Source organism: Thermobia domestica, chromosome 13 (assembly GCF_964235325.1).
Source record: "Thermobia domestica chromosome 13, izTheDome1.hap1.1, whole genome shotgun sequence".
NCBI lineage: Eukaryota > Metazoa > Arthropoda > Insecta > Zygentoma > Lepismatidae > Thermobia > Thermobia domestica.
The window spans coordinates 208,465,734-208,587,102 of record NC_137466.1 but is presented as its reverse complement, the minus strand read 5'-3'; the positions used below and the strand labels follow the sequence as shown (position 1 = coordinate 208,587,102).

At 35.1% G+C, this 121,369-nt stretch overlaps 1 protein-coding gene across 1 annotated transcript; it reads right to left on the bottom strand.

Moving 5' to 3' along the window:
- Window positions 1-36,468: 36,468 nt before the first annotated feature.
- On the bottom strand, window positions 36,469-108,533 carry LOC145667478 (sodium channel protein Nach-like). Its single transcript, XM_081734955.1, has 10 exons — window positions 108,352-108,533; window positions 103,861-104,067; window positions 100,413-100,575; window positions 92,868-93,013; window positions 88,418-88,553; window positions 83,349-83,628; window positions 82,490-82,543; window positions 77,492-77,633; window positions 39,132-39,238; window positions 36,469-37,996 (listed from the first exon to the last, which is right to left on the bottom strand). Exons 1-10 carry the CDS (start codon window positions 108,450-108,452, stop codon window positions 37,686-37,688), a joined length of 1,647 nt encoding a protein of 548 aa, XP_081591081.1. The 5' UTR covers window positions 108,453-108,533; the 3' UTR covers window positions 36,469-37,685.
- Between the last annotated feature and the right edge of the window lie 12,836 nt (window positions 108,534-121,369).

Here is a 121,369-nt window from a genome sequence, read left to right as displayed (position 1 = left end):
AACACTATATGGTAGTGTAAATTATGCAGTGATCTAGCTATAAACTGTAAAATAATATGGTTTGAAGTAAAACTTGCAAAAGATTTTAAAAAATCTTAATTAGTTGTTACTACTCGTATAGACCGCACGGAAACTCACCTATTTCAGCGCTCGAGATTCTGTGCTTGGAGCCCTCAATGAATGCGATATTGTTCTCTTCTATAATTTTTAATTTATCAATAGATTGGATTGACACTAGAACGAGTGTAGGTAAATGTCCTAGTGATGACTGGGTTTTAGATATGTTTATCCAAGGATTAGGAGTCGTCAATTCAACTTATTTCCTACTCGTCGTGAGAACATTCTTGATTATGTGGTCTCCTCCTAAATGATCTTGCTATTACTCCACATAGAAATTTATTTTTAATCGGACCATGAATTTTTGGACGTCGATATTCCTTTGTCTAGGCTGTCATCGAATAACAACAGCTTTGAGCCTAAACAGTTTATTTGGCTATGGGAGAAGATACCGTGGGACACTACAAATCATTCCCTTGATTTAATTCCCTGGTGTATATTGAACAATGGTACTATTAACGATGCCGTCTCACTTTTTACGGATATTATTTCTGCGGTTGTTAAGGACATTGTCCTGCGAAAACTGAAACGGTCGCGTCAGTTCCCTCCATGGTTTGATGCTGAAGCTCGTTTTGTTGTTAGAAATAAACACTGCGCTTGGATGCTGTGGAATCAGTTTCCGAGTGAACAAACATATAGGTCTTTTTCGAACATTAGGCGATATTCGAAATATCTTCTTCGCATGAAATATAAGAAATATGTGAAAAATCTATTATGTCAATTCACTTCTGAACCAAATAGCTTTTGGACTTCCCGGAGGCAACAACCATGTATCCCGCAAGAAATTGACTACAACTCAAATAGTTTCGACGGAAAGCACAGATCTGCTGCTTTCAATTAGTACTTTTGCAATAGCTTTTCTCAGCTTGGGACACTCCCCTCTTTACCTAAGATCCAATCTGTATGTTCGCACTCGCTAACTACAATTACTACCTCCCCTGATTAAGTGAAATTAATAATTTCCTCACTGTCTTCTCGCTGTTCTTCTGGTCCTGATAATATCAGCACAATTTTCCTTTGTAACACAGCACACTCACTTGACCATCCTTTTTCATTGTTATCTAATAGACGTTTCTCGGAGGGTATCTTTCAGAAACTGTGGAAGATGGCCAATATCATACCCATCTTCAAAACTGGAGATAGAAAAAAGTTTCATCCTACAGACCTATCTCTCTTCTGTGTCGATTCTTTGTGAGAAAATTGTTAAAGATAGAGTATACAGCTTTCTCAAACCTTTTTTCAGTGGCTCTCTGCATGATTTCCTACCTGGACGCTCGTGTCTTACAAATTTATCAGTGTTAGTCACTCATGCGGCCCAAGCATTCATGGCTAACTCCCAGCTAGATGTCATTTATTTTGATATATCAAAGGCATTTGACACCATAAACACCAAGTTGCTTCTTTACAAGCTCTCAAGTAGATATAACATTCATGGCAAGATCTCTCAACGAAAGAATAACGCGTGACTCTGCTTGGATCTATGCCTCCGTTTAGTCCCGTCTTATCCGGAGTGCCTCAAAGGAGCGTGCTGGGTCCACTTTTATTTTTATTGTACGGACAACTTGCCTAGCATCTTCTCGACCTCTTTATCAAATATATTGATTTTCGCTGATGACTGTAAACTCTTGAGAGTCGTTAACACTATAGACGATGCTTCTTCACTGCAAGCTGACATAGATATGTTTTGTAATTATTGCTTTACCTGGAAGCTGTCTCTAAACCCCAATAAATATACCACAGTTTCTATATCCTAAAGAAAGACTGTTCTTCGGCAGATATATAATGTTAACAATGCACCTGTCAAACACATCTCATCTCAAAAATATTTAGGTGTTGTCTTTGATGAAAAACTCTCTTTTGCGGATCATAACAGTTCGAACTCATCCTGAGCTATGAAACTACTTGGTCTAATCTTTAGATTTCCACAAATACAAAGTCTTCCTTCCCTTACGATATTCTATAAGGGTTTTATTTCTTCGATGATTGAATATTGCTCACTTGTATTGAATATGGCAGTATGTACTAATCTATCTCGCATTGATTCTATATTAAACTTCTTTCTTGCTATAGTTCGATTCAGAATTCCCGAGCTACGTAATTACTCGAACTAATGTCTTTAATGAACTTATGTTCTCCTGACAAACGACGCCGCGGAGATCATTTACTATACCTGTATAAGATCATCAATGGCAAAATTGATTCTGAATTTTTACTATCGCAGATTAACATTCGTGTTCCTCAGAAGCGAACTCGCTCTTTCAATTTGGTAACTTATGAGACACTTAAGTTACCATTTGTAAAGCGCTCCTTGTTTTACAGGCTAGCGCACGATCATAACACATTGCCATGAAACTTATTCTGTATTTTATCAGTGTTTTGTTGTTGTTTGTTTGTTTGTTTTCGTTTTCTTTTTGTCTTTATGTTGTACAGTTTCAGCTAATTGCTGTATGAAACTTTGTGAATAAATGAACAAAATAAATAAATAAATATGTTGATAGATAGATATGCACTTATACATCTTATACAAAGTTTCTGGTTGATTAAATTTGGTAATTCTGGTCACCCTAATATGATGTACGTCACACAATTCTTTCATTTGATTGGCCGTGAAGAGTTTGCATGGTAATTCAAGGCCTTGGCTCGGGAGTTGGGACGAAGTGAGGCATGCAAGAACATGTCTGTTTCTTTATGCAAAATTAATTTTGTAAATATTTTAATATGTAGTGAACGCGTGAAATACAATAGTGTAAGATATTCACTGCTGTTATACTTCCCATAGTTTAATATAATTACTTCTTGAAGTAAGACATTGCCAATTTATTCGCGTTTATGCCAAACTTGAAGTCTGAAATTTGTACCATCGGCTATACTAACATTAAACTCGAGAAGTTCAGGTCGCAATAATTGCACGCAGGAATTATTAGTAAAGGTAATTGTTAATTCAGGTTTGTGTTTATTTACCGATTTTTGTTATTTGCAGCTTTGTCACGAAGGTGCATAGCATGTGTACTACGTTCAACAGGTTTAAATCCTTTAGAAGTTGAAGAAGTTCTTTAAAATTTTGGATGGTATCTTCAGATGATGAGTTATCATCAAGAGTCGTCTTGGTGTTGAAGTTGCGATAAGTGCATGATTTTGTAGGTTCAGGTCTTGAAGCGGGTGTAGCAGTGGTGTTTTGAAAAGCTTCGGAATGTGAGATTGTACTTGCTAGTGTTGTTTTCCTTTTTGCTTGTAGAATTTGTTGCATTCAGACACGAAATACGTAATTAGCAGGATGAACGCTTTTAGAGTTAACGCATTTCGTTGATGTGTCTCTGATCTTCTTATCGCATTTGTACGTCCAACGAGAACTGGTGCACTTAACGTACTGAGGCAGAGCTTGGCAAGTCCCAAATCTTTGGCATTTGAAGCATTGCAACTAATGTTTCTTTTGTAGTGGTTCTATCGGACTTCCATGTATAGTAATAAGTCTTCTTTATAGATTCTGGTAGCTTATAGAATCTTCTTCAACGTAATCAAGAATAGTGGGAAGGGAACTATCCCTTTCCCGCATTCACGATTTAGGTTTCACATTCGTAAAACAGAGAATATTGGGTAATCCTTCTCCTTGAGTGCTGTTGTGATGTCTTCAATGCTGGTATCAATTGTAAGGTGGCGAATAACTTCTTTGATGGTCTCAGTTTTCTTCTTGATTTCCCTGACATATTGTATTTGGTGGTGAGAATAAATGTTATGTACTCATACAATTTCGTAATCTTCCTGAAGATCGCACTTTTTTGTGTATGCTTTCATGAATAATAAAGCAACTTCTTTGCTTCAATATCTAGTTAATTGTTGTAATTTATAGCCCTGGATATGAAGGCAATCATATATATACCTAGGTACATCCAAGTTTTGGTCACGTTAGAGATAGTATTTATATCATCTATTTTCTTATCCTTCACAAGTGCAATGTCTGGAGTGGAAGCATTTTCTGTGTCATACGTGGCTTTTGAATGCACCTTATAGGTATTTGATTGTGGTATAGGCGCAGGCATCTGTGATGGTCTCCCGTTTCTTCTTTACTTCGGTGGCATGTTATAGTTAGTTGTAAGAACAAATATTTGCACTATTTTCTAATCTTACTCAATGTCTCTTCTTGTACTGGAATTAAAAAAAAAGTCTTGGATTTTAAATTTTTAGTAGATTTTTTTTTAGGTGAGAGAGTAAAGGTATAAAATAGATATTTTTATTCATCATTTTTTAAAGCGTCAATTTTGGGGAAGAAATGTTTCACTCCCAGCCATTAGAGGGTTACGCCCTCTCTTTGGCACAGATGTTAAGACAAGTTAATTGAATTTAAAGGATTGTAGTTGGTCTAAGTGCGATTGTGAGTATATTAATATTTAACACAAAACATGAGAGCAGGAATACATTCAAGGTACTTAGGTGCTGGACATGAAAAATAACACATATTCTAGTAGAATTTAAAAATCCAAAAAATATATTTATTTTGTTCTATTAAATACAACGTGAGAAACAAGATTTGAAAAAATAAAAGAAGGTGCGTCAGATAGCTTTGTATTTAAATCGACTGAAGATCTATTTTAAAACGAATTTCGTTGACACGTTTGTCTTCAATTTGGGTGCTTTGCTGGAGATTTTATTTCTTTCTTTCAAGTTTTAGATTATCTGAACGTTCCGTCATCTTGTGATTAATAACGAAAATTCTCGGTCGTACTAGTATGGTCAAATCTCATCAGAAGTATAAAGATATAGAGGTTTAATTAAACCTGATAACAGTGGCAGATCCCGGACGGAGTTCCGGGGGGGAACGGTGGGTTGTAATACTGCTACTTAGAGTTACTTTTAAGAGCTCCAGACTCTGGGATGCATTTTATTTATATATAAAATAAGGAAGTCTCCACTTCTGGGGGGGCGATCACACGATCGCCCCCCCTGGATCCGCCCCTACGTGATAGTGTGTTCAGAGCTATTTAACATGGTGACTGTTTTTCGGTATCTCATAACACCTCGTGAAGTTCATGTATAAACAAGATCGAAGACCATCTAAAATTATTGCAAAGACACTAATGTCAGATCGTTTTATGCACATATCACAAATATTTGTTGATAGCTTATGCAATACAATGTATAGCTCTAACACTATATAACATTTTATTTCGCATTTTATATTGTATGAAGTTTTTATAACTGTTTCTATATACGTCATCAATGGTGGTTAGTCAATGCTGATTTGCCAGTTCATCAACGCAATGAATACCAATGACGATTATTTTCAGCGTAAAGTGTCAACATTTGCTGCTTTGTTTTTTGTCCAGATTAAAGCAGGCACGTGTAATGGAATTACAATTTGCATTGTTGCATGTGAAAGTAGATTTGTCAGGAAGACGAATAGTAATCTAGAAAAATCTATAATATGAAGATTTGGTTTTGAAAATATGACTGTCTTACTGCGATTTCAGGTACAAACTAAGTTCAAAGATCCTTTTTTGTAGCTATTTATCAATTCCCGGAAAATCTTGATTATACAAGTAATACACATGCAGACGGCTTCCATTAAGATCTTCAAACTATGGGAGAGTGTGTCAAGAGTGATGAAACAAGAATATGATAACAAACTACTGCTGGAGAACCAAATGAGATTGTCCTGAAAATTACACAAACGCAAGAGATACAATTGCCAATTTTTGTCTCATTATAATTTATACCCGTATATTAAAACATTACAAGAGGCCTTATGCAGAGTCGTTCTAACGCGTGATTAGTGCCACACTAAAGAGTTTGAGCAACATGAGTTTCCTGCAGTAGTCAGGCTTTTAGTATGACGATAATTATACGCCAAAACGACTCCGCATAAGGCCCATAGTGTTTAGTATTCCAAACAATATGCTTTGAAGCCAATTGTATTTTGTTTGTGTGTGTGTGTGTGTGTCTATGACTTATTTACATATATTTGTGCATCATTTACGATATGAAACCCAAAATAGTATCTAAATATAAAATTTTGACTTAACTTCGTTTACTAACCCTCAACAAGGTACAAAAATATAATAAAATTAGAAAATTACAATGTGGAATAGTAAAAAAAAAAAAAAAAAAAAAAAAAGTTTACAGAGAATACCTAATGTTAAATCTGAAATCAGAGCATTCAATTTAGATTAAAACAAATGCCAATATTAATGCAACTAAACTTTTGTTGGTCAATGAATCAATACCGACATTTGCTTCCTTTTTAAGCATATATACAATTGACTAGTCTTTGACAAGCTGGGGGCTCCGCGCCAGACCTCAGCCTACGGCCTCGCATCTTTTGTGTATCAGACTTTGCATTAACAGTGAGTTTCATGCATTTGCCCTTCATATTTCGTGAATTTCCCTATCTAGGGGCTTCGCCTCCACACCTCCGTCATTGCTCGACCTACGACCTCGCACCTCTTAAACCTATAATTCTATTGAATTTCGAGTTTTTTTTATTTCAACTATATAAAAGATAAGATTTTGTACCCCAAGAAAATGTCCATTTAAATAACATAGGTATTTCTTCCTCCCCCTTTAGACCCTTTAAAATTTTTTTTTAAAAAATATTCACGTTCTTCAATTTTCCTGTGGGTTAGTCTCGGAACACTACAATCATGCCAAATTTCATCATTCTAATCCTGCCGGAAGTGCCTAAACATTTTGGAATGTAGAAGACGTCCCATATAAATAAATAACAGGAGAAAGGTTTTTTCAGTTCCCCATAAAATCACTCTAAAGTTAGAAACTTTTGTTTTTAGTGATTTACAATGGTAACGCTAACGAAAACGTAGAAGCACACCGAATTTTAAGTTTGTATTCCAATTTCTAGTACCTAAAATATGATATTATAGGTCTAAGAAAGGCCCTTTCAAATAACATGCAGAATTTCTTCATTTCTCTTTAGACCCCCTAAAAGTTAAAAATATTCACCTTTGGTAATTTTCCTGTCGGTTAGTTCCGAAAAGCTATAATCATGTCAAATTTAATCATTGTAGCCCTACATGAAGTGTCCAATAATTTTGGGGTGTGAAAGGTGTCTCATATAAATAAAATGGGAAAGATTTTTCAATTCTCCGTAAAACCACTCTAAATCTGCAAATGTTTATTTTTGGTGATATATTTAGTTAACGCTAACGTAAACATACAAGCATACCGAATTTCAAGTTTTAATTCTAATTCCAAGCACTTAAAAATGAGATAATAGGTCCAAAAACAGGCCCACTTAAATAACAAGGGGAAATTCTTCGTCTCCCATTAGACTCCCTAAAAATTAAAAATATCATTTTTGGCAATTTTCATGTCGGCGAGTTCCAGAAGGCTCCAATCATATCAAATTTCGTCATTCTAATCATGCCGGTAGGGCCTAAACATTTTGGGATGTAGAAAATATATCATACAAATAACATGGGTAAGATTTTTCAGTTCTCCATAAAATCACTTTAAAGTTGAAAATTTTTATTTTTGGTGATTTACAAAGGTAGCGCTAACTAAAATGTAGAAGCATACCGAATTTCAAGTTTGTATTCCAATACCAAGCACCTAAAATATAGGATTATAGGTCAAAAACACGTCCATTTAAATAACATGGAGAATTTCTTTATCTCCCCTTTAGACACCTTAAAACTTAAAAATATTCATATTTGGAAATTTACCTGTCGGTCAGTTCCAAAAAGCTACAATCATGTCAAATTTAATCATTGTAGCCCTACATGAATTGTCGAATAATTTTGAGGTGTAAAAGGTATCTCATATAAATAACATGGGATTGATTTTTCAGTTCTCCATAAAACCACTCTAAAGCTGCAAATTTTTATTTTTGGTGATTTACTTAGTTAACGCTTACGAAATCGTACAAACATACTGAATTTCAAGTTTTTCTTCTACTTCCTAGTACCTAAAACATGAGATAATAGGTCCAAAAACAGGCCCATATAAATAACATTGGGAAGTTCTTCATCCCGCTTTAGACCTCTTAAAAATTAAAAATATTCACTTTTGGCATTTTTCCTGTTGGTTAATCATGGAAAGCCACAATCATGCCAAAATTCAACTTTCCACGTCAATCGGAAGTATCCCTTTAATTTATGTCAGTTCATGTAGTTTTACATACGTATATTTAGGATATCGATACAGAGCGGCCTCGTGGTTATATGGTTACCATACGACCTGTTTTCGATCCTCGGTGTTAGCTCATGTAGTTTTGATTCCAGGTTAATCTTCAACCCAAAACCTCATGTAGTATCGATACTAATAAGAACATCCAAAACAATAAATAATCGATCTCTATACGAGAATATCCCGTGTAAAGAAAATATCGGGCTATTATTGGGCTTTTTTTTTTTTTACAACTATGACATTTTAGTCCGGCCACAAATGAAAGATGACATGAGTCGGAGATCACACGATGCAGATGAGGGAATTGGAAAGAAAGAAAGGAATATGGGAGTAAGGAAGCAGTCTGGGACAATTATGTTAAGTAACATCCCCACATTTCCCAGACTGAATGAGGGAGACACCTCCCTCAGGATGACTGGCCTGAGAAAGCTGTTACACTTTTACGACTGAGTGTTCCCATCAGGAATCGAACCCGGGGCCACCAGCACAAAAGAAGAGAGTATTGGCGACTATGTTATCCGAGGTTATGCTAATAAATGTAGTAATTATGAAAAATCAGTTTTAGGGTTTGATAGAAAAAAGTTTGCCAATAATAATACGAATTTTGAAAATTATGGATGTGGACTTATACTCACCCACATAACTTTCTTCAACTTAATTCGATCTTCCAACACCTATGAGGTGATACCCAGAATATCCGAGAATTTCTTTGTACCGGGCAAACCAGTAGCAGTACGACATTCCACTGCTAGATGTCTCGACGTGCATGTATTAGCTACTGTACCATAAAGTTGCGTCATGTTTGACCCATTCAGTTGTGCGTGTCAGGACGTGTTTCAGTGCTTCTGCGAATTATATATATAGAATGACACCATTGGATAATTTTTATTTCATTAAACATTCATAGTATGTAGATTTTTTTTTAAAAAAATCTGAAAGTACTTTCTATTTCCTTTATTTTAAGAATTGCATTACAATTATTTAGAAAATGTATTACCCTAAATAGTAGCAGACACGATTAACTTATCCTTTAAAGACCTTCTAAATAAATATGTTACAATAATCGAACATTATCGTAAAAACATTCTCATTTAAGTACAGAATCACAATTTCATTTAGTTTCATTTTCAACCGAAGAACATTTCTTATTAATTTGATAATACTTTAATCTCCACACAAACTTTTCTAAGGTGAATGCTAGAAATCCAAATGCTAAACCAATACATAAAAGAATGAAGCATCCATACACATGGTTTATGGTTAACACAACGAGTGGGAGAGAACTAAACAATGTCCCTGAGTTTTCTGCTGTCGTCAAATTATTTTTGGAGTCCAAAAGCCATTTATTCATTAAACCAGACTCCAGTGATCGGAAGATGATAGAATTCATTCTTTCCAGGTAAGGGAAATTTCTTGCAACACAAAAGCTTGACATAGTCATCCCAATAGTTTCATCCAGAACATTAATTTCTACGTATGTCTCTTTTGAGCTTAGAAACCTGCTAATGAGGGAGATGTAAACACTGTCTGTGAGAAATGCATGCTTTTTATTCGTCATGAAACTATTCTGTATTGATAAATTGTCCAGAGTGCTGCGAGCTTTTAAATAAAGTTGTTTTAGGTAAGGATTAGCACTTAGTTTCAAACGTTGTAGACTAACGTCTTTAGCAACAATTTCAACTCCTTCAGTAACTGCTTCCTTGAAAGTACGAATTTCTGGATAGTATTTAGGAACTGTTAAATATGACAGTAGACATCCTTGATAAGCAGAAGAAATGATTAGTGAAAAGTATATCCAAAGATATAAAAAATATCTATTATAAAATATTTTTGGTTGTTTGACAGAAACTTGCAACAAAAGTGAAAAGTGAAGAAAGGTATTTCTCATGATATTGGAAGAATGTTTATTTAGTCGCTCAAACATAGTCAAAGTGATTGTGACAGTAATAAACACAGCCATAATCATCAACCATGTTTTGTTTTCAAAAGGAAGATAAATGTTCATCCATTTGGGGTAAGGTCTTGCTTTATGAACAACAATTACAAGGGTACCTATACGCAGAGGATATGGAAACTGGAAATCATGATATCTCTCATAATTAATTGTAATCGTGTGTAAGACAAGCTCTGCTTTGCCTTCAGTGATGTCCGCTAAAAAGGATGTCCAACTGCCATTCGCAAGTCGTCTCACAAAAGGATTATGTGTTCGAATAACATTGTATACCGGCGTAAAGTTCATATATTGGATTAATACTTCAAACAGCTTTCCGTACTGACCTTCGTATACAAATCTGCCATTTCCTAGTGGTGTTAGTTTTATAGTTGGTGAGTAATTGAAAGTTGTTGATATAGTAATAGGGTATCCGTTCAAATTCTGAATCTCAAGTGGAAGAAACTTGTTTTGTCCTGGAAAGGTAGTTTCGTTTTCACTATTTATGTTTACCTGTTGTATTTCGTTTCGGAAAGGATCAAATGTTATAATATTATTACAAGCTATTTGACCTAGTCTGGATAAGCAATGGCTATTTATAAATAGGATAATATTTATTAGTTTTGCTGACCAAGTAATATTAAAAATATCTTTTGATGCGCGTTTAATGTTTCTGTTATGTCGACTTAAAATAATGACAGTAAAAATCAAAGGATTTTTTGTGTGAAACTTAATTCCATCCACTATGTGATTCAGCGTTGATATACGATTCAATATCAAGACTACTATAGTACCTTCATAGAAGGTATAAGATCCAGAAACCAGGTTATATTCACAAGTTGAATTACATACATATATTCTAGAAATACTCATTGCTGATTTTTCATGTACACGCTTCAAGACATTTACGTTCAACGGCGCATCCTTGTCTATTACAATACTAATTGTATGGCTAATAGGCAGATATTGAACACTCAAAAGTAACGCACTGTCTGTGAAAGTCATGGGTATATCTTTTGGTAATATCTTCTTGAAGAAATCATTACCGTTCGTGGCACTCCAACATGATAGAAAGCCCAAAAGAACGAAAACATAAAACAACTGTTCTTTCCTGCGTTCGATAAATTTCTTCTGCATGATGCTTTATCTGAAATGGAAAACACTCAATAATCACAAGGTATATTATTTGGGTGTAATTCTAGGAAATGTAATAAAAATTTCACATTAATAATCCTCAGATTTGTTTAGAAAAAAAGTTGCATGTAAATGCTTTCAGGGTTATAAACGCTCACTTTCAAACGAGCTTAGCTCAGCTCAAACTCGGAGTAAAATATTAGTTAACTCACAATCAAACTCATGTTTCTCTTTTTTTTTTTTTTAGAAAAAAAAAAGAAGTGCGCTCTGCTCATGTTCAACCGTTACACAAAGTGGCTCAATGGTATAGTACTTACCTCCTCGCATTGGGTCCTTGGTTCGATCCCCGGCTAGTTTGTGGTGGACAGCATCTTGTTTGTGAGTTTTCTTGGAGTATTCCCGTTTCCTCCTAGTTTCTCATTCCACCAATTCTTCCATCATCATTCATTTGCCATCGTCTCCGTTAGTCTAAAGGGCATAATCGTGTGACGTTAAACTGAAAGATTTCCTTTTATTTGCTATATTATATTTTTGTTTCTCCGTTAAAATTATCTTTACGCTATTTTGTTAATAAATAAAAGAAATGATAATCCTGAACACTTTGGAAACGTTTTGGTAGTGAAGTGCAAAACATTATCACCTTATTATTGTTGATATCATTGTCTTATGTAATATCAATAGAGAAGAAAAGATGAGCCACAGTGGGTCGATAGGACGCGGTAAAGAAGGCAAGGGTATAGAGAAGAGATGGGCATTTTTGCTAACCCTCACTCACCCTCACCCTCAATTGAGTCCCTCGCCCTCAGTTGGCTCCCTCACAGTCACCCTCAGCCATCCTCACCCTCAATCGACTCCTTCATCCTCAGCCTCACTCACTCTCACCCTCAATCGACACCTTCACCCTCACCCTCACCCTCAATCGACTTCCTCACCCTCACCCTCAATCGACACCTTTACCCTCACTGTCAATCGACTCCCTCACCCTCACCCTCAGCCACACACACCCTCAATCAACACCTTCACCCTCACCCTCAGACACCCTCACTCTCACCCTCAATAGACTCTTTCACACTCACCCTGGGACACCCTCACCCTCATCTACCGAAATGAGGGTGAGTGAGGGTGAGGGCGGCCCTCTTGAGGGCAAAAATGAGTGAGGGTGCCCATCTCCTCTAGAGAAAGGAGCTGCCAAGCGCCATCGTTAAGTTCTTCGTTAAAAAGTGATAGAACGATGATCTCTGATGCATGGTGTCCCTGGTTGGATTCAAGCTGGTGTCGAGTGAGTTTTGTGGTGTACAAACACTGTATGCGTTTCCTGAATTCTCCGGTTTCTTCCCATTTTCTTCGTATTTTTTTATTCCACCATTTTATTCAAATTCGTCATCACACTCCCCTTTAACGTACGTGAGATAACCATGGGATGTTAAACTGAAATATGTCATTACCAACGGTGAGTATTTGAGAGAGGGACTGAGAGAGTGAAGAAAGGCTTCGGATAACAGAAGATTAAAAATACATACGAACAAAGCACAATATATGAACTTCGAAGAATCTTCAAAAGAAATCATAGTGATAGAAGAACAGGATCTAAACAAAGTAAATATATTTAAATATCTAGGTTCCTCTGTGAATAAGGATGAGACTTAAATATGGAAATAAACCACAGAATTAAGGTTGAATGGCTGAAAAGGAAGATCTAAGATATTCTCTATAGTAAAACAATAAGAGCCAAGGTGGAAGTAAGAGTTAACAAGACAATAGCAAGACTGCAATGCTGAATCAAGAAGGCACAAGAAAAGAAACTAGAAGTGTGCAAAATGAAGATTCTCAGATGGTTGTCTAGTGTTACCAGGTTGGATAAGGTCAGAGATGATAGAATAAGATGCAGCGTTAACATGACTGAGAAAACGAAGAAGTTATAAGAAATAAGACTACAGTGGACAGTCATGTTATGAGAACAAATGATGATTATGTACATAAAAGAATGGGAAGGCAAAAGAAGAAAAGCAGAAAAAAGAAAAATGTATAGATTATGTGACAATCGACTTACAAGAAAAGGTCTTAATAGAAGATGATGTTTGAAATCCAGCAATATAGAATATGTGGCTAATTCGGAGGCGGAGCTATGCAAGGCTACGTGGACACCCATTTGTTCATTGGTCCTATCTGATTTTCGTAGGGAACACTGCGGATGGAGACTCGCGGTGACTCCTCCGTGAGCGTATGCCTCCGCGACTGTAAGCTCCCATAAGAGTTAATAATCTTACCATTCGTAGCGTGGAGCTCCGGATGATTATTTAGCGGGTCTTAAAGATCAAATAAGTTCAAAGTGAGCAAAATACTTCACGTGGTCCTCTTACGCACTGAACGAGCCATTTAAGTACGCTCCCAGTTGCTCCGAGCTATTTCCAGCGCTAATAACCATCGTAACTGCGCTTCACTTATACAATGGTGTAATTAGTATTTCAGGTCTCTTCTCAGAGATCGGTTGAGTTGAGTTGAGTTTGAGTTTAACGTCCCGTTCAGCACGAGGCTATATGAGACGTGGACCTACTGATTAAAGTGGAATCCGAACCACATGAGCTCCAGCCGCGAATCGAACCCGGGTCTCCCACGCCAAAGGCGCGTACGCTAAACGCTTAGCCATGGAGGAGCTCTTCTCAGAGATCGGATAATATCCATCGTACAAATAGCAGAATACAATATATTCTGAAAATAACAATAGCCCTAATTGAGCACAAAGTTGAGCCTGGTTTTACGCTCAAAGTCACCTAAATTTTGAGTAAACTCAACTCGTGCAGAAATTTTTCAACAGGAGGTAGCTCATAATAAAAACTCACGAAAAAACGAGTGCGCAAAGTGTGATACCCACTGTAAAAATAATTATATAACTAGTAGAATTCTAAAGTCTATGACGAAAACCCTAATATTATCCTACCATCATAATCAAATATTGTGTGACTCAATGAATAGAAATCTTTCTTTCAAGTTTAGTTAATATTTCTAATTACAAAACCCCTGTGAATACAATCTTTGATAAACGTGTTTTTTTTTTTTGTATAATCTAAATGACGTTAAGTATAGTCTGTTTTAAATACAAATATTGTATTTTTAATAATCTTCTCTCGCCCTTCTATAAGTATAAACCACACAATATGCTTCACAACTCCCTTTATGGAATCCTAGAGACTCAGTTAATTATCGGTTAGCAAAATGTAATTCAACATTTGTATCTTAGTTTCCGTTAATTTGTTCAATTTTGTGAATTTATGGCATTACACGAGTAACACAAATGTTTCCATTTTGCGATCATAACTATTCTATCAGGCCTTGTTTCCACTTTGTACTAATACACAATAACACACTGAGCAAGGCTATGTGATAATATGTAAAAAAAAAAAAAAAAAAAAAAACGCTATCACGTAACAGTTTCAACACAATAACTGTGTCTTCATCAGACTTCCACTCCTTCTCTACAACAACGTTATTAGTGTTTTTTTTCTTTTTACATATTATCAAATAGGCTTGCTCAGTGTGTTATTGTGTATTTGCGATCATCTATTTTTCACAAATTCAACACTGCAATTCTTAGAAATATTTTGTGTTTTATTTTAGTCGCAAGTTTGAATAGCCACATGTTTAACGAAGTCAAAGTTTTAATGAACAATTATAATATTATAAAGTATTGTGCTCAGAGATGGATCTACTCCGGGACCGGGGGGGCCTAGTTCCCCAGCTTTTTGAGTGACAAATATAATTGAAACTATTATTTGTGTATTTTTAACAGTTTATAGTAAGTCTTGTCTCTTAATCTTTATTGGAATTTTTTAAAACATTAGATATAGTTTAGTTGAATTTTTTCTGTTATGCCATATGTAAAGCAATAGCTGAGGTTCAAAATGTCAACTTCCAACCTAGCTATAATATTCATCGGGAGAGAGTTAAGTTGAAAACTTCTGCAAGGCCCATGAAAATTTTTTAACTCATGATATACCTACCACTGTCTGGGTTCTGGCTACCCCCCCCCCCCCCAGTGTTTTACCTTCTAGATCCGCATCTGACTGTGCTGGCATTCTTATTTTAAAATATGAACACCTATTACACTTATTACTTATTACTTAATACACACTTATTACTATTATTTTGTTTGATAAGTGACTTAAATTTTGGGACTACAAAAGCAAGTATTTACTATTATAAAACAAGTCTGCAAATTGTCTGACGCTAGCGACACCTATTTATACCAGATAGGACCGAGCGCAACTAGCGACAACTATTAACATGACTGTGAACTATTGGGAATTAGCATGAATGACGGACTGTAGCGTCTTGTTTTTATAATAAAGATTAAGAATATATACATATTTCTGCCTAGATGTTTATGCAACCTGTAACTCTTAAATGTTCTAAAGTTCGCATATTAGTCTTACTCACACATCTACAGTATAGATATATTTTTGCTTTATAATAAATATAATACCTTAACTTCTTGAACCATATATGATCTTCACTTCGCTTAGGTCAACCCAATAGTTCCTAATAACGTGTTAAATACAACAGTCTAGTACAGACATTTTACTAACATTGATTTACCGTTGACATGTCCACCACACCCACGTCGTAAAAATAAGCAATTCTACCCTGTTTAGACGTTTTCCTAACTCTGTACGATTTATAGTAAAGTTTAAAATAAATTATAATGTTAACAATTTCAATTTGAAAGAAAATTAATATTATTCTGAACTTGCTATACAGGTTAATAAAAATGACAAATTGCCATCATGGATTGTGCCTCCCACGAAAATAAAGGTTACTTGTCAGAATCTACATTTATTACATACCAGCCACTTACGGTATACGATCTTTACGTAAACGATTTGCATGCTGTAAAATATGAAAACCATTTTTCATTTAGATTACGTGTTATACATTAAGTTTTACTCTCTTCCATGTTTTTTGTAACAAACAGTAAAGAATCATTTGTATTTTCAACAACTATTGTACCCACTACAATTAAGGTCATATTTCGTTATTATTACTATACAGCAACAGGGGTTGTTGTTGTGTAGCAAACGAGCGGATGTTCGATTGTTTCGTTTTGAAAACAAAAACCTAAAATCGGTTTAAAAGCCGAAGATCGAAACAACTAATAACTAAAACAATGATATGTATCTAATAGACGCTTTTTCTTCTATTTTATTGAAGTCAAATCTGTTTTCCTGCTGAAAAGGGAGAGGGACCAGGCGCGCATCCACGGGGGGAGGCAAGGGTGGGCCGGGCCCTTCTAAATTTTTTATTGCCCCACCCCTAAAATTTTCATGGAAGGCTTGCAAAAAATCTCGATTAACTCTATACACTAAGAATAAAATCCAATATAAAAGAGATTACGGTATTCCAATAATTTTTCCATTTTAACTATTTGATTTAACACTTCTAAACACATTTTAAAGCAATTAAAGTAAAGTTTATCAGTCTTCTCGAATCTCAATATGAAATGATACAATACACACTGAAGCAAGTTTTTACGAAAAGAAGGAATATGTTTTTAATACTTCACGCCACAGTTGTAATAGCGATCTGGGAGGTAGAAGACGAAGTGTGAAGTGCTTGCTGCAAGCCAAATCATGAAAACGGGAACAGGAACAAAGCGTTTATCTTTTGTCGACTGCAGTAACGGCGGTAGGTTATTGTTATTCTATTGTGTAGTTGTAGTACATACATGCATTGCAAAATCCTCGTCAACAGCAAACCTTCGATTAACTGTGGAACAATTAGTTGTGAATTGAATTAAGAGCTCCGAGTTCCGTTAAAGGCGATTGATTCTAGTACGGTCCAAATTATTGTGGTGTAATATGTAAAACAAGAACTGTGGTAGAACATTCACCGAAAAAGTAATGGTTGCAAAGACTTTCATACATTTGTTCTCGTAGAAGAATAAAGTTAATCTAAATTATCTTAGTTAGATGAGTAACTGAGCAAGTGAACATATTTAACGTTAAGCATTAAATTCCTGGTTGTGGAGCCAGGACTAGTAAAAATTTGCAAGATTTAGAGGAGAAATTAAGTAGCAGAATGTTTTGTATTGTACTTGGGGTGGGGGATCCCGTGGAAGTAGCTAGTTTTCATATAAAAACGTTGTAAATTGGAACTATTTCTTAGTCGCGTACACGTAATAATGTACCACAATGTAATTCAATTCAACATGTAATGTAATTCAACATGAAAGAAGCAGTGATACTTTTACTCGATACTAGATGGGTGTAGCTTTTGATTTACATTGAGAAAAATCCATTCTACGGACAGTGCTATATTGTATATACAAATATACAGAATCCTCTTGCTTATTACAAAAATCAGAACGGAGCATAACAATTGCACTACATGTTGATTCCATATATGTATGTAATACCATATATGTAACACCATATATGTATGTAAGGAATACTGTTAGACATCAGACAACCAGCGTTATCCGTATGCTACATAGGCACTGCCTTTAGGTGTTACATCATGTCGTTGCAGGATGTCTGATGTCTAACAGTCTTCCTTACATACATATATGATGTTACCTTCGTCAGCTATATATATAATACGTGATATATAATACGTCCATTTGTATGTGAGATCCTGACTGCCTAAATTGTTTCATACGGAAAGTATGTATAGATGGAACACTTATACAGAAAGTATTATAAAACGTGCGTTTTCAGTTATACGCTTGCTATACGTTAAGTCCAAAAACTACAGGATTTGCAAATGTAACATACGATATTACATATGCCGCATACATTTTTTTCTCAGTGTAGCTTTGAATAACATTATAGTATTTTTTTTAGCTGTTTTGGTATGTGTCTTCTTGGTATAGTGTGCAGGTGGTTCATTAATATAAAACGAGTTTAATTTAAGATTTTAAACAAGAATTTAGTATAAATATTAAAATAAGAAATACAACTGTAATTGTAAAGAAGGGAATTACTTCAAAGTTACCCGTCCACCTAATTTTGAACAAAAACCATAATAAAACCTACAATCATCAATTTGTACTTAAACTTTACTCATTTTATGTTCTGTTACGTTATCTTGAGGGTGTGAGTACGGGGGAGGAACCACAATTACATATGGAAATCCATTATTAACCTAAAGTGTAGACGGGCGGGCAGCGCGGAGCACGGTTGTGGGTAGTTAATGGAGAGTGCGGAGTTGAGAGGGAAGAACGAGCGAAGCGAGAAGCCGAAGTAAGGTGGGATAACACACTACTAGGTTACTTAGGTTAGGTTATGTTTACTTCTCACTTACCTTAGTACTTAGGTTTGTAGAGCTCTTCTATCTCAAGCAGAAAATCGTGAACGATTGTTGCTGGTCTTCGTTCTTTCATTCATTAACCCATGAATATTCAGAAGATTAACCTCATTATCAACATCATGTTTTACAAATGTTAGTACTGTCAATTCACATCCAGTGCAAAGACCCTGTACACTTGCAGGCATGTTTACTCGAAACTTATACACAATCCAACCGTCCTGAACCTAGAGACAAGTAGTTCCCTCTACTTGCGAATTAGTCTCGTCTTTATAACTGCTTATCAAAAGATATTACACATAAATTACGCTTCACGTACATGTTATCAAGCACACAAGCAATCAAATTATCAATTTCTTCTAGGTAAATTTTCAAAATGTTGATAAAATGGAAGTGCAACTTCGCAAGTTAACCCTAAATAACAGCCTAAGTAAAGTTGAATTTCCTTATTTCACAGTAGATCATCTCTCGTTCTTGATCTTCATGTTGGTATTATATGTGGGACTAGTAAAACATTTATATTTACATTCTAATTTGTGTAGTTAGTAATACCCATTTAATAAAATTCACGTTTTTTTCATGTAGATTACATAATGCTAATATAATGTGTGTGTAGTGGGGATAATATAATTAAGTAGAAGGAAAATACTTAAACATTCAAGAGCAGATATGATGAATTGCTGATGTTACTATTTGATGAACTATAATATGGTTGGCTCGCCCCCCCCCTAACTTTTACCGGACTCCCTCTACATTTTTGGGCTGGCTACGAGTCTGAGAGGGACGTCTACGGTTTCAAGGTACTTCCAACTCAGCAATTTACTGTATTAAATACTGTCAGAAACGGTATGGATATTGAAACCTTGAGGCACACTTACAAGGCACATTCGGAAAGTGTCCCCTCGGAATTCATGTAAAATTGATTCAAATGCAGTTTTCCATGGCCAATGTGTATTGTATTAATTTGTGGTGGCCTATACTTGTAATTTACATATTTATGGGGCTTCATATATCCAGAATTCAATCATACTCTACTATAACGCTAGGACACAAAATTTCTTTTAGTTTCTTTGGATGTAACTGAACGTGAATGTGGGTATATGCAAAACAAATTGTATCAAATCAATACGGTACTGCTTCTCTGACACATGTTATCCAGCCCGGCTGCCATCTTATATCTGCCGTATTGGATTCAACTTTCTGTCTTTCAAATGGGAATAGATGTAAGTGATACATCAAATTCACTAACAATTTTCTCGGAAATTCATTGGTTGTAGTGAGTTTTACCGTAGCTTGTACCGTTTGCAAAGTATTGCATGTTAAATGTCAAGCTCTTCACGAATATTGAAAAAAAAAATTAAAAAATGTGCAGGACCCCGTGTGTATATGTAATCTTTTACGTTACTTATCGTTGACGAAATATTCTCTGAACGTACATATACAGACACACAGACGTCAATACGGAAATGGTAGGTCTTCGCCCAAATCTAGTCGTATCTGTATTTACATTAGGCATTTCGAGCGTAGTACAATATTTCCTTGTTAGAGTATAACATGGAAGTAATAACAATCACTTACAGAAAAGTAATAATATTATGACACAAATATTGTAAAGAATTTGTTTATATCTACAGTATTTTTCCAGTTAGGAACTGTTTTCATTTGTCATCAAAAAGGTAAGCGTAACTGATATTACTCTACAATGTCTATTCGCTTAGTGTGTGGAAGAATTTAATATGCAATACCTTCCAAACGGTACAAGCTATGGTAAAATTCATTACACCAGTGAATTTCGGAGAAACTTGTACATGAATTTGATGTATCACTTACACCTTTTTCCATTTGAAAAACAGAACGTTAAATCCAATATGGCTGACCCAAGATGACGACCGGGGTGGATAACATGTGTTAGAGAGCCAGTACGTAAACCAATTTGTTTTGCATATGTCCACATTCATGTCCAGTTACATCTAAAGAAACTGAAAGCAATTATGTATCCGAGCTTTATAGTAGTGTATGATTTAATCTCATCTCATATAAATAAAAAATAAAGAGTTTGTTTGTGTGTTTGTCTATCTGTGAGCGCAGTAGGGACCAGACGAGTGGACCGAGAGTTAACAAATTTTGGTCAGCGGTACCTTGGTCCAAGCCTCAGATCAAGACAAAGCGTTTTTTTAAATTTCAAACCAGGGGGATCTCAGGGGGGCGTTTACAGGGACAGGCCTGGGGTCTGGGCTGAGAGTTGCCAAATTTTGGTCACGGGTACCTTGTTCCAGGCACCAAATCAAGACGAAGGTTTTTTTTTCAAAATTCGAATCAGGGGGGTTTCAGGAAAGAGTTTAACGCGACATGTAAAAGTAATAGAAAATGACCGATATTAGTGTCAAATCCACAGTTTTCGCGGTCGCCGAAACGCATCATGATACTCCCACAGGCACTAACTGCCTAAAACAGCCCCTATGCGAAGAATGGGTATATTCAGCTAGTTCTGGATATATAAAGTCCCATAAATATGCAAATTACCGATATGGGCCGCTAGAATTAGTGCAATACACATCGGACCTTGGAGAACTTTGCATTTGAATCACTTTCACACGAATTCCGTTGGGACACTTCGCGAATATACCTTGTCAGATCTTGAGTTTTCGGAATTAGGAGGCTGAAAATTGTAAACCCAATTGTTAAAATAAGTTATGACTTGAAAAACAAATTTATTGTAAAAGTCACGTCGTTATTCTCTAGGATTATTTAAAGCTCTGAATATTCTATTGCCTTTCAATTTTATGTTTTCTGCCTGATAATCTTACTAAAAAACCTTTGATTCCCGGGTACAGTGTTGATTTTATATCTCGATCTGTAGAACGTATCATGTGCAAATGTTACATCTGCCATAGTTGGGTGATACAAAAAGCAGTGGTGGGCACGAAAACAGGTTTTTCGCTTTCTTAATGTTTCAAACCGGATAAATTGATTTTCATCAAAGAGGTTTCAGTTGTTTCTCTTTTTAAGTCACAAAATGATTTCTCTTTTTGTTTTTTTCTTCTTCGTTCATTTCTTTTGAAATGACAATTGCGAGAGTAAGAATAGATACCGACTTCAGATAAAAATCACACTGGTTTTAGTATAAGCTCAAAAATCTCGGATAGAATGGAATACAGTTCTGTAGGGGAGAAAAAAGTAAGATGGTTTTTAAAGAAAAAAGAAACCGGTTTTCGGGAAAACAGTAATGCCAGTTTTTCGGTTTTCGGTTTTTTAGAAACTAGTTTTGACTATATCTAGAAAAGAGTCGAATTCTGCAGGAAGGATTAATATGAATGAAGTTAATATTCCTGAAACAAGACAATCTTGCTTTACAATCACGTCGAATGTCTTGTTGCATGAAAAAGTATTATACAGGTGTGTCAAATAGAACTTTGCAACTTTGAAAACTCATATAGATTTATTTATTTATCTTACAGACATGATTTTGGTGCCATTTTGTAGCAAAATTCATCACATATTGACTCACATAGTACACTAGTTCAGAAACAAGTCACCGCAAGCGCTAGCGTCAATTGGAGCAAATATGGCTGCCTTTACTGGTTCAGGTAAATGGATCCCACGTTTGCTGGACCTGACATCTCTTGATTTCTTCTATTCGGGGTTCATCAAGGGTACTGTGTTTGTTCCACTCTTACCAACTCCTCTATCAGAGCTCAGACCTAGGATCTATCTCGCAACTGAACACCTGATATGTTACAGTGAGTTTGACAAAAAAAAAATGACTTCAAATGGAATATGTCCCACATCACCAAAGGAAACCACATTGAACCTCCTTAGGGATAAGGTAAAAAGAAAGAAACTTGATGCATTATGCAGCAAAATGACACCAAAACCATGTCTGTTAGCTATATAAATAAATAAATAAATAAATAAATAAATATTAGTTTTCAACGTTGTAAAGTTCCTTTTGATACACTCTGTATAAATATGTTTAATATCTATTTCTTCAATTTTTCTCCTGTTTCTTGTATCTATTTCGTCTTCTTTTAAGGATATTTAGTCTACAATTTGAACGTCCAAATGTGGTTCCTAACCAATGTTTCAATTTTTTTTTAATTTTCAATAAAACTGTTTTTTTTTCTGTATGCATTTCGATTTGTACAATTTTAGTGTGCACATTATATCATATTAAAGTTAAGTATTTCATGAGTTGTAAAAGGTCATATAATACTAATTGTTTTTATATAATTTATAAAGTTTCAGAAAAATTATTGATACTGACAGTTCATTTACCATGTGATAAAAAGGAATGATAAAAATTCAACTTTGCTTCATGTATATGTTTTAATAATACTTTATACTTTATAATTTTACTACATCTCAAGCGAAGGAAGATATATTTGCTCCGTGGTGCTGTCAAAGTATTCTTTTTGCACAGTAAAAATATTATATCATGAATGTTCCATCACCCATAAATAAAACATATTGTGTATCAACTGCACCTTCATATGTACAGTATATCGTACGTATATCAACTACACCTTCAATGCGCTTGCTTCCGTTGCTAGCCACAGCGTGCGTTAAGAGCCTGACATATTAAACATAATAAAAAATTTACCATTTTCTTTCGTTTGTTTCTCATAAGTGAAAGGATATAATAAAATCTAACTTATCACAATCATAGATAATGCTATACTACAACAGAAAATATGAACCTTAAGAATTTTCCGTGTTGCCATCCATAGAAACTACAGTGTTACCAGAATAATGTTTTCCCAAACTCTAAATTAAGGCAGAGACTAGAGGAACGAACTTAACTATATTTAACTTCTTATCGTGTTGTTTTGTAATCCTGTGAACTACTTTTTAAATAACATTATTATTTAATTTTAATAACTATGTATTAAAACTATTTGTTTATTACGAACTAAATACAACTATTATTTAAAAAGTAGTTCACAGGATTCCAAGGCAATATGATACATAATACATTCGTTGCTCCAGTCGCTGCATTAACTTAGATTTTTTGCCAGTTACTCTATTTGCCAGTTACTGTAATTTCTATGGACGGCAAACACTGAAAATTCTTCATATTTTTTGTTGTAGAATAACTTCTATGACTGTGGTAAGTTGCATTTCATTATCTCCTTTCATTATCTCCCATGAAAAACAAGCATAAGAAATATGATCAATGTTGTATTACTTTTAGTACGTCAGGCTCTTAAGAAAATAACTAACTTGAAGTATGAAGTGCACTGAGGTAGTTTCCTTAGATGCATTTTATAAGGTCCAACAATAAACAAATAGAGAGATTTTGAAGACATTTGATCTACAAAAGTAAGAACTAAATAGTGATTGTTTTGAGAATATTTAAATTGAGGTTTCTATGAGGACAAAGCACTGAACAAGTGCTCGCATAAAAGTGCACATACGGTGAAAAGATATAGTTAAAAACTCCTTAAGAAAAAGAGCTTTAGGTACCTCAAAAAGAAGGCGTGGAAAGTAGTTTAAAGATGGATCATAGGAAGTTTTATTTATATATAAAAAAACTGAAATCTTTAAGTTTTACTTCCCACGGTTATGCCGGTTAGGCCAAAGAAGACAGTGAAGATGAGAGGTGAGTGAAATGGTGGAACGAAGAAAGTGGGAGGAAACGGAAGAACCCCGAGAAAACCCATGAGCACGTTGTCTGTTTACCACAAAGTCCACACGGTGCGAGCTGGGATCGAACCAGGGACCTCAACCAGGGACCGGAGGTGAACGCTCTACCACTGAGCCACCGCACCCCCTTTTTATTTACCTAGAACAGAGTAGGTTACACTAATAAGATTTTGTTTCTGCAGTGATGTGCTTATACCTTCTGTAGTCCTAGAGCTATTAACATTATTCTAGGTGCTCATTTCCTTGTCTTACCAAGGCGCTTTCAGAGACATGTTACGTTATTTAACTATCACTTTAACGTATCTTCCATATTTGTAGTTATTTATGTTTACAATGCCTCATATTTCTTTTTTTTTAAAAAAAAAAACATTATGCTTTAGCGATATCGCGATATTTCTCTTTTCACTTGTTTAATTTCGATGTACATTGTAATAATCTTGGAATACTTGCCACGATTCATTCTGTCAATATACGTTACGTGTTTATAAAACAAATCGATCTAGAAATACAGTTACCAAGGAGTAAGCAAATGAAATACAACAGTTAACACAAAGAAATCCAATATTGTGACATCTAAATGGAAATCGTACGTTGGTTCGTTTATAATACAAAGGCTTCACTCTTTATCCACGTTAATGGCAATGTGCACTTTAATCTCAGCATGTAAGACTTACACGATTTGCTTTTCTTTGAATACTGGTAATTTCGTTAATTACCAATATGTATTGAACGAACAGTATATTGTACTCAGATTGTAACTAATAGAATACCTAAATATAGTATATAATCACATACAAGAAAGAAAAATGTAACTCTTTTGGAAATAAATGTAACGATATTGGTATAATGTTATTTCTTCACTTACGTGTACTGCGTGAAATGTTAACACACAGGTTATTAAGTGTGAAAGTAATGCTTAGCAAACACTTACTGCTTAAGGTAAGTTAATTTAATTTTTGAAATTAAGGTAAGAATAGCATTGACTATAAAAGTATCATTGATTGAAATGTATACTTATGTCCAAAATGATTATCGTATATCTATACTGTCTTCTTGTAAGAATAATTTGGTAATGATTTTGCAGGGGACTTTTAATACTGATACTATGCGTATAATCGGGAAGTGTATATTTGTGGTAAATTTCATAGGAAAAAAATTATAAATACGAAAATCAGAATGAAAAAAATAAAATGTTGCTAAATGGACAAGAAAGTTTTATTTTCGTTTTATTTTCGTTTTATTGTTCTTATTTACTTCTCTTTTATATGAAATTTGCCACATACATGTCTTTGTCAACTATACACATACTAACATTATAAGAAATACCGGACGAATTTGTTATCAAATTATATTCCTACAACAATGTGTTTATAGACATGCGACAATAATTTTGGACATGAGTGTACGTTATATTCACTTAATTCCAGAGTCTGTACAATAAAGTCTATTTGTATTAAGGTGTACTAGAATAATTGTTAACTCATAGTAATAGCGAAGTCTAAATATGAGTTCTTCAAAAGAGAATCTTCAAAAAGTATAAATACAACTCATAGATACACTTAATAAACTAAAATTGCAGATGGCGAACCTGAGAACACTTGGTCAACTTGAATTTATTATCCACATTGAGTACCAAGAGGACAAGATATGTCATTTGGTGTTGAATCAAATTTATTAAGTTTGAAATCTCTTTAACCTGACCAGTTGCTTAACAGAGACATTATTAAAGAGTTACAGTCAAATAACTATGTGTACGATACTCTCCAAGTTGACCATTTTCAAGCCCAGGTTGTGGGTCATTTTCTATGCAATCAAGAATGAACAATTTAAGCTTGACAATTATGAAAAAGGGTACAAACTTTTTCATATTTTCTTCATATTTTATATCAAGAGGTCACATATTGTACAACTTAACATCACCATAACATACACTTTTTGATATATTGCTGATCGGTGATTATACAAATAAAAATCATTCTTATTTCACATATTATGATTATGTACATCATTATTTGTTATGAAAGTGGATGATGTTTTCATTAATACAAAAAGAAACGATAAAAATATAAACTATTCCGCGTTAGTATATTACCTTTCTTAAATAAATGTCTACAAAAAAGTCGGTTTCTTGCCACAAAGTATTCTTAAGACTTTCTTCTGAATTTTAAATGCATTGAGTCTCTGACCTGAATTTACCCAGAACATGATACCATATTGTAATATTGAGCTAAAGAAGAATGGTACGAAGTTTTGGCTAATTCTAAATTTACCTTCTTCCTAATAATTCTTAGTGCGTAACACATTTTATTTAGTTTATTAATAACATATTTTATATGGAACTCTCGTGTTAAGTTATGATATTTAATAATATGTAGAAATGAACAGTCTGTTGCATAATTAACTTTATTTTGATTCAGATAGCTGATTTTATTACTTTTTTTTGCTTCAAAGGTTTAAAATCACAACGACATAAGTATATAAGGTTTGTAATGAGATAAACTAACTTGGTGATAAAATGCTTAGAGTTGGCTTATGCCATCTTCAGTAAAGTGTCATTGAAATAATTATGTCAGGGACAAATAACATTCATTTGTGTTTGAATCTCTTTTCGCCATATGAGCTTTCTGGTATATTGTTGTTATTTGTGAACCTCATCTAAATTTTGAGTAACTTTTACTTATATCGTTGTGGATTTTCACAAATGTAATTATTACTATTATTTATTATTATATGCAGAATATAAAAGTTAAACTCTTTCACAAAGTATATGTAATATTTCTTGTTTTTGTTGCAGGGGATTTTCCGTTTTATTACTGCTCAGAAATGTTTATTAAAATATCAAGCTTGGAAGTTTCCTTTCTGACTACTTTATTATTTTCCAATATTGTAAAAAGTAGTAATTGTAATCTGGAAAAGACGTTACCAACAGAAGAACGACTGAATTTTATGGATTATATTCTACTGCCTTGTCTATGTTATCTTCCCATTGTACATTCAGTTACTATCATTCTTCATGATTTTGATAATGTTGATCTTGGCCCGAAGGCTTTACAACATATCCAAATCCACGCTTCAGTTAAAATATTTACGATACTTGTCAAACAAAATTCATCAGCAGATATTGATGTTCTATCGCCCCACGATGGCAACAGATTAGTAATTATTTTACTGAGGAAAGTGGAAATGATGAAAAATGTTATACGAGATGGTAGACAATTCCACTCTGCTGATTCCATGGCGATCTTTGTAATCATACTTATCCAAAACATTAGAAATACAGCAGAGGTATCAAAAGTTGTCTTTGGTGTAACTTCGTCAGTTAGAATGATCAACACAATTCTCTTTATACATTCTGTATGTGAAAAAGAAGAATCAAACTCAAAATCTACGGCGGTAAACGATTGCATTAACGCAGTAACATATAACCCATTTTTGAACAAATTTTATCACGTAGAGGTTGACGTTCAAACAGGTGCTTGTTTTCCATCACTGAATAAATTTGTACCGATAGATGTGTCGAAACTGCATGGTTATCCATTGAAATTATCAACTTACTATGATTACCTTCCTAGTATAAAACTTATCCCTCTTCAAAAGGGTAGCTTCATTTACAAAGGACAATTAGGGAAACTATTTGAAGTTTTAGTGAAACATATGAATTTTACACCCGTTTACATAACTATTACAAAAAATAATTTGCCAATAAGACTTAAAAATGGTAGTTCTATGTCTTTCCTAGAGGAACTTGCTCTTGGCAAAACAGAGTTTTTGTTAATAGGAACCGTCATTAATTATAAAAGATATCAAGATTTTAAATTTGCAGTTCCTCTACGTATATCGTCTCTAGTAATTGTGGTTCCTAAAGCCGAATCTTTGCCCAAATGGATGAACATATTTTTACCATTTCAAACAAAGACTTGGATATTAATACTGGTAACACTGGTTACTATTAACACAGTTTTGACTATCTTCAAATATGTGAACAACACCTTGTCTAATATTGGAAGAGATATTTTTCGTTATGTTTCTGTCCTGCTTGAAATCTCTGTACATCAACCAAGAAATGCTAACGTGAGGTACTTCTTCTTGGTATGGGTATACTTTTCGCTAATTATATCTTCTGCATATCGTGGATGCCTTCTTTCTTACCTCACTGTTCCTAGATATTACGCAAATATCAGAACATTTAAAGTAGCTGCTGAAGCTGGGACCATCATTGTCTCCAGAGATATCTATCGAGAACGTTTGAGGACTAGTGCAAACCCTTATCTTAGAGAACTGTATTTAAATTCTCGCAAACCTCTGAAAAATCATCCATACCTTGATGAATTCTTTTACAATCCAAAGAACGCATTTCTTGCAAGTAGCTATCATATCCCATACATTAAGAAACTTGCAAGGTCTTCAGAGGTAAACGTTGAAGTCAGTGTAATTGAGGAAGACATTGGACTGATGATGAGTACGTTTTGTGTGGCTAAAAATTTTCTATTCCTGAAAAGACTAAACCATATTCTCTCCAGAGTATTAGAAACTGGTATATTTAGAAAATGGTATTTGGAAACAATCAGTGAGATGACGAAAGAGCAAATAGACACATCTACCATTTCAAAACATGTAACATTAACAATAACCCATATGTACGGGTCCTTTTTTATTCTAATTATTGGTCTAGTAACAGGTGTCTTAGTTTTCATTCTTGAAGTAATCATTTGGAATTTTTACCGGAAGATTCTACTTCCACGTTAATTGATTTAATAATACAGAAAGTATTATTTATTTTGTATCCTGATGAAAGGCGGTGTTGATTGTTCATCCAGCATTTGAATATCAATTATTAATTTACCTGAATATGCAACTTCTCGGATACTCTGAAACTCGCTGGTTACTTTTTCTTTCATTTTATGACACACATACATTGTTATTAAGTTGATTGCTAGTGTATCGTGTTTCTACAAACATATAGTATGTTCTTGTGTCTGAGAAGTTCCCGTAACCATAGCTTTCAGTATCACAGAAAGCAATGTTAGTATAATTCTATTTAACATATTCTATTTAGTATTATATAGTACAGACTATAACTATGTACTTACATATATGATCTGGTATTTGCTGGATCTTCATATGCTTCAACGTGCTATACAGACAGGTTCTTCAGTCTCCTATTCTCCTTCAAATGTTGCGGAACATCTGATACGTTATCATTCAAAAAGTTTCACCCAACCAAGCAGAATTGCTTTGCGAGGTGGGTTCTGGGCCAAAGCTATTTCTAAGCTAACAGCCACTTCTTGTTTCATTGTTTACCCTGTGTGTGGTCGTTTGTAGATCCATAACTGTGTACCTGAGATCAGTCTTATCAGGCGTGTCTTCACAGTTGAAAGCTGAACGTGACCTTGAACGAAGACATAGCAGACAGTGTTTGAAAGCAGAGATACTAGACAGGGTTGTTTGTCACGGTGAAAGCAGTGTTACCAGTACCACAACTAAAATTACACTGATATTGATTTTATGGTATTTAACCCTAGGATTACAGGCCACTCTGTACAATCAAATTAGTATATTTAAATAAATTGATTATTCATTTATTTTTTTCTTGAGTTGATTTTGAGTTTAACGTCCCTTTTAGCAGCGAGGATATATAAGACGGGACCTACTGATTAACGTGGAATTCGAACCACAGGAGCTACCGGCGAGAATCGAATCCGGATCGCCCACGCCAAAAGCGCGGGTTTCTTTCTCTGAGGTTGTTAATAATTATCTTATTCTTTTTTACAATCTGACATCAAGATTCTCCTATATTTGTAATCTTGGCTACTTGAACGATACTTATTCTTACCAAAAAATTAAAGGTGAACTATCTTTATCTAAATCTAGTTTCAATATTTATCAGAAGCTATGAAGTAACCTGAATTGCTAATGTAATTAATTTCTATACGACACTGACTCAGTTGTTTCCAATGAAAGTAATAATAACTTCGGACATCTTATTTTAACCAAGATTAGTAAATTTTTATGCAATGTAAGATTATTATTCCAACAGTTGTGTAAAGGAAGTTCTGAGATGTGTTTCCTGGTGACATAATCTTAATACTCAGGTTTTTGCGCGCAATTTGTCGAATTTGTGAGAGACATTCCTCTCGAGTTCAAATCCAAGTAATAATTGAATCGTTTATTTCAGAAACTCGTCTACCAACATTTTTTCACAAAATAACTTTGTTTACGGAATAAGTTACTTATACCCTAAACACACATTTTAGTGCAGAAACCAGTTACTTGCCATGCCGTCAAACGGGTTATTATTAAAACCGAATATGGCGTTTAGTGCAGAAACAAGTCAAGTGATATCGTATAACGTGTTTCTGCAGCAAATCTAATATTTACCTCTCTTGCCAACACTGCGCATTCGTTGAGTTTTTGTTTCTGCGCACTTCCTATGTTAACATTTTAACACTCATCATTGAGGAATGTTATAGTGATTAGAATATTGCTGTTATAATATCCGTTCCACAGAATTTCCCACCGCTCTTTGGTTGCAATATCGAGTAATAGTTCAGACGATGAACCTCCAGCACAAAGAAAATGTGATGTCACCAATGAAAACAAATATTAGCGAAATATAAAAAGCAAGAGCCAAGAAAAGATTACAAGAACTATAAAGGTAATATCGTGCCAAGCATATCTATTCCAGATGAAATTTTGTCCAGGTAAAGGCAGTTTATCCATTACATGTATGCAACAAAACATAAGATTTGGAGTTATTTCTATGGATTAGATACAGAAAACATGCAAGATACATATTTGCAAATATTGATAGAAGTAAAAGACGTAAAATGTAGGGTGAAAACAAATGTGATGCTGGTACCAGTGAAACGTCACGCTCATTTAAAAGAAACAAAATACAAGGTAAGAATCAACGGAGTTTCTATTCCAGTCTGCAAAAATGTGTTTCTACAAATCCATGGAGTTTCTCAGGATCGAGTTGCAAGTCGGCTGACTAACTTAGTTCAGAATAAGCTTAATCTTCTGGAAAGGTACATATTAATACGAAAAAATAACGACCTGGTTAAGCTCAGTGACTCTACTACAATTTATGAAGATTTCCACGACATCCTTCAGTGGTCAACGTAGACAGGAAATATGAGGATGAGTAGTGCAAGACAGACAGACATATACAGTAGTTTAGAAGGGAATCCTGTTGTCTTTTGTAGGACACTGATAACGTGACTACCGTTGCTACTATGGGTACATTCCTATTCTAATCATGTTTCGACTTCTCATTTAATATCCAAATACATAGCTATAGTTAATAACTTTGTGTTTTTCTTTTTAAAACAGAATACAATAGTAAATGTTATTTTGCTTGCAAATTTTACGTTTCCTACCGACACAACTAGTTTTATTGCAGAAACCCATAACTGAAATTTTTATATATTTTTTTTTATTAATTATGGAATTACTATTTTTAATCTAGTTACAGGCAACATCCAATTCGAGAACAAATTAACTAATACTCCAAATTTTGCGGAACCCTCAAATTTGTTATTATCAGAGATATAATGTTTTTTATTTTCCCTTAAGTTTCAAAAGGTGCATTTAGCGGGTTTTTGAAATAAATGATTCAATTAGGTCCCACTTTGAACAGAATGTTCTGTTTACTATAGCCCCGCTGCTGAAGAGACATTAAACTGAAAACAATCTAATCTAATTAATATGTCAATCTTTAGGCCTATATATTATTTCAAAACTCTTAACAAATCAACAATCTTACATAGCATTTCTACGGAAGCAGATATTGCATTCGAATCAAACAAATGTTAGCTATTATAAGCTAGGTAGTTCAATAAGTCTTTGCTCTCAAATAATCTATAAACAAAATCACTAATTGCTAAACATAGCGATTGTTCATTTGCAGCCCAATATGACTTGTAAGAGCATACCGGATAGCTTTTTTGAAGGAGTGAACTTTGGCACATATACTTCCAACTTTAATAAAATGTTACTCTTTCAACAATCAGAGCAGTCTTATATGAAACATGTAAGTGACTGAAGATGAGGACAAGAAAGAATCATAATTAAATTTACCACATAGTCATAATCTGCAATGCTCTTTTTAAATCTAAAATCACTAACTTTTAAAAATTACCATTTAAATATGCATATATATACCAACAAACAGAAAACATATATAAAAATATATATATCCGTGTTAAGTTTTCAGTCAGCTGAATCGTTTTACATTTTACTTTTATTTTATAGTTACATTTTATGTTTTATTCCTCCAAATCTTTCATCATTCACTGTTAATATTCATAAGTCTTCTTTAGCCTAAAAGATCATACTACTGGAGCATCAAACTAGAAACGCCATTTCATTTTATTTCATTATTAAAACTATGCAGTAGATTCTAGTAGAACCCCGACGCAATTGAAACAAAACTGTATTCATCTATTAAATGCAAAAAAAAAAAAAAAAATACAAGGCAATTATATTTTATTAAATAATTACTTTCTTTCTCCTAATATAGACAGGATTCCTTATAGACAGGAATTCCTTATTGAATTAATACTAATTAAATAAATACATTCATAGCCTTGTAAAACTAAGATTATTTCGATACATTATGGAAGTTGTCTAAATCTAATATGTCTATCATTACAATAATTAAGTAATAAGGAAAAAGTGAAAGAAGGTAAATGTTGAAAATTTAATGTAACAACTTTCTTCTGTTAAACAGTCATGTACTGTACATATATATAATTTAAAATAAAGATTCTACTTATAGCACGTATACATAACGTGTGCAATGTTGCTTCTCCGAACGATAGAATGATCAATTTTATTATGTTAACTTGCATTAATTACTAATCACCTAAGGAATATGTGCTGTTAACTAGCAGATCGTTGTCGGCTTTTCTTCACAGTGACACATTGAGAAAAATCCGTTCTCCGGAGAGCGGTATATTGTACAAATATACGGAATTCTCTTGCTTACTACAGTACGGATCATACGTTATCCGTATGCTACACAGGCACTGCCCTTAGATGTTACATCATGCCTTTGCAGGATGTCTGATATCCAACAATTTTCCTTATATTACGTACATACATGTATGTTACCTTCGTCAGCTATATGTTATATACGTACATTTGTATGTGAAATTCTGACCGCCTATATTGTTTCGTATGGAAAGTACGTACAGATGGAACACTTATATAGAAAGTGTTATAAAACATTCGTTTTCAGTTATACATTTGCTGTACGTTAAGTCTAAAAATTACAGGTCTTATAAACGTAACATATGATTTTACGTACGCCACATACATTTTTTCTCAGTGCACACGTACTCTGTATGCACACACGACTTCTAAGTTACTATTCTGACAACCCTTGTTTCCATATTCTCAAACTAAACGCAATAACACCTTGAGCAAGGTTACGCGATAAAAATGTATAAAAACACATACGCGTAACAGTTTCAACACACTAATTGTGTCTTCATCAGACTACCGCTTCTTCTCTAAGTGGGGAAGCGGAAGTCTTGTGAAGACACAGTTAGTGTGTTGAAACTGTTACATGTATGTGTTTTTATACATTTTATCACATAGACTTGCTTAGTGCGTTGTTGCATTTACTTGTAAATGTTTATTGGTGGTTAACATTTTAGAAAATGGGAATACAGTGAGAAACTTGTTGGAATCAAAAGCATGAAAGCTCACAAAAATTACTAAACAAATTAAGAAAAAGAAGGAAAAAGGAGAAAGGAAAAGAAATGTAACGATAGAATTTATAACAAATAGATAGTCAGCCATTCATGCTCGTTTTAGTGTCTGTCGCGCTTGGCTTTCATAAATCTACTTTTAGAGTTACGGAAGGAGAGTAATAAAAATATTGTAATGGTTCTGATTCAACCTTAAACCTAGGGGGCGCGGTGGCTCAGTGGTAGAGCGTTCACCTCCGGTGCTTGGGGTCCCTGGTTCGATCCCAGCTCGCGCCGTGTGGACTTTGTGGTGGACAAACACCGTGCTCGTGGGTTTTCTCGGGGTTCTCCCGTTTCCTCCCACTTTCTTCATTCCACCATTTCACTCATCTCTCATCATCACCGTCTCCTTTAGCCTACCGGCATAATCGTGGGACGTAAAACTTTGAGCTTTCATTTCATTTCATTTCAACCTTAAAACTGTAGACCCACGTTTCATTTAGTCTAGGTGCTCAGAAAGAACGCTAAATTTTAAGAAATAAACAAAAAATAGCCAATTCAGTCGGGAAAACTAGAAACGAAACAAAAGATTGAATCAAAATCTATTATAAAGCAAATTTTACAAGTTAATTGAAATGTAGTAAATGTTTAACCATTCAGTTGAAATAAGATAACATCTGAACACCTCTATTTTCCAACTAAATAAAAACTTTTGTGGAAACTTGTTTAATTTCATTTACAAATGAAAAATTAAATGAAATCTTTCAGTTTAATTCCCACGCTTATGGCTTGTAGGCTAAAGGTGACGGTGATTATGAAAAATGAGTGAAATAGTGAAATGAAGAAAATGGAAGAATTCCGAAAAAACCACGCACACGGGCTTTTTCCGCTTCCATTTATTGGGTGAAGGCACATGCAATGTCTGATTTTACGCCTGATCAAAAGTTACAGTCTGTAACGTAACCAATACATGAACGGACGGAAACTACTCAAGCTTTTTGTACTGTCACAATTAAAGGATTGCAAAGTATGGTTCAGAACAGGGGTGGGGGGGGGGGTGGAATCTGAGACCTTACTGAGTCATAAAGTGCGACCTTATGCGCGTGTTGTAGAAAGCGTTAAACTATATAAGAAATATACTTCTGACAAAGTATATGAATGGTAAATTTTCTTACTTAATCTTTCTAAGTAGGAAAATAGAGTTAGTTATAGATTTTCATGTAAATTATTAATGTAGCTCTAATAAGTGTAAAATGACTACAAAACTATCATGTGGCCTTCTTGAAATATTGCCATTGTCAATGTGATCTATAAAACAAGAAAAGGTCCCCCATCTCAGATTTATAATGTGTGATCTAAATAGGTGTTGTGTTGGTGTTATTGGCCCTGCTATTGTTAATCATAATTGATATATTTTTATCGCCATGAAGTTCCTTTACCTCGGTCTTCTCGAAATTTCCGCATGAGAAGTTACCCTTACAAATGTTATTTTGTTTACTTCAATGATATATTGATATATGCCTTCTTTACACACACGTTCTCCATTCATTGTACAGGGTGCTCAGAAAGTCACTTTACAACCAAACTAAATGCGTGTAACAATGTGAGATGTTAAAATATTTAAGATTTGACTTCCCATCCTGATCATTGATATAGCAGCAGTACTTCTCACATAAATTGCCATTTTATTGCCATGTAAGTGCCAGCGGCGGGAGGAGATTAAACTCTGTTTATTGTCTACTTCATTGTCTCTCCTTTCCGTATATAGTAAACAACAATGGCAGACAACAGTGACTTCACTTTGGAGGATTGCTTAGTGGTAAGTGTGTGGATGCATGCACGGAAGCACAACGAAGATATGTCTCAGATTATGGATGGGGTTCATGAATATTTCAGTATGGACACGCCAAGTCGTCAGGCTTTCATCACGTGGGAGAATAAAGCTTTCCGCCTGGGAAATGTTTCAGGATCCCTCTCGTTCTGGTCGTCCATCAACCTGAAAAAAACGTGTACAGAAGTTAGTGCGTCAGTGATGCGTTTACCCTATAAGTCTACTAGATAGCGTTCTGTAGGACATGGAATTGCAATGCAGATGGATGGATCTGCATGAAGCATAATGCAGATGTAAAGGAACTTTCTGGCCAGCCTGTATTATAGATTTGCCTTTATTACGAATGATTATTGCGGTGATGAGTAAACAAAGAATATAACGGACTCCAAGCACTATTTTACCAGAACACCAACATACAACCAAAAGTATCATATTGCATTGTTTACGTCAAAGTTTTCATTTCTGGTTTATTTTGTACCTAGATATTATGTTCTAACAGCATATACTTTTATAATTTTGAAAATTATAGTTTTGGCATAAAAGTAGCAAGTAGATAACTTAATTTTAAGTTAATTCCTTACAATGTAAAACAAGTTTCAAATTTTAGGCATGAAGGTAACAGAAATTCAAGGCTACAATCCTTCCTTAGCAACGAAGGTATCAGACAATCGTGATGGCAAGTTCTTGCAAGAATTTTCCGACGTGTGCTTCATAAATGGTCTTCTGAATGGCACAAACTATTCCCAAGTTATCTTTCCAATTTTCATGGTTAGGGCTTTTAGTGTAAAATGGCATCATGCCTCTACCTGGAACTCCATTCGATAGATAAATAGATATAATTAAAATGTCGATAATATATCACTTGGTATCTTACTATTATTATAACCTTCTTTTAGCTTCACTTATCAGTATTACACTTTTTATCTTCACTTATCAATTGCACACTTTTTAGTGTAATATCCAAGTATCCTAACAGAATTCTAAAACCAATGAAATTTCCTTGTCATTTCATATACATAACACTCCTTTGTTTTGCTCATTTAATTATAGAAAAAGGCTTTATTTACTGAGTAAACTAGGGAATGAAGGTATGTCCGTAAGTACTCGTACCTCGGACAGACTTTATCTACATAAAGTATAACAGGAAACAGTAATTTTATTATTTTTATTACAGAAAACGTTATAAATTTATGTGACTGATAATATGAAGAAGTGTCTAATATCATTCATACCTCGAAAAGACAGAGTTTCGAGAATCACGTGTTCACTTGTTTGTAACTAGTTTTCATTTTTGTTTCTACATCACAACTTCTACTACTAATCAGTATTGTGTCAAACATTAGGTGTAACATATACATCTTTAGCACTTTATATTGTTTTACCTTGCTTTGTCTAACGTTTGTTGGCAGATGTCTCATAGCATGGTTGAGCGGTCTTGCACATAATCACCCGAACTGTCTCTCGGCGGTTTGAACTTTGATCAGGGCATGGATGTTATTTATAATTCTTCCAAAACTCGTTTCATTATTATTCTGTATTTCTCTTCGTCTCTGTTATTCGAAAGACCAGAACACGAGATATGAATCTCAGAAACATAAGACATTTTTGGTAAACATTTGACTGTGAAAATTATAATTAAATTTTCGTGAAATCTAGCTGTGGATCACATACCTTAAAAATCCAAATTCAGTAGAACATCCTCTAATATTCAACGTTTATCTTGCTACAAGTTTATAACTTTTATCTAGAAAACATGTAATTCCATTATGGTTTAGTAATTTCAGTAACAAACACTTGTAAATTGCTCATTTGTCAGAAATATTACTGATGCCATTTACTTTTGAAACTGGTTGTTTATTACACTGACTATTAATTTTCATTCCTCGCAAATAGGAATATTTCATTGTATTTCACCATTGACCATCAAAGTCTGTTTTGCTCTGTTATCGGTATTGTTTAGTTTTTCCAATTTCACAGATTCAAGAAGCTTCAAACTGTTAATATTTCTTTCCACATCATTAATCACAGATCCACAACAGCACACTTTGCCATGATCTTCAACCTCAGATACTGGTTTCACTTGAATAATTGATGATTTTCTTCCTTTTCCACTGAAATAGTTGATTATTCTTATTATGATAAAGTAGGCGACTTCGAATAGGCTCAGCATACTTCCGCCTAAACAAAGACCAAAAATTCCTCCAAACGATGCTGTAAGAACAATAATGTGAAATCAATGAAAATGTTTATAACTCATTTATGTAATGTAAATTTAAATATAACAGTCTAATTTGACTAACCAAAACTTTGATTTTTTACTTCCAAGCAATGATAAAAGAACATAAGGTATATTGATCCTGAAAAAATAGCAAATTCAAAATTTAAACGGATTTACACATTTCATGTTTCTTACATGACGCAGAAATAATTTTTAATGTCTGTCCGTGTGTTTTCCCCGGTTTATGTACACATTTTTGTCGAACTTCACTTGAAAGAAACCAACAGTCAGGTGTAAACTATAGTTTGTCGATTTTTCATAATTCCATATTTTAGGAACACTAATAAAACATTTGAGCTCCGTGGCAAAGCGGTTAGCGTACGCGCCTTTGGCGTGAGAGAGCCGGGTTCGTTTCCCGGCGGGAGCTCATGTGATCTGGATTGCACGTTAATCAGTAGGTCCATGTCTCATATAGCCACTCTGCTGAACTGGACGTTAAACTTTAAATCAACTCAACTAATGAAACATTGTATTTATTTGTGAAATATGGACAAAATCATTTGCCATGTTTCAAAAACTAGTGCAAAAATTACCACAAATGTAAACTACGTTTTTTTTTTTTTTTTAAATGATAACTTAGTAATCCTACATTGCAGAATTGTTACTGAAATATTTATGTATGAAAAATATTAACACAATCTCCCCAGAAGTCTCTGAGAAAATGATTTTAAAAATTTAACTCATGAGTAAACTACAACTTGCATATTTTTGTCATAACAAATTGTTAATCTTATATTGTAGGGTTATTAAAAACACATATTTACAAAATATGAACAAAATGACCTGAGTCTTATCTGAGAAAACTCGCCACCACGATCAGCTTAAGCTACCCTTTCAGATAAGAAATGATTTACACCATAATACATGGTTGTTAATGAAATGTTGATTAAATGAAATTGTAAAGTGTTTTTGAGAAAATCCCACATTTTGATTTCAGAGTAAGAATATTTCATTTAAAAAATATTGTATAAAAACCTTACGTTTAAGCAGTTCTTGATAAACAATTTCACAAACAAACGTTTTGTGATTGACTCTAAATGTTATATACTTTTTTTAGATCTTACTCACCCATCAAGTAATCCCAAGAAGTTATAACCTCTTTTCTATATCGTATTACTGAAATGTCTCTATAAAACACATGCAGCATGGAATGATTTGTTATCTCCAGCCCTTCTCTGTGAATACAAAAATAAGTGAAAAAGCACTATGTCTAAAGTACAATTGGTTTAATGTTCTTACAGTATAATGAGACATTATAGAAAAAGTTTCTTCAGCACATAAGAGAACCTATTTTACTTTTCTTTTTTTTAAAAAAAAAAGAAAAAAAAAGTTCATTTCCAGTCACACAAATTTCACAGAAAAGATTAAATATTCACTTATTAAAAACAGAAAGAGCACAAATTCTACCAAATATCTGTTGTTATCAATACCAAATTTACTAATTTTAATGTTTCTACGAGTAAATTCAATTGCTTGTTTCAGAGTTTCAATTGTCACGTCTTTCGTGAAATGTAAATTAAATAGGAATTTTGGAAAGTAGTCTTCTAATTATTAGAATGTATTCTATTTTCTGCCAATTCGTATGAGTTTACTGTAAGTTATCATAGTTTAATTAGTTGTAATTAAGGTAGTTAATAACGGAAAATAACTCCTTACTAAATAGCAGAAGTAGAAACTGCTTGTGTGGTAAGGGCTTTGATTTAACTTGGGCAATAAGTACTTTTCATATCTCGGGAACTATGAAGTTTACAGGGATCAGGAGTCGATACAGCTAGAATCGATTAAAAGCTTCGACTTAACGTTGGCCATAAATACTTTTCGTTATACAGTGCGATTTCAATAGCTCGAAGCCGAAGGGAGTGGAGAAAAATTCAAGTCATCGAGTTTTGCGAGTAACCTAGATGGTCACAAAAAATTCGAGATACCAAGGTTCAGGGTTCCTAATTAAAAGTGACTATATAACCTCTATAGCTCGAAGTTTTATTCATTTAACCTTTAAAACTCAAATTATGGAGGTTCCTTAAATTCAATAAGCTAATTATTAAAAATAAAATACTGCATATTTATTGTTTTCGAGAAGGGCTGTCATGTCTAGATATTTGTAAAACACAATTACAGTAGTACACATTAGCAGCAATGACAGAATTAGCAAAATAACAATGAAGTAAAAGCATAGAGCTATAGTTATCAAGGTCACATTAAAAGAAATTTGAATTAAAGAGGTTAGTAGACGTCGACTTGTAGAGGTTCAAAGATACGAAAGTTTGAGTTACAGAGATTTTTAAATATGATTATGAAACACTTAAAATTTCGATTATCAAGGTTGTAATTTTTGAACATTCGACTTTCAAAGGTTATTTTAATATTGAATGTTGTGGAGAGTTAAGGGAATATGAAAAAAAAATATTCGAGTTACCAAGGAGCAACTATATATCTCGGGTATATGAAGCTGTTTCGACAGTAAAAAATGGCATAACACTACAATATAAACTGCAGATACGTTAATACACGAGTACATATAGTAACGTTATGGGACGTAATAATGTTGCAATTTTATAATACTTATTATTAAAAGAAAATGTTTCACTCCGTGAGTAACAGTAATGTCTAATAGCTAACACTCGTCGCTCCTCTACGTTCGCCACCTGCCTGACATCAATAAACGAAGCCAGCGAGCAAGCAATTAGAAGATTTTAAAACTATTATTTCGGTTCGGTTATTCTAAAATAAGACAAGGATATGACTATATTTCAATTCGATCATTCATATATATATATATATATATTAGGGATGGCCAAAATTTTCCGGAATCCGGATTCCGGAAATTTTGTTTTCCGGAATCGGAAAATTTACTTTCCGGAATTCGGAAAAATTCCGGATTTCGGAAAAAATCCGGATTTCGGAAAAAATCCGGAATTCGGAAAAATTCCGGATTTCGGAAAAATTCCGGAATTCAGTAAAATTCCGGATTTCGGAAAAATTCCGAAATTCAGTAAAATTCCGGAATTCAGAAAAAATCCGGAATTCGGAAAAATTCCGGATTTCGGAAAAATTCCGACGTTCGGAAAAAATCCGGAATTTAGAAAAAATCGGAATTTTTCCGATTTTACTTTCCGGATTCCGGAAAGTAAAAATTCTGGAATTATCCATCCTTAGCTAATAGCTGTTAAAAGAGAAACACAATAATGAATAGGCTATATATACTGTATTAATTTCTTGTAGTTGGATATGTCTTTATCATTTACGTAGACAATTGCTACTGCAGTTATTTACTACTTTATGAGAAAGGTCTTATTTTCACACACAAAAAAGTCGCCGGTATGTCTCAAACATTATCGCGTTCCCACCTGCAGCTGCTCCAAAGCACTGCAAACTACTTTCTAACCAGGCGAAAGGCAGTGAAGGAAAATAAATCTCAACAAATATTCTAATAACATTCGCTTTTTGTCAACATACCTACAGTGAGCGCAGAAAGTGTTCGTACACCGTGCATACTTTATATTGAAAACAGCTAGCATGAGAACGGGAGGTCGAAAATATATATATAAGCAGAATTAAGACTACACATTCATACATTTTATTTCTATATACAAGAGAAAGGCCAAACAAACACAATCACTGTTTTGTTCAGAAGAAAAGAGAGAATTCCTTTTTTGTAAACGCAAAAAGTCACCGTACAACTGGAAGACCAAGAGTGTTGAGTGAACAAGTTAAACGTTACATTATTAGGGAAAGAGAAAAGGTTCCAAAAAGTAGTGCTGTGCAATTGGCAACGGATCTGGAAATACGCAGTGTTAAAGTATCAGCCAGTACAGTGCGGAATATTTGCAGGGTATCATGGTCGGATAGCCAGGAAAATGTTCTGGGTGAACAAGACAAATCGTATAAAGAGATTAAAGTTTGAAAAAGAGTATAAAGATAAGGGATCAGGCTTCTTTCTGGAATAGGTTCATATTTTCGGACGAAAGTAAATTTAATTTTATCGAGTCCAATGGGAGGCGTATGGTATGGCGCAAGGTGAATACAGAGATGAATCCTCAAAATCTCGTTCCTAAAGTAAGACACGGAGGAGGGTCCGTGCTCGTCTGGGGTTGTATGAGTGCCTCAGGAGTGGGTCGTCTCCACCTTATCGATGGAGTGATGATCCACAAAGTGTATATTAACATATTAAAGGAATATCTCCATACTAGTGCGCAGAAGATGGTTCTTGAAAACAATTTATTGTTCAGCAAGACAACGACTCCAAACATACAGCGGAAAATACTCGATTGTGGCTACTCTATACAGGGGCGGATCCAGGACGGACTTCTGGGGAAGGGGCGGTCGGCAGTAATACTGCTACTTTTAAGAGCTCCAAACTTGTTATGGATGGGTTTATTTATATATAAAATAAGAAAGTTTCCTCTTGTGGGGGAAGCGATGGCCCCGATCGCCCCCCTCTGGATCTTCCCCTGAGGTTTGCTATCTTTCTCAAAGACTTACCCTTCTTATGCACTTTAATAATTACTTTTCTTGTCTCCTCATTTGTTTCTGTTCGGTTGCTTCCCATTTCGACAGCCCACCGTGCAGTTTTTTCACTCCTATTCACAACTAAACTCATTCTGTTACTCGTCATGCTATACAGAGGTGTATACTCAGGTGAACACTAGTGAACCCCAGTTGTGGTATCTTTGTTTCGTATTCGTACGTCAGGTGTACGATCACTTTTTGCGTCTACTCTATATATTTTCTACGGAATTTATTTACTTTCTGACCATTAAACTTGTCTTTGAGGTTCTTTATTGATATATTCATAAAGCTTAGTTTTCATTATTCATATTGTGTGTGTTATTACACTTCTTAAATTTTCTGTTTCTTTTTCGCAGGCATTCTCGTTTCAATAGCATAGGTGTACGAACACTTTCTGCGCTCATTGTATGTACAGTAAATACAAATTTATAATTTTTGACTTTACGAAGTATACAATGTAATTGTTCAATAATTAACATAAGCAGGCATTCATTAATTTATATTAATATAATAGTTAACAAAACTAATAAGCGGGTGATTGATGACTCAGTGGTAGAGTTTTCATCTATGGTATTCTAACCCAGGACATGTGGGTTTTCTATGGCTAATTTTGTGTTCGAAAATTTTCCCGGTGGTACTCTTGGTTCCCTTTCTTATATTTGTTCCATCATCACTCATTAACGAATTTAGTTTATCAAAACTCTATAGCCATATATTCATTCTGTCCGTCAGTGAAACAAACAGTCTCAAGAACTATCTGATGGATTACCAATCAATTTTGGCCATGATGTACAGAGACAATAGTTAAGAATCGAGTTCCCTGATGAATGTAATATTCAAACCGGAAGCGGTACAAATCAACCATTTCCGGTTTTAACGTTAATCATTATATAGTAAATATGGTAATAGATAGCGAGAAGCGGTTTCCAGTAATCGACATATAGGCCTATAACATTCATGTAGATAGAATGTTACCCAGTTTGTGCATCTGCTGAAAATAATGAGCTTAGGTATTTAGAGAGCATTTTCCGCTTTAGAAAATGTGTGCTTGGTAAAGAATGTAGAGAATTAGCTGAGTCAGGCACGTAGCTAGAATATGGTAATAGGAAGGGGGGGGGGTCTGTCACGAAATACTGTGGTTATTTACCAGGGGCTCAATCATTCTAAACTATTTTATTGGCAATATATATTGGTTCGTTTAGCCAAGATTTCTAATGGGGGCATGATATGAAATACTGTGGTTACACACCAGAGGCTCGATCAATCTAAATATTTTACTGACAACATACCCATATTGATTGGTTAGGACAATAAAATGAGGATATATTAGTAAGTATTTTAATAAGAAGCTATGAAGAAATCTCGAGTAAAAGAATATAAAAAAAGTATTGAAAAAGATATCGTCTTCCGAGGTCATTCGAACGGTGTCGAGAATTTTGCGTCTGGGAAATTTGCGCCCTACCTCAAGAACAGGGAAAATTGCGCCTGCGATGTACCTCCACCGGGAAGTTTGAGCCCTGCGAAATAAAAGAACCTACTGGAGCTTACGCATTTCCTCGGAGGGGCTGACATTACAGCATAAACAATCCTCCCCCCACATCCATGCCATTTGTGATTTATTTTCATTGTGGCTATATAAGGGGAGAATAAACTTCAATATAAGCCAAAAGAACACAACGGATCAACGCAATCACTGCTTCTTCCAGAGATGATTTTGGGGGAACACTGGCCTCCCCAGAGCTCTCAGAGTGCCCCCTCGGAGGAGACCAAAATAATACGTCTATAATATAATAATAAATAGAATAGTACCAGCAGTGACCCCCCTCTGGAATACTAAATGTGCCCCCCGGAACATTTTTCCTGAAAGAACGACTGAACGCAATTGTGTGTTTGAAGTGTAATTCCAGCAAGTAAACACACTGTACATAGTTTTCTTGATAATATTACTGAACTGATTTTACATTCACTTTACATTTTCTTTTCTATATTTTGTGTCCTGAAAAGCCAAACAACTCGCAAGGATTGTGAACAGAGATATCTGGGTAGAGCCAAACAGCCTTTTGTAGATTAAATTATACTCTTTGATTATATTAATAAATAATTATATATCAGTCATTTATACGTTTATTGTAAATTTTGTAGTATAATGAAAAATTGTATTTGTATGGATTGCCCTTTAGTGAACTAAAATTGTATTTTTTTTTTCATTTGTTCGGAATATTATAACGGATGGAGTAACTCACTGAGACGATGAGAGGCAAGCCTAGTTCAAGTGCGAGTGGAAGTTACTTTACACAATACAATAATAAGTTGAATTGTAGGGCGCTAACATCCCAGTGCAAATATATAGCCGACGCATTTTCCCCTCTTTTTGGGGTAGGGCGCAAACATCCCAGTGCAAATATATTGCGAGCGCATTTTTTCCTATTTTTGTGGTAGGGCGCAAATTTCCCGGGCGCAAAATTCTCGCATTCAAGGAAAATATAATGTCTGTGAAGTTGACAAGCCACTTATGTCAGACTCCAATTTCGACTTTAAACGTCGCTAGTGCTACGTTAATGTTCGATAGTGACGCAAATCGTTAGTACTCCAACTGCATGCCAACACGCCCACTTCTAAGAATCATCTCAAAAATGAGTTTAACCGTTAGAGCAAGTAAGTGCTCATTGGTGCCATTAACATTAACGTTAAAGCCTCCATCGTACGGCCCTTTGAGTAATAACAACACCACGTTTTTTGCTAGTCTCAATGCGTCCCTATATTCTCGCGAACATTCTGACGTGCCCAAGTTAGTTACTTTTTGGGGGGGGGGGCTATTGTTTATCTGTTATTGTTTATTGTTTATTACTAGTCTGCAGAGTAGTCCTTACATTAATATGCCATTGTTCTTGATAATCATTGCGTATTTACAAGCAATTTGTTATTACTGTTAGAAGATATCAAAAAACAACAGATAAAATCTACTACTTAACGGTTCATATTTTTCTTTTACAGTACATAAACGATTAATAATAATAATAATAATAATAATAATAATAATAATAATAATAATAATAATAATAATAATAATAATAATAAGACTATTCCAGCATAAAAGTTATCAATTGCATCACACTGGTAACAAGCGACGCATATTTTAACTTCATAAAAAATCGTTTCTCATGTTTTTCTGGAAAACTACGTATGATAACATCTTCATTATGTCAAGTTGTTTATCTCAGTGTGATATATGTCTTACCTCTGGACAATATCACAGTAAAACAAAAATTAAATATTAGGAGTACATCGTACTTTTGGACTACATCTCATTAACCATGGGAAGATTGAGTAGTGTATACTTTAGGATGTAAGTTTCAGCTTAACTTGCATCATACATTCTTAGGATTACAAAAAGGAAATTTGTTCGTTTGCATTTGAACAAAATTCTTAGGATTACAAAAAGAAAAAATAATTTTTCCGAAATCCGAATTTTTTTCGAATTCCGGATTTTTTCCGAAATCCGGAATTTTCCCGAATTCCGGATTTTTTCTGAATTCCGGATTTTTTCCGAATTCCGGAATTTTTCCGAATTCCGGATTTTTTCCGAAATCCGGAATTTTTCCGAAATCCGGAATTTTCCCTAATTCCGGAATTTTTCCGAATTCCGGAATTTTTCCGAAATCCGGAAATTTTCCCGAATTCCGGAATTTTTCCGAATTCCGGATTTTTTCTGAATTCCGGATTTTTTCCGAAATCCGGAATTTTTCTGAATTCCGGATTTTTTTCGAAATCCGGAATTTTTCCGAAATCCGGAATTTTTCCGAATTCCGGAATTTTCCGATTTTCTTTCCGGATTCCGGAAAGTAAAAATTCCGGAATTGGCCATCCCTAATATATATATATATATATATATATATATATATATATATATATATATTGTATTTCTACAGTACAGTAATGTTTATGATGATTTATTTGCAACTTAAACTAGAGGGTGTTTCAAAATGACTATCGGGGAGGCTTTGTAGTATGTATTGCATTTAACGTGCAATTAACGTATAAGTAATACATCAAATGAAAGAGGAACTCAAACAGTTTTGTACGCACGCATGCGCATGCACTGTTTCCTCTGTTTGCCGTTAGAAAGCGCTAGTAGAAAGATAACGACTGCTGAGCATAAAGCTTTTTGTGTTTTACATTTTGCAAAGACTGAATGTGCAGTTACAGTGCAACGTGGTTTCCATATTCGGTTCAATTGCAATTCACTAAGTGATAATAACATCCGCAGATGATAATATCAGTTTTCAGTCACTGGCTATCTGTGCAAAAGGAAGAGTGTGGGACGATCAAGAGTAATCGAAGAACGTGTTGAACGAATGAGAGAGTCTTTCACGCGTAGCCCCAAGAAATCAATTAGGAAGGCTAGTCGTGAATTATGAATTCCAGTGACGTCTGTGTGGAGAATTTTAAGGAGGAGCTTCTCCGTGGCTAAACGGTTAGCGTACGCGCCTTTGACGTGGGAGTCCTGGGTTCGATTCCCGGCAGGAGCTCATGTGGTTCGGATTCCACGTTAATCAGTAGGTCCACGTCTCATATAGCCTCGCTGCTGAACGGGACATTAAACTCAAAATCAACTCAACTCAACTCAATTTTAAGGAGATCGAGGAATTTAAGGAAGAGGATTCAAGCAGTTGTTGCAACAATTACTCCAAACACCGGTTGTCTGTGCAAAGGGAAGAGTACGGGACGACCAAGAGTGACTGAACAACGTGTTGAATGAGCGAGAGAGTATTTCACGCTTAGCCCCAAGAAATCAATTCGGAAGGCTAGTAGTGAATTATCAATTCCAGTGATGTCTGTGTGGAGTATTTTAAGGAGATTGAGGAATTTAGAAAGAGAATTGAAGCAGTTGTTGCACGTCTATCGAATCGATGTGTGCCGTGTGACGAATGGTGCTTACATTGAACACTAGTAGGTAAAACTGTTTGAGTTGTTTTTCCATTTCATGTATTATTTATAATTGTACGTTAAATGTAATAAATACTATAAAGCCTTAAATCACCGATATTCATTTTGAAACACCCTGTATATTATTTCGATTGAATAATATGGAAAAGGATATTAACAAACATGAACATGCTTAATCGTGTATTATTAAAACATAGACCATAATCATGTTTAGATGTACCGGTAAGCATTAATGTTTGTGTAACCGCAAGTTAGTTGGTGGGCAAAGTAAAAGAAAGTGTTACATATAAAGAATTATAACTACTAATTAAAGACAATTTCAATTTATTAAAAAAAATGATTATTAAGATAACAAATTATAACGGTATTATGGCATGAAACTTCTATCATTATAGCTGCATCGAAGAATCGGGTGGTATTTAGTATCTCCCCCAAATCCATTGACGGCTCCGGAGCGGGTACAGTGACTTATAGTGAGCCTCAGTGGCGTATTTAGGGGGGTGGCTTCCGGGCTTTAGCCCCCCGCGAAATCTTACTTAGTATAGTAAAGTAAATGAAATATCTTGCAGAATTTTCACATTTCTAGACAAAGCCCCCCCCCCCCCGAAAGTTAGCAAAGCCCCTCCCGAAACAAAATCGTAAATACGCCACTGGTGAGCCTTATGAATAATTACTAAGAAACAAAGTTAACAGTTCCGACAATCATTCAATGAAAACCTCGGAACATCGAGTCAAAGTAATGAATTCAATCTTCACCAATTCATCATTCAGTGTATTCACGACTATGAGTGTTAACTATCAGTAATCGATTATCAGTATGAGCGTTGACTATCAGTAAACAAAAATTATAGCAAATTGTTTGTATAAAAACTCAGGTTATCAATTATGTGCAAATTCTCTTTTCTTATCATTAACTGGCCTCAAACACAACTGTTTTGGCAGGGGCCGCGTTTCTGTCAAAAAAAAAACACCCATTTTACGGACTTGCATTAAATAACCTTTTTACATGGCAACACTGCATCAACTTTGTCACATTTTCACATCAATGGATAAATGTTGATGCATACTGCACACATACACAGAGATTCACCCACAAGAAATCAGTTCTCTGCAACTGATACTGATTTTCTTCCTTTTGTACATTTCTTTTTATTAGTTTACATTTTCAGTACTTTCTTTCGTTACTACAGAAACGTTACAAATTCCAACATTGGTCATGACCTCGAAAACATCTACATAGAACACGTTTACATTTGTTTCAAGTCTCAGACCTTTATCGTTCTTGTTTCAAATGATATACGCAATCAAACTTTGGGTTGCGTAACTTTACAGACATATTGTATGAAGAACAATTATCATAATGATTCGGTGCACTTTGCGGTAAAGACCGCTGCACTCCCCAAATTCATTTCAAATAGCAAAAGTTATTCCAAGACAGAAAATTCACAAATTCGAAGTGGGTAAAATCCCACGATTCTTGAAAATTCTCTCAAAATCACTCAACATCTCGCTTTGTAGCAAGCACAAATTCACAACAAACATTCTTCATATCACAAGAAAGAAAAAAAAATCAAATGAATTCTAAACACTTTCTATGCTTAAACTACAATAACACAAACATATATGTCAAACGACTCGAAAACTCAAACAACACAGGGCGTTAATCAACCACATAGCGTAAGTTATCCAATACTGTAACTAACTAACTAACTCTATGGCCTATGGAACCCGGAGGTTCAATGCCGCGTTCACAAAAGCTCTCCACTGATTTCTATCCTTAGATAACTGCATCCAGTTTCTACTTTGTATTCCAATCTCTGCGAGATCCATCTTAATATTGTCCTCCCATCTGCGCCTAGGTCTTCCTAATGGTCGTTTTCCGATGGGTCTTCCAGTCAAGACTTTGAAAGCGTTTCTACTTTCTTCCATTCTAGCTACATGACCCGCCCACCTAAGCCTCCTAGACTTGACGACCCTAACAATCTTGGATAAATAATATCCAATACTATAACAAATTATAAATGCAATTGCGTATATTAGAGCTACAAATACCAAGCCATAATGTAATATACCATTACAGTTGAAAGTAATGGCAATTTTTTTTTACGCACCCTGTACCTAGTAATTTTTTTTTTAATTCAATTTCGGTTTAGTTACACAATTTATTTACTCTCTCTACTTCGAATTAAATATAATGAACCCAAAGGTTTCGTTAGTAACCATATTCCCACTGTATAATATATTTATTTATATTTTGATTAAGTGTAAAACCCATTTTCGGATATATAACTTGAATAGTTACAAGGTTTACCATTCTGACGTCATACCGAAACATAGTTCCGTTATTGGATATAAATTTTCTTAATTTCAGACCAATGTAGAATTTAGTCAGGTACCTAATCTTTCCCTCACCCCCTCTCACTAGTCCATAGTCACTTTCAGATCCGGTTATATCTGGATTTGCCAAATTTCTATTTGCTTTGTAATTTCCGCGGCTAAAGTTTTCGTTCTGATTGGAGGAATTATCTTACCTCTGGCTTTTTCGGCGCAATGTTATCAGAATAATTGAAGACACACTAGTAGGAGCAGCTTGTGATTTTCTTGCCACATATTTTTCGGGAAGGTCTCAAATTTCCAAGGACAACTAAGGTAACATATAATGTAATTCAATAGTTAAAGATTTACAACGGAATAGGAGCCCGGAAAATCCACAAATTTTGGTAAAGAAGCTGCACTTCAGTGAAATAACAAATTCCAGTTCTGTTTTCTAGGAAGCCATGTTTGCTGCCCAGCTATAATAGCAGAAGTGAAAGAGTGACTTTATTTTTTTTGTTATTCCAAATTCAATTAGGGATTAGGGACATTACGACCTGATTAGTGCATGTTGGTCGTGTATACAGTAAATGTGATTTATCATTATTTATTTCGTAATTGCATGTATGTAGTAGGTTTGATAGTACTGTAAATAATCATAATGGCAGCTTAAGTTAGCTTAAAAGGGCTCCTATCCCCTTTTCTAAATTGAACCAGTTCTAGCAGGGGAATGGGTTAGTTATTGTTCGTTTTAGGGCCTTTTCCCCTTTCAGGGGAAGGGTCCCTCCATAAACCTCGTTAAGGTGCCCCCAGGGCATCAATTTTTGGCAATCATTATGTAAACAATTGGTCAGGTCAATTAGACCTAGTGTTACTTTTCTCATTTTTGACCCCCTTTAAATTAAATAGAGCCGACTGTATATATCGACGAGGGAGTAATGTATTTTAAATCTAATGTGTTAGGTTATTTTCGTCAACATGCATGTAACTAAATGGTGCATGTTTAGTTTAGTTAGTTGTCTTTATGTATAGTACTAACAGTGGTGTATGTAGTTAGTAGGTTTGTGTGAGTGTGTGAATTTTCGATTTGGACAGTGTATATATATGCTTTAATTTAGTACCATTTTGCTAACATAAATAAACCAGAGTAAATATTAAATTTCTGATTAATGAGTACAAGTATACATTTCAGTACACGGTAAATTATGCCTCCACTACAGCGCTATAGCGTCAGTTTTCGGTAGTCAATTGTTTGTTGACAGTACGACATCGCATGACTTAGTGATTTAGATTGTTTGATTTTGGACAGTTATTCTCAAATTACTTCCCGTGGACATGGTTTTCGGTTCAGATGAGTATACCTTCGTATAAAATAGCATGAGATCTTACTGTACTGAAAATTTCAGCTTGCTAGGTCCAGTAGTTAATGAATAATCCGCTGAAATAAAGAACACCTATTTTCTTAATAGAAGTAAAGCCCATATGCTATTACTGTTTGTTTAAAAATGTAGTATTAAATTCTTTTTTTTCCCGTGGCTGTAGAAAATTCCATTGTTGCTTCAGTTTTATCAACAAATCAGAAATAGATTAATCGTTGACAATTTAACTTTCCGTAAATACATGTATGATTTTTTTTTTAAACCTGCAAGGTAAATACAATTTGGGTGCTTCGAAATAAAGAGTACGTGGTTCGATGAATGTGATCGTGTGGTGGTTTGAGCGTGATAGATTGTGATAGTTATATATATATATTTATTACTGCGTAACGTAAATATGTGTATGGCCTGCGTGTAAAATGTACGAAATAGGGTGTTTATAAAATATTACTTCGTGCGAAAATTAGTAGATAATGAATGAATATAATGATATGTTAATAATATGATATATAATATGAATGAAATGATGACCCCTATATTTAAATGGATAGGCCTAGTGAATTTTATATAGTGAAAATATGAATATGTTTACGAAGAAAGAAAAAAAAAATCTCTCGCGTTTTGACTTCCACACCAGTGCATTCATCCAACCGAGTTTGCTACTTGGATAGTAAATTATAGTTGGGAATTGTGTGTTACTTTGCATTTATGTACCTCCTAACAACAGCCCCAGATCTTAAGCCTTTCAATAGATAGAGTAGCATCATGTGGGAATTACTTCTAAAGGTTGACAGAAATGATAATTAAGAAAACCAACTGCTATATCCTGTGATCATCGAAAAGTACAGGTTTCGGTCATTTGTACCTTTAGCATTCATTGCCTCTCCGAGATTTTTTTTTTTGTTGCTTACCTTATTTATTTATTGTGCAGTGTTCATATAACTCAGTTCGGACTATCCGATTAAATTAACTGCTACTAAATTAATATTCATGTTATAGCGTACCCGGATGTCGACCCCTAGTCCCCTTAAGTATTTTTCATGTCCTTTCTTAGTTTAATTAGATGAGGGAAATTAACGACGTCCCAGACTGTGGCATGTCTGCGCTGGGTAGCCATCGGTGAAATTTGGCAATAGAAGTCACCGATCCAAAATTCAGTTTATTTATTTAATTTTTTTTATTTTTGGCGAATTACTAATTAGGGATACCTTAGCTATTACTCTAATTTCATCCCTATTCTGGAATCTTCTAGTTTCCAAGAGGTCGGATGATTTTTTTTTCTTTTCTTGAAATTCTAAATTAGCGCCTTCTCTAACCTTCCGGACGATTTCCGGGAACCTGCTGGTTTGGGCCGGATACGGGGATCGGATTTCAATCTTACAACCAAATTCTTGTGGGATTGGGATCTGATGGACACAGAACTTGCATCCTTGGCAGCAGGGCGTTCCTTGAGTCTACGTATTTGAGTAGACCACCCTTTTGGCATGTTAAGAATATTTTGGCTATGGATTTGTTGAGATAGAAATTCGACTTTTGTCTTTGTAGCGTTAGTTATTTCCCACTTAAGTCTTTGGCGCCACTATTTCTTCTTCTTCCTTCTTCTCTATCTCTCTCTGTCTTCATTACTTCGAGATTTTTTTTTTTTAAATTTCAACCTCCCCCCCCCCCCGGTTTCTGAAACTCATAAAACATACAATATTCATTTCACTTATTTCGATCGTATGTACTAACTGAGACATCGAGGGATGCAATTCGTGGAGGTATTGCAGCACAACTCAGGACCATTTTCGCGATATTTAATCCACCACGGGAGAAATTGACGAGAAGGTACACTATGCCTTCGGATTCCTAGAAACATTTGTTATTCATGGATCATACAAATTATATCCATTGACAACTGATTACTGGTTTTTATTTCTATTGATTGGTCATATAGTGTGTATGTATTAGTAGTCTGGGCCCACTAGTTTCCAATAACATTGATTTTTTTTTATATACATCTATATATGTGCTTACATAGTTTTAAAAGTTACGTGCCTGCTCATTTTGTTGCATTTCCACCTCTTATGTCAACTATTTTTTTTGTATATATACGCGGATCTTTAGTAAATTGAAAATGATTATTGATTATCGGGTTTATTCATATGAAATACAATGTTGCAACCTTATGAAGGAAAAAGGTGAATGTTGATAGTCAGGGTTTTTGTTTTGTCTTTGAGCCAAATAAATATAAATATAAATATGAATACTTGTCGAATATGAACGGTGATGTAGAATTTAAACGTCGATGAAATATTAAGATAGATATTAAAGTGAAATTTATTGTATTGATTAATATGAATGCATATATATATATATATATACGAGTATGTATGTAATGGGCTCGATATTTACCCTGGTCTTGTTAGGTTGCCATAGATTTTAGACACCCGGTATTAACTAACTATTTGTGATATATAGTATTCCCGCGTAAATTGTCATAAATTACTTTTTGTTGAGTTGTTATTAATTTTTGTAACTATTAAAGTGGAATATAATGTTAACTACTGCATGTGAATAAAACAAGTAGCGGGTCGTAAGATAAATAAGAATAACCCTAATCCTTACCCAAATTTACTTTGCGAGTGAAATTAGCAACCTACGAAACAGTGCGCCCCTCCAACGACTTTTTCCATCAGTAAACCATGAAACAAATCCTTCCCCTACGATCGGAAACCAAACTATTCAATATTTAGAATCTTTTAACTATAAGATCTATACTAGGAAAAAAATTAGTGATCTTAAATTCAACGAACTGAAATCTGTTTAATAATTTAATGTGAATACCGGAATATGTAAATATGTTCCCAATATCTGTGACTGGATTTGATAAGTTTTCCTTAATATTAACAAACTTTGAAATTTTAGATCAAGTGCGTCGAGTGACAAAGTGAAAAATATAAACATATATGTGATATGAAGCAATTAGTTGTCTATAGTTAAAACAAAACCAATTGAATACTCTCATGGACACAAACCACAGTGCGTAAAGAGAGTTAAGAAAAAAAAAAAGGGAGCTATTATCGACGTAAAAACAGACTCATAAAACTGTCGATATGTCTCCTATTGAGACAGAGACTCAATAAAATATTACTAAAGTATTTTTTTTTTTAAATGATTAACCAATTATTTTTTCTTCTTTTCCTGCAATGATATGTATTCATTGCACTGAGTTTTAAATATATATTGATCCTTGAATTTTTTTCTTGTCTCGTCTTTGGTTTAATTCTTTTCCATGTAATCCAACTTTTAATATATATATAAAAAGGGAAATGTGTTATTTGATCTTGTTGCAAGTAGCGAATTTCTGTGCATGTTTATGAAACATTCTTTTCATGTATTAAATTTTTTGTTATGTCAAACTAAATCTTCTTCTATTGAAATGTAATAAATGTCTATAGCAATGTAGTTAGGTTAGTTTAATTCAACCAAATACAACCCGAGGTATACATTGTCCTGTATGAATGTGTGTGTGAGTGAAATGTAGGTTTAGTATTAAGTGCACCAATTATCTTGTCATACATGTGTAATTTATTATAATTATTGGTAGTTATCAATTGAACTCATTGAATGTTAATACTAACTTAAGTTGGCTCTATGAAGGAAGTAAAAAGGACTGAAGTAGCCTGAACGAATGATCATCATGAGAGAACTGTGAAAGTCAAAATCTTCGACACATATGTGATACTCTGATTTTTTTTTTCTTTCTGTGGTCGTTTCTAACATGCCATCAACTGCGTCGTTCATTTTTCAAATATTGAATATTAGTCTAAAACTTCTGGAAATATTAAATAAACGGTAAAACTAAACTTTCTCATCTATCTCCGAGCTAGATTGGGATAATTCGGTAGTTGGGGTCAAATGGATCTAGATCGGGGATGTATGGGTTAACATGTGTCTACCTTTGATCACCCTGATACCAGATATTTACCCAATAGCTATTGGAAATGATCACCATTAGATAATTATTCACTTTCCTTTACCATATTCCTCAAAATATCCAGTAACAGTTTCCTCTTTATCACCTTCTTACTTTACCTCTTTCCTCTTCTATCTTCCTCTTCCTTTCTTCATCTTCTTCTTCTATTTTTAATAAAACTGAAAGGGGGGTCGTGACTGGGAATTCTATATGTAATAAACACGGTCATGTATTTATTTGATTTTATTTTCTTTAGAAGTCCGATAAAAAGTTTTCTCGTTTCGATCGAATCTAGTATGTTCAAAATTAAGAAACGGCTAATATATTCCAACGTAATTAGACATAAGCTGATAGCTTCATGAACATCCCCACCAGGGGTGAAGGGTTCCCACTTACGACTTATTCTTTTCTTCAAACAGTTTTAGATTGACAAGCAGTGACAGGATTCGTTGTTATGGCAACAGTGGTTGCTGTGGCAACGGCCCCCCCTTTTCCCAGTTTTAGAATGGCGACCGTGACAGGACTGTTGCCATGGTAACGCATGTTTACTGTGGTAACGGATCTGAAAATGCTTATTGAATAATACCAGTTATCATGCCAATTAGTTTGAATTGGTGAACCGCGACAAGAAGGTTGTCATGGCAACGCTTGTTCCCATGGCAACGGATCTCCGTTTAAATGGCGACCGATAGATTTGAAATTTTTTAAGAATGTTAAAGAGTGAGGTTGAAGGCATGTTGAATTGATTGCAACATTGAAATTAATACGAGAAATTTTATAGTCGAGTGAAACAAGTAGAGTCGTTGGCTACTTTGTCATTTTTGTTTCCTTTTCTAAGGGGGAAAAAGAGAAGGAGTGTCAAAATTTTTCTAAAATAGAACTAAACGCTAGAAGGGTTTCAAGGAAGGAAAGAGAATGGGAGTCCTTTAATTTATGAATAATACTTGTCTGGATAGCGAATAAATATTTTATAGTATATGTGTATTTCTGATATATATCTTGTCTTTTGTAAAGTGTAAAGTGTCTCAAAACTATGGCAACAAAAAAGGTTGTTGTGTCACAGGACGAGTGTGATGTCACGTGCACTCAATGCACATTAAACGAAAAAGAGAAAAGATCTCGCGCCCCGCGGAGACTTATAAGATGTACCGGTTGTGGACTAAAATGGATCCACTTTGCTTGTTCCAATTTAGATGATACTGCGGAAAATGCAGAAAAGGTGCAAACCGGCGAAATAATGAAATATTGTGAGGAGTGTGAAAGGGACCGAGGCCAAATATCTCCAGCGGAGATATCTGACCTCGACGATGAGGAAAAGAGTGGAAATCAAAGTGATTCTCGGGATCAGACGGCAAACCCGAAGGAAGGAATGTCATCTGGAGGGTCTGACACGTCTGCATTAATTCGCCAGATGATGGAGATGATGAACGAAAGATTCACTAACATGGAACAAAATAGTACAGAAATGAGGCGTGAGAATGCAGAAATGAGGCGTGAGAATGCAGAAATGAGACGTGAAATAAATGAGAAGTTTGATACCTCGAAACGAGAGACCGACGCTCGATTCGAGGTATTAAACAATAAAATTGACCAGATCTGTTTAGACTTTGCTTCTTCGATGAGCAAATTGAAAGAGCAAACATCTACTGAACTGGAGCAGGTTAGATACCGGGCCCAACAGTCCACCGAGCAGCTCAGAGACGAAACAAATGAGAAATTCAACGAAATAGATATAAGGTTTGAGAGTACAAACAAAAGATTTGGTGACATCGAACAAAAAGTTGAACAGCAGCAGGCTGAAATAAGTAGATTGAATGTTGTAATATCCGACCTATCAATAGAAACTAAACTAGAGTCGGTTGACCAAAGAATTAGTCGAATTCAAACCGAAGTAGACAGTATTAAGGGGAATATTACTAAATTGCAAATCGCCAAGTCCGATATCTCCTATCCTTTTCCTGATGGCGATTCTCCAGGGAAAATTCTCCCAGAAACAAGTAACGTCCTCCCGGGTAAGAGTCAAGTGTTGCCTGATGCACGGGACACAGCAATGTATTGCCCCCCGCATCAGCCAACCTCGAAATCATGGTTGAGTAATTTTGATGTACCGATGCAGTCGAGTGTTGTGACTACAACAGTCACTAGCGTAAATGCTCACTCTACCTTTGGAATGGTACAATCGTACAGCGTGCTGCCAGGAGGGGAAAGGAGATGTGCCGGACCGTCGGTTACTACCGTGGTGGGTCCTAAGTTTGAACCTTACATGGTCAACACAAATTACAAAACCTCTCTTGGTCATATGGGAGCGTTCAGTTCAGTGACCACTCCGTCGGTGGCAAATCCGGTGACAACCCCAACTGCTCAGGATAACGCGTTGATTCCACTGGATTCTTTTCCTGCCCCGTATAGTATGAGCTCTAAAGTTTCCCTCCGGGATATTGAACGTTTTCCCACTTTCGATGGGAACATTACTAACGGGTTACCTAGAGTTTTTCTGCGAAGATTGCAGCAATATCTAGACATGTACAAACTTACAGATGGGGAACGCATACAGATAGTTGAAAAATGTTTGATCGCCGCTTCGGGCGCATGGTTTGCTTCGGTTAAATACCAAATCCGGACGTTTAGTGATTTTTTGATTCTTTTCAAAGAAGAATATTGTAATGAGCACATCGAACGGCTCCAAAAGAGAAACTTACAATCACTCCGGTATGATCGCTCCAAGTATGGGTCCCTCTTGGACTATGCTTGGAAAATTATCGAACTATATTATCAGATAGCTGAACATCCCTCTCAGGCTGAACTTGTAGATATTATAGTTAACGCTCTTCCACCCGATGAGTCCCGGGCCATAGCGTCCCACTTGTGCCAAACGGTGCGAGAAGTCACCTCACGGTTAGCTGCCTTGTGCGGTAAGGAAGTTGGTGGTCCACCAAAACGATACTTCGCCCGACAGGCAAAAATTCTAAAACCGACGAAGACGAAGGTAACGGCAAGTTGCCAGACAGATTTCCTGAGTTATACCCAAGCTGGATCTCGTTATCCTAGTGGGTATGGCTCAGAAAACAACAATAATGGCCGGCGACTATTTAGGAATCGGCCCATGTTCAACAATCGCCGGAGTTATCGTCCCTATGACCGTACCAACATGGCATCGAACCCGGATAGGGGCGATAACACCAGGAGGAATTTTAACAGGACGTACGGAAGAAGGGAGAACGGTAATAGTCAGGGCAACAATAATAGTAACAATAATGTAAATCGACCCCAGAATTCAATCCATTCGCAAGTGCGTGGTAACGGTGAGCCTAGAACAATATTAAATGGGAGTGATAGTCGCGAAACTGCGGTAAAGTCGACAAACTAACGCCGCAGTTACCTGATGAAATGGGGGAGGATAACTGCGGGTACATACACCCCATTAACTACAAAACGCAATATTCTAATGATAGTAAATCCGAGTTTCAGATACAAGAATACCCCTCACCAAATTCCTTAGAATTTATAATAAAATTCGTAATCGATGAAGAGCCATTTGCGGTGGGGGAAGAACGTTATTTCTCGGCATCTCCCAGCCTAAAAGGAAGTATCGGTGGCGTTGAACTTGTTGCTACCATTGATAGTGGTTCGGAGCTCTGCCTAATGGACTGGGAGGTGTGGAGAAGATTGAAACAGCGCTTCCCTTCTGCAAAATTAAGGCCGTACACTGGTCTTACACTGGGTGCATTTGCTGGGAAGGAAAGTTTTTCAGTTCAAGGGGTTCAGAATTTCAATCTTAATATTCAAGACCATATTTTTGAAATAGCTATTTTTGTTATTAAGTACTTGCGAACGGATTTAATCTTGGGTTGCCCATTCTTAGATAAGTTCCATTGTATCATCGACCGTGAAAAGAAAGAAATTCGTATGAAAGATAGTCTCGGGAATGCAGTTACAGTTTCAACTAATAAACCAAATGTAATGTTAGTGGGAATACCGGAAAGAGAGATTGCAATCGGTGAGTCAGGGCGGCCAGTGATGGATCAGCCCATGCTTGACCCCAGGTTTATCTGTCAAGCTGCCTGTGCAGTGACGCCTCTCAATGGGGGAGAGGTTAACAGGGACGATCAGCTGGATCCATTCCTGAACGCCGAATGCAATGTCTCTCCACAAGACATCGACACTTACATTACTACTCGGGATGACTTACCACCACCAATTAGATCAGGTCTCCGTAAACTATTATTACAGTACAGATCTCTCTTCTCCGAGTACCCACGTCGTGTTAATGCGCCTCCATACAAAATTCAACTAAAAGATAACGAACCAGTTGTAGGACCTTGCTATTCTGTCCCACAAGCAATGCAACCCGAGTTTGAGGCCGAATTAAATAAATGGTTACGGTTAGGAATTGCTATAGAACAGATGTCCCCATACAGAAATCCTATTCATGTTGTCAGAAAGGCCTCTGGGGGCGTACGTCCCGTTTTGGACCTCAGGGCTACCAACTCAAAAATTATTTCTCCACAAGCACAGGTTGAACCAATAGACGATTTATTACATCGTGTTTCACAAGCCACTTGGTTCTCATCTTTTGATGCGTCTAGTGCCTATTATGGGATCAGTTTACACAAAGAATCATATCAATGTACTAGCTTTGTGTATAAAGGAAGGCAATATTGCCTTACCGTTTTGCCACAGGGATTGAAGAGCAGTTTGCTGTTTTTCAATCCGTTATGACTAATTTTTTCAACGACTCAACTCGTTCTTTTGTAGTTTTATACCTTGATGATGTTATGGTAAAATCGGTCACGGAAGAAGAACACTTATCTCATTTAGAAAGAACCTTTGAAATTTTCAAGAAGGCAAATTTTTCCTTAAATTTTCAAAAATGTAAGTTCTTCGCACGGGAGATAAAATTTTTAGGTCATATCATTAGTGGCAAAAAGATAAGAGTCGACCCTAAATTAAACGAACCCATTCGTTGTTTTCCGGTTCCGAAATCAAAGAAGGCATTACAAAAGTTCCTAGGTCTCATAGGGTGGAGGAGAAAGTTCGTACCAAATTTTTCTGGACTTACCGCTAAATTATATCAACTACTAAAAAAGGATCAAAAATTCACATGGAACGATGAAACATTGGAAACTTTCCATAAGTTAAAAGAGCTTATTAGCAATCCGCCTGCTCTAAGTCAGCCAGATTTCTCCCTGCCATTTCACATACACAGTGATGCGTGTATGGAAAATCTGGCTGGCTATCTTGCACAATATCCAGCAGGTCAAGAAGATCCTAATGTCATCGGATATGCTAGTCGACGGGTAAAGCCTTACGAGTTGTCTCTGTCGATCTCTCAGTTAGAACTACTGTCCGTTCTGTTCCTATGTGAGCACTTTGAACAATATATTATGGGTCGTATCACGTATGTTCATACCGACAATGCAGCAGTTACTCATGCTTTCACTCAGAAGAACCTTGAACCAAGAACCACCAGGATCTTACTTAAATTACAAAAATTTGACTTAACATTTCAGCACTGTCCAGGCCGCGAGAACTTTATCGCCGATACACTTAGTAGGTATCCGCCCGAGGTATTGCTTGAACCCGAAACCCATTATGTGCATTTCCTAACGAAAACACAATATGCTGACATTGATTTACATCATATCAAGAAAAATCAGGAAACTGATGAATTATGTCAAACGTTCTTAAAGCGATATGAAAATAGTGGTAATCAGAGTAGAATCGCAATGCATTGTGGGTTAATGTACATAAAACCGTTGCGAGTTCAAAAATGGCTTTTAGTAATACCTCAGGCTTGTATTCACCAAATTATCAGTATTGTTCACTCCACAGGTCATTTTGGAGTTCAAAAATGTTATCGCTTTTGTCGCGCAATCTTTTATTGGAAAAATCAAAAAGCTACCATAAAAAATTTCATCCGAAACTGTATCCAATGTGCGGAAACAAAGTTCGCAAACCGAACCATAGCTCAGCAAGAATATCACATAAGAGCAAATGTACCCCATGAGACTCTGGGGGTGGACCTTATTGGGAAATTACCACCTAGCCAGGGATACTATTATATTTTATCATTAATAGATATTTACTCTCGTTTTGTTACTTTTCTTCCGCTCAGAAAAGCTCATACCAAAGAAATAATAACGGTACTAGAGAGAAGATATTTTCACCTTTTACCATATCCTCAAGAATTCTTAAGCGACAGGGGCCCACAGTTCCAGTCCAAACTGTGGCAGGATTTCTGTGCTAAGTATAAAATTAAACACAAGAAAACAGCTAGCTATTCTCCTCAGGGTAACAGCATAACAGAGCGCAGCCATAAAGAGCTCAATAGGTTAGTTCGGTTATGGTGTAATGAAGATCAAACCACCTGGTATAGATATCTTGTAAAAATACAGGACCTTCTTAATAATTCTTATTGCTCAAGTATTGGTTGCACGCCGGCGGAACGCTTTCTGAGTTACTCTGCTGTTGACAACTACCGGAAGGTGTTCCCATGGCCAAAACAATTAGATTCCGTTGAAAATAGGTTTAAATTTACGGAGATAGATATAAATTCACGAAATTCTAGTAAACGGTCAACACATTCTGTTACTCTGGAGGAAGGTCAACTAGTAATGCTGAAATTACACAACTTATCGTCAATAATAAAGCAGGAATCCGCCAAATGGATGAAAATTTTCACTGGCCCGTTTATCGTGAAAAAATTATTAAAAAACTGCGCTGTTTTGTATAATCTCAAAGGTGAAAGTATCGGAACTCACAATTTTCGAAATTTAAAGATTTTCAATTGTACAGAAGATAAACGTAGTGAATTACTTGCGCAATACCCCAAGTAGATATAATACACTGTCCTAGAGTGACTGGTAACGTTTGAATGGGATGAATGAGTGTGTTAACTTAACAAGCATCATTAGTTAGTATTCCCAATTAGCAAAATTTTGTTATTCTAACAAAATTTTGTTAATGGGCCGGGGAAAACTGTAATATACCATTACAGTTGAAAGTAATGGCAATTTTTTTTTTACGCACCCTGTACCTAGTAATTTTTTTTTTAATTCAATTTCGGTTTAGTTACACAATTTATTTACTCTCTCTACTTCGAATTAAATATAATGAACCCAAAGGTTTCGTTAGTAACCATATTCCCACTGTATAATATATTTATTTATATTTTGATTAAGTGTAAAACCCATTTTCGGATATATAACTTGAATAGTTACAAGGTTTACCATTCTGACGTCATACCGAAACATAGTTCCGTTATTGGATATAAATTTTCTTAATTTCAGACCAATGTAGAATTTAGTCAGGTACCTAATCTTTCCCTCACCCCCTCTCACTAGTCCATAGTCACTTTCAGATCCGGTTATATCTGGATTTGCCAAATTTCTATTTGCTTTGTAATTTCCGCGGCTAAAGTTTTCGTTCTGATTGGAGGAATTATCTTACCTCTGGCTTTTTCGGCGCAATGTTATCAGAATAATTGAAGACACACTAGTAGGAGCAGCTTGTGATTTTCTTGCCACATATTTTTCGGGAAGGTCTCAAATTTCCAAGGACAACTAAGGTAACATATAATGTAATTCAATAGTTAAAGATTTACAACGGAATAGGAGCCCGGAAAATCCACAAATTTTGGTAAAGAAGCTGCACTTCAGTGAAATAACAAATTCCAGTTCTGTTTTCTAGGAAGCCATGTTTGCTGCCCAGCTATAATAGCAGAAGTGAAAGAGTGACTTTATTTTTTTTGTTATTCCAAATTCAATTAGGGATTAGGGACATTACGACCTGATTAGTGCATGTTGGTCGTGTATACAGTAAATGTGATTTATCATTATTTATTTCGTAATTGCATGTATGTAGTAGGTTTGATAGTACTGTAAATAATCATAATGGCAGCTTAAGTTAGCTTAAAAGGGCTCCTATCCCCTTTTCTAAATTGAACCAGTTCTAGCAGGGGAATGGGTTAGTTATTGTTCGTTTTAGGGCCTTTTCCCCTTTCAGGGGAAGGGTCCCTCCATAAACCTCGTTAAGGTGCCCCCAGGGCATCAATTTTTGGCAATCATTATGTAAACAATTGGTCAGGTCAATTAGACCTAGTGTTACTTTTCTCATTTTTGACCCCCTTTAAATTAAATAGAGCCGACTGTATATATCGACGAGGGAGTAATGTATTTTAAATCTAATGTGTTAGGTTATTTTCGTCAACATGCATGTAACTAAATGGTGCATGTTTAGTTTAGTTAGTTGTCTTTATGTATAGTACTAACAGTGGTGTATGTAGTTAGTAGGTTTGTGTGAGTGTGTGAATTTTCGATTTGGACAGTGTATATATATGCTTTAATTTAGTACCATTTTGCTAACATAAATAAACCAGAGTAAATATTAAATTTCTGATTAATGAGTACAAGTATACATTTCAGTACACGGTAAATTATGCCTCCACTACAGCGCTATAGCGTCAGTTTTCGGTAGTCAATTGTTTGTTGACAGTACGACATCGCATGACTTAGTGATTTAGATTGTTTGATTTTGGACAGTTATTCTCAAATTACTTCCCGTGGACATGGTTTTCGGTTCAGATGAGTATACCTTCGTATAAAATAGCATGAGATCTTACTGTACTGAAAATTTCAGCTTGCTAGGTCCAGTAGTTAATGAATAATCCGCTGAAATAAAGAACACCTATTTTCTTAATAGAAGTAAAGCCCATATGCTATTACTGTTTGTTTAAAAATGTAGTATTAAATTCTTTTTTTTCCCGTGGCTGTAGAAAATTCCATTGTTGCTTCAGTTTTATCAACAAATCAGAAATAGATTAATCGTTGACAATTTAACTTTCCGTAAATACATGTATGATTTTTTTTTTAAACCTGCAAGGTAAATACAATTTGGGTGCTTCGAAATAAAGAGTACGTGGTTCGATGAATGTGATCGTGTGGTGGTTTGAGCGTGATAGATTGTGATAGTTATATATATATATTTATTACTGCGTAACGTAAATATGTGTATGGCCTGCGTGTAAAATGTACGAAATAGGGTGTTTATAAAATATTACTTCGTGCGAAAATTAGTAGATAATGAATGAATATAATGATATGTTAATAATATGATATATAATATGAATGAAATGATGACCCCTATATTTAAATGGATAGGCCTAGTGAATTTTATATAGTGAAAATATGAATATGTTTACGAAGAAAGAAAAAAAAATCTCTCGCGTTTTGACTTCCACACCAGTGCATTCATCCAACCGAGTTTGCTACTTGGATAGTAAATTATAGTTGGGAATTGTGTGTTACTTTGCATTTATGTACCTCCTAACAACAGCCCCAGATCTTAAGCCTTTCAATAGATAGAGTAGCATCATGTGGGAATTACTTCTAAAGGTTGACAGAAATGATAATTAAGAAAACCAACTGCTATATCCTGTGATCATCGAAAAGTACAGGTTTCGGTCATTTGTACCTTTAGCATTCATTGCCTCTCCGAGATTTTTTTTTGTTGCTTACCTTATTTATTTATTGTGCAGTGTTCATATAACTCAGTTCGGACTATCCGATTAAATTAACTGCTACTAAATTAATATTCATGTTATAGCGTACCCGGATGTCGACCCCTAGTCCCCTTAAGTATTTTTCATGTCCTTTCTTAGTTTAATTAGATGAGGGAAATTAACGACGTCCCAGACTGTGGCATGTCTGCGCTGGGTAGCCATCGGTGAAATTTGGCAATAGAAGTCACCGATCCAAAATTCAGTTTATTTATTTAATTTTTTTTATTTTTGGCGAATTACTAATTAGGGATACCTTAGCTATTACTCTAATTTCATCCCTATTCTGGAATCTTCTAGTTTCCAAGAGGTCGGATGATTTTTTTTCTTTTCTTGAAATTCTAAATTAGCGCCTTCTCTAACCTTCCGGACGATTTCCGGGAACCTGCTGGTTTGGGCCGGATACGGGGATCGGATTTCAATCTTACAACCAAATTCTTGTGGGATTGGGATCTGATGGACACAGAACTTGCATCCTTGGCAGCAGGGCGTTCCTTGAGTCTACGTATTTGAGTAGACCACCCTTTTGGCATGTTAAGAATATTTTGGCTATGGATTTGTTGAGATAGAAATTCGACTTTTGTCTTTGTAGCGTTAGTTATTTCCCACTTAAGTCTTTGGCGCCACTATTTCTTCTTCTTCCTTCTTCTCTATCTCTCTCTGTCTTCATTACTTCGAGATTTTTTTTTTTAAATTTCAACCTCCCCCCCCCCCGGTTTCTGAAACTCATAAAACATACAATATTCATTTCACTTATTTCGATCGTATGTACTAACTGAGACATCGAGGGATGCAATTCGTGGAGGTATTGCAGCACAACTCAGGACCATTTTCGCGATATTTAATCCACCACGGGAGAAATTGACGAGAAGGTACACTATGCCTTCGGATTCCTAGAAACATTTGTTATTCATGGATCATACAAATTATATCCATTGACAACTGATTACTGGTTTTTATTTCTATTGATTGGTCATATAGTGTGTATGTATTAGTAGTCTGGGCCCACTAGTTTCCAATAACATTGATTTTTTTTTATATACATCTATATATGTGCTTACATAGTTTTAAAAGTTACGTGCCTGCTCATTTTGTTGCATTTCCACCTCTTATGTCAACTATTTTTTTTGTATATATACGCGGATCTTTAGTAAATTGAAAATGATTATTGATTATCGGGTTTATTCATATGAAATACAATGTTGCAACCTTATGAAGGAAAAAGGTGAATGTTGATAGTCAGGGTTTTTGTTTTGTCTTTGAGCCAAATAAATATAAATATAAATATGAATACTTGTCGAATATGAACGGTGATGTAGAATTTAAACGTCGATGAAATATTAAGATAGATATTAAAGTGAAATTTATTGTATTGATTAATATGAATGCATATATATATATATATATACGAGTATGTATGTAATGGGCTCGATATTTACCCTGGTCTTGTTAGGTTGCCATAGATTTTAGACACCCGGTATTAACTAACTATTTGTGATATATAGTATTCCCGCGTAAATTGTCATAAATTACTTTTTGTTGAGTTGTTATTAATTTTTGTAACTATTAAAGTGGAATATAATGTTAACTACTGCATGTGAATAAAACAAGTAGCGGGTCGTAAGATAAATAAGAATAACCCTAATCCTTACCCAAATTTACTTTGCGAGTGAAATTAGCAACCTACGAAACAGTGCGCCCCTCCAACGACTTTTTCCATCAGTAAACCATGAAACAAATCCTTCCCCTACGATCGGAAACCAAACTATTCAATATTTAGAATCTTTTAACTATAAGATCTATACTAGGAAAAAAATTAGTGATCTTAAATTCAACGAACTGAAATCTGTTTAATAATTTAATGTGAATACCGGAATATGTAAATATGTTCCCAATATCTGTGACTGGATTTGATAAGTTTTCCTTAATATTAACAAACTTTGAAATTTTAGATCAAGTGCGTCGAGTGACAAAGTGAAAAATATAAACATATATGTGATATGAAGCAATTAGTTGTCTATAGTTAAAACAAAACCAATTGAATACTCTCATGGACACAAACCACAGTGCGTAAAGAGAGTTAAGAAAAAAAAAAAGGGAGCTATTATCGACGTAAAAACAGACTCATAAAACTGTCGATATGTCTCCTATTGAGACAGAGACTCAATAAAATATTACTAAAGTATTTTTTTTTTTAAATGATTAACCAATTATTTTTTCTTCTTTTCCTGCAATGATATGTATTCATTGCACTGAGTTTTAAATATATATTGATCCTTGAATTTTTTTCTTGTCTCGTCTTTGGTTTAATTCTTTTCCATGTAATCCAACTTTTAATATATATATAAAAAGGGAAATGTGTTATTTGATCTTGTTGCAAGTAGCGAATTTCTGTGCATGTTTATGAAACATTCTTTTCATGTATTAAATTTTTTGTTATGTCAAACTAAATCTTCTTCTATTGAAATGTAATAAATGTCTATAGCAATGTAGTTAGGTTAGTTTAATTCAACCAAATACAACCCGAGGTATACATTGTCCTGTATGAATGTGTGTGTGAGTGAAATGTAGGTTTAGTATTAAGTGCATCCATTATTTTGACATATATGTGTGATTTATTATAATTAATGGTAGTTATCAATTAAACTCATTGAATGTTAATACTAACTTAAGTTGGCTCTATGAAGGAAGTAAAAAGGACTGAAGTAGCCTGAACGAATGATCAGCATGGGAGAACTGTGAAAGTCAAAATCTTCTACGAATATGTAATACTCTGATTTTTTTTTTCTTTGTGGTCGATTCTAACATGCCATCAACTTCGTCCTTTATTTTTCAAGTATTGGATATTAGTCTAGAACTTCTGGAAATATTGAATAAACTGTAAACTTAAACTTTCTCATCTATCTCGGATCTAGATCGGGATAATTTGGTAGTTGGGGTTAAATGGATCTAGATCGGGGATGTATGGGTTAACATGTGTCTACCCTTGATCACCTGAATACCAAATATTAACCCAATAGCTATTGGAATTCGATAATTATTCACTTTCTTTACCATATTTTTCAAAATATGCAGTAACAGTTTCCTCTTTATCACCTTCTTACTTTACCTCTTTCCTCTTCTATCTTCCTTTTCCTTTCTTCATCTTCTTCTTCTATTTTTAATAAAACTGAAAAGGGGGTCGTGACTGGGAATTCTATATGTAATAAACACGGTCATGTATTTATTTATTTTATTTTATTTTCTTTAGAAGTCCGATAAAAAGTCTTCTCATTTCGATCGAACCTACTATGTTCGAAATTAAGAAATGGAAATTATATTCCAATGTAATTAGGCATAAGCTGATAGCTTCATGAACATCCCCACCAGGGGTGAAGGGTTCCCACTCACGACTTATTTCTGTGCATCACTTTTGTTGCAGATTTTTTTTTCAATCAGTTTTAGATTGACGCGCAGCGACAGGATTCGTTGTTATGGCAACGGTGGTTGGCTGTGGCAACGGCCCCCCTCCCTTTTTTCAGTTTTAGAATGGCGACCGTGACAGGATCCACAAGACATCGACACTTACATTACTACTCGGGATGACTTACCACCACCAATTAGATCAGGTCTCCGTAAACTATTATTACAGTACAGATCTCTCTTCTCCGAGTACCCACGTCGTGTTAATGCGCCTCCATACAAAATTCAACTAAAAGATAACGAACCAGTTGTAGGACCTTGCTATTCTGTCCCACAAGCAATGCAACCCGAGTTTGAGGCCGAATTAAATAAATGGTTACGGTTAGGAATTGCTATAGAACAGATGTCCCCATACAGAAATCCTATTCATGTTGTCAGAAAGGCCTCTGGGGGCGTACGTCCCGTTTTGGACCTCAGGGCTACCAACTCAAAAATTATTTCTCCACAAGCACAGGTTGAACCAATAGACGATTTATTACATCGTGTTTCACAAGCCACTTGGTTCTCATCTTTTGATGCGTCTAGTGCCTATTATGGGATCAGTTTACACAAAGAATCATATCAATGTACTAGCTTTGTGTATAAAGGAAGGCAATATTGCCTTACCGTTTTGCCACAGGGATTGAAGAGCAGTTTGCTGTTTTTCAATCCGTTATGACTAATTTTTTCAACGACTCAACTCGTTCTTTTGTAGTTTTATACCTTGATGATGTTATGGTAAAATCGGTCACGGAAGAAGAACACTTATCTCATTTAGAAAGAACCTTTGAAATTTTCAAGAAGGCAAATTTTTCCTTAAATTTTCAAAAATGTAAGTTCTTCGCACGGGAGATAAAATTTTTAGGTCATATCATTAGTGGCAAAAAGATAAGAGTCGACCCTAAATTAAACGAACCCATTCGTTGTTTTCCGGTTCCGAAATCAAAGAAGGCATTACAAAAGTTCCTAGGTCTCATAGGGTGGAGGAGAAAGTTCGTACCAAATTTTTCTGGACTTACCGCTAAATTATATCAACTACTAAAAAAGGATCAAAAATTCACATGGAACGATGAAACATTGGAAACTTTCCATAAGTTAAAAGAGCTTATTAGCAATCCGCCTGCTCTAAGTCAGCCAGATTTCTCCCTGCCATTTCACATACACAGTGATGCGTGTATGGAAAATCTGGCTGGCTATCTTGCACAATATCCAGCAGGTCAAGAAGATCCTAATGTCATCGGATATGCTAGTCGACGGGTAAAGCCTTACGAGTTGTCTCTGTCGATCTCTCAGTTAGAACTACTGTCCGTTCTGTTCCTATGTGAGCACTTTGAACAATATATTATGGGTCGTATCACGTATGTTCATACCGACAATGCAGCAGTTACTCATGCTTTCACTCAGAAGAACCTTGAACCAAGAACCACCAGGATCTTACTTAAATTACAAAAATTTGACTTAACATTTCAGCACTGTCCAGGCCGCGAGAACTTTATCGCCGATACACTTAGTAGGTATCCGCCCGAGGTATTGCTTGAACCCGAAACCCATTATGTGCATTTCCTAACGAAAACACAATATGCTGACATTGATTTACATCATATCAAGAAAAATCAGGAAACTGATGAATTATGTCAAACGTTCTTAAAGCGATATGAAAATAGTGGTAATCAGAGTAGAATCGCAATGCATTGTGGGTTAATGTACATAAAACCGTTGCGAGTTCAAAAATGGCTTTTAGTAATACCTCAGGCTTGTATTCACCAAATTATCAGTATTGTTCACTCCACAGGTCATTTTGGAGTTCAAAAATGTTATCGCTTTTGTCGCGCAATCTTTTATTGGAAAAATCAAAAAGCTACCATAAAAAATTTCATCCGAAACTGTATCCAATGTGCGGAAACAAAGTTCGCAAACCGAACCATAGCTCAGCAAGAATATCACATAAGAGCAAATGTACCCCATGAGACTCTGGGGGTGGACCTTATTGGGAAATTACCACCTAGCCAGGGATACTATTATATTTTATCATTAATAGATATTTACTCTCGTTTTGTTACTTTTCTTCCGCTCAGAAAAGCTCATACCAAAGAAATAATAACGGTACTAGAGAGAAGATATTTTCACCTTTTACCATATCCTCAAGAATTCTTAAGCGACAGGGGCCCACAGTTCCAGTCCAAACTGTGGCAGGATTTCTGTGCTAAGTATAAAATTAAACACAAGAAAACAGCTAGCTATTCTCCTCAGGGTAACAGCATAACAGAGCGCAGCCATAAAGAGCTCAATAGGTTAGTTCGGTTATGGTGTAATGAAGATCAAACCACCTGGTATAGATATCTTGTAAAAATACAGGACCTTCTTAATAATTCTTATTGCTCAAGTATTGGTTGCACGCCGGCGGAACGCTTTCTGAGTTACTCTGCTGTTGACAACTACCGGAAGGTGTTCCCATGGCCAAAACAATTAGATTCCGTTGAAAATAGGTTTAAATTTACGGAGATAGATATAAATTCACGAAATTCTAGTAAACGGTCAACACATTCTGTTACTCTGGAGGAAGGTCAACTAGTAATGCTGAAATTACACAACTTATCGTCAATAATAAAGCAGGAATCCGCCAAATGGATGAAAATTTTCACTGGCCCGTTTATCGTGAAAAAATTATTAAAAAACTGCGCTGTTTTGTATAATCTCAAAGGTGAAAGTATCGGAACTCACAATTTTCGAAATTTAAAGATTTTCAATTGTACAGAAGATAAACGTAGTGAATTACTTGCGCAATACCCCAAGTAGATATAATACACTGTCCTAGAGTGACTGGTAACGTTTGAATGGGATGAATGAGTGTGTTAACTTAACAAGCATCATTAGTTAGTATTCCCAATTAGCAAAATTTTGTTATTCTAACAAAATTTTGTTAATGGGCCGGGGAAAACTGTAATATACCATTACAGTTGAAAGTAATGGCAATTTTTTTTTTACGCACCCTGTACCTAGTAATTTTTTTTTTAATTCAATTTCGGTTTAGTTACACAATTTATTTACTCTCTCTACTTCGAATTAAATATAATGAACCCAAAGGTTTCGTTAGTAACCATATTCCCACTGTATAATATATTTATTTATATTTTGATTAAGTGTAAAACCCATTTTCGGATATATAACTTGAATAGTTACAAGGTTTACCATTCTGACGTCATACCGAAACATAGTTCCGTTATTGGATATAAATTTTCTTAATTTCAGACCAATGTAGAATTTAGTCAGGTACCTAATCTTTCCCTCACCCCCTCTCACTAGTCCATAGTCACTTTCAGATCCGGTTATATCTGGATTTGCCAAATTTCTATTTGCTTTGTAATTTCCGCGGCTAAAGTTTTCGTTCTGATTGGAGGAATTATCTTACCTCTGGCTTTTTCGGCGCAATGTTATCAGAATAATTGAAGACACACTAGTAGGAGCAGCTTGTGATTTTCTTGCCACATATTTTTCGGGAAGGTCTCAAATTTCCAAGGACAACTAAGGTAACATATAATGTAATTCAATAGTTAAAGATTTACAACGGAATAGGAGCCCGGAAAATCCACAAATTTTGGTAAAGAAGCTGCACTTCAGTGAAATAACAAATTCCAGTTCTGTTTTCTAGGAAGCCATGTTTGCTGCCCAGCTATAATAGCAGAAGTGAAAGAGTGACTTTATTTTTTTTGTTATTCCAAATTCAATTAGGGATTAGGGACATTACGACCTGATTAGTGCATGTTGGTCGTGTATACAGTAAATGTGATTTATCATTATTTATTTCGTAATTGCATGTATGTAGTAGGTTTGATAGTACTGTAAATAATCATAATGGCAGCTTAAGTTAGCTTAAAAGGGCTCCTATCCCCTTTTCTAAATTGAACCAGTTCTAGCAGGGGAATGGGTTAGTTATTGTTCGTTTTAGGGCCTTTTCCCCTTTCAGGGGAAGGGTCCCTCCATAAACCTCGTTAAGGTGCCCCCAGGGCATCAATTTTTGGCAATCATTATGTAAACAATTGGTCAGGTCAATTAGACCTAGTGTTACTTTTCTCATTTTTGACCCCCTTTAAATTAAATAGAGCCGACTGTATATATCGACGAGGGAGTAATGTATTTTAAATCTAATGTGTTAGGTTATTTTCGTCAACATGCATGTAACTAAATGGTGCATGTTTAGTTTAGTTAGTTGTCTTTATGTATAGTACTAACAGTGGTGTATGTAGTTAGTAGGTTTGTGTGAGTGTGTGAATTTTCGATTTGGACAGTGTATATATATGCTTTAATTTAGTACCATTTTGCTAACATAAATAAACCAGAGTAAATATTAAATTTCTGATTAATGAGTACAAGTATACATTTCAGTACACGGTAAATTATGCCTCCACTACAGCGCTATAGCGTCAGTTTTCGGTAGTCAATTGTTTGTTGACAGTACGACATCGCATGACTTAGTGATTTAGATTGTTTGATTTTGGACAGTTATTCTCAAATTACTTCCCGTGGACATGGTTTTCGGTTCAGATGAGTATACCTTCGTATAAAATAGCATGAGATCTTACTGTACTGAAAATTTCAGCTTGCTAGGTCCAGTAGTTAATGAATAATCCGCTGAAATAAAGAACACCTATTTTCTTAATAGAAGTAAAGCCCATATGCTATTACTGTTTGTTTAAAAATGTAGTATTAAATTCTTTTTTTTCCCGTGGCTGTAGAAAATTCCATTGTTGCTTCAGTTTTATCAACAAATCAGAAATAGATTAATCGTTGACAATTTAACTTTCCGTAAATACATGTATGATTTTTTTTTTTAAACCTGCAAGGTAAATACAATTTGGGTGCTTCGAAATAAAGAGTACGTGGTTCGATGAATGTGATCGTGTGGTGGTTTGAGCGTGATAGATTGTGATAGTTATATATATATATTTATTACTGCGTAACGTAAATATGTGTATGGCCTGCGTGTAAAATGTACGAAATAGGGTGTTTATAAAATATTACTTCGTGCGAAAATTAGTAGATAATGAATGAATATAATGATATGTTAATAATATGATATATAATATGAATGAAATGATGACCCCTATATTTAAATGGATAGGCCTAGTGAATTTTATATAGTGAAAATATGAATATGTTTACGAAGAAAGAAAAAAAAAATCTCTCGCGTTTTGACTTCCACACCAGTGCATTCATCCAACCGAGTTTGCTACTTGGATAGTAAATTATAGTTGGGAATTGTGTGTTACTTTGCATTTATGTACCTCCTAACAACAGCCCCAGATCTTAAGCCTTTCAATAGATAGAGTAGCATCATGTGGGAATTACTTCTAAAGGTTGACAGAAATGATAATTAAGAAAACCAACTGCTATATCCTGTGATCATCGAAAAGTACAGGTTTCGGTCATTTGTACCTTTAGCATTCATTGCCTCTCCGAGATTTTTTTTTTGTTGCTTACCTTATTTATTTATTGTGCAGTGTTCATATAACTCAGTTCGGACTATCCGATTAAATTAACTGCTACTAAATTAATATTCATGTTATAGCGTACCCGGATGTCGACCCCTAGTCCCCTTAAGTATTTTTCATGTCCTTTCTTAGTTTAATTAGATGAGGGAAATTAACGACGTCCCAGACTGTGGCATGTCTGCGCTGGGTAGCCATCGGTGAAATTTGGCAATAGAAGTCTCCGATCCAAAATTCAGTTTATTTATTTAATTTTTTTTTATTTTTGGCGAATTACTAATTAGGGATACCTTAGCTATTACTCTAATTTCATCCCTATTCTGGAATCTTCTAGTTTCCAAGAGGTCGGATGATTTTTTTTTCTTTTCTTGAAATTCTAAATTAGCGCCTTCTCTAACCTTCCGGACGATTTCCGGGAACCTGCTGGTTTGGGCCGGATACGGGGATCGGATTTCAATCTTACAACCAAATTCTTGTGGGATTGGGATCTGATGGACACAGAACTTGCATCCTTGGCAGCAGGGCGTTCCTTGAGTCTACGTATTTGAGTAGACCACCCTTTTGGCATGTTAAGAATATTTTGGCTATGGATTTGTTGAGATAGAAATTCGACTTTTGTCTTTGTAGCGTTAGTTATTTCCCACTTAAGTCTTTGGCGCCACTATTTCTTCTTCTTCCTTCTTCTCTATCTCTCTCTGTCTTCATTACTTCGAGATTTTTTTTTTTTAAATTTCAACCTCCCCCCCCCCCCGGTTTCTGAAACTCATAAAACATACAATATTCATTTCACTTATTTCGATCGTATGTACTAACTGAGACATCGAGGGATGCAATTCGTGGAGGTATTGCAGCACAACTCAGGACCATTTTCGCGATATTTAATCCACCACGGGAGAAATTGACGAGAAGGTACACTATGCCTTCGGATTCCTAGAAACATTTGTTATTCATGGATCATACAAATTATATCCATTGACAACTGATTACTGGTTTTTATTTCTATTGATTGGTCATATAGTGTGTATGTATTAGTAGTCTGGGCCCACTAGTTTCCAATAACATTGATTTTTTTTTATATACATCTATATATGTGCTTACATAGTTTTAAAAGTTACGTGCCTGCTCATTTTGTTGCATTTCCACCTCTTATGTCAACTATTTTTTTTGTATATATACGCGGATCTTTAGTAAATTGAAAATGATTATTGATTATCGGGTTTATTCATATGAAATACAATGTTGCAACCTTATGAAGGAAAAAGGTGAATGTTGATAGTCAGGGTTTTTGTTTTGTCTTTGAGCCAAATAAATATAAATATAAATATGAATACTTGTCGAATATGAACGGTGATGTAGAATTTAAACGTCGATGAAATATTAAGATAGATATTAAAGTGAAATTTATTGTATTGATTAATATGAATGCATATATATATATATATATACGAGTATGTATGTAATGGGCTCGATATTTACCCTGGTCTTGTTAGGTTGCCATAGATTTTAGACACCCGGTATTAACTAACTATTTGTGATATATAGTATTCCCGCGTAAATTGTCATAAATTACTTTTTGTTGAGTTGTTATTAATTTTTGTAACTATTAAAGTGGAATATAATGTTAACTACTGCATGTGAATAAAACAAGTAGCGGGTCGTAAGATAAATATGAATAACCCTAATCCTTACCCAAATTTACTTTGCGAGTGAAATTAGCAACCTACGAAACAGTGCGCCCCTCCAACGACTTTTTCCATCAGTAAACCATGAAACAAATCCTTCCCCTACGATTGGAAACCAAACTATTCAATATTTAGAATCTTTTGACTACAAGATCTATACTAGAAAAAAAATTAGTGATCTTAAATTCAACGAACTGAAATCTGTTTAATAAGTTAATGTGAATACCGGAATATGGAAATATGTTCCCAATATCTGTGACTGGATTTGGTAATTTTTCTTTAATATTAACAAACTTTGAAATTTTAGATCAAGTGCGTCGAGTGACAAAAGGAAAAATATAAACATATATGTGATATGAAGCAATTAGTTGTCTATAGTTAAAACAAAACCAATTGAATACTCTCATGGACACAAACCACAGTGCCTAAAGAGAGTTAAAAAGAAAAAAAAAAAAGGAGCTATTATCGATGTGAGAACAAAGACTCATAAAATCGTCGAAATGTCTCCTCTTGGGACAGAGACCTAATAAAATGCTATTAAAGTATTTTTTTTTTTTAGAATGATTAACCAATTATATATATATATTTTTTTTAATTTATTTTTTTCTTTCGTTTTCCGCAATGATATATATATATTCATTACAATGAATCCTAAATGTATTGATCTGTGAATCTCCTTATTTTTGTTTTTTTTCATTTTTTTTTTTTGTCAAATTCTCTTTCATGTAATTCAACTTTTAATATATATATAGGAAGAGAAATGTGTTATTTGGTCTTGATAAAATTAGCGAATTTCTATGCATGTTAATGAAACATTCTTTCCATGTATTAAATTTTTCCATGTTATGTCCAACTAATTTTTCTTCTATTGAAATGTAATAAATGTATATAGTAATGTAGTTAGGTTAGTTTAATTTAACTAAATACAACCCGAAGTATACATTGTCCTGTATGAATGTGTGTGTGAGTGAAATGTAGGTTTAGTATTAAGTGCACCAATTATCTTGTCATACATGTGTAATTTATTATAATTATTGGTAGTTATCAATTGAACTCATTGAATGTTAATACTAACTTAAGTTGGCTCTATGAAGGAAGTAAAAAGGACTGAAGTAGCCTGAACGAATGATCATCATGAGAGAACTGTGAAAGTCAAAATCTTCGACACATATGTGATACTCTGATTTTTTTTTTTTCTTTCTGTGGTCGTTTCTAACATGCCATCAACTGCGTCGTTCATTTTTCAAATATTGAATATTAGTCTAAAACTTCTGGAAATATTAAATAAACGGTAAAACTAAACTTTCTCATCTATCTCCGAGCTAGATTGGGATAATTCGGTAGTTGGGGTCAAATGGATCTAGATCGGGGATGTATGGGTTAACATGTGTCTACCTTTGATCACCCTGATACCAGATATTTACCCAATAGCTATTGGAAATGATCACCATTAGATAATTATTCACTTTCCTTTACCATATTCCTCAAAATATCCAGTAACAGTTTCCTCTTTATCACCTTCTTACTTTACCTCTTTCCTCTTCTATCTTCCTCTTCCTTTCTTCATCTTCTTCTTCTATTTTTAATAAAACTGAAAGGGGGGTCGTGACTGGGAATTCTATATGTAATAAACACGGTCATGTATTTATTTGATTTTATTTTCTTTAGAAGTCCGATAAAAAGTTTTCTCGTTTCGATCGAATCTAGTATGTTCAAAATTAAGAAACGGCTAATATATTCCAACGTAATTAGACATAAGCTGATAGCTTCATGAACATCCCCACCAGGGGTGAAGGGTTCCCACTTACGACTTATTCTTTTCTTCAAACAGTTTTAGATTGACAAGCAGTGACAGGATTCGTTGTTATGGCAACAGTGGTTGCTGTGGCAACGGCCCCCCCTTTTCCCAGTTTTAATAATCACTACCAAGTGAGCCAGAGTCACAACCAAGTGATTTGGGGAAAAAACTAAATAATACCCGACGTATCTATTGTTTCCATTGAACTATTACGCCATGTTTCCCCAGATCCGAGAAGAAAAAGATAGATTCGAGTTATACAATGAAAAGTGCCTTTTGGCCCCTTAAACCAAAGTTCTCAAACTACACTATAACATCCACTCGTGACCCTCTTAAATAAATGAACGGAAGAGAATACTTACAAAATTCTTGCCCTGTCCATCGGTGTAACTACAAGATCATTGATGTCGGAGTCCACGGTATACGACTGGAAAGAGCACTCAGGGTAGCAATTGCATTGCATCCCAGTTTTCTCCTCTTCGTAATAAAAATGACGAAAATCATCTACAAAGAAATAAACTAAATATTATATTGCATCTCCTTCATTCTAAGTTATGTACGTGAAAATAATAATATATATAGTACAATTAAACGGCGTGACAAACATCTTGGCATTTGAAGGCGGCGCTTCAAGTTCCCTTTAAATGCTGCTAGCAAATGAGAGGCCAGCGGTATTGCCACGTTTATTTTGTACACATCCACGCTTATCCCCTGTCACCTGATCGCGCTGTAGTTTGTCTGCTTAGCCATAGCCACACCCCTTTTCCAGTTGGCAACGTCGTGTCAGAGCTTGCGTTTTATTCGTATGGCTGAAATGCCAAGATGTTTGTCACAGGCTTTCACTTCAAACAGAAAGAGAATAGAATAAATAGATAGGGAATATCTAACTCATCTTCGCTTCGCTAACAAACATTGTTCTTATTGCAAACAAAAAACACGAAACTATATGATATTATAGAAGATCTGAACTATTCGAAAATGAATGAAGGCATGTTAAAATGAATATGGGAAAGACGAAAGTGAATTATGACAACTTCACAAGGAGGTAAAGAATTGTGGTTCTAAATACAGAATTAGAAGAAGTGAATACTTAATCTCTATCTGCAACAGAAGCTGAGCTCCATCCTAGCTTAGCGGTTATTGTACGCGTCTTTGGCGTTAAAGACCCGGGTTTGGTTCCCTGGTGAATATCATGTGGTTCGGGTCCCACGTTAGCTGTAAGTTCACTTCTCATATAGCCTTGCTGCTGAATGGAACGCTAAACTCAAATTCAATCAATTCGAACAGAAGCTATTCAATGGATTTCAGTATTAAAGAAGAAATGAATGGACGTATTAGGTTGGCGAGACTGCATTCAGAAGGAACAAATATCACTGTGGTTAGTGCGCAAAACTTTCAATGAATATTTTCTGTCTGTTTTAACATATGGATCTGAGACGTTAACACTTTTAAACTTAGACATTTACCATCTACAGATTACACAACTAAGCAAGTTAGGAATCAACCGCAAAGATAGGGAAAATAATCATATGGACCACAAAAATGATACAAATGAGGGATATGAAAATAAAAGAATTTAAATGGTGGTGGTCTAGACGTACTGCAATAAGACGTAATGATCGGTAGACAAGTGCAGTTCTTCATTGGATACAAAGAATAAAGATGACCTAGGGAACGTCCATATACAAGGTAGGACGACGAAATCATGAAGCACTGCATAGCAACGAAGAAAAGAATTGCCAAAGATTGCCAAATATTGCCAAATATTGCCAAGAATTGCCAAAGCTGTGAAGAAGAGTTAAAGAAATCTTCATTTAGTAGTGGGTTGACAACCGTTGATTGTGATGCTGAATATACAACCACGGGCGTCTCTGGCATGGTCAAATTGGAGGACGCGGATGGAGACGACTAGAATACTTGTAGATCCCAACTAAAGTTACGTCAAAATTATGAGTGAATTGGAATCTACTTTACTAACGGGATCCCCCTGTTTCTACCTTTATCAACAGAATTCATCATAATTTTCTTCCATCATTGGTAGATTATTTGCCAAAATAAACTTAAGTTTATATATAATATGGTTCTTAGGTAATTTCTTTACATTGACGCAGGAATTTTACTTTTAATACTATCCACTGATTTAATATTTCTCTTACTGCTTTGGGTTCTTTTTACTATATCTTCCACGCGTATATGTTACTTCTTTACTCAGACGTCTATCTCAGCCGTTATAATCTGACCACCCCTGCTTAAATCTTTTTCATACTTATTATCGTTTCATATTATTTTCACAGCCTTTCCTTATGTTCTCCAATTTTATGTTCTCTAACTGAAAAGGTATAACCGTGGGACGTAAAACTCAAAGATTTCATTTTCAAAAGGTATATTTTCTAAGTTTTTATTTTTCATTTCGCAGTATGTTTTTGAACTTGTCCGATGAACCATCCTAAACATTGTTCGGCGTAAGCTCTAAACTGCGATAAACAAAGCCACGTGAAACTAAATCTCGCCGATTTGCTGTTGTACTCCTCCGCAAAATAGTTCATGTGATTTTATTATTACTTTTACTATGAAGCTACATATAAAACTGCTATATTATTATAAATGACAAAAATATAATAAAGATTATCTAATAATACTGCAATCGAGCGTGGCTAATGAAACAATAGAAATAAACACTAAGTATGCGCTGTAATTATGGCGCCAACTCAGCTTTGGACGGGTGTTCTGCTTTTAAAGTCTGAAAGATGGCTGGCATGAATCCCAGTTACGCGAGTGTTGTGGTGAAACACCAAGTCAAGCCTTTACTCACTAAGCAACAATTGTTTATGAGCGAAATTCAAATATTTTTTTAATCTTTCGATTTTTTTTTCTGCTGCTGCTGTAAGTATCTGGACAATACGAGACAGTATTTTCAAAACGCACGTGTATAATTTGCTCCTCCCCATGGGAAGTGCGAGTGATACATCACTAGCCTATCGTATTTGTGACAAGCGGAAGGATACAAATATTTTGTTTATCGGACTTTAGAGCTTAAGCTGAACAGGGAATAGTTTACTTCATTTTCCGTTTTAATGTCTAAAATGTACGGTTTATCCTTGTCCTCCGCCTTAAAGTGTCTTCCTCAATGCATTCTTTCCATCTTTCTCAAGCTGCAATTCGATCATTAAATACTCATTTCCATGTTTAGTTTCTATATTGTCATAGTAGTTGTCCCTTGCTTCCCTTCTACAGTATTCGCATGAAATTTACCCTCATATATAATATTCATTTTTTATCTTTATTACCTATCGTTAAATTTGCTTCTGTTACATATTTCCCTGTCTTTGTATAGATTTCCCTTCTTCATTCTCAGATCAACTTTCTATACAACCTTTCCTTCCCTTCTCCAGTCTTCCTTCGTCATGGAATCTAATTGTTGCTGGTTAAGGAATGAAAATGGGTGTTCGTGTAGCTGAGACTACTTTGACTAACCAAGTGTAACTTAAAAAAAAAAAAAAAAAAAAAAAAAAAACTTTCTTTGAAAGTGGCACACGTCAAGCGGACATCGACATAATGCTTAACAATAGATATAAATTTCATTTGTACTGCCTATGTTTTTACTTCTTCCATACAAATCTAAATACTTTCAACATTGATTCATTTCATCTCGAACTCAAAATATTTGGGGGGACGCGTTCCCCTTGTCCCCTCGTCCAGAGACGCCCGTGTATACAACTGACAGAAGCCCATTGTTTGTATGGTAAGTAGTACAATTGATTAAAAATATTCGAAAGGCATAAAATTCTGGTTCTAGAATATTTGCTAACAAGAAATTCTAATTGAACGGAACTCTGAAAAACATCTAAACAATCTATTTTAACTTAGTTTTCTCTGTATCACCAGCTGGGAGACCCGGGTTCGATTTCCGGCGGGAGCTCAAGTGGTTCGGAGTACACGTTAATCGGTAGGTCCACGTCTCATATAGCCTAGCTGCTGAACGGGACGTTAAAATCAAAATCAACTCAACTCTGTATTACCAGCGATTCAATGTCTCTTTCATAATTAAAAATTGTAAATATGTATAAATTTCATGCAAGGTGTTAGGAAACAGAACATATTTATATTTAATGAGATATTTTCTAAGTTTAACCTTATATTGTACGCACCCACCAAAGATCGGACAGTTAAATTTCCTTATCACATTTAAAATTAAGAAATTAGAATTTTTATGGTACTAAAAATTATGTCATTAGCTACCAATAGTTTGTAATATATTCAATTTATTTACTTATATATTGTAAATAAAAAATGCATTGTTATCTAGCAGATAGTATGTGTTATTTATTGTTTGTCTCTTCTTCAGGATGACACAAGTGCTCCTAACAATGACACAGATATATATATGTAATAGTGACACATAAGTCACTTGTAAATAATTCCCTCAGAAGCACAGATAACTTCTTCTCTTATTTATTAGTAAACAGTTTTCAAACACATCTACCTGTTTATTGATATGCACCTGTTGATACAAATTCAGTGAAGTTTTCCGCTTGAAATTTCTAGATTCCCACCAAGTCAATCTCTATATCTATAAATCTCTCTCTACACATCTAATTTCCCTTGGAGTGCTGCCTTGGTCTCACACAGAGAAAAATCCGTTCTCCGGACAGCGGTATATTGTACAAATATACGGTATCCTCTTGCTTACTATAGAAATCTGTCCGGAGCTACGTTATCCGTATGCTACATAGGCAGTGCCCTTAGATGTTACGCCATGCCGTTGCAGAATGTCTGACATCTAACAGCTTTCAGTATATCACATTCACATACTTATGTTACCTTGTTATATGATATATACGCCCTTTTGTATGTGAGATCCTGACCGCCTACATTGTTTCATACGGAAAGTACGTATAGATGGAACACTTATACGGAAAGTATTATAAAACATGCGTTTTCAGTTATACGTCTGATGTACGTTAAGTCCAAAAACTACAGGAATTACGCATGTAACCTATCTTTTTAAGTATGCCAGTTACATTTTTTTCTCAGTGCACTTACCAGCACGATGTCACTCGCAAATAGCATATTTCAAGATGCAAACTCTTGGATATCCTTTACAAATACTTCCATACCTTAATCAAAAAAGGTATGGGCCAAGACTAGATTCCTAGGAAGTCCCGCTTTAACTGTGAACTCTTCTGTTATCCCGCATACACTTTTCACTTCTATTCTACATCCATTATCAGGTACATTATCTTGAATTATAGAGATAAATGTGATAGGAACACATTTGTTGTTCAGTGCCCACCATGATACGTAAGACAATTTTAAATTACTACTAACATTTAGTAACTAATTTATAAAAAAATACTTACAATCATGCTCTACTAGACATGGAACATCCTCCAAAGTGCAAACTCTTTGTGTGCCTGGAAAGCAAGTGAAGTATTATGGTTATACTTTATATTTACTCTACTGCAAAAACATCATTAAGTTAAAGTTATGTGGTTATAGGACGCCAATAACCTTCTGTAATACAGAATTTTACGCTATATTTTCTTGCTTTATGCTACTACAAAATCTCAACTAAGCCATAGCTTTGCTTTCTGTTCGTGAAAGCTAAAACTTACTGAGTCTTACGTAGAAACTTTAGCTGTAATCAATTAGCTCTCAAGGTACTGTATTTCTCATGTGTCTGTGGAAAGTTACATTTTTGTTTGTAAATAAACCAAATTTAATGTGGAAAGTTACATTTAAATTTTATGTAACTTTCCACAGACACATGAGATTTAATGTGGAAGTTACATTTAAATTTACATTAAATGTGGAAAGTTACATTAAATTTAAATTTAATGTGGAAAGTTACATTAAATGTGCAAAGTTACATTAAATTCCAAATTTAATGTGGAAAGTTACTTTTAAATTGTATTTCTCATGTGTCTGTGGAAAGTTACATTTTTGTTTGTAAATAAACCAAATTTTCAGAAATCTGTATGACAATGAAATAGCTCATACCAAAAAAAGTCTTTCCTGCCATATGCAGTTACATTTCCATACTTAAACTACATACATACTGTTCTGTGGTCCAATTTCAACCCATTCAACATATGAACTCATTTTCGCCGGAAGTAGAGCTTACCATTGTTTCTTTCGATCAGCTAATTTGTGAAACCTTTTTTCATTCACTTACATGCAATCAAAACTTAGTACGAAAGGCATATGGTAATTACTTACTGCTCTCTGTTAGGTAATAAAATGGCGTACAGTTGCATAACCTTTTAAATTCATCTATCTTGCACTCTGTTATGCACGTAGCATAGCTGTACTTCTTCGTACTTTTTAATTTCTTTTCGTCTTCAAACCAGCATTTCCTTTGATGTAGACTCAAACTTCGGAGGTTGTATGCGCTGTATATTGTAGATGGAACAACAGCCAGAAAGATCTCCTTTTTGATCGGGACTATTTTCTCAACAGCCAGTGTTTCCGGAAAGTCATATGGGTAATGAATCAATACCTAGAGTAAAATCATTAATATTATTAATTATGTGTTTTAGACGGAGATAGTTTCTAGTCTGTATCCTATACTTAACTACTCGGGGTCATTAAGAAACCAAAGATAAATTGCTGACTTCCTTTGCCTTGGCGTCATAGAGAAGATATTGAAAACTGAAATTAAGATATCTACACATAACGGATGTTTAAAATAATGGCTTATACACGAACTGAGTAATTACTCTTCATTATCAAGATGAAGCACTTCTCTATACTCTGTATCTCCTGCTGCACACACCACTTTAACATATAACATTCTAACTATGTTGTTTTCCAGATTAACAATTATATGAATAAGAGGTGTGTTTAAAAAGAAACCGAACTTATAAAATAGCGTGCCAACCGAGAGCACCTGAGCGCACCTAGCAGATGTTTAGATAACAAATCACAATTTGCCTCATTTCGAAATGACCGTTACTTGCCGATCTACAGCCGCTGAGGTGAAACCGTGCACAAGCTGTTCGTCCGATTAATCATACACTGACAATGAAAGAGCTAGAGAAACAACATGTGTGTGTAATCTTTTGCTACAAAATTGGCAAAACATTTACAAAGATATTTGAATTGTTTTTCAATTCATTCAGAGTCTCCTCATCCGAAAAATACATGCATGCATGCAAAGATCAAAGTGATATTTGGTCGTTTTTTTCTTTTTTAATTAGAAAGATATTAGCCATCGTGAATTTGTATTGCGTGGTTAGATGGTTAAACACAGTTGTACCAGGACATTTTAGCGCGGTTGAGGGCTCTTGTACACAGAAAGAGTCCTGTGTTGTAGGAAAACCAGACTTGGATGATGCACAGTGCCAATGTGCTTGCTCACACTTCGCTCCTCATATGCAGTTATCTGGCAAAACATCAGATTCCTGTTGTGCTTCATTCACACTATTCTCCCGTCCTAGTCCCAGAAAATGTTTTCCTATTTCCCAAACTTCAAATCACTTTCAAAGGATGTCGTTTCCAAACCATAGACGAGATTCAGGACAATGCAACAAGAGATCTGCGCACCATCTCAAAAAGTTCGTTCCAGGAGGCTTTCTAGAAACGGAAGAAACGTTGGGAACGGTGTGTTGCAAGAAGAAGGGACTACTTTGAAGGGGGCAGTACTTAAATTGTTCCGAAATTAGTAATACAGATTTTATAGCAAAAGCTCGGTCTTATTTTGAATACACCTCCTATTAGTGTAATGTTCGTTAAACAAAAATACAATGATTGAGAAAATTTTAGTTTTATGAACTTCTAAGGACCATGTTGTTTGGAAATTCAAATTGGAATTTATGTTGTAACTGTTGTACGTATTAACTAAAACGTAACTAATTCTCTGTTCTTTTTCAGATTATTGGTAACGAGAAGAAAACTACTATGTACGATCTCCTTATCACTTTAGTCAACAGAAGTTCAACATTGTATTTGTTTTCTTATGCAATGTAAACAAATACGCTTACATATAATGACCGATTACCGTCAATTGTGGCTGCCGACCGATTACTCTAACATTTACGGTATTACTGAAAAACTTTATGGTTATATGTCATAAAAAAAAAGGCCGTATTTATGCCCTATTACCATAACTTTAACACTAATACCGTAAATTTTAGTATAATCGTTTGGCAGCCAGAATGGTCGGTAATCGGTCAGTAAATGTGGCCGTAATTGTTTAGAGTGTGGTAGTATAGGATAAGTCATAAGTATCCATACAAGATGACTAATGTTTATTTTTTATTTTCCAGGTAGTTGAACCAAAGTGAAAGAAGCGAAAGAATGCCACTTACGAAGGAAGAACGTATTGACATCATTCTGTTGGCTGGTAGTGGTACCACGCGTCATGTAGCACGTGCGTTCAATAAAACACACAGAACGCAAATAACCCATGACACAGTGGCCAAACTCATTCAGAAATTCAAGAGGACAGGTTCTGTGACCGTCTGACCTCGATGTGGAAGACCCAACATGGCAACAAATGAAGTTACATCAACGATGGTGCTGGCAGCGATGATCAAGAGTCCGGAAAAGGGAACCCGACGCTTTTCTGCAGATATTGGTATCGGCCAAAACAGTGTCATGTGTACCAGGAGAAAATTCGGGATTTGGATCATCTTAAACAAAGAATCAGTGCAGTTTGCAAGCAAGTAACAAGTGCAACATTGACAAATGTTCGTCGGAATTGGTTGGGGCTCCTGTCATTTTGTCTCGACATGCAAGGGAAACATATGGAACATATTTTATAACTGTAGTGTAGTATTATCATCATTTGTATGGAGACTTATGACTCACCCTGTAGTTGACAAGAGAAACGTATTAGAATTGCCACATCCAAAAATATTACTTCTTATATACTTGGAGAACAAGTAGTTCCGAAATTAAACATATACTGAAAATTAAACATATACTGAAAATTAAACATATACTGAAAATTAAAACGAAATGTAATAAGTAATGTACAGAAAGATGATTGTTTAAATGAATGAATGATTATACTTATAAAATTTTAAGATGAGAAAATATGCATTGATAAGTAGAGAAACAACTTTTGCCAGACATATAGTAATTATATTCAATTACCTGATTAAAATTTAGTTCGTAAAAACTTTCGAAGAAACATGTTTTCTTCACACATTTTCGTTTAAGAATTATCAAATTAAAAACGTGTTTATTTAGCGCAGAGAAATAACCATAATTCACTTTAAAAGTAATCGTTTATGATAACTGTATTCGAACTTACCATAAACGGTAAGCGATATTTATACCGTTAAGAACAGTGACCTTGCCAATATTATACGGAAGGGGGACATTCGAGTGGTTGTACACAGTTATGGCAGAAACAATTTTCTAGTAATCCTTATTCGGTGGCATGTTGTTTACCACGGTGTAGTTTGCCACGATTTTGCCACAGTATTTGCATCCCGATCTTAAGAGATCTCATTATCGTGAAGATTCACACACACACCTGGATAAAAAGGAAGGGTTGCCAGGCACTTCTGTTTGTGATCCCGTGGATCAAATAGGAAGTGTTCTCGCCTTTGAAACGAGAGTAGTCTCGTTAGACTCGCTGCTGAAAGAGAACATTCAGCTACAAACAAATGAACACAAAACATCATTAAGATCACAATAGCTTAGTAAATTGATGTAATTGCATTTTCTCATCGATATAATTGATATATAAAATATAATTGATATAATTGGAGTTCTTAATATCACCTCCTGTTACATAATGTTCCGTTTTTGTTATGCTACGCGACTAAAGAATAGGATTCTATATATGTAAGAAAAATAAATGAAATATTTCAGTTTTACGTTCCACGATTATGTCATGTAAGGTAAAGTATATGATGATGATGAGAATGAACAAAAAAGTGTGTATTGAAGAAAGTGTGAGGAAACAGCAGAACCCCGAGAAAACTCACGCACACGGTGTTTGTCCACTACAAATTATTTCGCATTCTTATAGGAGTCGCCTAGGACTAATAACCAAATATGATGTGAAGTTATAATCATCACTTTATTTCATGCTTCTGGGTGCATAAATTCTCTGTAATATATTAACTCTATAGAAAGCTTGCTGCGTGATATTAGAAACGGAAATAGCAGAAGGGCTATGTGACATCAACTTCGAGCTTCGTAAATTAACATTTACAAAGCTCGAAGTTGATGTCATATAGCAGCACGAAGAAGGGGCGCTATCAAAGTATAAAACAGCAATCTTAATAAGAGAAAAGTTTTAAAAATTGCCATGTTGCTCACCAACCTATAGTTGAGATGAGATATACGTGTTACAGTTGACATTTTGTAACGTAGCTCAGTGGTAAAGTGTTCACCTCTGTTGCTTAGGGTCTCCGGTTAGATTCCAGCTGGCGCGTAGTGGGCTTTGCGTATTTCTCTTTAGAGGATGAAATGTATCTTTAAGTTTTACGTCCTACAGTTGTGCCGGCTAGGCTAAAGGAGACGGTGATGATGAGAAAATAATACAATGGTGGAATGAATAAAGTGGGAGGAAACGGAACAACCAAAATAAAACCCATGCACATGGTGTTTGTTCATCATAAAGTTCATTTGGAGCGAGCTGGGATCAACCCAGGGCTCCAGCGCACCAGAGATAAACGCTCTACCACTGAGCCATCTCATATATCATATATCTCAATAGAATTAGCCTACACAAACTCATTAAAACATATGTTAATAAGCGATCGAGTCCTGTCTAATGTCAAACGAGCAAAAACATAAATACACTAAAACAGCTAACGGACAAAGTCAGAGGAAACGAAATGGAACATTCAAATATAATTTAAATTTTGAGAATAAACTAAAATATTTCTAAAATATCTCTGGATACAAATGTCTAATGAATACTCAAAACTATGGTTAAGGAATAGAAGCAGCAACCTTGTTTGGGGCCGTTTGTATTGTATGTATTCTATTTATAAACATAGTGAATTTGATTGTTATAATATAGTCATCTGGAAAACCCTTAGTTTATGAGTCGATTTTCTATAAATCTTCACGATTATGATTTCAGATAAATCAGAGAGAACAATACCGTGGCAAACAACACGTAATCTCTTATTCGAGGTAGTTAGAATACTAGTGATCTTCTCAAAGACATTGACGTTCTAACATACACAGGACCCTGTTATTATTGGAGATGAACATTGCAGTTTAGATTTTACTCATGAACATTATTTTTTAGAATTATTCCTTATTGCTATAAACAGTATAAGATGGACAATAATGTTCCATGAAACAATGAAACTTACCTTAAAGCCACTAAACGAAAAAAGTGTAGCAAAATATTCATCTAACTGAGGATCCAAGACTAGTGACAGTCCAAGATGAAAACTAGGTCCGCTGAGGCGATAAGGCTGTTTAGGTTTATTTTTATCATCATGTTCTCTAATTAGAGAAAAGAAAGAATGAATACTTAATGAAAAGCACTAATAAAATTATCTCTGCTTCCTATATCACTTAGTTCTTTTTTAAATTGAGCAAGGAAAACACATATTATATCAAAGTAACAAACCTTAATTAGCAATCTTAATGAATTTCTAACTAGTATCAACTATAAGGTCAGTGATGCAGCATTCAAGATCTTCGTGCTTAAGTAAGAAATTCAATCCTAAATCAAGTGGCTGCGGTGGCTCAGTGGTATAGCTATCTTCTCTACTACATGAGATCCTTGATTCAATTCCCGCCAAATGATCATTGTGGTCGACAAATACCGTGTGCGTGGAGGTCTAGCAGTTTATATCTGACAATTCATTTTCCCAAATGTATGTCGTTGTGGACTAACAGTGTGTGTTGGGGGCGCGGTGGCTAAGTAGTAGGGCGTTCATCTCCGGTGCTTGGGTCGCTGGTTCGAACACAGGTCGCGCCGTGTGGACTTTGTGGTGGATAAACACCGTGCTCGTGGGTTTTCTCTGAGTTCTCCCGTTTCCTCCCACTTTCTTCATTCCACCATTTCATTCATTTCTCATCATCACGGTCTCGTTTAGCCTAACCGGCATACCCGTGGGACGTAAAACTTAAAGATTTTATTTCAATTTTTACTAACAGTGTGTGCGTGGGTGGGTTTTCTCGTGGCTCTTTTATTTCTCTCGCCTTCGATATTCCACGTTTTCGTTCATTATAACCGGTTCCTTTACCCTTGCGTATAATGATGGAACGCAAAATTAAAAATTTCCAAATGTCTTGGATCAAATAGCAGTGTGACGTGTTCACCACATGAAGAAGTTTGGTTTGTGTGACGTGATAATTTTGTAATTAATATTAAGACCGGAAATGGTAGTAGATCAACGTTAAAACTAGAGAATATTGATTTTTTCCACTTCCGGTTTGATTAGAGGGTTGAGTACTCTCGAAGAAAAGGGTACTTACTCTCAGAATGCAAAATCGGTTCTCGATCTCCCTTATCGCTTTAACTGTTCGTAGATCAATATTGAAACCGGAAGATGTAGTAGATTTCTACAACTTCCGGTTTTAGCTTAGTCGATTGCTCTGAACCTCTTCTTGCTATCATTACTGTTTTAGCTATGTACTGATCTGTGTTAAAACTGGAAATGGTTGCTTTTTTACCAGTTTTGGTTCGAAAAGCACCTCCACCAACGTACTTGACTCTAGATCCTTGTCAAATTTGAAGGTGACCCATCTGTTAGGTCTTGAGATTTATGTACCGGATGAGTGGATACATAGAGAAACTGTATCCGTTCGTCTTCCGAAAATAACTTGATATTAAATTATTTAATGAGAATTATTTCCTAACGAAATTACTCTCGCTGGGTCTAATATTCGAATACTCGAAGATGAGACAGAACTTAGTAAAAAAAAAAAAAAAAAAGAGATTATTTATTTGCAGGGTTCAAGCGAATGCCGAAAAGAACATCTGGATAAGGATAATGTTTAATCGTTCACTGCACTACGATCAATACTGTGAAACCTCTCTCTCTCTCTCTCTCTCTCTCTCATGTATGATTTCAAAACTGAGATCTCATACCAAGGATTGACCCTACATCATCTGTGTTTTGCCATGTATTCATGAGAGAGTGATGCATAGGTAATATAATTTATGAGAACAAAGTAACATTTCTACGTATTGATTAATCAAAAGACTTAGTATTGTAAAAAAAATACTCCTGCGACAGATAATGGCTATTTATGATCTAGCCGCCATCATCAATTATATAATAATAATAATAATAATAATAATAATAATAATAATAATAATAATAATAATAATAATAATATGCCTTTAGAATAAAAAATGCTATTCATATGTGTAATTTTTATTAATGGCTGCCCTCAAAACTAGATCAATAATATCAAACTCTCTCTATATATTGTAATGTACCACGTATACAAATAATACTTCACGCTCTTGCTTGTAAACATCACCACATGGATTTACAACAAAGCACTACACTCCACGTGGATTTACTATAAGAAGCAGATCACTAGCACCTCCTACGAAGCACATGACGACAGGACAGAAGCAGCGCCACCGCCGCTCTGGACGCCTATATAATGGGACGCAGCCGGCAGATCTTCACCAGTTTTCTGGTCTCCGCTCTATAGACTTACAGTGGAGTCTAAGAGGCACCTACCCTTCCCCAAAGCCTTAGCCTGCAGCGGAGCTAAAGGTTTCAAGACCTTACCTCTCTTTGCTGTTTGCAGTGGAGCAGCGGGAGATTCCTGACCACAACCTGGCCAGGCTTGCAGCGGAGCCTTGACGGAAATATCAACTCCCTCTACTTGCAGCGGAGTCGAGCGTGTCCTACAGTTCCTCACGTAGCATGCTACTGAGGAGTCCTCCCTGAGACTGTCAATTCGAGGGAAAGCTGCATTTGCCCAAAACCTTATATGAGAGAATTTTGAACTAGTGTTTGTGAATACTACATATTGTAACCTATTTGAAGATTTGTAAATAATCTATTTGACGTAGTGGGAATCGATTAAGGACGCTGAATTATTCAACCTAGCTCTACTTATAAACTATAAGAAACAGAATTTTACAATGTATATAAGTTTTCTTTGTATATCTGAATTTGTTGGATATCAAAAGTTATATTAAAATATGAAACACATAACTACATTTTGAAAATGATTTATAGGTAATCATAGAGTATTTAGATAGATATCATATGTATGTGAGAAAACTATTCGGTTCAAAATCTCTTGTCGTCCCGAATTCTGTCGAAGAATTTGAAGCTTAAACTATATAAAACGATAATCATGCCTGTTGTTCTGTATGGCTGCGAAACATGGTCGCTTACACTGAGGGAAGAACATAGACTGAAAGTATTTGAGAACAAGATCCTGAGAAGAATATTCGGACCCAAGAGGAACGGGAATGGGGAATGGCGGAAACTTCATAACGAGGAAGTACATAATTTATACGGTTTACCCAACATTGTTAGGGTCGTCAAGTCTAGGAGGCTTAGGTGGGCAGGTTATGTAGCTAGAACGGAAGAAAGTAGAAACGCTTCCAAAGTCTTGAGTGGAAGACCCATCGGAAAACGACCATTAGGAAGACCTAGGCGAAGATGGGAGGACAATATTAAGATGGATCTCGCAGAGATAGGAATACAAAGTAGAAGCTGGATCCAATTGGCTAAGGATAGAAGTCAGTGGAGAGCTTTTGTGAAAGCGGCATTAAACCTCCGGGTTCCATAGGCCATAGAGTTAGTTAGTTAGTTATGTATGTGAGAAAATCATTAGATATTATTAGAATTACCCATTGAACCTAACCTGTTTTCCATTTTATATATTACTAATAAGAATTACCTGACTACTTTGTAAGACATGTGGATAATGTACATAACAAAATATTTAATGTCATAAAAATGTAAATTATGTTACACATATAATATAAACACACATTATAATCCAATATAAAAAAATCCATTAGTAGTTCAGGTTCTTTAAGTTTTTTACTTGTGCCTTGTTAATTAGATTTTCAATTGCTTAATACCATGTGTAATTTGTAGTAAATAAATTTTATTAGGTAGAGTAGAACCCCTCTTGCCCGCCCTCGGCTGATTTACCACTTCGGTTTATCCGACCGTGCTAGAGCCGGACTTGTTCCGACTTGTTGGTGACTCACAAAGCTCACTGTCGTTTATTGCCGTAGCGGCATTGTTGTTTACTTGCTGTTCCCCCATTTCCGCTTTAGTGCTTCGAATTTTTTGTATAGTTTCTTTAGTTGTGCATGTTTTCTGTAGTGTGGTGTGCAGTTTTTAGTGCTTAGTTCGTTTGCTTATACTGTAGAGAACAATACAGTCATTTTTGAGTTCAGAGATTGTTTATTTTACTGTAAATCGTTATTTTCTGTTTTTTTTTCTGATAATTCGACTATTTTTACATTCCGGGACCCGCGGTGGCTCAGTGGTAGAGCGTTCACCTCTGGTGCACGGGGTCCCTGGCTCGATTCCCGCTCCCGCCAAGTGAACTTTGTGGTGGACAAACAGCGTGTGCGTGGATTTCCTCGGGATTATCCCGTTTTCACCCATTTTTTTATTTCACTATTTCATTCATTCCTCATAATCACCGCCTCCATTAGCCTTCCCGGCATAATCGTGGCATGTAACATCAAAAATTTCATTTCATTTTTTGCGTTCCGACCATACCTCCAATTCCAAATGTGGCGGATTATATGGGTTGTACTGTATCGGATTTGAAGATAAGATATAGGTTATTTATTTTAAAATATCTTACCTGGCAACTTCTCCTATTTCAGCGAAATAATTGAAAGAACAGCAAAATCCTTCTGCAGTTTTAGTCATCTTAATTCTTTCAGTGCAATTAAACTCTTTTGTTTTCCATTTGCAACGGACAATCATTTTGTCGCATGGCTGGAATAACTAAAGTAATATTTCATTATTTATTTTTATTTATTCTATCTTCAAACTATTTTCTTATTAATTATTAAAATGTACGGTAGTCATTTTCAACATATTATAGTGTCGTAAGACTTCGAAGACTTTTAAAATATTAAAAGCTTATTAACTCTATAGTGATAAAATGAAAAAGAAAAAAACTCCAAGGATAATGTCAGCTCAGCTATATTAGCCGTACTAAATAGGGAATGAAGCTACTATCATGTAACTATATTTTCCTTTTTATATCAAGAATTACAGTAATGGACAGTAAGGTAATGAGATATTAATGATGACACAAACTGCATAAATACAGTAGACTATCGAGTATCCGGTCCGCAACTATCCCGCATAGATTTCTTTTATCGTAATTAAATGAGGAAAGCAAGGCGTTGCATTGGAAATATTGCCACGGCATTGGAAGTGGGCGTCTGGTACGATCCTCCTACGTGTCGTGTGCAAAATACAAGTTGTAACAGGGAAAGAGCAGCGGTTCTGCTCCTTTTTCATAGTTTCGTCAGTATGTAAACGTACCTCAATACAATACGCTTGCCGCTGTTCGTGTACAGTACGCTGAGCCAAATAAGAAGTGAGAAAATACGTACTGTATTATAACAGTGAGTTTTGGTATAAAAACTTTGTCTTCTAGTATTGGTAGAGCAAGGAAATGAGTTCATAGAATTCCAATATTTTTGATATCCGGCTTGTCCTTCAGCCACATTAGACCGGATACTCGGGAGACTACTGTATCTAGTTTCTATAACATAGTAAAATTTCTCATAAAACTTCATATTCTTTTCCTTGTAATATACGTTTTCATCAACTGGTTAAATACAAAAGCAAGAAGTCAGACAGCCTGCTTCTATTGCTGTGTGAGAACTCATTTTTTATGTGTTCCTGTCGGTAGACAGAAAGTTATTAGATTATTAAACTTGATCTGAATATTTATATTTCTTACATATTTGCTTTATTTTGTTCATGCGTTTCTACCTAAAATGTGCCATGAAGTCTGTTATTTCTGCCAAAAAGAAAATGAAATGAAATATTTCAGTTTAACCAACGTCTAACAATTATGTCCTTTAGGCTAAGGGAGACGGGTGATTAAGGCAAGTGAATGATAATGGAAGAATTGATAGAATGAAAGTGTGAGAGAGAATGGGAAAACCCAAGAAAACCCATAAACACGATGTTGTCCAGGGGGGTGCGGTAGCTCAATAGTAAAGAGTTCACTTCTGGTGCGTAGGATTGTGGTTCTAGCCAAGTGAGCTTTGCGGTGGACAAACACTGTGTATGTGAGTTTGCTCGGGGTTCTTCCATTTCCTCCCACTTTCTTCATTCCACCATTTCTTTATTTCTCTTCCGGTGCATAATCGTGGGATGTCAAATTAAATATTTAATTTAATTTCATTTTACAATGTTGTCCACCACAAACTTAATTGGTGGGAAATCGAACTAGGGACCCGACACACCAGAGATAATCGCTCTATCAATGAGCCACATTACCGCTTGCCTTACAAACAGTATCATAATCTGTGAGTATACAGAAATTAGGATATACATCCACTGTTTCCACAAGATACATAGCCGACTTCTTGGTCTAATGTTTGTATTCGTGTTTCAATATACTAGCAATTTGGTACTAATATAAAACAAATCCATTCTCGTAAAATACAAGTATATTTACTACAAGAAAACGGATATATGTTGTGAAAACATTACTCATAAGCTTTCGCGGAATAATAACGTCAATGCTAACCTTGGAGACCTTACTGATGGTGTCTAACACGGGTACCTTGATGGTTGGAGTCTCCAGTCCAATTACCAGTTAGAGAGCCTTGAAAATTGTATTTCGTGCGTGGTTTGCAAACTTCTTAAATTATACATCCAGATCTTATATAGCCTCTGTGCTGAAACATAACACCTAAACCCTAAGCAACCAATGTTAAAGTTCGTTTTGTCAGAATCCACGCTATTGAAATATACATCTCACAAAGAACCACACAAATGCGCAATAAGGTTACCAGATATTTAAACGTAGAATCAGGAGGCATTTGTTTGCTAAATCTATACATTATTTTTGTTAAATTTCTGAAACGGAATTTAAATATAAATGCATAATTCACGGCTAATGAAATTGTTGAGATCACCATTCGTACTAAGATATTTGATTGCCTTCTTTTGTAGAATAAATACACCAGTGTAAAGGAGAGTAAATACACCAGTGTTTACAAAATCAAAGTAGGGAAACCATAGAACGAAACTTTTAGTAGGAAAATGGAAATAACTGGAGTATGTTAAAAGTTCCAGGGACACTCCAGGGACAAAATTTCACTAAAAGAGAGAGATGAAATACAGAGACTATACTAATGAATAAATTGTTAAGAACAATAAAGAACCTTCTACATTAATAGCAGAGATTTAGTTACTCGTGCTACTGTTTTATTTTCGTTATGAGTGGCAATTGCAGAAGCTTTACAACTTTATAGAAAGTTCCTGAGATATATAAGAACTACTTCTAGCGAGATCGACAACTTTGGGTTGGAATGAAATTTGAGTTTAGTGTCTCGTTTAGCATCGAGACTATAGAGACGTGGTTCTAGAGCTTAATGTGGGATGTCAATCACATGAGCTCTTCACAGAAATCGAGTTGATGTTGAGTTGATTTTTAGTTTAACGTCTCTTTCAGCAGCTAGGCTATATGAGACGGGACTTACTGATTAACGTGGAATCCGAACCACATGAGCTCCCGCCGGGAGTCGAACCCGGGTCTCCCAGGCCAAAGGCGCGTAAACTAATCGCTTAGCCACGAATGAGCTCTTGACAGAAATCAAGCCCGAGTCTCCCACGCCTCAACAACTTTCGAATCGGTTTGTAAATATAGCAAGAAATTATATTGAAGCAGACAAGAACGAATAGGTCGTCGTTCTTTATGATTTGTTATTGCATTAGTCCGGGAATTAAATGAACGGTCCTCCTATTTCCCGATTCCTTTCAGATAAACACCTAACATAATCTGTTTTATGTAAATCTATCTAGACTATCAAACATCCATCATAGACGACTTACATTGGATACCTATTGAAGTCAGTTGAGAAACTGCATATTATTCCATATTGTCGCATTACTTTAATGCAAAACCTCAACCTAGATGTCTCTCCATTTTGTTATAACTCCTATCACTGCGTTTTATTTAATTTTCTCCTATATTAGTATATTCTCAAGTGCACTAGCTTCATATTAATTTTTTTGATTCGAATTTCTTAAGTTGTAACTAGCGTTGTTAAGACTTAGCCATGTAAAAATTCTTGGAAATGAAACTTGCATTGAACTTTCTTCTAACACAAAAAGATTCTGAATCATCCCAGGCACATAAATTGTCACTTGCCGAGACGTTTTAAGTTTCACATTTCGTATTTACTGTACCAGTTGGTAGTACTCCTAGCGCAGGACAAACAATCGGTATCGGGGGCATCGGCTTGTTCGTGGTTGCAAACTTCAAGAGAACTTTCGCGAAGACAAGAGCGATTTGTTCCTGAACCATGAAAAGATACTACTTCAATGTCTGAAAAGCACTTCCAAGTTACTATTTCTTCTCCTAGGAACGGAAATAGTTGAGATTATTTTCGGAATTTTTAAGGAAGTTTTACCAGTTCCTTGGCAATGATCCATTTGGCCGTACCTGCAATGTCTGTCCACTACCTCGAGATTCCCTAGTATGCGATTTAATACTAGATATGTTATAAGTGTCCTATACAATGTCCACTCGTTGCACATTATACTTGTTAGCGCCTTGTTTGATGTGTTCTTGAAACGTCATTGAGGAGTACTCAAGGAACGTACTTATAGCTGTTGGCTTAAGAATGTAAACAAGGGTTGCCCCATCGTACGTAATTATATCAAATTTAAGAGAAGCTACATCCTTTAACGTAGTGGTAGAAAGCAGGCCCGTATCTACGGGGGAGGCAAGGGGGCCCCTTAAATTTTGGCTGGCCCCCATAAAATTTGACGGTAGGCTTGCAAATGAACTATAATATGGTGATGAAGTATAATATGATTGGGTCGTCCCCTCTAACTTTTACCGCCCCCCCCCTAATTTTTTGAGCTGGCTACGGGCCTGATAGAAAGGTGTGGTATAATGGATTCCTCCTGGTCATTTTCACTTTCTGTGTTTCCTACTTCTACTACTGCATCGTTCATAATGTATTGTTCTCCAGTACCAAAGCACCTAAGCAACTGGGCTTTATCACCAGTTCTCATAATCCCATTCTGAGAAATGGAGGGTGGAAATGGTTGGTTTTCAAAGGTAAAGAAGTTGTCGATATCCAATTCTCTGTCCAGACATATTACAAACAACTTAGAAAAGAGATCTACAAGTATGTCGTATTTCAGTGACTTTATAAGCATATTCGTGGATCAAGTATTTCTAGCTAATCCAAACATCTGGAAATTGTTCTTAGATATTGGTGAATATATTAAGACTCGTTGATTCAAAATTCTATCCTCCAAGTATGATTTGTATTGGTTCTTCCCTGTTTCTTCAATAACCATAAGGTTTCTTTTGTATTCCTCTTGCACTACAAGTCCGGTTTCCAGGGAAAATAATTCGTTTCCTTCTTCAAGAAATGGATTTCCAAGCTCGTCCAACACCTCACGAAGCGCTTTATCTTCTGAAAAGACTCTGTTTCTGTGTGCAATCCCAATTGACCTTCCTTGAAGTCTGGAATCATAGATGAAATTTCGGGTCCAGCAAGCATCCATCTACAAAGGGCGGAAGGGCTATCCAAAAGACTTATTGTCCTACCGTCTCCTTTGACAAGAGCGTTGTTCTTGATCTATCGCCATAGACGAAAATTTTCTGTCCGTCTTTTAAATAACGAACAGTCCCTGAAAACCAACCATTTCCACCCTCCATTTCTCAGAATGGGATTATGAGAACTGGTTTTAAAGCTCAGTTCCTTAGGTGCTTTGGTACTGGAGAACAATACATTATGACCAATGCAGTAGTAGGAGACTGCTCTAACACAGAAAGTGAAAATAACCAGGAGGAATCCATTATGCCACACCTTTTCTACCACTACGTTAAAGGATGTAGCTTCTCTTAAATTTGATGTAATTACGTACAATGGGGCAGCCCTTGTTCACGTTCTTAAGCCAACAGCTACAAGTACGTTCCTTGAGTACTCCTCAATGATATTTCAAGAACACATCAAAGAAGATGCTAACAAGTATAATGTGCAACGAGTGGACATTGTATAGAACACTTATAACATATCTAGTATTAAATCGCATACTAGGGAATCTCGAAGTAGTGGACAGAGATTGCAGGTACGGCCAAATGGATCATTGCCAAGGAACTGGCAAAACTTCCTTAAAAATTCCGAAAATAAATCTCAACTATTTCCGTTTCTAGGAGAAGAAATAGTAACTTGGAGGTCCTTTTCAGACATTGAAGAATTATCTTTCCATGGTTCAGGAACAAATTGCTCTTGTCTTCGCGAAAGTTCTCTTGAAGTTTGCAACCACTAAGAAGCCGATACCCTCATTATTCTGCACGTTCAAGAAGCTGTACCTCATGGTGCACATGACACATGTATCAGAACAGTTGACACCGATGTAGTTTTGGCAATATCGTACTATTTCGAGATGAAACATCAAGATGTTAAACAGTTGTTCGTAAAGTTTGGTAGTGGAAACAAGCCACATTCTTCTATATGCATGTTATTGCTGAACAACTTGGAGAACGAGAGTCAATTGCATTTTGCGGTTTCCACGCTTTCAGTGGATGCGAGGGTGTTTCGTTTTTTTACGGGTATGGAAAAGCAACCATGTGGAAGGGATGGAATTCATTTCTTGAAGTATTGGAAGCATTTGAGTTTCTGTCGTTTCCTCAAGATACAATCACATACATTGTATTTGATCTACTCCAACGATATCGTGCTCTGCTATGCTCAGCCGAGTGACTTAGTGACTGTAAACGAGGCTCGAAAGCAACTATTTACTTCCTTCAACGGAACGATGTTCAACATTCCCCCAACAGCTGATGCTTTGAAGCAATACATTTTAAGGGCAATTTACCAAAGTGGTCACAAATGAGGACTAGCTACAATGAACATCATTAGTACACTCTACCACTATAAGATTGGAGATGGATTTTGCTAGATGGAAAACCAACACCAAAATTGTCAACTCAACCGGAAATTTCTAAGGCAGTAAGAGAACTGTTTAAGTGCAGATGCAAAAAAGGATGCCAGCAAAATGCTTACAAGTGCAAAAAGAAAGACTGTTGTGTACGCTTATGTGCAAAAATTGTGCAGGAGTTTGCTCCTGAAGTGACTTGACGCTTTGAAACTTCTGTTATTCACATTTTTTAAAAAACAAAGTCTCATATAATACAATTTATAATAATAATATTTCAAAATAGTTTTCTACTGATATAAGAGTTCTACACCGTTCATAGTAACTATAGACAAATCAGTGTAGCATGCGACTAAACGAGCAAATATATTCTGCTAGTCTGATATTTTGGGAAAATTCATTTTCTTTAATTTGACTCGAGAAAAAAGTATTTATCGTAATTTCTAGAGAACATAATTACACGTTGGTGTGTGAAGTTGAACATTCCAAAGCACAACACCCTGTAATACATAAAGTCGACTATCTCCTTTTATTTTGAAGATAGAGCAAAGATACTGATATCGTTGGAAAGGTTAGATTATGCTCTATCAAGATTACTTCTACGTGAATGTACAAATCTGATAGTTTCATAGTTATTTGCAATTATAGCAATACTCTGTAACGAGTACAACTGAAATTTACTGATAACAGTCGCTATAGTTAAATATAGTGGCCATAGAAATAACATGTACTAAGTGTAAATTCTTAACTCTTTCAGTATCTTTAATTTGACGCAAGAAGGAGGTTTCTACGGTAATTCTGTGAGGAGATAATATTATTTAAGTAAAATTCTGTGTCTTCGCGTGGGCGCCATATTGATTTCCAAGATGGCGGCCAAACAAGCACGAATTTCGAATGTCTCCATATCTTAAAATGTATCCCATGGCTTACTCTACAAGTGTGGAAAGTTTCATAATTTTTTCACTAAATGCAGTTTTTTATGACTAAGCCGCGCTATTATAAAGAAAATATTTTCAGCTAAAAGTGAAGTCTCGCTTCTTAAAATATATTGTGATGACCAGCTATCTTTTTGTTATGTCTAGACTTACGTTAGGAATTGAACAAATCAGATATCTGACATATGAGCTGTCATTTGTCCATCATTGCTTTAGACTAAATAATTAAGTTTGTAATCCTAGTGAGTTATTTACGTAGGTATAATTATTTCGCTTCTGGTAATGTATATTACGTTTAATAACTATGTACTTACAATTTTCATGAGATCTTCAATTCCATAATTATTGGATTTGATTACTTGTTGAGCTTCGTGTAGTTTTGCAAAGTCTCCGATGTCCTCAGGATAAATAAGTTCCGATAGCTCCTGAAGAAACATTAGAATCGATGTTTTATTCACGTCTCCGTCTGGATAGGTTCTTGAACACACAAAAAAGATTGTAATAAGTATTTTGGTATTCAGTGATAATTTAGTAATATTACATCTAATTTGAAGTATTTAATAATACTTCACCTTGAATACACCAACACTGCCGACATGTTACTTGACACTAGAAGTTCATGTACTCTTCACTGACTAGTCATACTTGGTCTAGTGGCTTGCAGGCATGGCTTTAGTGCACGAGGTCTCGAATTCGAATCCTGGTCCGAGAGTCACGAGAGAGGAGTCTTGCTACAATGGTTCAGGTTCAATTTTAAACTGTAGGGTTCGTCATATATGTTCTCGCTGTTGACAATAGACGTAAACACAAATCAATCAGTAAAACTAATGAATAAAAGTATTGGCTAACGGAGTACGTATTAGATACCCCAAAACTTTCTGTCGAATTTCTAGTTGATAACACAGTATTCCCTTTCTATATCTTTCGTTTCAAGATTTTACAAGTAAATTTATATATTAAAGTAAAGATATATATATATATTTAAATTTAAATACCATATTTTACGGGGACATTTTTATATTAATTTGGAGTATAAGACACACCTGAATTTTGGAGGTAATTTTTAGAAGAAAAAATTGCATTTTATGGTCCGTAAAATACGGTACACCTTCCTCTTTTTAAGGTCGAACTGACTTAACTTTTTAGGATTGTTTATTTTTAAGAAGAACTTCTGATTCACTAGAAAAATAACTACTGAACCAAAGCTTCCTCTTCATTATCTAATAGGTTATAGTAGGTACTCAACGGAAACTTACTCCTCGTTCAGTAACACCGTAACTACTTAAGTAAAGTTTCCCTAGACAAACGTTGTAATTAATTAACAGAAGGGAACTCCTCGTCCATTAGCACAGTCGGCAACTTAAAGGAAACCTATTCTTTGTTAGCTATGTAGTTTCTACTTAAATGAGAATTTACTCTTCATTTATAGTACAGAAACTTCTTCTCTTGAAAGTCCAGTTTCCATTGATCATTGTAGTTACTTGAGGATAAGTTATTCTTTAATGGCTAGCATAGTGGCTAATTACCGATGATATATACTTAGTTAAATGGTGTTGTACCTACATTACAGATACATTTGCTGATCTACTAGCATAGTACTTACTGCATAGAGTATTGATATACAGGGTAAAGCAAAAAGATGTTAACATTAAACGGGTGTTCCTTTTTGTTTTTGTTCTGCAGATTAAACCTTGTCGTGCCAATATTCCATTGAGGAAAGAAGGGAAATAGCTACCTGGATGGAGGGTTTTCAGAACCCAAGCATCGTACAAGAAATATTCACGGCCTGGACCGGACAGAATGCACCTTCGCGCGTGAAAATTGGTTGGATCTACGAGAAGTTTGTAAGAACGGGGTCCGTTCAAGACGTTTGCAAGGGAAACAGTGGTAAAAAGAGTTCTGTCTGAACTGAAGAGGATACCATCCTCGTCCAGGGAGTGGTAGCTAGGCCAACCAAGTCCTCGCGCAGACTTTCTCTAGAGACTAACATTTCTCAAAGGTTAGAATTTTACACCGTGATTTAGGAATGAAGACATACCACTTGCGGATTATGCAGCATCTCACAAACGTGGACAATGCTGCACATGGAGCTGGATATTTTGTTCCGGTAGTGTGAAGAAATACAATTGTTGTCATCTGGGCGACAGAGCACCCACAGGAAGCTCACTCAGACCATCGCTGTTATCCCTGCGCAAATGGCACAAAGAGCCATACAATCAACAATGGACGAACTCCATCACTGTATTGAGCGGGATGGGTGTCAAATTGGAACTCTGTAACCAAATCCTTGCCTTGTATTTTCACGTGAGTAAACCTACATTTAATGTTACCTACCTGTTTGCCTCACCCTGTATATACTTTTATCATTGTTGGAATATGTTTGTTTCTAATAAACATAAACTAGAAGTTATGAAGTGGATAGTGTATTTATGTTTTTCAGTTGTGAAGGTTACGTGATCTCATTTACATTAAAACTCCATTATTTAAATAAGAACCATTTTCCAATCATTACATTTCCATCAAAACAAGCTCTTCTTAACTTGAATTAAAGGATTGAGCAGTTTTTTTTCAATTTCCTCCTCTTTACCCAACTAAAAGGAAACTTGTTGCTTCTGAAGAATACTCGTGACATCTATTCTGCTTTTGATTTCAAACAAATGTAATCGTTCACTGAAAATGCAAGTGAATACTTAAAGCACAATTTGAAGGATTCTACGAGAAATATATATTAATAAAGAAATTTTAAGAAGAACTGTTTCTTAGTATTTCTTATGCAAATTTAATGAACAAAAGTAACTTTTATTAATGCCTCAAAACTTTTATTGAAATTCTCAAAGAGGTCTCTTAGGCCTGCTATACGCAATGTGATGTCCTAGGAAGTCTCTTACGATTTTTCCTAGAGTCAACGTCTCAATGTGTATGGCATCAGATCGCACGTCATTTCCTATGTTCTGAACGAACTTAGGAGATTTTTCTTGGTTAGAGCACGATCTATTTCGGAAATAAAATTTGTAAGATTTCGATTTAAGCGACATCAGGTGAGAGAAAGTGAAAACAAATTTGTTTTCTCCCTGCTAATAGTATGTGGGTGAAAGAGCAAAAAACTACTTTTACAAAATGTAAAGCGTTGCAGGCAAGGGCGCTGATCCTGAAAGGCCGGGTTGGCCCGGGGCTCCCCAAAGCTCATGTGGCCCCCCTATTGAATTTATGAATATACAATATTTGGCATAATTTGAATGCAATTTGTCTTAAAATCCTCATATATATACCTTCTGCATCTGAATGGGCCTCCCCAAATTTACAGAGAAATCTGCAAATTTACAGAGAAATCTTGGTTGCAGGGACTGATGAGGTATGCTCTGATTTTTATTGCTTTTTTTTAGAAGTATCCAATTTTACAATATAGCGCCTTGTATCGATATCAATAGGATATGCAGTCTAGTTACGTGTATAGCACAAAAGGGTAGGATTTCCTACGAGATACATATGTTGTAACATTTTTCCTTACATCAACCCTAAGATATTTCCTGGGACTTATCTCATAGTGTAAAGCAGTCCTTAGTTGCTTTTTAATAAGTCGTTGTGAATTCCAGTGACAGCTATGAACGCCCGTCACTTGAGTTTAAGTAGTAAACTTATTGAAAAATATTTACAAAACAAATTTCGACAAGAATAATCAATTTGTGTACGTGATTATACATTATTGTTCAAACTAATTTTTAAGATACTGTGCCATTGCTAAAGATAATAAACAAAACTTACAGTGAATCTGCAAAGTCATATGCTCTAGATTTTTGTATTTTATTAATGCTGCATACAGTAACTGCCGGGAAGTAAACATTTGATATTGGATAATGAGTGGTATCCACTGTGGTGATAGTTGGAGTGTTAGTGTATCGTTGGTATACAACTTCCGACAGCAAAAAGCAGAAGATTACACTAAATAATGTTAGAACAATCCACACTATCCTGTAATAGAAAGCAAAATTAATATGAAATTATCTATAGCAATTTAGATTTTTTTATAGTATTGCTTAGTGGCGGTTCTAGCAGGATGGCACGTCGATATAAAATTTTATTACTACAAGCAGTGGCGTTTTACGATTTTGTTTCGGGTGAGCTTTGCTAACTTTATTCCTGGAAAAGTGAAAATTCTGCAAGATATTTCATTTACTTTAATATAGTAAGTAAGATTTCGGGGTGGATTATTCCCGGAACCTCTCCCCTTAATTAAGCCACTGTCTACAAGATAAGAGAAGAAAGCTTCATGAAGGTTTAAAAAATTACTCACTAGAATGAGTACATAAGGTAAGCTTTCTTGTAATTATAAACGTCTCACCGATATGACCTTCCTTAAGGTCCGCCACTGCTATTGAATAGTAATAACAAGAAAACATAGTACTTGAATCAAGCGGCAAATATTACATTAGATTGTAAATGCTTCCTAAAATGTAAAGTAAGGGTAATCCTTATAAACTACCAAACTAACATTACATAACAAACAAAGACTCAAGTTCCGATCAAGATGTAAGAACAAGATTAAAAATGGTAAGTGAAATATTTGGGAAGAAGAAAACATTATTTTGTGTGCATTTAAACAAACCTCAGGGCAAGAAGTCAGTTGTAATAGGCATTATACACATGCGACGTATTGGATAAATGAACTGAAACAGTTTGAAATATGAATGAATATATATATATATATATATATATATATATATATATATATATATATACTGTATATACATACAATAAATTGGGTGCAATTAAAAAGTGGTATACACGTTTAAAAAGTGATATAAATATCGATATATGATTACAGTAAAACACAAGAAACTCATTGCAATATTATTTGAGGGGCACATTATTAAAAGGAACATGTAAGAAAGTGTGATAGAATGTAACAGAGAGAGTGTATGAGGAATTTTAAAGAAATATGAAGAATATTAAACAACCTAATTCCTACGTCAATGGGCATAGAGTATCGAGGTTGCGTAATTAATTGAAAACAACAAGTGAACTGCCAGAAATAGTTGACTTTCATTAAAAGAGTTATCCTCATGATTATAAGGGTGAAATTTAATTTTTAATGAAACGAGAATAGACTACTTATCATACAACATTTCTTAATTTAAAATAAAAATTAAAATCCATAATAGAAGCAACACAAACATGCACACTTATCTATGTATCTATCTATATATATATCATAGGTATTCTGCCCTTACTGGTAGGTCACTTGCAGCAGCTGAGAAGCTTCCATGCTCCACGGTCCTCCGCTAACCTCTTCGTTTTCACGTATGATCTTTCTGTTTTTATATCATCCATTAATTGTAGTCTCCTTCGCCCTCTGCCTCTCTTTCCCGCCACCATACCCTCTATGACTTCCCTCATGATACAATTTCTTCTTAGGCAATGTCCCAACCAGTTTCTCTTCCTCTTCTTAACAATATCTAAAAGTGTTATTTTCTTCCACACCATTTCTAACAACCTCTCATTCGTTTTCCGCTCGACCCAACTAATTCTTTCCATCCTTCCCTACACCCACATTTCGAATACTTCCAGTCGTTTTTCATCGCTTTTACGTAATGTCTACGTTTCCGCCCCATACAGTAGAACACTCCACACGAAGCATTTTATGAGTCTTTTTCTCAACTCCTTATTCAAGGTCCCACAAAACAGACTTTTCTTCCTCCTAAACGCTTCTTTCGCCATTCCTATCCTTCCTTTTATTTCACGTTCGCACTTTATGTCATTACTAAGAATACTACCCAGATATCGAAAACTATTCATTTGTTCTATTTTCTCCCCTCCTACTTTTACATTTGACACACATCCCTTCGTTCCAATCACCATCCCTTTTGTCTTCCTAACATTTATTTTCATCCCATATTCTTCAAAGCCCTTTCTAATTTTTTCTAACATTTTATTGATTTTCTTTTCAGATTCTGCAACAAGCGCCATATCGTCAACAAATCTTATGCATCTAATCATTTTACCTGCTACCAAAATGCCATCATTCTCATATAGGCTCTTTTTCACTATCTCATCTAGATAGACATTAAATAGTGCTGGCAAGAGGCAGCATCCTTGTCGAAACTCCCTTCCAATTGCACTCTCTTCCGTCAATTCTTCCCCTATCCTAACACTTACTTGTTGGTTCATGTATAAGTTTCTTATGAGTCTTCGATCTTTCCATTCCAACCCTATCTTCTTTAGAACTCCCAACAACAATTCCCAATTCACGCGGTCAAAAGCCTTTTCTAGATCGATAAATACAACATACACCTCTTTCCCTTTTTTATAAATCTTTCACCGATCGCCCTTAATAATCCAATAGCATCTCTTGTGTCCTTACCTCTTCTGAACCCGAGTTGCTCCTCCTCAACTTCTACATTTGTTCTTCCATATAACCTTCTGTTCAGTATTTGGAGCAAAATTTTAGCTGCATGAGATATGAGAGTAATAGTTCTATAATCCTCACATCTCTTTGGGTTCCATTTCTTAGCCATCGGTATCATGATCGTCTTCAGGAAGTCTTTTGGCCACTCTCCTGTCTCATGTATTTCATTGCATAGTCGGAACAATTCTTTCTTTCCCTTGTCTCCTATATTTTTAATGAATTCGATTGGTATATTATCTATCCCGGTTGTCTTTACATTCCTAATCTCGGATATAGCCTTTTCATACTCATTCCTAAGAATACTAAATCCTTTATCATCCTCCTCTATTTCATTTTCTACTTCAACATTTAGGCTACACGGTCTCTCCCTACTCTCATAAAAGTCTTTCGCGTATTCTTTCCATTTTTCTATGACCTCATTGCTGTCCCTGACTACCTTCCCATTTTTATTTTCTACTGCCATCATAATACACCCTTGTTTCCTCCTAAGTTCCACAGATTTCACCTCCTTGTACATTTCCTCATGTTTCCCAACTCTTTCTAATTATTCTATGTCCTCGCATTTTCTTTTGTAAAAACTGTATTTAAGTTTTTGTTTTGTTCATTTATGTTCAACCGTTTTCAAATTAGTGGTACTGGACGTTTATCTGATACAGGTAACATATCTTGGGGGCCATTTTGAATACGGTGACCGATATGAAAAATCTTTTGCCATATCGCTTTTTAGTTTTAAAGATCTATCGAACGAGGTGTCACTCGCTCCATGTTTCCATTTTAAATTCCTATTTGAGATTTTGTTCAGTTCATTTATGTTCAAGAATATCACTAATACAACATACAACATTCACTGGAGGATGCTAGTACGTCTGAAATCCCTTAAATCTCATCTCCACACAATATTAACAAAAATTTAAAATGTATGTAATAATCAAGGAATTCGGAAGCTAGAATCAAGTTCATGATAAGAAAAGTTAAGATTAGAGGTACCTGGTATATAATAACTGAGTAATTATAGGGGAATGTCACATTAACTTCCTCACGTCTATTGATTATGTTACCATACATAGAAGTAAACACACATTACGAGGTTACCCTTTTATTCTAATTGAAACTCTCCTCGCGGTTGTATTCCTTCAACACGTTAAAAAAAACTGAATTTTTTAAGTATCAAAAAACAGTATTTTCAAAAGTATTAAACTTATACGCATGAAAGATATATGAAAAGAACCAGAAACTCACTAAATTTATGCATCGTCTACAAATGTTCAATATGTGTCCCTTTGATGACATGACATACGCCCAGACGATATTTGAGCTTATTTCATACATTTTGTAGCATAGTTCTGTCTGTTGTCTGCACTGTAGCACTGATACATTCTTTGAGCTCGACTAAGGACTGCGGCAGTGAGTGTACATAAACAAGGTCCTTAACATACCCGCACAGGAAGAAGTTGTTGGACATTAAATCAGGAGGTTTGGGAAGCCAGGTGCTTTCCCCTTTACACAAACAACCCGTGTCCTTGAAATTGCCGATACCAGAGCAAAATGCTTCGTTTACATAGCCTCTTCTGAAAGCGTGTTGCACAGCTGTAACAGACCACCATTTGGAACATTCAAGCACACAAAACTTTTTACTTGTTTTCCCTCCATTTCCGACAGGTACTAACCTCGTACTGCCATCGGTTCCTGCTGTCATACTGTACAAACTTGGTGAGTTTGTGGCTCCATCCATATATCTCTCACTTTTGAAATATAGCCTTTTCACAAAGAATGAATCATTTAAATTAACCCTATATAGAGAATAGCTGCCCGAATATAGTCTAAATACAGTCTTGAGGTCCAATACTCACCTCTCGGTTGAAGATACGCCATCTTTAGTTATATATTTAAATCCATGAAGCGATGTGTCCTCACAATATGGCTTTAGAGCTCTTAATAGTAGCTCAATCATTAGAAATTTCTTAAAATGTTTATTACGATAATAATGTTAATTTTACATTATTATGTAATTATAAATTTAGGAGGTTCCTATTCTGAAAAATCAAAGAGAGAAAAATATGTATAATATTAACATATTCATTAAATTTATAATAGAAGCGCTGACGACGACATACCCAATACAGTGTAATTTTAAAGAAAACACACGTAAAATTGCTACGAATTTTAGTAACTTGCATCATCATTATAACATTATAATTCAGAATTAAACTTAATGCGAAGCAAGCCGGCAACTAGAGGGGGTACAGGGGGCCTGTCCCCCTAAACTTTTCATGACTCCTCCAGATTTCAATACAAAATGTTATTATTAATATAAAAATCACAATTTAGATATTTGTAAGAGAATTTTTAATGACTTGGCCCCCCTATCTTATTCATGCCCCCCCCCCCGAAACTTCTGTGTCTGGTTGCGGGCCTGATGCGAAGTACACTGTATAGTACTCTTCGAAATTAATAACGATTGATTGTTTTTTTTTTCAGAATAATTGTCAAACAGGGGCGGCTTTAGGATTTTAATTTTGGGTAGGTCCGCTCCCTCGCTTATAGATACATATGCAAATTTGATTGATTAGTGACAGTAGGAAATTACTCTTACAGTAGTTGTTGATGCTATTTGTTAAATAATTATCTACCATTAATATAAATAGTGGGAAATATATTTACTCTTTATTGTATCTTTTAGCGTTTATATATTTTTCAAAATTTTTGAGTAGGCCCGTGCCTACCTGACCTACCCGCTAAAACCGCCACTGTTGTCAAGGATAATAACAATGAATGATGTTTATCCAGAGTTCCTACTGATCTGGAGAAATCTATTTCCCGTACTTCTCCCTGACCTTTGGCAGGAAATTCCCTGATTTTCATGACAGGTGTCGGATGACGTTGACATATAAATAAGGAATAAATAACTGTGAATATTTAGTCTATATACGAAAACATTTATTCTATAGAGACAAATAGTAATCAATTGCTCATACATACAACAATAAAAACCAAATAGGTATTACAATGGTTCGCTAAGCTTAAATTGGTATACAATTAATGTTAGAAAAAATATATTTTATAAAATTTCTCTGAGTTTCCCTGATCTGCACCCTGAGTTTTCTGAGTTTCCCTGAGTTTCCTTGATCACAAGAGTTACACATTTTTTAATGAATTGGGCTGGCTATATATCCAAGCTCGCTACATATACCAATCAATGAAAATTTTATTTAAAGTTTTGACATTTGGTGTGCCTATATATCTTCACAATAAACTACAGTATGTTAGAGATAGGCACAATCGTGATACTCGCTCTAGCAGATCAACACTGCTGTCGATACCTTGTCATAATACGAATCAAATGGCTAATTCATTCTCAATCTCTGGTATTAGAGAATGGAACAGACTTCCACCAGATGTAAGGAATTCACCCTTAATTGCGACATTCAAAAGAAATTTGAAGCAATATCTGATAGCCTTAGCCAATGTACACCAATCTCGGGAATGATGTTTTTTTTTTATTTATTTGTTTGTTTGTTTGTTTTTCATAAAGCTGAGCAGTAGCAACCAAATGTAAACAGAAACTTGAGGTATGTATCTATAATACTAGGTTTGTGGAGAGGTATGGGGAAGGGGGGAAATGTAAGGTAGTATACTTATATATCGTAAGAATACATATATCGTTCTGTGTGTGCTGTATGTATAGTTTTCTTGTTTTTATGATAAATAGTATGAGGGTATGGGGGAGGGGGTATGTAAGGGAGCATATTCGTGTGTAGGGGTATATGTGTGTCTAGGTGCATATGCATTAACGTAGTAATTGTAATTTTTATGGATTTGACGTCAATGGTAGTACGTATATCTTGTATACATTTGAGTTGGTTGAGTGTAAGAAAAGGCATACATAACCTTAACTCTGCCGTTAAATAAATAAATAAATAGGCAACAGTTCTGCCATCTTCTGTTCATACGTGTCAAGACACAAGAATAACAGGTAAACAGAACAGATGGAAGCAGTGTTATCTGAGTAACTGTTGTCAGATGATTCACAGATTTACAACAATATTATTGTGACCGATTACGGAAAACATAGAATGTTATTAGTTACTTGTCATAAATACGAAATGTATTTCGCAAAGCTTTGCTCATACCAAATAATAAAAAAAAAACATTGCAAATACTCACAGTCAGTAACTAGGTATTTCTGATATGCTCTGAAGTCGATGTGCTTGGTGTTGACAAGCCATCGTATTATTACCACCTAGAAGAACTTCCATAGTCTGCCGAAACCGACGCAATCTCTCTGTATATTGATGCGGTGCCTATTCAAATCAGTGACACTGTCACATATCTGGGAATTACCTATGATCACCCCTTACTTGGTCGCAACACCTGAAAACCATAACCACTAAAGCTTATAATAGACTCAATCTCCTGAAACGATTGACTGGTACCACCTGGGGCCTTAAAGCACACACCATCCTAAATACCTACAAGGTTTTCTTACGACCTGTCCTTACCTGCGGGTTTACTGCTTGGATAGCTGCCCCAACTAAGTTCTACAATAAACTTTTAATTCTAGAACGGCATGCTTTCCGTACAGCGTTCCGCATTAAGCTGCCTAGTCCTACACAGGATCTATACCGGAAAATCACTTTTCCGACTTTACAATATTACCTTGAAAAGCTGTGGCTAACATTTATCACCAAACGCTACGAAACACGACTCTCCAACTCAAAATTATTTATTTATGTAAATGTTGCTACTAATAAAGGTTAAATCACTTAGCCCATCCAACATACTCATTCCATTGTTAACCACCAATCTCGTTCCTAAAAGAGGGCGTAACCCTCTGAAAGGTACCTAGCCCTTCAGGCTAGCCTGTAAAAAATGCTTGGTGTTGAATTGACACGCAAGTGACACGCTAAAGTGGTAGTGATTTTCTGTTGTTTCAGCACCTCATTTTTTACTGTGTAGCAAAACATTGGCACGATCAATCGTCCTGGGGTTTTGAAATTTAGATTCTATGAAATAAACTACACCGAATCCATACTTTACGGTCTGGTACACAGAACTTTTATTTCTTTGTGTGTGTGTGGTTGTGTTATTAATGGAAATTTCAGACCCTCTTATATTACAATAGTTTCTACGCTCATTCAAAATATCAACATAATTATAACATACTACCTTGTAAATAGTACAATTAGTAAGTAACCAAACAGGTATGTATCACATTTAGCTAATCAACTTGATTTACGCTAACATAAAATTGCATCCCTTAAATATGATCAGCTTCAGTGAAGAGCCAGCTCCTTCGTCAAGATTTACAGTGTACAGTATAGAATTCACTAGAAGCAAATTCTTCAAGTAACAACAAATACCATTGCGAAACGATAACCAAATATATTTTTTGTTTTTAGCTAATACACCTGCGTACATGTGCATAACTTGTACAATGTTTGTATATATGCAATAATACCAGGGACTGCAAACAAAATAAACATTTAATTCCCTTTGCTGCGTGCGATATTCTATTCTGTTTCTCCCTTAGGGACTACTGAACAATTAATAGTCGTGTTTGTTATCATCATTAGAAACACTTATATTGTAATTTTCTTTGTTTGAATTTGGGTCAATTTTTCTTTGTGCCCTAGTATTATCGTAAGATCAGAGACAGTTGCATAAGTTCATATGTGCTTAAATGTTAAAGTAAATAACAACGAGTAGCGAAATTATCTACGATCAAAGTAAGTTATTGTAGAAATAAGCTTCAAGCAAACAATATTCTATTTCCCGTGTGTGTAATATCCTTTGTGTATTTTTTATTTGCTTAAAAGTGACTAATTTTTACTACATTTAGTTGTGAAGTTAATCATGGAAGGTAATCTAATGAATGTCATGAACTCTATATAACACGGACTACATTCGTGGCTAAGCAGTTAGCGCACGCGCCTTTGGCGTAGGAAACCCGGGTTGGATTCCCGGTAGGAGCTTGTGTGGTTCGGATTACACGTTAATCAGTAGGTCCAAGTCACATATAGCCTCGCTGCTGAACGAGACGTTAAATTTAAAATCAACTCTATATAACATGATAAGTACATTATTTTGCAGACCTCGAAACTATATGCTATACATAGTATTGGAAATTTTATAGAAAGGATAGATCTGTCAGTCAATGTGTCAATCGAGAGGTATCAGAGGAAAAACGGTAACACATAGCGAGAAGCAGGTGGTTCTCTGAATTCAGCATCCTAACAATAGGTTAAACCTCTTCTCTTAAGCCTTTATCTAAACCGAAAGAAATAGAAATAGTCAATTTCCGGTTTTAACGTTAATCGCCAGCTAATTATTTTCTGCAACATTTTTGACGTCACAAGGAAATACTCTGTCTCCGCCTGTAAAATTTCAATTGATACAAAACTGCTAAACGTTAAAAGAGAACGAAAAATGGATTCATCATGCGAAGAGTAACTTTTATAATATCTTGTCCTTTATGTTCCTATTCTAACCAGAAGTATTGAAAATGTATATGACTTCCGGTCTTAAAATTGGGAACAAATTATAATTAATAAGGGAAACTTTTATTAAATGGATTCAGTACTGCATTGATAAGTTCTATCTATGATTTTATTCGTCTTTGGTAACCGGAAGTGCTAGGAATGTACCACTTCCAGCCGGTTTCAATGTTGATTTACATAGATCAAAATTTTGAATATATATAAATATGAAAAACTAGCTTTTAGACATAAATTCACGGTCCCGAAAGAAAGTTCCATCTCAGTTCGAATTTTTATGCTGAAACCGGAACTAGTAAAATATAAATCCACTACCAAATTTTCAACATTCTTCCTGTATATTAATAATTACAAGAAATGCGAGAAACTTTTATTTATGTGGATTCAGCGTACGAAGAATAATTAATTTTAATTCTTCCTCTATAAATTATTGAAACCACAAGAAGTAAAAACTAGTCCAACTTCCAGTTTAACATTGGTTCCTGTGCTGTAATAATTGTAAGAGATAACAAGATATTATTTTTTATAGGGATTCAGCGTCAGAAAACAGATTCCTTCCTTATTTTATCTCTCTAGTTCAGTACAAGTTACAAATCTACTATCTCCAGTTCCAGTACTGGTTCCTGTGTTGTAATAATTGTAAGAGATAACAATACATTATTTTCGATGTGGATTCAGCGTCAGAAGAACAGATTTCTTCCTTTATTTTATCTCTCTAGTTCAGTACAAGTTACAAATCTACTATCTCCAGTGCCATTACTGGATCCTGTGTTGTAATAATTGTAAGATATAACAATACATTATTTTCGATGTGGATTCAGCGTCAGAAGAACAGATTTCTTCCTTTATTTTATCTCTCTAGTTCAGTACAAGTTACAAATCTACTATCTCCAGTGCCATTACTGGATCCTGTGTTGTAATAATTGTAAGAGATAACAATACATTATTTTTGATGTGGATTCAGCGTCAGAAGAACAGATTTCTTCCTTTATTTTATCTCTCTAGTTCAGTACAAGTTACAAATCTACTATCTCCAGTGCCATTACTGGATCCTGTGTTATAATAATTGTAAGAGATAACAATACATTATTTTCGATGTGGATTCAGCGTCAGAAGAACAGATTTCTTCCTTTATTTTATCTCTCTAGTTCAGTACAAGTTACAAATCTACTATCTTCAGTGCCATTACTGGATCCTGTGTTGTAATAATTGTAAGAGATAACAATACATTATTTTCGATGTGGATTCAGCGTCAGAAGAACAGATTTCTTCCTTTATTTTATCTCTCTAGTTCTGTACAAGTTACAAATCTACTATCTCCAGTTCCATTACTGGATCCTGTGTTGTAATAATTGTAAGAGATAACAATACATTATTTTTAATGTGGATTCAGCGTCAGAAGAACAGATTTCTTCCTTTATTTTATCTCTCTAGTTCAGTGCAAGTTACAAATCTACTATCTCCAGTTCCAATACTGGTTCCTATGTTGTAATAATTGTAAGACATAACAAGACGTTATTTTTGATATGGATTCAGCGTCTGAAGAACAGGTTCCGTTTGTTATCACATCTCGCTAGTTCAGCGATAGATATAGTTGTAATACTTTTAGTCTCGGTTTTGAATTCACATAATTTGGATATACACCATGCTTTCTGAGTATGAAGCGATATTCTAATGCTTTTATTTTAACTTCTGGAAAATATTGCAGAGATCAAGGAACACTATACCACAAACTCCTTATATAAAAATTTCTGTAATATAGAAGATAGTACTGAATGTAGTTTTCCAAAACTGCACCCGATCATGGCAGTAGTAAAACGTATTCACGCTTGGATAAATTTCTAATTACTCCTTTTATACTAATTTGAGGCCAGTAAATTGAAATAACCTATTTTAAAAATTAATCGTTGATGGCATCTCGAGAAAGAGAAGTCCTTAAAATTCCAGCCATTGAGGCATCGCTTATATCAATAGTAAAAGTGCCACGGTTGGATGTATTTCTAATTGTTATTTTCTTACTGATTTTTTATACTTTTTAATTAAGAAAATGTGTCTATATATGATTAAGTAATGATACGTTTTGTATATTAAGTATGTATATGGTTTGTAATACGACTTATTCAATGAATTTCTTCTTCATCTATATACATAAAAATAAAAGTGACTATGTTTGTGACTTCATACCTTTTGAACCACCAGATGATCTCGATCCAATTTTCAATATAGACGAGGTTTGGGCCTGGAATAGTTTTTGTCACTTTGCTTTGTCGGTACAAAGTAGGGAAAGAGGAGGGGAGAGATTTATATAAAAATGATACAAAAATGACCGATATTTTGTGTCGAATCTATAGTTTCTGTGGATGCTGAGATGAACAGTGACACTTCCGATGCCGTTGAAATCCAAATTCAGCCCCACAACTTGGGATAGGGATATAGGGTGTTCCAGGAGGAAGGGGAAACATTTTGAGAAATGGTAGTATGGGTGATACTAAGCAAAAAATTTCATATGAACATTGGTTGTAATCTCAACTGTTTGAGAGCAACAGGTTGTGAACCATTTTTGACTTTATTTTGCGTATTGCTCACCCTGTTGTTATTCTATAGAGGTGAAATATAGTAGATTTGAAAGACGATGGAATGGTATTTTCAATGGTATACAACATATGGCAGTGGTATCTTTGGAATATAAGCTCTTGAGGAAAATTTGGAAAAGTTAAGGTTATTTAAAGAAATTGGATAGCAACACTGATTCCCAAATATCTCTCAATAACTTCTCTTCTAAAGACACCACTGCCTTATGTTGCCTGTCGTTTGAAAGGCTATTCCATCACCTTTCAAACCTGCTATGTCCCACCTCTGTAGAATAACTACAGGGTGAACAAAATACAATATAAAGTTAAAAATGGTTCACAACCGGTAGCTCTCAGACTATTAAAATTAGGACTCATGTTCATATGATTTTTTTTGTGTTGTTTAGAATCATACATACTACCATTTTCCGAAGTATGGCACTCACAAGAGAAATGTTACTAAACAAGAAAAAGATGGACAGTAACCAAGTAAGTTTGTCAATATAGGGACAACAAAGCCGTGTGTCCCAGCAACCAAGCCAAAAAGGTTAATAAGAGAAGGTGATCGCATTGCAGGTTAATATTGCTAGATTGCAGTGTAATAACTCAGAGGGGAACGCTAACCGATCATGTATTTACCAATACCAACTATAGTCTGTAACTGGAAACCTAGTTAGCATATTAGAACAACCGACTTTCTAATTGTGAATTTTGATTAATATATCATATTTAATTAATTATTCAATCACATCTCTGATCATATGATAACTTCAAAAAATGCAATATTAAAATAGATAGCATCTAAGTTTATTGTGCATTTGTAGTTATGTGATACTTTTTTTTTGCCATTTACCCGGTTAAAGGGTTTTGCCCTTTCTTCGGGGAAGTGATGCATAAACATTTTGGACTCCATAATATTATAGTAGGTCTATGAGACTTTTCTTTATTCATTAAGATTAAATAATTTATACATATATACAATATTGATAATGATTCATCAAAGGAACGATAACTAAACAATAACAATAATAACAAAAGGTGATAGGTGCATAATGAGTGAAAAGTAGAACAATATTATATATATGCATATAGGCAAAAAAAGGGAAAAGGCTAGTAACGAAGTAGAAAACATAATATATTAACTGAAAAGACGATATGATAAAATGATAATGAATGAATTGCACTATAGCCACATCACGAGGTTTTGTTAGTGGACAGATGCAGTTTTCTGTTCCTGGGGCCACTTACGTGATACCCTTATAGGCTACCCATATCAGAAGTATGTAACCACTAAGAATGAGAATTTGTTTGGGTGTTACTCTTTCCTATAAATAAAGCTGTACAAGGATTTCGTTTTTTTTCCCGTGAAGCAACGTACAACGTATTATGTTTCCTGTAAACATCACAAAAGTATTGTCATGAATGTATGAATTATTTGACGGCAGTTACATGGGTAGTAGTGCTACCACCTAGTGTGATTATTTGTACTAGAAACATGTTTCTCAAAATTATTTTCCTTTAAATGTCAGAAAATGCATAAACTTCCGTAAATAAACTTTTTTACACATTTCTCTATTAATTCATGTAGAATCCATATTTTAATAACTGTTTTTCTATTCCTTCGGATGTGTTCACAATTAATAAAACTTCGTGTTCTTAAAATTGCAAATGGCGACTTTGCTGCTTGTGCTTCTAATAATACAGTATTACTAGTAAACAAGTTCTGGAGGGTTGAATTTATCTCGGGCGAAAATCGGTTGATAACAACGAAGTATTTCAAATTAAATTAACCTTCTTGGTTATTTTCTTCTAACCTACTTTATAGGTTAATAAGAATAACATACTGGATTGTTTCTACGCATTTGTCAGTAACCTTTTACGATTGATTACCGGTGACCTCGTAAAATTAACCTTTTGTCTCAGAAAGGTTGTTGCAAATTATTAAATGGTTCTAGCTGCCAAATTGTTCATTGACTTCAACTAGGTTACCGCTTATTTTTCTCAGTGTTCCTCTTCCTCCTGGGACCCCATATATATATATATATATATATATATGATCGAAAATGACCAATATTAGTGCCGAATCCGTAGTTTTTGGGGTCACTGAGAGGAACAGTGACACTTCCGATGACGTTTAAATGCAAATTCACCTATTTATTTTCAAAATGAAACGCATTATTCCCTAACGAAGAACGGACATTCTGCTAGTAGTCAATAAAGGAAAGATGTAAATACCAGCTTTGAAGTTAATTTTGCATGATCCTATGGACGGATATGATTAGAAGTAGTTCCATTGGAATTACAACTGTCAAATTTGTATGAAAAATGCAATTAGAAAAATGTATTCAAGCCTGGGCGCTTTTACTATTGACTTAACTAGAGCGTCGATAGATCCATACATGGGACCCTGCTTAAATGCCATTCGTTCGAACGTTATACCCAGCAATATAAGTAGTGTGAGTCTTAGCTAGGGTTATCATATCTTGTGCTTTTCCTGTTAGTTTTATGTACAACGACTCAAGTTCTATGTTAAAGTGTTTGAATGACGTGTGACATATTTCAAAATTAGAATAGAAAAATTAAGGAGTCTACATAGGACACACGTTTCAACGTAAAATAGATTCGGAAAGACTACTTCTGTCCTACAGGTAATCAGGAATGGATCCCAAGGAGTATATGGAAAGAGTGTGTTCGCTAACCTGACCAAGAAATAACGTTATAAACATGCATAAAATATATTATATACACTTACATGAAACCAATAAAGAAATCTTTGCATGTATTGTACCGAGCGATTCGATGTCTGACCGAATGCAGGTGAAGTTACCATCTTTGCCTTCATTTGAAACATTCCAGTAGGTACTACGAGCAGTGTGAAGATAAGACTATTTTTATCACCTCTACATTTAGAGGAGATAAGGTATTTAAAAACTAACTTCGGCCACCTCTATACCCATGTGTTCCAAGGGAAAAAAATTTCAAACGCTACTTGGTCTCCAAAACCGCTTTTGAAGGAATATATGAGAACTAGATAATAAATCCCTCCTTCACCAGGAATTTAACACTGTCCATCCGTTTGGTAGCTACTAAACTCATTATGCAATACCATACGAAATCGGTTTAAATGGCTTCATAATTTACGAAACGCAGGGTCTTAAAGCGCGCTCTATTTAAACGTTCAAAGTGAACTACAGAAACAGAACGAAAATGCTTCTTGACAATGTTGTCATCAATTATTGTATTATTAATACTTATTATTATGTATATGTACATTGTTCTAATCGAATGTTTACATTGTATGATTTTTCTTTAGCTTCGCGTGTGCTGTACAATTATGATAACTTTTGATGTGCCTATATTAGCTTTATATTAAGCTACAGTAATAACACTCTGCTTCTAATTCACAGAAAGCACATGACATCGAACATCATTATATGTAGGTGATTAATGTACGTGTTACAATTTCATCAAACAGAAAACTAATCGTTAATGGGTTTCACTTGAAATTTCGGTATGACAATACGAATCTCCTTATTATATACCTCATCATTCAAAAAAGTTTTCAGTTCCATTTCTTTTCTTCTTTTCTAAGTAACACAATAGGAATGTCATGTGTTCTGCGACTTTTTTTTTTTGTAAATTGTGTGTTGCATTACAAAATAAACTCGTAATTTGCAGTACACTACTGTCATCTAGAAGGAAGATGGCAGTCAAAACAAATAAGGAAGATACATACGGATAACCGATGAATCAACAATAGATAAAGCTACCCCTTCACATAACCCTTCCTTGTGTTGAGGGCCCATGGTTGAAGGGGGTACTGGACCGTGGTAATTTTTCGTAACGGTTCTTAACCTCTTGCGTTCCAGCAACATCCAGATGGAAGTCATAAAATACTCCATTGCAAAATACCAGTGACAACCATAAGGATGTCATGGAAACATAACCTTTATTTAGAGTGGTATTAATCCTAGAGATGATGAAATTTTTTAGTGGGTACAAGGCACGAGTTAGTTTTACTGTTTTTCCAGCACCTTACTAACAGAAAAGACAAATATGTATCGTCTCAGTAGATGGCAGGCCTAAGGCAGCATTCAATTACAACAGACATGTGTTTGCTTTGACGATAAACAATTAGCAACTTCCAGATCATATTTCGAGATTGGAAAAAGGAAAAACTTTGTCTCTTATCTCGGTCAGTCTTGCCAACCTAAAGCAACATATATATATATATATATATATATATATATATATATATATATATGGATAAAAATCATTAATGTGAATGCTTTCCTCGCGCATGAGCAATAACTATATAACAGTCAAAATGGTATTTTAACAGTAAAGGAAAACTTGGTATTATAACAGGCACATAGGAAAATGACACATGGAAAGCATAAGGGGTTAACAGACATATTCATACTTTGCATATAAAAAGGTAACATCTATTCGTTAAGAACTGTTTCATTAATTTGCAAGAAGCATTGAAATGCCGATTTCCAGACTATAATGCTAACAGGAAATTTGTATGCTTTTAGTTCGTTTGAAGAAGAAAAATGGCAAATTTAATCCCGAAAATTAAATATTAATACATTTAAAACATATATATTATTAGTAACTTCTGAGGTAACTCATACATAAAATATTCCTCCAAAACCAAACATTAAATAAATGGTCATGAAATGGAACTACGATCAGAGTGATCATTTCAATCTCTCTGTTCGACATTAGTATCATTTTGACCTGAAGCACCAATCGATAATTACTTTCGAACCTAATTTATTCTGTGGACAATTTTGATAGAAAACTTTCTCAATTTCTTGGTTTTTCTTCCATGACAAAATATTCCCAAATCATTTCTTTTAGCAGTAAATACTCTTACTTTGGCTTGAAACTCTCTTGATTTCTTGTTCGTTTAGTTCTGCAAAATATTTCAAAATCTTCTGTTTCAAATTGGCATTGTACACTTCATCCAATAAACGCAAAAGATGAAACGTTTGGGTATTAAAAATTACAGTGCAAAATGTTAACTCCTCATTTTGTTGCGAAGTAAAATTGATCCATCCTCCATCGCAAGTGTACTGGATCAAAGTTAATTTTTATGTTGTTTAAAAATCAACATCAGTATTCAATTGAACAGAATATTATTAGAAAATAGACTGAAATATCCTTGCACACACACCCCTACACACCCCTACACACAGACACACACTCATCCATCTATATATATATATATATATATATATATATATATATATATATATATATATATATATATATATAAATTTTAAATAATATTTTGTGCGAAAAAATAAATGAAAATGTAAATAACTTCTTTTGTATTCTCTGTTGACAGTGTCTAATAATTAACATGTTGAAACGTAATACTTGGGAGCAGCAAGAGTGTTCGTTAATCATTCAATGCAATATAACTTGACATGTTTTCATCTATTCAAAGTAAATCTTGGAAATAAACTTTGGTAAATGAAGGTTTTAGTGACTTTGCATAAATATACTTACATTTTAAGATAAGATACGAAATTGAGAAAATAGAGTATTGATGAGTCACAAACACGATTGTGCTTTGAGAGAAAGAATCTGGCATGTGGATTAGTTGTTTAACGGTACTTTTTGGCTTGCTTTAGGTTTGTTCTGCATATTTGATTGTTACATCTCTTTCTTCTGCCCTCTTCTGAATAGGGTCAAACAAGAGAAGTTCGGAAGAAAGCACTCGCCTGAAGAGTAACTAAGCATGCAATTTGAAAGATCAATTCATGCTGTTTCTGAAAGATCAATAAGCTAAT

What these genes read in the sequence shown, in the direction of transcription:
- LOC145667478 (XM_081734955.1), bottom strand. Translation starts at nt 108,452, where the DNA reads ATGATTGAGCTACTATTAAGAGCTCTAAAGCCATATTGTGAGGACACA. An exon ending in TTATTACCTAACAGAGAGCA is followed by an intron (nt 82,544 to 83,348) that starts GTAAGTAATTAC and finishes CTTGCTTTCCAG; the next exon opens with GCACACAAAGAGTTTGCACT. An exon ending in ATGGACAGGGCAAGAATTTT is followed by an intron (nt 39,239 to 77,491) that starts GTAAGTATTCTC and finishes TTGTATTCACAG; the next exon opens with AGAAGGGCTGGAGATAACAA.